This window comes from Microcaecilia unicolor, chromosome 2 (genome assembly GCF_901765095.1).
Source record: "Microcaecilia unicolor chromosome 2, aMicUni1.1, whole genome shotgun sequence".
Lineage (NCBI taxonomy): Eukaryota > Metazoa > Chordata > Amphibia > Gymnophiona > Siphonopidae > Microcaecilia > Microcaecilia unicolor.
In genome coordinates, this window is record NC_044032.1 from 345,644,800 (window position 1) to 345,770,942 (window position 126,143).

The 126,143-nt window shown below is 43.9% G+C and overlaps 1 protein-coding gene across 1 annotated transcript; it reads left to right on the forward strand.

Moving 5' to 3' along the window:
- The first annotated feature begins 12,479 nt into the window (after nucleotides 1–12,479).
- On the forward strand, nucleotides 12,480–100,772 carry LOC115462067 (zinc finger protein 271-like). Its single transcript, XM_030192111.1, has 8 exons — nucleotides 12,480–12,992; nucleotides 23,747–23,900; nucleotides 32,542–32,655; nucleotides 40,693–40,806; nucleotides 83,757–83,864; nucleotides 89,855–89,962; nucleotides 99,008–100,534; nucleotides 100,620–100,772. Exons 1-8 carry the CDS (start codon nucleotides 12,480–12,482, stop codon nucleotides 100,703–100,705), a joined length of 2,724 nt encoding a protein of 907 aa, XP_030047971.1. The 3' UTR covers nucleotides 100,706–100,772.
- Nucleotides 100,773–126,143: the final 25,371 nt, after the last annotated feature.

The window sequence follows — 126,143 nt, forward strand, 5'->3', positions numbered from 1 at the left end:
ACCTTCTTTCTTTCTTTCTTTCTTATCCACCTGGACTTATTGGAAGATAGTACATTTTATTTATTGGAGGAATAAGTTCTTGAGGCATTTTCAAATTTTCTTGCAAATATTTTTTAAACAAGTCAATAGGTGTCTTGCCAGGGATTTTAGGAAAATTCAATACACGAAGGTTTAACCTTCTATTGAAGTTCTCTATCTGTTCAATTTTTCTATGCATTTCCAGATTATCTTTTATCACCGTCACTTTAAATTCTTGTAATTGATCCATATCTTTTTTTTTTTTGTATAAACAGTTTTTATTGATGAGAATTGACATTGCAAACATGTTCAAGCATTTTGTACACATATAAACAGGTCATCGTTGTATATACACTGTATAACAGCATCATCAATGTTTTCTCCCACCCTTTTCTCCCCTCCCCTCCCATTAGTATCCTCACATTAAACTTTAACTTGTTGTATAGTGTCTAGTCCTTCTTTCCTAGTCCAACAATTGACACAAAAGAAAAGAGATCGCCTAACAGTGGTCGAACTTATAGCTATACTTAGTGAACTTTTATATTTAATATGCAACAGTGAGCGTATACATTCCCCATATATTCACTCCCCCCCCCCCCCCCCTATTTCCCCTCCCTCCACCTCCACCTACTGGACCTATTAACAGTTTAGAATCCTGCTTCTCCCAACTGGGGTGAGGGTGTCCCAAAACGGGGACCATATTTTACAAAATTGGTCTCCCCTTGTAGAAGCCAAGTCTCCCACTCTTTTCTTTTCCAGCATGCAACATTGCATCATGGCTCCTCTCCACTGCTGAACTCCAGGGGCCTCTGGTTGTAACCATAATTGTGTAATTGTCCGCTTGCCCATCAAGGTCGCCCTTTTCAGAAAAGCTTTTAGTCCCTCAGGTGATTTTCCTCGGATGTTGTAAACTTCAAAGAGTTGGCCTGGTGATGGTTGCCATTGTACTTTCCACATCTGAGATACATGTTGTCCCAGCGTTTTCCAGAATTGGAACACCATTGAACAGAACCAAAACATGTGCCCCAAGGAGGCTCCCACCTGTCCACACTTTGGGCAGTCATCTGTAGGTCTGATGGTCGCTTTAAAGGCTCTGTGTGGTGAAATATAAAGCCGTAAAATAAATTTGTATTGCATCTCCTGCCATGCCACATTCTCTGTCATCTGGTATACACCTGTCAGACACAGTTTTATTTGCTCAGAGTTGGGTTTCCATCTCAGTTCTTGATGCCACTGTTGTGAGATGTTTGTATAATCTGACGTCCCCTGCGAATCTCGCAGGTGGCGATGGAAGTAACGGAGGGGTATTTTTAGTTGGGCATCTAGGCCGAGAAGATCATTCATAGAGTCCCATTTTTGCTGTGTAAGGTCTGTTGCGGGCAGAGACCTAACATAGTGTTGAAGTTGTAAGTACTGGAAGTGGTCTTTCTGTCCCAGACCAAATTCTTCACACAGGGTTCTGAAGGGTTTAATATTCCCGTCTTCCGACACCACTTGAAACAAGTACTTAATGCCACAATTCTCCCATTTTTTGAACAAGGCAGAGCCTCCCCCCTCTGGGAATGCTAAATTACCTTTAATTGGGAGCAGTGAAGTTACTGCTTTGTTCCATTTGTACCTCTTACCCAGCCATTTCCATGTTTTACGCAAAGGATTTATAATGTACCCATACTGACCCAATGGTGGGAGTTCTTTTGCTGAAGCATGAAGCCAGTAAGCAAAGTCCATCGGTGCCATCAATGTGGTTTCTATCTTTGTGCAAGAAAAAAACTCTTTTCCTCTAAACCAGTCTGATAAATGTCTCAGGCCACATGCTGTCGCTATGAGTTTTAGATCAAGTAGTCCCAGTCCCCCTCCCGAGCAGGGTTTCATAAGATTTCTCAGTCCTGTGTGTGCCCGTTTACCTTGCCATAAGAATGCAGTGAGGGTTGTATTGAGCCAGACCTCCTCTTTATATCCCAATGTGGCTGGAATCATCTGGAAGATGTACGTCCACCTCGGGAAGATGAACATATTATACATTGCGATTCTCCCTTTCAAAGATATGGGTAAACCCTGCCAACCATGTAGTGTTTCCTTAGTTCTAACCTTCAGTGGGCCTATGTTCTCTTTATACAAGTTCGCTAAGTTTTTTGGGATGAAAACTCCCAAGTACTTGATGTTGTCCTCAGCCCACTGAAAAGGGAATGAGCCACTCCACCCCTCCCTCACCTCCTCCTGGATCGGGAGAGCTATTGATTTGTGTAGGTTTAATTGTAATCCTGAGTAGAACCCAAATTCTTCTATGACTTCGAGCAACCGTAAGACTGAGGGCCTCGGCTGTGTGAGTGTAAGGAACATGTCGTCTGCAAAAGCTAGCACTTTTATTTGTTGTCCATGAAGTGTTACTCCTCGTATGTCGTGGTCTAGCAGAATCGTACGTAGAAGTGGTTCTAGGTAGAGGAGGCATAGGATGGGCGACAAGGGACACCCCTGCCTTGTGCCCCGTTCTACTCGAAAGGGCATAGATCTAGTGCCGTTAATCAATATTTGTGCTGTGGTGTTATTATAAAGTGTCTGGATTGCTTGCAGAAACCAACCATTCAGACCAATGTACTCGAGCACTTGGAACAGGTATTCTCCATTAACTTTGTCAAAAGCTTTAGCCGCGTCAAGACTAACCAGCAACAAGGGGTCACCCGTAATTTGCCCATAAGCCACTGTAAGGAGTGCTTTCCGAACTTGTCTTACCGCTTGCCGGCCCTTGACAAATCCCACTTGGTGTTCTCCTATTAAGTTTGGGATATGAGCTGTCAGTCTATTTGTTAGCACTCTGGATAGGATCTTAACATCTACATTGATGAGGGAGATGGGTCTATAGGACTCTACCAAATCTTTTGGTTTACCCGGTTTGGGGATTAATGTTATTAAGGCTTCATTCTCCCTTGGTGAGAAGAATCCTCTAGCCACCACTGCCTCAAAGTAATCTACCAAGGCACCACACACCTGGGGGCCTAGCATCTTATAGTATTCATTAGAGAAGCCATCGAGGCCAGGTGCTGAGCCCGGGTTCAGGGTTTTCAATACGTTGAGAACCTCTTGTGTTGCAAGAGGGGTTAGCAGTGCTTGGCGAGCCATTTCTGTGAGTTGGGGCATTTTTGCATCTTCTAGGTAGTCTCGGGTCATAGGACCCCTAACCCTATCTTTGGCACTATACGTTTCTTTAAAATATTCCTGGAATGTATTAACTATGTCTGGTAATTTAGTTAGCTTATCCCCCTTGGAGTTCGTAATCACTGAAATGAATCGTTGGGAGGTTTGCGTTTTTGCTATTCTTGCTAGTAGCTTACCCGATTTATTCCCAAAGCGTTGGAAGTTCAGCCGTCGAGCCATTAATTGCTTCGAGGCTTGCTCGTGGATGAGTGAATTGAGTGCCACCAGAGCCGCTGACATGGAGTCCCTATTATCGGGGGAGGGTTGTGCTATGTGTTTCCTCTTTGCTTTCTTGTATTCGATTTCTAGACGCAAAATGCCCGCTGCTAATCGTTTTTTCCTAGCACTCTGGAACGCTATTACTTCCCCTCTCATGACCGCTTTGGATGCTTCCCAGAATAATATGGGCGAGTCACATGTGGGATAATTCATGTCCTCGTACAATTTCCATTTTCCCATTAAGTGGTCTAGGAAGTGTTTGTCCCTGTAGAGGTAAGCAGGGAATCTCCAATGGTTGGCTGTTCTCCCTCCCTCTCTTATATCGAGTTCCACCCATATCATACTATGGTCTGAGATTTCCATAGGGCCAATAACTGCTTGTTGAACTTTGAAAAACCAAGATTGTGATATAAGTATGTAATCGATTCTAGACCAGGATTGGTGGGCTTTTGACTGATGGGTATAGTCCTTTGTTGTCGGGTGTAGGGAGCGCCACGGGTCAATTAAGTGCAAGTGTTGGCAAAGTGCTGGGATCCCCTTCCCCTTACTTATTCCTGGTACCGCCACAGGTGATGATCTATCCAGGGACGGGTCTTGTACCTGATTGAAATCTCCCGCCCACACCCAGGGGGCATCAGTATATTGCAGCCCTAATGCTATTAAGGACTGGAAGAATCTTGGGTCATAAGAATTTGGTGCATATATCGCACACAAATAAAAGCTCTGACCTTGGAAATTGACACGGATTAGCACTATACGTCCCTCTGAGTCTTTGTGTATCAGGGTATTGGTGCAAGGTAACCCCTTGCGTACTAATATTGCAACCCCGCTCTTCCTGTTGCCCGAGGAGGAAAAATGGCTCTCACCCACCCACTGCTGACAGAGTTTTCTATGTTCAGTATCTGATAATTTTGTTTCTTGCAAGCATGCAAAGTCTATATTATGACGCTTTATCTGAGACAGGATCTTATATCTCTTCACTGGCGATGTGATGCCTGAGACATTCCACGACAAGATCTTTACTCCAGAGTGGTTAATGACTCTCTGGCTTTGGGGATACTATCAATAGTGGTTCCTGACCTACCCCCGGGGGCCCAGCCTCCCCCCAGGAGCATGCTGCCTGTATTTGAAGACCAAGATTCAAATTAACTCTCATGTGATCATAGGTACCAGTGATTCCCTCTCTCTTTACCCCACTAATTCTCTTTCCATTAGTTCCCGTTAATGTGGCTTCCCCCCCCCCTAACCCTCCCCTTGTCCTCGTGTTTACCCCTTCTCCCCACTCCCCTTCTCCCAAAAAGTGCCTTGAAAGGACATTCCCCATCAAGGCCTAGTCACACCGTGCTGAGTGCCCCGCTCCCCCCCAGACATATCATTTTACCTTTGGCCTAGGACAGTTTAAGTTCTCAAAAGGTGACATCTGATCTGGCAGAATGGTCTTATCAATTTCAGAGTCTGTTTACCACAGTTTTGGAACAAGTTCACGTTGGTGTTGCTGGTCCTTGCAGTTCCTGATTGATAAATTGTGTCGCAGATTGTTCCGAGGTGAAGGATATCCATTTTCCATCTTTCATAATTTTTAGTGTAGCTGGGTACAGGAGCATAAACCGAGTATTTCTGTCAATAAGTGAGGTGCAAATCGGGTGGAATTTGCGTCTCCTCTCCTGCACGCTAGCTGAATAATCCTGAAATATTCTTATTTGATTGTCCGCGTATCTTAAAGTGTCTCTTTTCTGTCGGTATCCCTGTAGAATCTCTTCTTTGTGAAGATAGTTGAGAACTTTTATTATAACCACTCTGGGTCTGGACCCCGGCTGACCCGGTCTCCCCAGTCTGTGGGCCCGTTCGATACAAAGATGGCCTCTGCTGTCTGATATAGCAAATTCTTTAGAGAGCCATGTTTCCAGCACTGTACTTAGATTCTTGTCTGGTATGGTTTCAGGCAGGCCCACCAGTCTGAGATTGCATCGCCTGGTTCTGTTCTCTAGCTCATCCAGTTTTTCTGCCTGGATGGCTAATTGTTGCTTTAAGTTAGTTATATCAGGCTCACGTTGCTGCCACGTGTCTTCTAGGTCTGATACTCGTTTTTCAACCTCCGCCGTTTTGCTTGTTATTTCCGCCAATGTGCCATCTATTTTCCCCAATCGGCTCTCTAATGCTGTAAAGCGTGGTTCCAATGCTGTTCCCACCGCCGTTACCAATTGTGCTAGCTGTCGGGCGGAAAATTCAGCCTCGCCTCGCGGAGATGCGGCCGCCATCTTGGAATCGCTGTTTGCCGCGGGGAGTTTTTCTTTGTCGCTTTTCGAGCCTTTTCTTGTGCTTCCGGGCGGCATAGGAACTAAATATTGTTCCATGCACCTTCCTCTGCTCGTTTGTATGGTCCGATCAGGTTTTTGAGGTTGTTTCTACGGCGGTTTCGAGCGGGGGCGGGCAGGGCACTCGGAGCAGCACAGAAACGCTGTTACTGCTTCCACCGCATCACGTGACTCTGATCCATATCTTTTTAAAAATCTTTTACTTGTGTCGTCAAGTCTTCTTTATACATTTCTAAATTTTTTGCCATGTCCTCAAACTTCACAGATAAAGTATTTACCTTTTCTGAAGTGTTTTGGAGAGTTGAATCAATTTTACTCAGTTTTAGTCAGATCCTCTCTAGATTTACTTCCGGGGCTGTACCAGGTCCTTTAGTCACAAGGACCTCTCTCTCCCGGCTTCCTTCCCGTGGTGGGGGACCTCTGCCTGCTCTCTCCCTATTCGCCATCATGGGTTCTCGGGTGCCTGCTCCCTGTCGCCAATCCTTTTCAACGTTATGATGGCCCCATTGGCCAACACATTAGCTCATTTGGGACTAAATCCTTATATTTATGCCGACGATGTTGTAGTATATATTCTATTCAATTCTGCAGTCTCGGAGGTTCTTCAGTCTGTCAAAAACGTCCTGCAAGTCATGGACTCATGGGCAACTGTTTTCAAACTAAAACTTAATGCAGAGAAAACACATTGCCTTGTTTTGACTTCTCAGCGCAAGTACATCCCTCCCACATCTATTGTAGTCAATGGTCTACCCCTTCCTATCTCTGATAGTTTGAAAATTTGAGGAGTTATATTTGACCGTTTGTTAACGTTTGAAGACCACACACACTAACAGAAATGCATCAACACACTCTCTTCTGAATTCTCCTACTCGTATCTTCACCACAATTAATACTCCACCCACTTATAAAATTGCTCTTCCTAGAGACATCACTAGTCTGAGGGACTATCTGACCTTTCGCAAGACTCTAAAAACACTTCTGTTTACCAAAGCATTTTCTCTGGGAACAACGTAGGCCACTGCCTCTACCAGCTGACTACTGTGGATCCTGTTTAGTCCTATTCTTTTGTACTGTTATGTAACATTTCCTTTCTTTCTTGCCCTTCTACTCTACTATTCTCATTGTATCTGTTTTCCTCGGAGTTCTCTCTCTCTCCAGGTTCTGTAAGCCACATTGAGCCTGCATGTCTGTGGGGATTATGTGGGGTATAAATACTTCATAAATAACTTAATGGTTGCTTCAATAATTTGAGCTTGAACACCGTGTACCACTGAGAGTTTGTCTAAAATCTCCACCAAGGAGAAAAACTTTCCCGCCAAATGGTTTCTGATTGTTCATGATGTCTTTGAGGAGTCTATCTACAGCAGTAAGTGCTATACTGGGTGCCATAGTTGATTCATCCCAAATAAGGATTTTAGCATCTCTAATAATGGAAGCATCGTTTGATGTTAATCTGATACTTGATGTTGACGTTTCCAGTAGAGGAACAGGTAACTTAAACTGTGAATGATAAGTTCGTCCTCCTGGAAGGAGGTTTGTAGCAATTCCTGTAGAAGCAACAGGTAGTGCAATTCCTCCATCTCCTTGGATTTTGCTCAGGATAGTGTTATACGTATACGTTTTTCCACTTCCACCAGGATCGTCTACGAAGAAGCACGTGTGGGTTATATTTTTTTGAATTGCAGGCAGAAAGTATAGTATGAAATGCTTCCCTTTGCTCATTGTTTAGTTTTTTCAAGCATTTGTTGAGCTTTACGGTTTTCATCTGCAACATTGAAGGCAAGTTGAGGATCTTCTATTCTCTGGATGATCGTTGGTAAACCAAAGTGTTCAAGTTTTTTTTTTTGCCATCTGTAGTCATAACGTCCTGGATTTTCTGAAGGCACAATTGTTCACAAACAGAGCAATCACCTTGGCAACCATGGATGTGTTGAAAATCTTTTATCATATTAAGTTTGTATTTTTGGAAATTTTGTAATGCATTTGATGTTATGGAAAAAACACAAATGTATGCAAAAAAGTGTCTTGATTTCCTGAGGCATGCTGCATGTGATTGCATCGTCTAAGGTGTTCTCCCATAGAGCTTCATCGTCAATGAGCCCCATTTTCTTGACTGCATCTTGAAATGTATTATAAAGAATACGTTCAACTGTTTTTAAGTGTTCAAAATGACTTAGCCCCTGGTTGGTGTAGTAGAATTAGCCTTAAACAGTAACGCTCAAGGTCTGCTGCAAACTTAACTGCATTCATTCTTCCAATAGTTTTGTCATGTCCTGCTTTTCTAATTTTCCACTTTCGTTCTGTTTTGTCAAAAGTATAGTACATAGGAATATCTACATACAAAGCAGTCTTTAGAGGATTCTCTTCTGCATTAAGTTTAAACCACACTGTTAAAGTGGTGTCCCTTGTTCTGGCTCTTTGTACTGCAACCTCAACTTCGTGAGGATGAAAAACAATGCTTTGTTGATCTGGTAAATGTACTTCCAATCTCTGGATAGTACGTGATTGGTGATGCATTTCAAAGCCGTTTAATCGCCATGCAGCTTCAGGAGCACTAACAAATCCAGAGTCAGTAAACATTTTAATTTCATCATGTTGTAAAGTTTGGTGCTCTGTAATAACCACATTGGCACAATCGTGTCCTTTATACACATATTTAAAGAGGTACTTGACACTTTTAATAGATGCACATTCTTCTACATTTATATGGGAATTGTACTTTAAAAGTAAGACTGGGGGTCACGTGACGCTATGAAGGAGAGAGGACGTAGCTGAGCTTCTCTCCGCAGCCTAACTACTTACAGCAGAATCTGCAATAGAATCGGACTCCCCATAAAGGCGTGCTGGCTGGATAACTTTATCGAGATTGCAAAAGGTGACCTAGAAAGGTACGCAGATCAGCAATGACCACGAAATCAGCTCAAAAAGATAAGCTGAGGGTTAAGTCGACGGACAACAAAATGGCGGCTACCCCCTCTGAGCAGAATCCATCGGTGTCCTCAGCATGGATCGCGGAAATTACATCCGAAATGTCAGTGGTGATGGAAGAACGTCTGGAGCGGAGACTGACACTGTTAGATCATAAGCTGGACAATAAAATGGAGCAGTTAAATACCAAAATGGAAGACCTGACCAGAGAATGCGTGGCTTTTCAAAATCAGACCAGTGAAGTGGAAGATAGACTGGAGAAAGTGGAGGGTACCCAAAAAGACTTACAAGAGAATGATGGCCTTGGAAGCTAAGGTCGAAGATCTGGAGAACTGCTCCAGACGGAATAATATCCGTCTGGTGGGATTGCCTGAAGAACTAGGTGGAAACCAGCTGGAACGCATTATAGAACAATGGCTGACAAGAACGATCAACTTCCCAGCAGCGATGGGACCGCTGCGGATAGAACGAGCACACCAGCTGGGTCAGGGAATAATAAACCGTGAGTGATCATCTGCAGGGTGCTGAATTTTGTGCACAAGCAATTTATCCTGCAAGCGGCGCGCTCGAATAAATCCCTGACCTTTGAAAATAAAAAAATCCTTTGTTTCCAGGATTATTCTGCAAGCATAGCGGCCCAGAGGCGAGCTTTCTCCCCGGTGTGCTCTCAACTTTTTGAGAGGCAGATTCGCTTCACTTTGCAGTATCCAGCAAATCTGAAAATTACATACAAAGGGACAACAAAATCTTTCTCATCGGAAAAAGAGGCAAAAGAATATGTGGATCAACTCGCACATTCGGAGACTGAGGAAGGCGGACAGACATGAAAATATAAAGAGGGATTGTTTTGAAACCCAAGGTCTCTCATCAGAAGCAGAAGTTAGCTGAAGCACGGGAGGCAGGAAGCAAGCGGAGCAAAGATCTAAAGCTCTGACCGTGAGTATAAAAGAAACGTTAATAGTTGCAGTTGGACTTAAGTTTAAAGTTATGTTAATTGTAATGAAGTTTGGACTTGGAAGCAAGGTGGTAGATAACTACAGGGAGCTTGAAGGAGTATGTTTTCACAGTAAGCAATAGGAAAGATATTAATAGGGAGCGGAGAAAGCCATAGAAGGTGCAGGTTGGGAGGTGGGAGATTATACGGATATGGAGGAATCAAAAATGTTTATGGGGAGCATGGAGTTAAGGGGATTGGCTATGCGGAGTGGTTGGGTAAGCGTCATCCATGATGGCTTTCTTTATGGAAGCAGTTGTGGGAGGGGATCAAGGGGGAGGGAGGGGACGGGTGGGTTGGGAGGCGGGGGGGGGGGGGGATTTACTAACAAGAGGGTGGGGGTCAGACGGGAGGAGGGAATATTACTGGGGGAGGCGTGTGTGTGGATGGAGTAGTTGAAAGCGAATGGTGTATTATTTTGCCTTTTGTATCTGGATGGATGCAGAGACTGAAGAATAGGGAAGAGAGAAACCAAAGGCTGGGTTGGCTCCTCTTGGTACATATAAATATCCAAAGGTTGATAATCTGGAAGTTCTTTGAGGGGTGGGATTAAAATAGTCACCTGGAATGTGGGTGGTATCCACTCACCCATTAAAAGATCAAAAATCTTACACTACCTTCAGAGAATCAGGGCAGATGTAGTTTTTTTTGCAAGAAATGCATCTTTCTGATCAGGAGCATGCAAAGTTGGTAGGATGGTGGGTTGGAGATTGTATAGCATCCGCAGCGGTGGGTCGTAAAGGGGGGGTTGCTATCCTTTTTAGGAAAGGAGTGGCAGTACAGATCCATAAGTTGAACAAAGACCCGGGGGGGGGGGGGATTTATTTTTTGTAATGCCACCATTGCAAAGCATCAGTTAATATTAGGCAGCATCTATGCCTCGAACACGTTAGACCTTAAATTTTACAAAAGAATAGTCATGATCCTCAGTAAACAAGAATCACTACCTATGATGCTTGGAGGTGACTTCAACATGGCATGGGATCTGCAGATGGATAGATCACATCCACCTGCTGACGGAGGAAACAGGAAAACAAAGGGTTTACCAGACATGTGCTCTACCCTAGATCTAATAGATGTATGTACATAAGTAATGCCATACTGGGAAAAGACCAAGGGTCCACCGAGCCCAGCATCCTGTCCATGACAGCGGCCAATCCAGGCCAAGGGCACCTGGCAAGCTTCCCAAACGTACAAACATTCTATACATGTTATTCCTGGAATTGTGGATTTTTCCCAAGTCCATTTAGTAGCGGTTTATGGACTTGTCCTTTAGGAAACCGTCCAACCCCTTTTTAAACTCTGCTAAGCTAACCGCCTTCACCACTTTCTCCGGCAATGAATTCCAGAGTTTAATTACACGTTGGGTGAAGAAAAAGTTTCTCCGATTTGTTTTAAATTTACTACACTGTAGTTTCATCGCATACCCCCTAGTCCTAGTATTTTTGTAAAGCGTGAACAGAGGCTTCACATCCACCTGTTCCACTCCACTCATTATTTTATATACCTCTATCATGTCTCCCCTCAGCCGTCTCTTCTCCAAGCTGAATAGCCCTAGCCTCCTTAATCTTTCTTCATAGGGAAGTCGTCCCATCCCCGCAATCATTTTAGTCGCCCTTCTCTGCACCTTTCCCAATTCTACTATATCTTTCTTGAGATGCGGCGACCAGAATTGAACACAATACTCAAAGGTGCGGTCGCACCATGGAGCGATACAACGGCATTATAACATCCTCACACCTGTTTTCCATACCTTTCCTAATAATACCCAACATTCTATTCGCTTTCCTAGCCGCAGCAGCACACTGAGCAGAAGGTTTCAGTGTATTATCGACAACACCCAGATCCCTTTCTTGGTCCGTAACTCCTAACGTGGAACCTTGCATGACGTAGCTATAATTCGGGTTCTTTTTCCCCACATTCATCACCTTGCACTTGCTCACATTAAACATCATCTGCCATTTAGCCGCCCAGTCTCCCAGTCTCGTAAGGTCCTCTTGTCATTTTTCACAATCCTGTCGCGATTAATCCCCTGCGTACACTGCACCCAGGGGATAGGAAATATACGCATCAATCAAGAGCCGATAACACTCACTCAAGGATAGATTACCTATTAATCACGCAGTCGACTCTCACAAACATCAGTGAGGCGGTGATTGGCCCTTGTATAATTTCGGACCATGCAGCAGTATGGATGGAATGGCAATTAGGAGAGACTGAACAGGGATGGTCATTTCCTAGCTATCTTTATACAAATGATAAATTTCGGGAATTCTTATTAGAAAAATGGGAGGAATATAGGCATTTTAATGAAGGGACGGTAACAGAGGCCTCAATATATTGGGAAGCAGCTAAAGCTGTGTTAAGAGGGGAGATTGTCAGCTATGTTAGCCATTACAAAAAGCCAGAGACTGGGAGATTATAAGATTGGAGAGGGATTTAGCAGATTTGCGGAGACAATATGGAGCGGCTCCAAGTGTTAGAGTGCGACAGGACTTGATCTCTGTTCAAACAGCGTTGAATTCCCTAATACATGAGAGAGCGGTAATATCCCAGGCGTTCTTCCGATATCAATTATACAAACACGGTGATAAAGGGGGTAAATTTCTAGCCAAGCTAATAGTTCCACAATACACATCACAATATATCACCGCCATTAAGGATAAGGAAAGGAGAATAGTCCACACGGATAAAAGGATAAGGGAAGCTTTTCACCTTTACTTTCAGAATCTATATGGGGCGGGGGAATCACAGGGCCTGCAGGGTGAGCAACATCTGCAAAACTGCAAAACTGAATGCTCATATTAGTAGAGATGAAGTTACTTGGGCTATTAGTCATAGTCATTGGACCTGACAGATTTAAAGCTGAATTTTATAAGCTGATGGGAGAATCCATAGTCCCCTCGCTAACTAGGTCGTTTAATGACTGGGTGGACAGGGGAAGATTGCCTGATCGACTAAATTTAGCTCAAATTATAATGCTGCCAAAACCCAACCGGGATAATATGCTGGTATCTTCCTATTGTCTCATTTCCCTCTTAAACCATGAAGTGAAATTGTTTGCAAAGATATTGGCTAACAGGTTACGACGGGTACTGCCACGTCTGGTACATGAAGCGCAAGTGGGATTTGTGCAGGGTCGGTCTATAACTAAGAACCTACGAAGTATCTTGGCGTCTTTGGAGAGGTTAAAGATCAGTTTTGACGCCGAGAAGGCATTTGATCGCATTGAGTGGCCCTTTTTATTCTCCACTTTAGATACCTATGGATTCAAGGGCTGGTTTGTGCAAGTGATTCGGGCCCTGTATTCCTCACCCGTAGCTAGGGTAATGATTAATGGAAGGTGCTCGGAGGACTTTGAGATCAGTAGGGGGACCAGGCAGGGTTGCCCACTGTGTTGCTGTTTGCACTTTATTTAGATCCCATGATCCGAGACATCACCTCATGCCAGGCTATCAGTGGAGTGGGGATTGGGCAGAAGGAGTTTAAAGTTGCGGCGTTTGCCAATGATTTATTGGTCGTCGTTACAAAACCTAGGATGTCATTGAAGGCCCTTTTAGAACTTTTAAAGGAATTTGGAGACTATTCAGGATTCAAGCTGAACCTGGGTAAATCAGAAGCACTGGCAGTGACAGCGGGCACTCGACTTCTGTGAGCCGGAGATTTCCCTTTGAAATGGGCAGACAATTCTTTTAGATATTTAGGGGTCCTTTTGACAACCCACACGGAAGATATATATAAATTAAATGTTAACCGGTTGCTGGACCAGACGGAAAGGCAAGTGGAGTCCTGGAAAGTGCCAGAGCCGGTGGTTGGGAGGAGGGGCAGGTGGTTGGGAGGCGGGGATAGTGCTGGGCAGACTTATACGGTCTGTGCCCTGAAGAGCACAGGTACAAATCAAAGTAGGGTATACACAAAAAGCAGCAAATATGAGTTATCTTGTTGGGCAGACTGGATGGACCGTGCAGGTCTTTTTCTGCCGTCATCTACTATGTTACTATGAAAGTGTTGACAGTACCTTTGGTGGGCCAGATCTGCCTTATTCGAATGGTGATTCTGCCCAGATGGTTATACGTGCTGCAAACTTTACCGATAAGTCTTCTTTAAAAAGACATTAGGCAATTCTATAAGCTTGTGGTGAGATTTTGCTGGGCGAAAAAGAAGGCGAAGCTTAAATTCCAGTTTTTGTTAGGGAATTGGAATCAAGGGGGATTGGGCCTACCTAATTTAAAGTATTATAATCTTGCATGCCTATTGAGATCAATGAGAGATTGGGTTTTCTCGTCCAGTGCTCACACCCCTTTAGAATTAGAAGAGGCTTATTTTAAACCGTATAATTTAGTCACTCTGTTACATGTAGATAGAAGCGCGATGCCAACAGCCTTTCGAAAATGTATATTATTAATGCCTCTAAGGGAACCATGGAGAGTTTTGGGAAAAACCCTGGGGGGGGGCGACCTGAACATCTCAGAATTGATAACAATAAGAGGGAATCCGAAGTTCTTACCGGGCCTGGAAAACCCAGTGTTTCAACAGTGGGAGAGAAGGGGATATACTAGTTTAAGAACCATACTTAAATCGTTAAATCAATTAATACCGCCCGATATTAGGAGCTGGGGGGATGACTATGCTTACCACCAGATTCAGCATTATATTCAATCCTTGGATGAGGGTGCACTTAAATTCAAATTGGGGGAAGAAAGTAAAGGGTTTTTTTTGTTGAGATTTCAAAGGATGCCCCGTCCATCTCCTGCATTCAAAAGCAGCTATGGGTCATGCTGCCGAGGGTAGGACTACAGCAGCTCTGGCAAAAGTGGGAAGCAGAAATGGGAATGGATTTAACAAATTGGGATATTGAAGTTCAACTTAAGGGGATTCCCAAGCTAATTACCGGAGCAAGGTATAGGGAATATGCATTTAGGACAATACACAGAGCATATGTTACGCAGGCTCAACTATTCAGAGCAGGTGGGGTTCACACACCAATGTGTTTGAAATGTCACCAATTGGAAAACATTTTGTACCATGCATTCTGGGAGTGCTTAGAGGTGCAGAAATACTGGAGGAGAGTAGTGGCCTTCATGTCATCAGTATTGTCAACGCAGATAACGGGTACCCCAATCAGTTAGTATTGGACTGCCCGGGGGCATTCAGAGGTATGTCTGCGGACAGTACACTTTTGTGCCGTAAGTCTGGTAGCGAGGAAATGTATTTTACAAGCATGGGTGTCGGAAACCCCACCTGAATATTGGCATTGGCGTAATCAGGTACACCAATTGATGGCGTGGGAGGCACGAGAGGCAAAAGGCTCATGCCAACGTAAGCAGCGATTCCTAAAAAATTTGGGGCAGTTTTTTGGGAACATTTAACTCAGAGAGGAAGAAGTTATATCCTCAATACGCTATGATTGAGATGTTAGAGGAAGATAATACAAGGAGGAATACATCTATGTGTACACATACACACACACCCCCACACACAGTATGCACATGATAAGGGAAGGGGGAGGGTTGATAGGGAGGGGGACGGGTGGGGGGGAGGAGGGAGGAATATTAAAAGTTCAATGATAAAGGAGGAGACTGGATTTTACTATACCTGTATTATGCAAGTTTTTTATTTGATATCTGACGGACAAACACAGTTGTGATTCTCATTGATAAAATATGAAACTTACACTTAGAAAGGGGAGGTGGGGATAAAACAGTTAAATGTTGATGATGATCTGAGATGTGAGCACTTCACTGGATACAATGTACATCGGACTTGTATGTCTTGAATGGTGAATGTGCTACATTTGTATTGTTTGTAATAAAAATGTTGAAACATAAAAGTAAGACAGGGTTATAAGGGACTACCCAAGTGTTATTAATGAATTTTCCATTTAAGAGTGTACCTACGCCGTTATCCCTTCTGCGATATTTAGGATATCCGTCACAGTTCTCAATAGTTTCATTTTGGAAGGGTTTTGGAAACTGTTTTGAGCACTTCCCATTAAGCATGCATGGAAAATTTAAGTTATGGTCACTGCATGGGCCATGTATCATATGTTTAGCAACTATTGCATGCAGACGTGGAAAGTTGTTTATTTCAGGAATTTCAGCGCATACGATTTGGTCAATTATTTCCTTTCTTTTTGGCTTATGTTCCTCTTTCAAGATAATTAATGTATGAGCGTGAGGTAAACCACGCTTTTGAAATTCAATGACATGAATTTTTGCAAGAGGCACAGCAAGTATGTGTTTTTTGCATATATCGTGTAGTAACTCTTTTAGCTTTAAATGAAACACCCTTGCCAATAAGTCAGGTCGAAACTCCGGGGCCTGACCTTTTTTTAGATTTTAAGTAGTTTCTTTCCATCTTGGGTTGCAGGTCATAGTAATGAACAGATCTGGCTTGCCATATTTGTGAACTATTGCCATTGCATCCTGATAATTTTGATGCATATTTCTTGGGCTGCTGGCAAATGATGATGGTAAAATAAATGCTTGGCCAGGTGTAATTCCTCCATTTGCAGCATCACTTGCAAGGGGTCCATTAACCTGGAGTATTTTTCAACGCTTAAGAGTTTTTGATTTTATCGAATATAACCTTTGCCTCAGTTTTAATATATGCATCAACAAAATATTGTTGCGTTAGTTTTCCTGCACTAAGAAAAGGATTGAATTAATCTCTTACTGCGAAATGGTACCCATAATATTGCATTTGCGTAACTCTATGCATTATACATTTTGGTTGTTTAGACAAAGGAATATGTATCCCCCAGCTCTGATCTCCATATGGAAAGAGTAATGGATATACCATTGGTTCTAGATTGGGGTCCAACACACTGATTATCTCAGTTTTGTTCTCTTCATTTGGCTTGTTTCGGCAGTGTATTATTAGATCTGTATGTAAGGGTGGTTCCCCATCTGTATTTTGAAGAATGAAAGCCACCTCATTGGCTCTAGGGGCATTGTATCTTCTTGGATCGTTTTTGCGATCTTGAACAATGGCCATTGAAACTGTTGGAGGTTCTATTGTTCTTCGTTGAGCTTCACATATGCATTCATTTTCTACTTCGTACAGCATCTTGCATGCGTCTGCAATTGGATTTTCCTGTGCCATAAAATCGCTTAATTGTCTCATTAATGTATGGTTGATGTGTGCATTTGGTGAGATTTGTAGTCTCTGAACAGCTGCTTCATCTGGATCCAGAATATATAATTGTGCGAATTGTCTTTTATTGTCATTTGGAGGATGTAGTGCTGCTGTTCTATGGTAAATAGTATCATTAATTCGAAAACAATAAGGGCCATATCCGGGTAGTGGTGCAATGTTAGCTCCCATGGAGGCAAAAGCTAATGAACTATTAATGCACCTAATGTTTTGTAAGAAATTTTTAGAATATTCATGTTCCCCGGAGAGAAGCTGTTGTATTAATTCATTGTACCTAATTCCTGGAAGTTGTACTTTGCCCTTACTACAGCATTGTGTAAATAGGTTGTCAGAAGGTGTTTCATTGTGAAAATGTTTTGCATTGCAAAATATACAGACTGAGTTCATTGGACCACAACTATAGTATTGAGTTTCGTTCTCATTGAGACAGTCTGTTATTGCAAGTCCTGTGTTTGTAATTCTGTATTGTGCTGTAGATGTTACATTTTGTGTAGTCATTCTTCGTTGCTTATCTGTCATTTGTGCAAGTCTTTGCTGTTCTAAATGTTTTTGTCTTTGCCTGGTTGTTTGTCTCTGTTTCTCTGTCATTTGTTTAATTCTGTCCCGTTCTAAATATGCTCTCTTTTTTCTATTTGTTGCTCTTTGTTCATCTGTCATTTTTTCTAATCTTTTGTGTTGTATACCAGTGCGCTTTGTTCTGTGTGTTTGTCTCTGTTCGTCATTGTAGCAATTTTGTGCCTTTCTAAATCGGCGTTCCTTTGTCTGTTACTTGCACTTTCCTCATCAGTCATTTTTTGTATCCTGGACCTCTTCCTTGCAGTGGCTTGTTGACTTTCACGTGCCTTTTCATCTCACTCAGAGCTGCATGCCTTTTTCGTTGTGCTTCAGCTCTTTTCTGTTTAGCTTCAGCCTGCTCCTCAGCAGTTAGTGTTCTTCTCCTATGTCGACTCCTTCTATTGTCTCCCATGCCATCCATGTCCTGCGATTCACCTGTGTGAGTGTGTGTGAGAGACAGTGTGTGTTATAGAGAGAGAGAGAGTGTTGACAGTATGAGAGAAAGAAAGAGTGAGTGTGTGAGAGACTGTGTACGAGTGTGTGTGTGACAGAGAGAGTGTGTGTGAGAGAATTAGACTGTGTGCGAGTGTGTGTGTGAGAGAGAGCGTGTGTGTCTGAGAGAGACAGTGTGTGTTATAGAGAGAGTGTGTGTGTGTGAGAGAGTATAATGTAGTCCTTGAGGCGCAGGAGTCGGGAGGTCAGTGTTGAGTTGTGGTGCGAGTTCTGCACTTGCCCGTTTTCCGCCACTTTGCTTGTTTCAGTGCAGTTCGAGCAGCACAGGAGTCCGTACGTCAACGGCCAGTTGTGTGGTGAGTCCGTGCCTTGCGGCCATTCCGAGTTCCAGACCCCTGCGCCTCCCTCCCTCTCTCTCCCCTCTGAGTGCAAGCACGACCTGTCTTCTGCCTGCCCCTTGCCTTCCTAAGAGCCGGCTGTAATTTAAAACTTGTTACCTTGTGGTCCGGTGGCAGCAGTGAAGTCGAGCAGCCATGGCGCTTCAGACTGCCTTCCCTTCTGTCTCAGCTCTGCCTCTGGTCCCGCCCTCATTTCCTGTTTCCGGAAGGGCGGGACCAGATGCAGAGCTGAGACGGAAGGGAAGGCAGACTGAAGCGTCGCTCGCCTTCACTGCTGACGCCGGACCCCGAGGTAAGAATTTGTAAATTCTGGCCAGCACGCAGGAAGGAAGGCAAGGGGCAGGCGGAGGACAGGTCGTGCTTGCACTCAGAGGGGAGGGGGAGGGAGGCGCGGTTGTCTGGAACTCGAAGGAGAGGGGGGGCATGGAACTCGGAGGGGAGGAGATGGAGGGAAGGGGGTCTTGGAACTCGGAAGAGAGGGAGTAGGTGAGGGGGGCATGGAACTCGGAGGTGAGGGGGGCTGGAACTTGGAGGAGAGGGAGGGGGAGGAGGAGAGGGGGCCTTGAACTTGGCGGGAGGACGGGGGAGGGAGGGGCGATTCTCCCGCGATTCTCTACTCACTTCCAACGTTCTGTGGCTGGCTGGTGCTGGCTTCCTTCCTTTCACTGATCCGCCCTCTGACATCATCGCGAGGGCGGACCAATGGGAAGTGTGTTACGAACCCAGGCATCCAGACGTAGAACGGTGGAGGTTCAAATTATTATATAGGATGTGGAGGAGCATTTTCAATATGACATCTAAATCTGATTTGGGATGTTTTGTGGAAAATGTCCAAAAATCCTGTAGGGAACATGGCCACTTTCAAACCTTAGTGCAATAAATTCTTAACGTTGCAGTCCTATTTTTCAGGTTCCCAGCATTTGTGTACAGACAGTTTAATGTGTGTGTGTGTGGGTGTATGTTTTTTGTTTATATGTACAACCTGCTTAACAGTTGACAGGAATAGTTTGCTCTTCCCCTAAAGGCATCAGGCCATAGGGATGCCCTAACTTGCCTGTTTTGATAGCATTCTTCAAAGATACCTTACTTTGAACTATGTGCTCCTGAACTAGATTCTAGTTTAAAAGCTGCTCTACCTCCTTTTCAAACATTAGCATGAGCAGCCTGGTTCCACCCAGGAATGTGCTAGAGATGTAATCTACTTAGATTTCAGCAAAGCTTTTGACACGGTTCCCCACAGGAGGCTCTTGAATAAACTTGACAGGCTGAAGATAAGGACCCAACGTGGTGAACTGGATTAGGAACTGGTTGACGGACAGATGTCAGAGGGTAGTGGTAAATGGAATTCACTCGGATGAGGGAAAGGTGAGTAGTGGAGTGCCTCAGGGATTGGTGCTGGGGCCGATTCTGTTCAATATATTTGTGAGTGACATTGCCGAAGGATTAGAAGGTAAAGTTTGCCTTTTTGCGGATGACACCAAGATTTGTAACAGAGTTGACACCCTGGAAGGAGTGGAAAACATGAAAAAAGATCTGCTGAAGCTAGAAGAATGGTCTAATGTTTGGCAATTAAAATTCAATGTGAAGAAATGCAGAGTGATTTTTTATTTTTATTTTTTGTTACATTTGTACCCCGCGCTTTCCCACTCATGGCAGGCTCAATGTGGCTTACATATTGTATACAGGTACTTATTTGTACCTGGGGCAATGGAGGATTAAGTGACTTGCCCAGAGTCACAAGGAGCTGCCTGTGCCTGAAGTGGGAATCAAACTCGGTTCCTCAGTTCCCCAGGACCAAAGTCCACCACCCTAACCACTAGGCCACTCCTCCATGCACTTAGGGAGTAGAACTCCACGGGAGACATATGTGTTAGGTGGTGAGAGTCTGATATGTACAGACGGGGAGAGGGATCTTGGGGTGATAGTATCTGAGGATCTGAAGGTGATGAAACAGTGTGACAAAGTGGTGGCCATAGTCAGAAGTTTGCTAGGCTGTATAGAGAGAGGTGTGACCAGCAGAAGAAAGGAGGTGTTGATGCCCCTGTACAAATCGTTGGTGAGGCCCCACCTGGAGTATTGTGTTCAGTTTTGGAAGCTGTATCTTGCTAAGGATGTAAAAAAAAAATTGAAGCGGTGCAAAGAAAAGCTACAAAAATGGTATGGGATTTGTGTTACAAAACGTATGAGGAGAGACTTGCTGACCTGAACATGTATACCCTGGAGGAAAGGAGAAACAGAGGTGATATGATACAGACATTCAAATATTTGAAAGGTATTAATCCGCAAACAAACCTTTTCCGGAGACGGGAAAGCGGTAGAACTAGAGGACATGAAATGAGTTTGAAGGGGGCAGACTCAAGAAAAATGTCAGGAAGTATTTTTTCACGGAGAGAGTGGTGGATACTTGGAATGCCCTCCCGCAGGAGGTGGTGGAGATGAAAATGGTAATGGAAATCATAAATGCGTGGGATAAACATAAAGGAATCCTGTTCAAAAGGAATGGATCCTCAGAAGCTTAGCGGAGATTGGGTGGCAGCACTGGTGGTTGGGAGGTGGAGCTAGTGCTGGACAGACTTCTACGGTCTATGCCCTGAAAATGGCAGATACAAATCGAGGTCAGGTATACACATAAAGTAGCAGATATGAGTTTATCTTATTGGGCAGGCTGGATGGACCGTACAGGTCTTTTTCCCTCTCTCAGAATGTTGTGCATGTCACGAAACACCTAGCACCCACCTGGGGTAAAACTGAGGCGACCTGGAGAGTCTGTTCCCAGCACTGCTGAGGCCTGCCTGCACTTGCACACATGCTCTATACTAGCCAACCCTCCACCCAAACACTAGGTTCCATTTGCCTCTAGGCAAGTCTTCCACCAGCCACCAAGCTATCTTCAAGCTTAATGAATCTCCAGCTAAAATGGCAGTTCTAACCCTTCCCTCCTGGGCAGAGGCCACTGGAGATCTTCTTCAGTGTGAGATGATAGTGCATCCCTTGAAGGGCAGGTCCTGATTATAGGATCACTTCCTGCCTCACCAAAGTGATGCTTTCCTGTCAAGTGACCTTTTTCCTCCAAGACAGCACAGAGACTGCTAGATTGGAGATGGGTCTTCTGACATAATAACATAGTAAATGATGGCAGATAAAGACTGTTCGGTCCATCAAGTCTGCCCAACAAGATAAACTCATTGTACTTCTCTGATGTGTCTCTGTAGGTCTCTTCTATAGACCTCTCTGTTGGCCTCAGTGGTACTGCTACTCGTGAGGCTAGAGATCAGACTCATTTTTTGAAATCCAGGTGCTCTTTACACCAAGTGAACACATATGACCTCTCACCAACTGGGAGATGATCATACATGTAGCACTAAATGCAAAAAATTGGATAGCACTGATCCTGCTGAAAGGCTGCTGTTAGCATCCTTCTATTGATGAGTTGTTTATTTATGTAAAGTTGCTAATGGAGTAGGGATACCTAAACTAATAAAAAGGGCTTTAAGATAATTTGTTATATTTTATACTTTTTTTGTGTGTTTGCTTCTCACTGAATTGCAAATTAATTGTAGATTAGGGCAAATCACTGAGAGGACAAATTTCTTCCCTGTTTCTGCCATCTGTATCCTTTGTAAATACATTAAAGCTTAGGCATAGCAACAATACACAGACACATGTAGCTCTTAGGCTCTCAGGGGTAGATGCATCAAGCAAACGTAAAAAAATCAGAAACGTAAAAACCTTTACCGAATCTCAAATAACGAAGCATGCTCCAAAAACACAGCCCCAAAAGTTTGGTGCGGTATTGGAAAGAACGATGCACTAATCCCCGTCGGTAATCGGCTCGTAAAGCATGCGCAAAGCAGCCAAGCATTATGCTGGCTGCTCTGCGCATGCCAGAAACATAAGAAAAAAAAAGAAAACACAAACACGTGGCTCCCCACTTTCCCCTGCATGTCTCCACAAACATTAAAGGATCGGGAGGGGGCAAAGGCGCTCATCAGCAGCGTCCTGTATGGATGGCCTTGCCTTGCCCCCCCCCCCCCCCCCGAAGTCCCCGCTGCTCCCCGCTGCTCCGTTTGAGAAATAAAAGCTTTTAAAAATAAACCTTTGCAGTTGCTGGGCTCCCCCTCCCTTCCTGTGTCTCTCTTCTTTAGTCGGCAATGCTCCGCCTCCTGCCCTCCTCCACCTCCGTGCCCCGCCCCCCCAATTTCGTCCCCGTTGCTCCCCCCCCCCCCACCGGACCCCCCCTCCACCACAATGGCCGGTGCAGCGCCTCTCACCTAAGTTTGAAGGTGCTGCACAGGATGGATCAGCTATTCTTTAGCTCTTCTGTCTCCTCTGATGTCTCCTTTGTCTTCCTGTGTCCGCCCTCCTCTGACGTCAGTTATCTACGTAGATAACTGACGTCAGAGGAGGGCGTACACAGGAAGACAAAGGAGACATCGGAGGAGACAGAAGAGCTAAAGAATAGCTGATCCATCCTGTGCAGCACCTTCAAACTTAGGTGAGAGGCGCTGCACCGGCCATTGTGGTGGAGGGGGGGTCCGGTGGGGGGGGGGGGGAGCAACGGGGACGAAATTGGGGGGGCGGGGCACGGAGGTGGAGGAGGGCAGGAGGCGGAGCATTGCCGACTAAAGAAGAGAGACACAGGAAGGGAGGGGGAGCCCAGCAACTGCAAAGGTTTATTTTTAAAAGCTTTTATTTCTCAAACGGAGCAGCGGGGAGCAGCGGGGACTTCGGGGGGGGGGGGGGGGCAGGCAAGGCCAAGCCGTCCATACAGGACGCTGCTGATGAGCGCCTTTGCCCCCTCCCGATCCTTTTTTAATCTAGTTTCCTTTTTTATTTTAGGCACAGGAAGCAGGGAGCCACTTTTCTTTTAAAACATGCCAGCAATTTGGTTTTTCATCGTGCAGGGGGCAGTGGGGAGATGACAGCTCAGGCTTTAACGACAGGTCTGAGCTGACGTTAAATTTCTGGTGGTAAGTGAATCGTTCCTATCGTCGGTATGGTTAGTGCATTCCGAATTGTCTACATTTCAATGGTAATTTCTCATTTGCATTCCAGTTTCGTTAGCTGCTACTACCGTCGAAAAATAGGCTTTAGTGCATGGAAAGGATAGGAAATTCTTCCTTAAGGGCTCATTTAACGATGAAAAACGTTTAGTGCATCTCCCCCTCAGTGTCTCTTATACATGTTTGCACTCTCTCTTCTCCCCAGGCTTGACCCCAGCTCTTTCCACATTGCTTTCTATAGATACAAATTCACCAGCTTCTATCCCTCCCACCTCTTCTGTTAATACTGCTGCCCTTATATTTTTGTCCACATGTGCAGATTTCTGTGGCTCTTTATTCCAGCAGCTGAATTAGCAAACATGTGAGATTTCCTCTATCACTGGGAACCAGTCAATCTATCCAGAATTCTAGATAGTTAAAAGGAACAGAGATCTCTTCCAGTTAATCTATTGCAGATCTGATTTCACTGACAGAGGTCATACAACAATATCTATTATTATAATGGATTTGACGTAGGATAGACAATCCTCTTTTCTGTTCCAGGTATCAGTCATATTCAAGGATGTTGCTGCTTATTTCTTGGAGGTGGAATGGAACATTTTGGGAGAATCGCAGAAGGAGCTGTACAAGATGGTTATCAAGGAGATTCATGGCATTCTCATGTCCCGAGGTAAATGTGTTTCTGTATCATTTATTATACAGGCAAATTTATGGAATCAGTGATTGGAAAGACACAGGTAGCAGCTCACATGGACGTGTGAAATGTAGAACCTGGCTTCTGATGCCAACCCATATCTAACAGGAGCCAATGAAAGAAGATGCTGCTCTGAGCTGCAACATAAAGGGGTAAATTCATGAAATGGTGCTCAAAATTAGCTATGTTAACTTAGGGGAAATACCACCTTCAACCGGAGTCAGCTAATATTTCTATACCAACAAGAGACTCCAGGATTATAAACCACTTTCTCTTTATTGACACATCAGTGTCACTCAACAACACTCGATAATGTTATAACATATACACACTCACTCACAAGCACACGTCAGTCACCCTTCAAGGCTAATAGTTGCGGTACTACCAATACAACTATAACATTGTTACACCGAATAACACAATACTGCCAAACAATACAGTGCATTCATTTAAACCTGATAGTATAGTCTCGCATTGATCCAGTGTGCAAGATAGAATAATGTCCGCCACTGAGTCCTTCTTGAGTGGCGTTCAGTTTATCATTAACCCACTAGATCATGCATATTCGGATAATGCACCATATAGGTGTTTCTCCAGATGGTAACGTCCAATGTTATCGTGATATACTCAAATCAGCAGTAGAACCAAGTTGGGTGGCTGAAGAAATGCTTCCACAGTGATTACCACTTCAAATGACCGGTTCCACGATGCTGGACCGCATTTCGTACTCCTTTGTCAGGAGGAACCAAATCTGTAACAGTATTACTTTTAATCAACTATAATACTTATAATTTGAACAAAAGCTACAATCTATAATCATGAAATTTCCACTTACTAATAATCCTATACAGGGCTGCACACCTGCATGGTAACCAACCGGGCTTCCGCCCGAGGATCGCTCCACTGGAATCTGCTATACACTGTGGCGTCACTTCCGTAATTAAATACTGTGCAACAAATGAGCACACCCCTAGTGATGAGCAGAGGTATAATCACACCCATTCAATAGAAGTGGGGACATTAGCTCTCGTCTACGGGTGATTGAGCAGCGGTATATCTACACATGGGGCACGGTGGCTCCTTATGGCCTCAACTTGGAAGTTGAATGGGTGCACTGGAAATTTCATGATTATAGATTGTAGCTTTTGTTCAAATTATAAGTATTATAGTTGATTAAAAGTAATACTGTTACAGATTTGGGGGGGAGGAAGTGACGTCACGGAGACAAATGGCCGCCTAGACGCATAGCTCCGACATTCACCTACCTCAAATCAGCATTATTCGCGCCCACAATACTTTGAATTCGGTAGCGATATCGAGAAATCGCAAAGCGAACCGCACAGAATACAATGAGCAAACTCTCAGCTTCGCAGCTGCGGGGAAACGAGAGCAAGACGCAGAGACGGACGGCGAGGAGCCTTTCGCGCCCCGTTTCCCCGACGATGTCTGACTCTGATTCGGCTGCTTCCCACGTGGCATCGCGACGTCCCGCGTCGAAAAACAGCCCCTCAAAAGAACTGGCTCGCTGTCTAGAAGCACTCCGCGAGGAAATAAAAGCTTCCAAGGTAGAAATTCTAGAGCATGTAGATGCCATTAGTCTGGACCTTAGGGAGCTTGGAGGGCGAGTTGAAACTTTAGAAGAGCGCGTGGACGAGCATGAGGAACAACAGGGTGCACTGGGAATGCAGATTACTAAGCTGCAGGAACAAGCTGAGGACTACATGTATAAGCTTGACGACTTGGAAAATAGGGGAAGGAGGCACAACCTGAGATTTCGGGGAGTCCCAGAGGAGGGCAACGTGGAAAACGTGCAGATCATAGTGCGAACCCTATGCGAGAAAATAATGGGAGAGACTTGGGACCCGGATGAGGCGACCATGGATCGAGCACACAGAGTGCAGGGTACCCGAGCGGACAATAAACCAAGAGATATCTTAGTCCGCTTTTCCTCCTATACATATAAAGAAATGATACTACAGAAAGCGAGACGGCTCCCAGCATTGGATTTTAAGGACGCACAGGTCTCAGTTTTTCAGGATCTCTCACTCTTTACTTTGACACAGAGACGTGCTATGAAGCCAGTGATTGAGATCTTGAATAAGGAAAAAATTGCTTACAGATGGGCTTTTCCATTTGCCATTTGCTATGAAATCAAGGGAAAACAATGGAGAAGCCGGAAGGTGGCGGACGCATGGAGGAACTTATATGAGATGGGCCTGACCGCAGTCGAGGCGATGCCGACGGTGGTGGCTACCACGACCAAGGCACGCTTACAGAAGTGGAAAAGGGCCCCGCAGAAAATGAAAACCTCAACTACCAAGAAGTGACTGTATTAATAGGACTGTATTGTTTGTCTTCATGTTTTTGCTTTTCTAAAGCAGAGTTGCACTTAAGGGTAAGGAATTTCTATACAGAATACACTTAATGAAAAGGTGGGGGCGATTAATAGTTATGCAGTAATGAGAGGCGAGTGGATGTTTGCAACGTGGAGAAAGTCTGGGGGGTATTTGCCTTGGGGGTTGCTTTTCTCTAAAATCCCAGGTGGCGCTAAAGGGCGCTGCTTGGTGGACGATTTTGAGGGAGGAAGGGAGGGGGGATGGGGAGGGAGGGGGGGGAATTGACCACTGGGGTGGGGACATGGCAATTCTCATATACCTTTCAGTGAATATATGGTTCAATAAGTGAATCCTAAATGACAGATTATAAATTCTTAAGTTATAACATAAAGGGCCTTAACTCTCCATACAAACGACATGCTTTAATGCGTGAGCTGAGTCTGATGAAACCACATGTTGTATTTCTCCAAGAAACTCACCTTTTACGAAAACACGAGGGGCTATTAGTCTCTAGACAATATCCAAAGGTGGCCTGTGCTTCAGATACCACAGGTACAAAAAAGAGAGGGGTTGCTATCCTGTTTCATAAAGCAGTTACAGTGCAAATCTTGCACCAGAGAAGGGATAAAGAAGGAAGATTTCTATTTTTGCATGTAAGACTGGAGCAGGAGGAGTTTACACTGGTGTGTGTATATGCTCCCAATGAGAAGCAGGAGCGTTTTTTTACTCAGCTCCAAAGAGAGTTGCAGACCTTTGCCAGGGGTAAGGTGTTGGTGGCGGGAGATTTCAATGCTACTATGCATCCTGGCATGGATCGGTCGTCTCCTCCTGCTCCGGTTGATCATAAACTTTCTCAGGCATTGAAAAACTTTGTTGAGGGGGCGGGTCTGTATGATGTGTGGAGGTTGGGTAGCCCGGGGGTAAGAGATTACACCTACTACTCACAAGTTCATCTCACATACTCCAGACTCGATTATATTTTTCTTGATAGATCAGTGCCGGAGGGAGGGGGGAACTCTGCCATGGGATGTATTACCATCTCAGATCATGCTCCGGTCTGGACGATTCTCCCCTCTCTGAAGGAGGAGGTGAGAGAACAACGATGGACTTTTAATAATAATTTATTACAGGACCCAGAGGTCCGAGCCAGCTTCCTTCCAGTCTTGCAAGAATACTTTACACTCAATTGGGATTCTGGGCCGCCTGTCGCCATAGTGTGGGACACTTTCAAAGCGGTTTCCAGAGGGCACTTTATAAAACATGCCAGTATAAAGGCTCGAGCCCACAAAGCACGCTTGAAACAATGTACGGAGCAAGTAGGTGCTTTAGAGACTAGATACAGGGCGACGGGATCTGTGTCTGACTATAGAAAACTACAGGCAAAACGATTGGAAATCAAGGCCTTGCATGAGGCGAGTCTCAAATTTGCGCATGCAAGGTTAAATCAGATTTATTATGAGTGTACCAATAAGCCTGGAAGGCTGCTGGCCTCCAAATTACGAAAATTAAGAGTGGACAGACACATTCTCAGACTTAAGGATGACAAGGGAGCCATGCTCCACAAATCAGCATCGATTAGAAACCGTTTTGCTAAATATTATGAGTTGCTATATAAGGAGGATGCTGCTGTACAGACGGGGCAAATCGAGGACTATTTGAGGAACATAAATATGCCGAAACTGACTGACTCAAAGCGGGAAGAATTAGAAGCTCCAGTGCGGGTAGATGAGGTCATTAGGGTAGTCAAAGCATTACCGACGGGTAAGGTGCCAGGCTTGGACGGTTTCACAAATGAGTTTTATAAGGCATACGTTCTTGAACTGGCACCTTACTTAACAAAGATTATTAACTCAGTGAGAGAGGGGGCTCCCTTTCCTAGATCTATGATGGAGGCATGGGTGGCAGTAATACCAAAGCCTGGTAAAGACAATACTGACTGTGCTTCTTATAGACCCATATCTATACTAAATACAGATATTAAAATAATGGCGAAGATATTGGCAAACCGGTTGGGTCTAATGCTCCCTGGATTGATTCACCCAGACCAGGTGGGCTTTGTAGCAAAGAGACAAGCAATGGATAACATACGCCGTACGATAGATTTGGTACATGCAGCCCGGACGAAACATCAGCCCTTAGTGCTGTTGGGATTGGACGCGGAAAAGGCGTTCGATCGAGTACACTGGGGCTACCTGGATAGGGTTTTGCATAAGACGGGAATAGGGCAGATTTTCAGAACATGGGTTCAAGCACTATATTCCTCGCCCCAGGCGTGTGTAAGAGTGAATGGGGGAACCTCAAGCTCCTTCACTCTAGAACGAGGAACCCGGCAGGGATGCCCGCTGTCCCCCTTACTATTTGATTTAGCTATGGAGCCACTGGCGGTAGCTATCAGGGAAAACGAAGATATTTCGGGAGTAAGGGTGGGATCGCATGAATATAAAGTTGCTCTCTTTGCAGACGACGTGCTTTTGTCCCTCACAAAGCCTCTGATCTCCTTACCAAATTTAATGAAGGAGATTGGGGATTATGCCAAGATATCAGGTTACAAATTGAATGTTAGTAAATCAGTGGGATTAGCGGTTGATATATCACAGGAAGTGAGGGATTCCTTGCAAGAAAACTTCACCTTTAAGTGGACCAGCAGTGCTTTAAGTTACTTGGGGGTGAAGATTTCAGGGGATTTGTCTGAGCTGTTTGCGGTTAATTACCCTGATCTTAAGAGAGAGGTACAACGAGATCTGGACAGATGGCAGACCATGAGTCTATCTTGGTTTGGACGTATCGCTGCTATCAAAATGAACATCTTGCCACGGTTTCTGTACCTATTCCAGGTGCTCCCATTGCGACTGCCTAGGTCCTTTATATCGGGACTGCAGGACATGTTGATTAGATTTGTTTGGAATCAGAGACGACCAAGATTGGCCAGGGCTTTTCTTTACCGATCCAAAAGGCAGGGAGGACTAGGAGTTCCAAACCTGCTCTGGTACTACACAGCGGCGCAGGCGAGAGCGGCTGTGGATTGGTTCAGAAAAGAAGATTTTAAATTGTGGGTTACATTAGAGCAAGAATTGACGGGTTCCAGATCCCTTGGCCACTTGATGTGGATGCTGAATAAACATAGAGGAAGGGTGGATAAGTTCCCCCCAACAGTTCAGACCACATTTTATTACTGGGATCAAATGTTCCCAGAACGACAGCCTCCGGTATCTGGTTTGGCCCCAATAGTGGATAATCCCTTGTTCGAACCCGGTATCGGCAATAACACGTTTTGCAGATGGGCAGAGGTGGGATTGGACATGCTAGGGCAGGTACACACAGGGGAAAATCTCATAACCTTTGACACATTGATGGATGACTTTGGGCTTAGGCCCAGTGATCATTACGCCTATTTGCAACTGTCTCATTTTCTGAAAGCATCAAAATATAGAGAGTGTATGTGCCGTGAGATACATCCGCTGGAAGAGGTATGTGTAGCTCTAAAGGGTTCGCGAGGACTGATTTCCTTCCTCTATAAATTTCAGGGGGTGAATGCCAAGCCTTCTCTCCTACATAGGAGGAGATGGGAACAGGAGCTACAGTTCACTCTATCAGACATGAATTGGCAGAATCTGGAAAAAAAGATACTGAGATCTTCCTTAGCAGTGACATCGCAAGAGAACGCTATTAAGGTGTTCTACCGTTGGTACCTGACACCGGTACGGTTACAACACATGTACACTAGCGTGTCAAGGGAGTGTTGGAGGAATTGTGGGCTACCAGGTACTATGGGTCACATTTGGTGGTCATGTAGAAAGGCGCAGGCATACTGGAGGGGGGTACAGAATCGCTTGCAGATGTGGCTTGGACGGTCTGTGCAGTGGCATCCCCTCGTGTTTGTATTAGGACAGAGACCAGAAGGTGTCACCCCTGACCAGTGGCTATTGATTAGGGACTCACTACATGCAGCTCGGTTGAACCTAGCACAACACTGGAAGTCTCCGAAAGTCCCATCACTGGTGCGATGGATAACAAAACTACATTATATATGTGAGATGGAGAGATTAACTGCAGAAAAGCGAAAAACCAAAGCCAGATGGGCGAGGATTTGGGAACCATTCTTAAAGTGACACTAGCGATGAAAGGTATGAATAAGTGTGAGAGGGTGGGGGGGGGGGGGGGGGGGGAGGGGAGGGAGGGAGGGGAGAGAGAGAGATGAGTACCGGTAGGGATGATTGGCTCTTGGGGGGGATTCTAAATATGTAAAAAATTGGAAAAAACTTGAAGTGTATACAGTTTTGAATTAAGCATTGATGTTTGCTGGTGTTTAGCTATGTTCAGACTATGGATGTGATTTGAGTTGACATAAATGCAACATTATGCTATGTACTGAGTTTTACGATGGTTGTACTGGTTAAACATTTTCTAATAAACACTTCCATAAATCAAAAAAAAAAAAGTAATACTGTTACAGATTTGGTTCCTCCTGACGAAGGAGTACGAAAAGCAGTCCAGCATCGTGGAACCGGTCATTTGAAGTGGTAATCACTGTGGAAGCATTTCTTCAGCCACCCAACTTGGTTCTACTGCTGATTTGAGTATATCACGATAACATTGGACGTTACCATCTGGAGAAACACCTATATGGTGCATTATCCAAATATGTATGATCTAGTGGGTTAATGATAAACTGAACGCCACTCAAGAAGGACTCAGTGGCGGACATTATTCTATCTTGCACACTGGATCAATGCGAGACTATACTATCAGGTTTAAATGAATGTATTTTTTCATGGAGAGGGTGGTGGATGCTTGGAATGCCCTCCCGCGGGAGGTGGTGGAGATGAAAACGGTAACGGAATTCAAACATGCGTGGGATGTGCATAAAGGAATCCTGTGCAGCAGGAATGGATCCTCAGAAGCTTAACTGAAATTGGGTGGCGGAGCAGGTGGGGGGAAGAGGGGTTGGTGGTTGGGAGGCTAGGATAGGGGAGGGCAGACTTATACGGTCTGTACCAGAGCCGGTGATGGGAGACGGGACTGGTGGTTGGGAGGCGGGAAATACTGCTGGGCAGACTTATACGGTCTGTGCCCTGAAAGACAGGTACAAATTCAAGATATGAGTTTATCTTGGGCAGACTAGATGGACCATGCAGGTCTTTTTCTGCCGTCATCTACTATGTTACTATGCACTGTATTGTTTGGCAGTATTGTGTTATTCGGTGTAACAATGTTATAGTTGTATTGGTAGTACCGCAACTATTAGCCTTGAAGGGTGACTGAGTGTGCTTGTGAGTGAGTGTGTATATGTTATAACATGAGTGTTGTTGAGTGACACTGATGTGTCAATAAAGAGAAAGTGGTTTATAATCCCGGAGTCTCTTGTTGGCTGAAAATTAGCACCAAAATTTGTGCATTAAAATGGCAATTCTTTAAGGGCAAACTACACAATTTATAACATAGTCCCAGTTAAGCACTTAACTTACTTGTTAGGTTACTTAAATACCACTAATAGCTGTTCAGTGGTGTAACTGGGTACACGAAGATTTAGGCACTAGAGTAGCAACTAAGTTATTTAGGTACGGCATATAGGATACGTTTGGGCAGAAATTCAGCATATATTTTTCAGGTGCCATATATAAAATCTAGTCCTAAGTGCAGATACACAAGTACTCCAAATTAGTGCCAATTCACACCATTGAACAGCTATTAGTAGTGTTTAAGGCCTAGTTTAACAAGTAAGTTAGGTGTGTAACTGGGACTATTCTGTAAATTCTGTGAGTAAATTTACATAATAGTTGCAAATTTAGGTTCCAGGGTTTACAGAATCCAGGGGAAAATGTACACCTTAAACCAGAGGCTTCACACAAGACCAGTTTGTGTCTATCTCACTTTTCCATACAAAACTGTTTGGCAAAGAAGACCAGAGAGAGGATTCACCTCTCAGATTTCATGCTGAGAACCACAGCTTCTGTGGAACAGCATGACATGTCAGCTGCACTTAGTACAGCATGTAACCCCTTCATGTAGCAACCAGAAGATTGGAAGCTACAATGCCTTCACCTAGGAGAATCAAAAAAAAAACTAACCGTTGCAAAAACAAATCAGAATACAATAAGGAAAGGTGACAAAAAGTCCCAAACCAAATGGTACGGTGCAGAAATTTATTGGAAGGTATCAACACAAGCTGTATTTCGGCCATAAGGCTTGCCTCAGGAGTCAATACCAGCAACTACACAATGGTATATAATCTTGTAATGAACACAAACAACAAATGTAATTTTCCTACTTCTTATTGACAGGTTATTCAATTGTTAGTCCTGATGTTATATTCAAGATTCAAAAGGAAGATGAGAAATATTTCACTCATCACTTTGAGTGGGAGGGAAAAGAAAATCCAAATGACCCCACCAAGAGTAAGTAAACATTTTAGGTTGAAATGCTGCGTGGAGTCTGTGCTATTCTTAGATATAAGAAAGACAAAGGTAAAGGTAGAAAGAAGAGTGGTTTTTATTACTTACTGCAACAGGAGTTGTTATCACTGACAGGCATGAGAGGTCTTACAAAAATCTAACAATGCTAACTTAGGCAGTTTGCAAAAGAAATGGTTTTCTGTTTTATTGAAAAGAGGAAGGAAGATAGAAGATTTAGAGCCAGGAAATATCACTGGACCTGAGTTTGCAGAAAGTTACAAAGTCACACTAATGAAAGGATGAGAAGAAAGAGAATAAAGAATTCTTAGCTGCAAGGATATAATTCTCATCTAATGGTAGTAATGGGGTGTAATAGGAAAGAATATTTCCTGGGGGAATATACCTCTTGAGCAAGGATATAAATATCTCTTCTCAGAGAGCTATTCTGAATTTATCTTTAATATCCAGCACTTTTTATAGTACTGAAGTTCCCCCTCTCTGAACCAATCAGAAGTCCTACGCATACACCGGAGAGTGATAATTGGGTATATTGGGGTCCTTGCAACACCTTCTGTCCCATTGGATATATTTGTAACAAGACAGGTGCCATAGCAGCGTGAGTCTTATCAGACTTTGGTGGTTAGGGAAACATTCCTGTATGGGGGACGGAGAGTAATGCAGCATACCTGAAGTAGAACATTATAGCATTATAGCTAAAATTATAGAACAAGATTTAAAAGGCTCTGCATTTTCAGATCACAGGAGATGAGTTCTTGACTTCAAATGTTTGATTTAAGAACAGAGAACCGGAGTACAGACAGAAAAATGTGGGAAAACCTATATAAATAACTCAATGTTATAATAGGAAATAACACTTCTCTGCTATAATCATTGTTTGGTCTTATCATACTGTACGGAAAACAAACACTAATAAAAGGAAAATTATAATCCCTCAATTTTTTAAGTGGTAAGGGGAGTTCTCAGAGATGTAACTCACCCATGCAGGGATATCCAGTACAAGGTGGATTACCACCCTAGAGGTTGGACAAGCTTCTCAATCACTGAATATCCCCAATGATTTATAAGCAAACCTTGTGCTGTTAAAAAGTTTATCATAAGTGATTCTTTTCATATGTGCAGCAATGCAAGACAAAAAAAATACAATAATAATGAGCAATAACTTTACATATAAACCTTAGAGTTGTTCTTTAACTTGCTTTAAAGGCTCCAAAATCTAAGTCACTAAGGGGCTCTTTTACTAAGGTGTACCAAAAAATGGCTGCGCTGGTGTAGGTGCGTGTTTTGGACACGTGCAGGTCCATTTTTCAGTGAGCCTGGAAAAAGGCCTTATTTTTGTGGCTGAAAATGGATGTGTAGCAAAATTAAAACCAGTGCATGTCCATTTTCGGCCTGAGACCTTATTGCCACCCACTGACTTAGCGGTAAGGTTTCACGCATTTACCGGGCGGTAATTGTCAGCGCATGTAAACTGCCGATTACCGCCAGGTTTTGGCTGCACATCAAAAATGGAATTACCGCCCCGGGGCACGCAGTAGTTGGGCGGTAGTTCCAACTTGACTGCATTGGACACACGTAGGCTCCTATGTGCCTTAGTAAAAGGGCCCGTAAACCACTGTCCCCACTGTTCTTTTTATTGTTTCCCCATCAATATATATAAAACTGCACTTACAAAACAGTACAAAATAATTCATTCCTTGTCATCAGCAGCAGATGAATCCATTAACTGATGGGTTGTATCCGCCTACCAGCACGTGGAGATAGAGAACACTGAAAAGACACAGTGACCCTGGACGGCTAACTCCTTCTGCCTTCAATATATCTCTATCTCCCAGCAGGTGTGGATGTCGCTTGATCAGCTCCTGGATCTCTGCCTGGGGTGGCTCCTGTGCTTTGCCAGTAGAGTGGGGGTGTTGTGGCTGGTGGTGCCCACTTTGAAGGCATATTTGGTTTTGTTCCCTGTCCCTGCCTTACCCCATCCCCCCTCCTCCCGGAGTCCCTCGTTTGCTGCCTGTCTCCAACTTTCCTCACAGTGTAAAAAAAAAGGGCACGCATACAGCGTTGCTGTTTCTGAGGCTTTCTCCAGAGATTCTGGTTCTGTGCAGCTTGACCGGAGCTCGTTGACTCGGTCTTCTGAGGTGAGAGTGGTGCCCAGCTCCTCTGGGGAGGTTCCCGCGGACAGCGTTCTGTGCGGGGTAAGTTTTGGCGCGAGGCTGCTATTTTATTTCTATATTTCCGTCTAGTCGGGCGATGGCTGCTGAAGCAGTTAAGCACTGCTCCCGCTGTGGTAAATGCAGGTCAGCAGTGGGATTTTGCAGTACGTGCTCCTTAGACGCTTGTGCTAGTACGGGCATGGCAAGCGGTGATTCTTCCCGCTCGATGGAACTGGCAGCGGGCGCCATTTGGAAGCGCCACGTGGCTCGACCCTCGTTGTTATGGAGGAGTCTGAGTGCAGGGGGATGCCTCGTTCCGAGGCTGCTAGAGTAGCTCCTTCCCCCGCTTCTCCTACTTCGGGGGCAGAGGGCCAGGGTGAGTTTTTCTCCCCTGAATTTGTGCTGCTGATGCATGAGGCCTTTATGTTAAAAAGAGCTCTGCCAGAGGCGTCTGACACTACGATGCGGACTGGATTCCCTCCAGGTTTTGATAGCCCAGTGTTGGCTGCTGAGTTTACTTCTTCCCCCGAGTGTTGGACTGACGCTAAACGTAGACTGGTAAATTCCCCATCTGAGGGTGGCGCCTCTCCCTTTTCCCCCCGTTGTCAGGCTGTAGGGAGTCTGAGGGGTCTGGCCACAGGACTTGGATGATCCTAAAGCGGTGTGGATTTTCCACCACGACGAGCTGCCAGCTCTCATTTCTGACACCTTACAGGCCCTTTCTATTGAAGATTCGGCCAAGGACGATGCTTCCTCTGTTAATCCTAGGATGGCTAGTACTAAGAAGCCTTCTCGGGCTTTTCCTATGCATGACTCCATCCAAGAGCTTATTTGAGCTCAATGGTCTGACCCTGATGGGCCTTTGAAGGTAGCCAGAGCTATGGGTCAGCTTTACTCTCTGAGTGAGGATCACTTGGCCCTTTTTGGGATGCCTGAAGTGGATGCGTTGGTCACGGCTGTGACTAAAAAGATCATTCTCCCAGTGGAGAGAGGGGTCGCTTTGAAAGATATGCAGGACCAGCGGCTAGAATCCGCGCTGAAGCAGTCCTTTGAAATCTCTGGCCTTTCCTTAAGGGCGGCTATTTGCAGTTCTTATGCAGCCCGGGCTTGTCTTTCCTGGTTACAGCAGGCGGTTGATCAGCCCGAGGATGGTGCGGGTTTCCTCTCTGAGGTTGGCCCGCGTATGGAGTCTGCCCTGTCCTTTTTGGCTGATGCCCTTTATGATCTGGTCAGAGCTTCGGCTAAGCAGATGTCTTGGCGGTTTCTGCCCACCGTCTTCTTTGGCTGCGGCATTGGACGGCAGACATGGCCTCTAAGCAAAGGCTGGTGAGGTTACCTTTTCGGGGCCTTTTGTTATTTGGAGAGGAATTGGAGAAGATTGTTAAAGACCTAGGGGATTCTAAGTGCTAACGTTTGCCTGAGGATAGGCCGAGGCCTTCTTCCAAAAGTCCTGTTTTTCTCTCCTCTTCCAGGCCACGTTTCCGCAAAGCTCGCAGGTATTGCCCGGGGCGCTCTGCTGGGGTTTCTCAACGTGCCCGTTTTCAGCAGAGGAACTCCTTTCGCTCGGACAAACGTTCCGCAGCGGCCGGCCAACGTCCAGGAGTTCAGGGGCGTCCTCCACAATTACGGGACGCCGGTCCACTCGTCGATTCCGGCAGTAGGGGGTCATCTTTCCCTCTTCCTCGAGGAGTGGACCAAGATTTCTTTGGATCAGTGGGTCCTGGACCTGATCAGAGAAGGCTACCGATTGGATTTCGGTGCCCCGGTGAGAGACGCTTTTATGGAGTCCCGATGCGGCATTGCCTTCAAATGGGTGGCGGTAGAGGAGACCTTGCAAGTCTTGCTGCAGCTTGGAGCGGTGGTTCCGGTGCCTCTCGCCAAACGAGGCTGCGGTCGCTACTCTATTTACTTTGTGGTCCCTCGAAAAGGTGGGTCTTTCAGACCGATCCTCGACTTACGAAGAGTCAACGAGGCTCTAAGAGTGCGACACTTTCGCATGGAAACCCTGCGCTCCGTCATTGCAGCGGTACAGCCAGGAGAGTTTCTCACATCTCTGGATCTCAAGGAAGCTTACTTGCACATTCCTATTTGGCCTCCGCATCAGCGGTTTCTCCGGTTTGCGGTTTTGGGCCAACATTTAAAGTTTCGGGCCTTGCCTTTCAGCCTAGTCACAGCTCCCCGTACCTTTTCCAAGGTGATGGTGGTGGTGGTGGTAGCTGCTTTTCTCAGGCAAGAGGGTATCAGAGTTCACCCTTATTTCGACGACTGGCTCATCAGAGCGGATTCGGCAGATGAGAGCCAACTCGCCACTCTGGGCTGGGTGATCAAGTTGCCCAAAAGTCACCTGACCCCCTCTCAGTCTCTCAAGTATTTGGGGGTCTGGTTCGACACGGCCTCGGGGTTCGTTTTTCTCCCCGACCACAGGTAAAGCAAGCTTCAGAATCAGGTCCGTCTGCTCCTGCGGATGCCTCGCCCTCAAGCTTGAGACTTTGTTCAGCTCCTGGGGTCGATGACTGCCACCATGGAGGTGGTTCCCTGGGCAAGAGCTCACATGAGGCAACTGCAGATTGCTCTGCTTCAGCAATGGTCTCCGCTATCCCAGGAATACCAACGCAGACTAACGTGGCTCCCTGCGGCCCGGCACAGTATGGATTGGTGGCTCTCCGACAGGAAATGCTGCTCACGCTTCCTTCTTGATGCCTAGTGTTAATGGATGCCAGCCTTTCGGGCTGGGGAGCTCATTGCCAGGGCAGCTATGCTCAGGGTCAGTGGACACCCGTGGAAGCGGGGTGGTGCATCAGTCTCTTGGAACTGAGAGCGATATTCCAGGCTCTTTGGCCTTCCACAAGACTCTGAAGGGGCTTCCTGTCCGAGTTCTCTCAGAAAACACGACAGCGGTGGCCTACATCAATCGTCAGGGCGGCACTCTGTGCAGGGCCCTGGCCGCGGAGGCTGCTCAGATTTTCCACTGGGCCGAGCTCCACTTGTATCTACTGTCTGCAGCTTACATAGCAGGTCAGAGCAACATGCAAGCCGATTTCCTCAGCAGACATCAAATCGACCCGGCAGAATGGGAACTGGCAGAAGAAGTTTTTCTTCAGATTTGTGCCAAATGGGGGACTCCCAGATTGGATCTAATGGCGTCAAGTGCAAACACCAAAGTCCCTCGCTTTTTCAGCAGAAGGAGAGATCCTCGCTCGGCGGGGTTGGATGCACTGGTTGAACCCTTGCCCTCGGGCCTCCTCTATGTGTTCCCTCCTTGGCCCTTGAGGGCGAGTCCTCCTGCGGATTCAACTGCACCGATGATTGGTGATTCTCATCGCTCCGGATTGGCCAAGGCGTCCATGGTACGCAGATCTCCGTTGGATGCTGGTGGAGGCTCCAATTCCTTTGCCTCTGGTGCCAAACCTGTTGGTTCAGGGTCCGGTGACTATGGAGGATCCCTGCCGATTTGGTCTTACGGCCTGGCTCTTGAGAGGGCGCAATTGAGAGACAAGGGCTACTCTAACAAGGTCATTTCCACTCCCTTGCAGGCCCACAAGCGGTCTACCTCCGCAGCTTATGCTCGGATCTGGCGCAAGTTTGAGGCGTGGTGTGCTTCAAAAGCGGTCACACCCATGCGGGCTTCAGTCTCGCCGGTTCTGGACTTTTTGCAGGATGGCTTACAAAAAGGCCTGGCTTACAATTCCCTTCGGGTTCAAGTGGCAGTGTTGGCATGCTTCCGAGGGAAAGTCTCTGGCTTGTCCCTGGCTGCTCATCCGGACATTGTCCGATTTCTCAGAGGGGCGCTTCGGCTCCTTCCTCCCGTGCGGTCGCCGTGTCCGGCCTGGAACCTGGGGCTGGTGTTGAAGGCTCTTCAGCATTCGCCTTTCGAGCCACTTAGGCGAGCTTCTGAGAAGGATGTGACTCTCAAGACAGTCTTTTTGGTGGCCATGATATCGGCTAGACGCGTATCTGAGCTTCAGGCGCTTTCCTGTCGGGATCTTTTTCTACAGTTCTCGGAGTCCAGGGTAACGGTACGTACAGTGCCTTCCTTCCTGCCTAAGGTGATTTCAGCGTTTTACCTGAACCAGCCCATTTTTCTACCTTCCTTTTCTAGGGAGGACTTTCTGGATTCCTTTGGGCAATTACGTCTTTTGGATGTCCGCAGGGCTCTGTTGCAGTATCTACAGATGTCAAATGACTTCAGGACTTCTGATCACCTTTTTGTATTGTTGACAGGTCCTCGACGCGGATGTATGGCGTCTAAGGACACTATAGCCCGTTGGCTCAGGGAAGTCATTTTTTCTGTGTATCTGCTTTCAGGACGGTCTCCGCCTGAAGCGTTTAAAGCACACTCCGCAAGAGCGATTTCCTCCTCGTGGGCTGAAACAGGTGTCCTTTCTCTTCAAGAGATCTGTCGTGCAGCTACTTGGGCTTCTCAGCTCTCGTTTGTACGGCATTACAGATTGGATGTTGCAGCGAAGCAGGACGCGCATTTTGGAGCGCAGGTGCTTGCTCACGGAGTTGCCTGTTCCCACCCTATGTAGGGAGTGCTTTTGTACATCCCATCAGTTAATGGATTCATCTGCTGCTGATGACAAGGAAGGGAAAATTAGGTTCTTACCTTGGTAATTTTCTTTCCTTTAGTCAAAGCAGATGAATCCATGATCCCTCCCTGTCAAGTTTGTTTTTTGTTCAGATCTTTCATGCAAATATTGTATCTCATCGGGAGGAGTTGAAGAGCAGTTATCAGAGTTTCTACATGCTGTTCTATTGCAGGAGGTTGAGATCGTCCTTCCTTTGTTTGGTTATTGCTCCGGTTCTGGGGCGTTTGTTCACTGTGAGGAACGTTTACGTTGTTTTACCTTTCTTATTCATTCTGCTTTGGAAGTTTCATATACTGAAGGCAGAAGGAGCTAGCCGTCCAAGGTCACTGTGTCTTTTCGGTGTTCTCTATCTCCACCTGCTGGTAGGCAGATACAACCCATCAGTTAATGGATTCATCTGCTGTGACTAAAGGAAAGAGAAAATTACCAAGGTAAGAACCTAATTTTCCCATGTGACTTAGCAAAGGATAATATATAGTGTAACTTTTCTCAAAAATTAGTACTTAATATATAACTCCTTCTCAAATAATGAATTATTTGTCATTTTATATTCTCACTGCTCAAACTCAAACCACTCGACGCTGTGGAGTTTCGATTCACTCTATTTCAAGGGCTGGATTTTGTCTGCCACTATCTGTAGGAAAAATATTTAGCAAGTGCACCCGCTGAGATGTAAATGTGCTACAACTATGGCCATCTTTGTAATTGTAACGCTCCAAAGGCAGGAAATGATGACATTGACGTACAAGAAGGTCAAGACAGCAAGAAAATCAAACAGAATAAACTATCTTAAAGGGACAGACTGTATAATGCTGTTATATCTCTGAGAATTTATTTATTACATTTGTATCTCACATTTTCCCACCTATTTGCAGGCTCAATGTGGCTTGCATAGCGCCGTGGGGTGAAAGCCTCCTCCGGTTAAGAAAACAGATATAGAGTGATGTTATTTTAAATGAAATATATATAGAATTCCCCTTACCACGTAAAAAAAAATGAGGAATTAGTGGTTTTTCTGTACAGCATGATAAGACCAAAAAATTATTATAGCAGGGAAGTGTTATTTCCTCTTATAACATCAGGTTATTTAAATAGGTTTTCCCACATTTTTCTGTCTTTGTACTCTGGTTCTTTGTTCTTACTTTGATATTTCATTACCAGTAATTTTTTGTGGGATTTTTAAAATATATTTTCACATGTTTGAAGACTTAAAACCTGTTTTCTAATTTAATATCATCAGATCTTTGGTGAATTCTTGTAAATGTGTTTTCTTATCACAGGTCTTCCTATTGTAACATCTGTGTTCTCACTGAGTGTTAAACAAGAGGGAGATCTCCCCTTTGTGGATCATCCTGAATCGGAGACCTCTCAACAGACTTATCCGCCTGTAATGTGTAAGTATAAAATTCCTCCTGCACATCTTTACTAAGGTCAGCCGGGACAATTCAGTAAATTAATTCTGGATGGATATAAGGTTATCATCCTCTCTCTTCTTCCCATTGTTTGTTTTCCTACTTTGGATGGAGTAGGCTGATCTGGAGATGGAGGAAAACCTGATAGAGGTGGGATCAGACCTGCAAAACCCTTCAGCCTAGAGTGTCAAGGGGCTGAGAAATCTGTTGTTAAAGGGACTGTTGTTGGTGAAGAGGTTTCTCTGTTATGGAGGGAACATGACTGATGAACAGGACGCAGTTTAAATTGAGTTTTTGTATCGCTGGTGGATTAGTATAAATCACAGTACGTAATGCAGTTTACAGTAATGCATTTTATGGACTGATTTGTACAATTTTCCATGCAGCTTATTAATATTTTTAATTTCATTTGTCTGCATCAAAGTTAATGAGAACTGCCACTGACTTTAAGTATGTGCCTAAGTGTATGAGAAGCTCAAGATATCAATTAAGAAAGATTTAAAAAAAATGAAATTATTAAAGGGAACAACCTAATGTTATCCTCGATAATAAGAAATGGTCAACAGCCCAGGTACAAGAAGAGGTAATAAACGAGACTGAATGGAGCCATGAGGCAAATTTGGTCAGGGGCTAGTAAAAGGTGAGGGAAGTCAAGGGAAGCAGGATCTATTTCAAAAGAGGTATAAAACTGAGGAATGACTATACATGGCAAAGAATTAGAAAATGAAATCCTTTCTGTATATATATTCTGAACTGAACAGGCTTTCTCCAACATACAGGATAAAGCAGGTACTGTTGGGATGTCTGTCTGAATAGCAATGGGGATTAACTGTAGAACAGAAGAATGGAAATACTGTAACACATATGGGGCCTTATTCTATAAAGGTTATGCTCGTAAGTTTATGAGCGTAATTTATGTTCCTAAATGTATGCTAAATCTGTGAATGTAATAGGCCCTAAATTAGGAGTGTAAATTTAGGAGCATAACCTTTCTAAAAGATACAACAAAACGCTATGTAGAAAATGATGAAGAAAAAGCCAATTTGCTAAATAGATACTTTTGTTCTGTTTTCACTGAAGAAAACCCTGGGGAAGGACCGAGAGGGACTGGCAAAAGTACACCTGAGAATGAGGTGGATAGAGCGCCGTTCACAGAAGAGAGTGTGTATCAACAACTTGGAAAGCTAAAGGTGGACAAAGCCATGGGGCCAGACGGGATCCACCCCAGAATACTGAGGGAGCTCAGAGAGGTTCTGGCGGGTCCTCTTAAAGACTTGTTTAATAAATCCTTGGAGACGGGAGAGGTTCCGAGGGATTGGAGAACGGCGGAGGTGGTCCCTCTTCACAAAAGTGGGGATAGGGAAGAAGCTGGAAACTACAGGCCGGTAAGCCTCACTTCGGTTATCGGAAAAGTAATGGAAGCCATGCTGAAGAAAAGGATAGTGAATTTCCTGGAAGCCAATAAGTTGCAAGATCCGAGACAACATGGTTTCACCAAAGGGAAATCGTACCAAACGAATCTCATTGAATTCTTTGACTGGGTGACAGGAGAATTAAATCAAGGACATGCTACGGACGCCATCTACTTAGATTTCAGCAAGGCTTTTGACACGGTTCCCCACAGGAGGCTCTTAAATAAACTAGACAGCCTGAAGATAGGACCCGAAGTGGTGAACTGGATTAGGAACTGGTTGACGGACAGACGCCAGAGGGTGGTGGTGAATGGAGTTCGCTCGGAGGAGGGAAAGGTGAGTAGTGGAGTGCCTCAGGGATCGGTGCTGGGGCCGATTCTGTTCAATATATTTGTGAGTGACATTGCCGAAGGGTTACAAAGTAAAGTTTGCCTTTTTGCGGATGACGCCAAGGTTTCCAACAGAGTGGACACCCCGGAGGGAGTGGAAAACATGAAAAAAGATCTGAAGAAGCTAGAAGAATGGTGTAACGTTTGGCAATTAAAATTCAATGCGAAGAAATGCAAAGTGATGCACTTAGGGAGTAGAAATCCAAGGGAGACGTATGTGTTTGGTAGGGAGAGTCTGATAGGCACGGACGGGGAGAGGGATCTTGGGGTGATAGTATCTGAGGACCTGAAGGCGACGAAACAGTGCGACAAGGCGGTGGCCGTAGCTAGAAGATTGCTAGGCTGTATAGAGAGAGGAGTGACCAGCAGAAGAAAGGAGGTTTTAATGCCCCTGTATAAGACGTTGGTGAGGCCCCACCTGGAGTATTGTGTTCAGTTTTGGAGGCCGCATCTTGCGAAGGATGTTAAAAAAATGGAAGCGGTGCAAAGAAAAGCTACGAGGATGGTATGGGATTTACGTTCCAAGACGTATGAAGAGAGGCTTGCTGACCTGAACATGTACACCCTGGAGGAAAGGAGGAACAGGGGTGATATGATAATAGACGTTCAAATATTTGAAAGGTATTAATCCGCAAACAAATCTTTTCCGGAGATGGGAAGGCGGTAGAACGAGAGGACATGAAATGAGATTGAAGGGGGGCAGACTCAGGAAAGATGTCAGGAAGTATTTTTTCACGGAGAGGGTGGTAGACGCTTGGAATGCCCTCCCGCGGGAGGTGGTGGAGATGAAAACGGTAACGGAGTTCAAACATGCGTGGGATATGCATAGAGGAATCCTGTGCAGAAGGAATGGATCCTCAGAAGCTTAGCTGAAATTGGGTGGCGGAGCAGGTGGGGGGAAGAGGGGGTGGTGGTTGGGAGGCGAGGATAGGGGAGGGCAGACTTATACGGTCTGTACCAGAGCCGGTGATGGGAGGCGGGAAATACTGCTGAGCAGACTTATATGGTCTGTGCCCTGAAAAGGACAGGTACAAATTCAAGGTAAGGTATACACATATGAGTTTGTCTTGGGCAGACTGGATGGATTCTGCCGTCATCTACTATGTTACTATGTTCTAGAATAAGACCCATGATGCCTTCTGTGTTTACCACGTTGGATAGAGGATCATGTAAAATGTTCCTACTGAAACCAACCCAGACTCCCCCAGTGTCATTAACTCAGCCTCTCTGCCCTCTTCCTATCACTGTCCTCTCTATCTTTCCCAGGTATTGCTATATTCTGTTTCAGTGCTGGCCTTTTGCAGTTTATTCCAAACCTTGTTGTCTTCTTTGGTTCTTACAAATGTCAAATTTAATGCAACCCCCAGCCTCCTCCTGTCTCTTTTGTCCAGGCTTTATAATAATCTTAAACTGGCATAAAGCCTAGTAAAGATGTTGTATAAAATATGCATGCAACTCGAAGTGGACTTGACAGATCCACACCTTATATTATCTCAGAGGAAAAGACCTCAGACTTCACAAGAATCTTATACCTACCCTGTTAGTATCGGGTTAAGGAAAAAAAGATCTTTAGTGACAATTCAATCACAGGTCAAAAACCTCCTTCTTGTCCAATGAACTTTTTATTGTTCTTTAATTCACTTTTTCAATCAAATTTTTCTATGCAGGCAAAACGATTTTTCAACTATTATTTTATGCAGGCAAGCAATTATTCAACAATTAAAAAGTATCTAATCACTAATCCAAAATTATCAAGGATTATATTTCTTAGAAGCTAAAAGCAGTTATGAGCAGTGTGAAATGACACTGTCAGCAAGTGTAAGACAGTCAGAGGCTGAATTAATGGTCCTTTTTTTCATTCGATCTCCACTGAAATGTCGTCTCTTTCAGGGATCAGTATTTTCTCTTCTGTTACGTTAATAATTCTCTTAAGTGTTGTTTATATAGAAATTGAACAGTTTGGATTTGGGTGTCACCTGTATGTTGATGGTATACACACTGACCCTGGTTTGTAAGATAAACTTTGTGACATCAGTGAGTGTCTTGAGGGGTTGGATAATAACAAATTCAGATTAAATACTGAAAAGAAGGGGCAATTCTAAAACGAGGAACCGATTTATAGGCACCACAATACTGCAAGATGAGCTCCAATTCTATAACAGCATCTGGACGCCAAGATTCTGTTATAGAACACTATAAATCGGCCTCGACGTGCCTTATCTTAGGTGCTACTGCTTATACCATGTCAGTGACAGAGGGAAATGGCTGAGCCTCAGTGCACCAAGTGATGCATGTAACTGATAGTATTTCTGTAAGTTATAAGTGGTACTTGGAGACATAAGAACATGAGAGTAGCCATATTGGGTCAGAGCAATGGTCCATCTAGCCTAGTGTCCTGTTTTCCCAATTAGCAGCAACATTTCATGATACCAATCCTGGGGCAAGCAGTTGCTTCCCCATGTCTGTCTCAACAGCAGACATGCCCGTGGCCCATCCATGCCCTTCTCATAAATACGTCCCTTTGCAGTTATGCACTATATCATTTAGATACTGCCTTATAGAATAGCACTCAGTGTATTTACATTCATAACTGTCAATTATTGGTGCCTCTGATGTGCGTAAGTGGTGTAATTCTAAGCAGCAGTTTATACAATTACCTTTTTAATGGATTTGGTTTTCATGAAGGGCTGAAGTTCCAGAGAATAAATGTAGAATAATGGACGTGGGTGATTACATTTGTACAAACTTTGGGCATCTGTTTGGACTCAGATTTAAATCTCGGTAAGCAGACGTCTATGGTAGTTTGATCATGTTTTGCTACTAGGCGTCCCATAAGAAGAGTCTACTCTGTAGTTGAAGAGGATGGTCCTATTATTTTAGGGTGAAGGAATACTCTAATGCTTAGAGCAGCAGGCTGGGAGCCAGAGGGTCCTGGTTCAAATCCCACAGCAGCTCCTTGTGGCCTTGGGCAAGTCAATTAATCCTCCATTGCCCTGGGGTGGCCGGGATGGGTGGCCGGGATGATGCAGGCAATCTACTGTAATAAAAAGTGATTAAGCAAATTTTAATAAACATAATCATCCCATTCGTGGCCTGCTCTGAAAACCATCATGCTTGTAGGAGTCCACAAAGAGGCCATACAGATCCGCAACAGAGCAATCGCAAAAGAGAGAAGATCCATATCCAATGTATGAAATGAGGTCTTTATGTAAAAATACCCAACGTGGTCCACGTTTAACCCATGCATGGGCTGTATCAGGGGTTACAATACTAAAACTCATGATTTGACAACTTTCCGGAAACTATTAAAGACTAACCTGTTCAAAGAGACTTATCATTTAGACCCTCTTAAATGAACTGACATCACAACTTTACCAGAACAAGTTAACATTGAACTTTTCTCTCATTTGTTTACTTTAATCTCATTGACACTATTGAATGTTATATATTATCCTTGTTCTCAAATACCTGAAATGTATTGAACAGCTGATCATTTCTAACTTATTTTATATTTTTTGTACTTTATTTGCAATAATACTCTGTATATTCATTCTGTTAATGGCGATCGCCATTACGGCATATGTAAGCCACATTGAGCCTGCAAATAGGTGGGAAAATGTGGGATACAAATGCAGCAAATAAATAAAATAAAAATGAACAAACAAAAAACATACAAAAATAATATATAACAGACATCACATAAAATGTGATGTGTGTTATATATATGTGCACAATGTACATAAAAAACATACCATCTACAAAGAGTTTCATGCAATCAGTTCAAATCATAAGAACTAAATACATTTCTATGGCTTCTCTTTTGGGCCGCTTGAAACATTTTTTGTGTACATGTCAATTCTAATTAAAACCAATAATTGCTTGTTAAAATGCCAATTTATTGGCACTGATTAGCTTGTTGTTCAATTAAATTGTTCATGCAATTTTTAGCTCTATTTATTTACGACATTTATATTCCACATTATCTAGCAACTGAGTTCAATGTGGCTAGCAATACAGTGAAATCATATCATACAGAACACAAAATGAACATACTACTAGACTAAAATACATAGTACAATACAGAACAATAAAAACAAAGATTCAGTAACCAAAAACTGACTAGGGATATCGTGTAATCACACTGACCCCTAATTGACTTCGGCAAGGAGTTTTTGTGTTTTTTTTTTTTTTGTTACATTTGTACCTCGCGCTTTCCCACTCATGGCAGGCTCCAACATTTCGTGCCCTGATAAAGAAATCCCGCTCCAAGAACTGATTTGTAAACAATTTTCTTACAACCTGGATAGTGAAGCACTAGATAACGTCTAGACCCAAGAACAGCATTATGTGGGGGAAGATCAACAAGAGAGAGCATATATTGCCAGGGGACATACCATACAATATTTGGTAGATAAGTGCACAATGTTTAAAAGTGACCCTTGCTTTTATTGGGATCCAATGCAGCTTACATAGCAGCAGAGATGCCCTCTCAAAACACACAAATTTACAGGGAAGCCGAGTTGTGGTGTTTTGGGCAGTTTGGAGCTTTCGTAATAGTAGTTCCCTGCAACCAGCATAGATTGCATTACAGTTGTCTGTGGTAAAACGAGCATTTACAGTAAGATTCTGAAGGTCACAGTAGGGACGAATGATCCAATTCTCCTCAGTTTCCATAAGATTTTAAAGGATTTGGTCATAACAGATTCCACAAAATCCTCATATCGTTCCTATTCAAACAAACCCTCACAAAGAACAACCATATCTCAACAATTAATTATTACCTGAATTGGTTATTACTCTATTTACCATTAACTTTCTCTTTGCTTCGTGTACTATTTCGTATTCATAATAGATTTCCTAAATGTTAAATATCCATAGCTATCTCAGTACATTTATGATATTGTATTGTAAAATTGGATTCTTACAACAAATTACTTTCTTATGCATTATTCATGGTTATGTATCCAATACTGTTTATTGTAAGCCACATTGAACTCAAACTTGTTTGGAATAATGTGGAATATAAATCTCATAAATAAATAATACTTGTAGCTCAAAACTTAGGTGATAATCAACAACCACTCCCAGTACTCTGGGAGCCATGTTTACTAAGCCATGCTATAGGCACGTTAGCGTTTTTAGTGTGCACTAAAAATTAGTGCACGTTAACGCTGAAGACACCGATAGGAATATATGGGTGTCTCTAGCGTTAGCAGTGTGGCCGATCGTAAAATTCTCTAAAGGTGTATGATCAAAAGGTTTAGTGAGGACAAGGACTTTTGTTTTTTGTCCCTGTTCAATTTCAGTTTGAAATCGGATGCTCAAGATGGCATTAGGTCTAAACCTGATTTAAGTCTTCTGTAAAAGGCATGTAAAATAAGGGATGTAAATTGTGACATCATCCACATAAATAAAAGAATGGAACCCTTGTGCCTCCAATAGCCTACTTAAAGTGCCATCATGACATTAAATAAAATGGGAGACAGAGGAGAACCCTGCTCAAAGAAAGTAAGTGGCAAGCTGATCTGCAGAAAGAACTACTTCATTAATAGTTGACTATCCAGCTCATTTTCAAAAGTGATCGCCGGCCATCTTCTGACACAAATCGGGAGATGGCCGGCGATCTCCTGAACCGGCCAAATCGGTATAATCGAAAGCCGATTTTGGCCGGGTTCAACTGCTGTCCGTTGCGGAGCTGGCGAAACATCAAGGGGGCGTGTCTGTAGGGTAGTGAAGGCCGGACGGGGGCCTGCTCACGAGTTGGCCAGCTTCGCCCAATAATGAAAAAAAAACCCCAGGCTTGTAGAACATTTCACCGGCTGTACTTGGTCCCTTTTTTTTCACGACCAAGCTTCAAAAAGGAGCCCCAACTCACTAAATGACAACCGGAGGGAAGTGAAATGTCATACCCAGCTCCATGACAGCAGTATGCAGGTCCCTGGAGCAGTTTTTAGTGGGTGCAGTGCACATCAGACAGGTGGACCCAGGCTCATCCCCCCCCCCCCCCCACCTGTTACACTTGTGGTGGTAAATGGGAACCCTCCAGAACCCCCCAAAACCCACTGTACCCACATGTAGGTGCTCCCCTTCACTCATTAGGGCTATAGTAATGGGGTAGAGTTGTGGGGAGTGGGTTTTAGGGGGGATTTGGAGGGCTCAGCACCCAAGGTAAGGGAGCTATGCACCTGGGAACTATTTTTATTTTTAATTTTTAGAAGTGCCCCCTAGGGTGCCCGGTTGGTGTCCTGGCATGTCAGGGGGACCAGTGCACTACAAATGCTGGCTCCTCCCACGACCAAATGCCTTGGATTTCACCAGGTTTGAGATCGCCGGCATTTTCCATTATGGCCGAAAACCGATGCTGGCCATCTCAAACCGGCGAAATCTGACATTTGGCCGGGCCCAACCATATTAGCAAAGAAAAAGATGGCAGGCCATCTTTTTTGAAAATACGGTTGGCTCCGCCCACTTGTGGCGCCAGCCCTGAAGATGGCCGACCAGCTATTTCGCCAGCGCCGTTCGATTATGCCCCTCCATGTTACTATGATAGATCTTTGGTATTGAAAGACTACCAATCAGATTAAAAAGCTTTTTACTGTTTAAGGAGTCACCACCCATAAATTTACTAGTTTTAGCTTCCTTTATAGCATTTTTATAGTTTCTTGAGTGCTCTACTTCACAGTAATCTATTTCTATGTGAGTGAATGTTAGACCATTTCATCTCAAGTCTACTGCACTTCTGCTTCAATTGGAGAGTATCTTGATTAAACCAAGGTGGCAACTTACGGATTGGTCTAACCTTGATCTTTAACGGGGCTATATCATCAAGGATAGACCTGCATAGATCGTCCCACTTGGACATGAAATCCGTCAAATCATCCAGGGGGAGCTGTTATAGACTTAGGAGGCTGATGGATAGACAGGTGCTGATTAAGTAAGTAATATCAAATAGATGAATAATTCAAGAATTCTGAGTGATGTGCTCTATATAAGTCTAAAACATATTCTAAAGTACTGCTGGAGTGCCTAATACATGCAACATGTGCATCAAAGTATTTAAAAAAAGGAGCTCATATATTTATATGTGCATACCACCAGGGAGGAGGGCCTGGGATACACATTCCCAGTCTAAGTGGTGGTAGGCAATTGTGTATGCCTACCATGTGCCAAAAAGCATACGCCATACACCAATCCCATACAATGTTTAAATCTGTTTATTATCATAAAATTCAGAAAGTACAGACATAACACTGCAACAAGAGTACAATACAAGTACTACAAACATTTCCAATCTTCCTTCTGACGTCAATAAATTTTTTTTTTCCCCTCCCACCAGCCTCCCTCCCCTCACCTGTTCCTCTAGTTATGCTGATTCAGTTTTATTGATAACACTGCTTTACAGCAAGTTCAAAATAACAATGTGCATATAAACAGCAGTGGAATGTATATGGTCAATATGGCAATAATCCACCACTCGCCTATTAACCCCCACCCAACCCTCTCCCCTCCCCAGCTGTGAACCAATTATTCGTATCTTCTTCCCTCACCAACAACAAGTTCCATACATTCCATTGAAGACCTAAGTATACATTTGTGTATTGCTTCCAATTAGAGTGCTAAACAGATTATACTGCATGAATATTAAAAATTCAAAATATAGCTTCTCCCCCTAGCTGGTAAGGTTAACCACAAAGGTTCCCATTGTTCTCGAAATCTAGTTCCAGGCTCACTATCTAGTGATTTTACCTTACATCTATCCAATCTCATTTGATGGATCATCTGCGATCTCCAGACATCTAAAGAGGGCCCCTTGTCTGACAGCCATAACTTTAAGATAGTAGCAATCCCAAAATAAATGGCCATCTGTGCATACTCTTTAAATCCTACAGGAGGGGCTGAAGTACAACTATATTTGTAAAACATGTGCAGGGGATCATTCACTACTGTACATCCCCATTGTTTGTCCATTGCCTGTAAAACCTCCCCCCAAAATTGTTTAGCCAATGGGCATAGCCAAAACATATGCTCCAAATTTGCGAGTCTACACCCACACTTAGGGCAAGACCCGTCACAAGATTCAATTACTTTGGCTGCTCTATTTGGAGCCATGTACAGTCTTAAAAGGAACTTGTACATCCTCTCTCTCTGTGGGACCGACAGCCTCATCGAATACAGGTGTCTTATGAATGCCTTGCACAGGTCAACTGTCACCTCACAACCTAAATCCTCTTTCGAATCCTGAGCCAAATGCGCATAATCGAGCTCTGAAGTCGTATCCTTCAGTTGCTGATGATGGAATTTTAATGGCACTGACTGCTGAGCTCCCAGAGTGTATGTTTCAGTTAATACATCCCGAACATCCTCTGTTAAATCAGTCCAGCACAGGGAGGACACTTTGAGGCATATTTTCAAAGCACTTTGGGAGGCTAAGTTCCATAGGTTTCTATGGAACTTTGGGAGGCTAAGTGCTTTGAAAATAAGCCTCATAATATCGTAGTTGACCCCATCCCCACCAACTTACTCAACACCATCTCTACTACTGTCATCCCCTCCATCTGTCATATCCTCAACCTCTGTCTCTCCACTGCAACTGTCTCTGACACCTTCAAGCATGCTGTAGTCACACCTCTCTTCAAAAAACCATCACTTGACCCTACCTGTCCCTCCAACTACCGCCCAATTTCCCTCCTACCTTTCCTCTCCAAGATACTTGAACGCGCCGTTCATAGCCGCTGCCTTGATTTTCTCTCCTCTCATGCCATCCTCAATCCGCTTCAATCCGGCTTTCACCCCCTACACTCGACAGAAATGACATTATCTAAATTCTGCAATGACCTGTTCCTTGCCAAATCCAAAGGCCACTCCATCCTCATCCTCCTCGACCTATCCGCTGCTTTTGATACCGTCAGTCAATTTACTTCTTGCCACACTGTCCTCCTTTGGGTTCCAGGGCTCTGTCCTCTCCTGGTTCTCCTCTTATCTCTCCCACCGTACCTTCAGAGTACATTCTCATGGTTCTTCCTCCACCCCCATCCCGCTCTCTGTTGGAGTTCCTCAGGGATCCGTCCTTGGACCCCTCCTTTTTTCAATCTACACCTCTTCCCTGGGCTCCCTGATCTCATCTCATGGTTTCCAGTATCATCTTTATGCTGATGACACCCAGCTTTATCTCTCCACGCCAGACATCACCGCGGAAACCCAGACCAAGGTATCGGCCTGCTTATCCAACATTGCTGCCTGGATGTCCAACTGCCACCTGAAACTGAACATGGCCAAGACTGAGCTTATTGTCTTGCCACCCAAACCTATTTCTCCTCTCCCTCCACTCTCTATCTCAGCTGATAACACCCTCATCCTCCCCATCTCATCTGCCCGTAACCTCCTCCCTCTCCTTCTCTGCGCATATCCAGCAAATAGCCAAGACCTGTCGCTTCTTCCTCTATAACATTAGCAAAATTCGCCCTTTCCTCTCTGAGCACACCACCCAAACTCTCATCCACTCTCTCATTACCTCCCGCCTTGACTACTGCAACCTAATCCTCCCTGGCCTCCCACTTAGCCATCTATCCCCCCTTCAGTCCATTCAGAACTCTGCTGCACGCCTTATCTTCCGCCTGAACCAATATACTCATATCACCCCTCTCCTCAAGTCACTTCACTGGCTTCCAATTAGATACTGCATACAGTTCAAGCTTCTCCTGCTAACCTACAAATGCACTCGATCTGCAGCCCCTCCCTACCTCTCTACCCTCATGTCCCCCTACATTCCTACCCGTAACCTCCGCTCTCAAGACAAATCCCTCCTGTCAGTACCCTTCTCCACCACCTCCAACTCCAGGCTCCGCCCTTTCTACCCCGCCTCACCCCATGCTTGGAATAAACTCCCTGAGCCCATTCGCCAGGCCCCCTCCCTGCCCATCTTCAAATCCTTACTCAGATCCCACCTCTTCAATGTCGCCTTCGGCACCTAACCACCATACCTCTATTCAGGAAATCTACACTGCCCCAACTTGACATTTCGTCCTTTAGATTGTAAGCTCCTTTGAGCAGGGACTGTCCTTCTTTGCTAAACTGTACAGCGCTGCGTAACCCTAGTAGCGCTCTAGAAATGTTAAGTAGTAGCAGTAGTTGTAGATATGCAAATTGATAACCCACATCCATCCCCAGTTTCTCACAAAGTTCAGAGAGAGGAGTTTTATGTGACCCTCTTCGTCTATCACATGTGCTAAGTAGCTCACCCCCTTACTTGCCCATCTATTAAAAATTCCTACCCCCTGTCCCAGAGGAAATGCTGGGTTGTTACATATAGGTAATAGGGGGGTTGTCTTTGCAGTAAAGTAGTGTCTTCTGCATATCCATCTCCATGTAGCTCTGAGCGAGAATAATAAGGGGTGCTGCCTAAAAACCTGGGAGGGCAATACCTTTCACCCGTGTAGTAAGCAACTAAAATGCGTCCCTGGCAACCAATTCACCTCTGCAGAAGTTATGGAAAATTCTGAGGTGTCTTGGAACCAATCATTAATATGTCTCATTGCACAAGCTATAGAAAGATATCTTATACTTGTGAGCCCCATCCCTCCATATTCTCTTGGCGTGGCAATAGTGCTTATCAGGAGTCTGGGCCTTTTACCTTGCCATATGTATTTTTGTATAGATCTATTTAAAATCTTCTCATCCCGACCCTTCAGAAATAATGGTAATTGCTGGAACAGATATAGCCACTTGGGAGTTATCAACAGATTAAACAGAGCTATCAGCCCCCATAATGTGAGTGGCAGTGTTTGCCATAAGGTCAAGTTACTTCTGGTGAACTCCATCAAAGGACGAACATTTATTGGGTACAGTGTTAGCAAATCTCTTGGAATGAGGATACCTAAATATTTCACCTCCTTGTCTGCCCATCGTAATGGAAAATCCCCTCTCCATGATCGTTGTATTGACTCGTCCACTGCCAGGGCGCAAGATTTTTGTACGTTTTTAGTGTGAACCCTGACAGTGTGCCAAATTGTTCCATCACTGCTAGGGCCTCCTGCAGAGAGGCTTGGGGATCTGATAAGACCATGAAAATGTCATCTGCATATGCTAATGTTTTTACCACTTCAATGCCAATGTTCACCCCTTTAATACCTTCCGAGCCATTCAAAACTCTTACTAGGGGCTCTAATGAAAGGTCAAACAGTAGGGGGGACAGTGGACATCCTTGACTCATTCCCCGTTGAATGGGAAACCATTCTGATCTCCCCCCATTTGTGATAATCCTTGCCCCCAATCCTGAGTATAACACTTGTATAATCTGTCGAACTCCCCAGGGCAGCTTTAGCCACTCTAATACCTGTAATAAGTAGTCCCAATTAACATGATCAAAAGCCTTGGCGGCATCAAGGCTAACCAACATAATGGGGTCCTCTCTGTTTATACTCTTAGCCATAGCTAAAAGGATTCGGCGCACGTGTATCACCGAGTGTCTCTTTGGGATGAACCTTACCTGTGCTGTGCCTATCACATCCGGGAGGTGTCTAATCAGTCTATTTGCCAGCATCTTAGCCAAGAGTTTGATATCTACATTTATTATTAAAGAGATTGGCCGAAGCTGGTATCAGAGGAAGGCAAAACACGGCCATTCACAGAGTTGCAACGGGACTTCAAGTTGACAGAAGTTGATCAGGCGACCCTCAGGGGGGGGAATGCTGGCTTCGGCCTAACCCCTGGTAAGTCTTTCCTCAGCTGAGAGGTGCCCACCTCTACCACCGGCTGCCTTTCAGGTGCTGTGGAGGACTTGCAGCTCATCTGCATATCCTTACAGCCTTCTCCGGGGTGACACCCAGGTCCACCCCGATCCACTCAGGGCCTCCGCTCTAGGTGCGCGCGCGGGGCATTTTTCTCTTTGTATCTAATCTTTTTCCAGTTGCTAAAGTACCTTAATCGTTTATGGCCCCTGTTCACATTCTCTTCCTAGCTCTGTCCCTTCCTAATCTTTTCCCTCACCCCCTACCTCTCTCCGCTACAGGAACTCACTTCCCATCCATTGACTTCATCACCTCACCTTCTCTCCTACCCTCTTCCTCCCTCTTGGCTTTTAATCTCCGTCTCTTTCTTCCCTCCATTTTGCCTTCCCCATTCCACCTAAATACCTCTCGCCTTCGATGCCTTCGTGGCCACACCTCTCCTACTCTCCTCCGCTCTCTTTTACTCCTTCTCTTACTCTCAGCTGGTGACATCAATCCCAATCCTGGCCCTCCTCACCAACTATTATCCAAACTCTACAGATCTCACCGTAACCTCTCTAACCTCATCTCTATTCCTCTACTCCCCTCCTCTTCTCTGCCCTTCTCTTGCGCCCTATGGAATGCCCGCTCTATCTGTAACAAACTCCCCTATATCCAGGACCTCTTTATCTCGCGTCACCTCCATCTGCTCGCCATAACAGAAACCTGGCTCTGCCCTGATGACTCTGCTTCAGTCGCAGCCCTGTGCCATGGCGGTTATCTATTTTCACATACTCCTCGCCCTGCTGGCCGTGGGGGCGGTGTTGGACTACTTCTCTCTCCCTCCTCCAGATTTCAACCCCTTCTTCTACCTCAATCTCACTGTTTTTCCTCCTTTGAAGTCCACTCTATCCGCCTTTTCTCTCCTCTGCCTCTTCGAATAGCGGTCATTTATCGTCCCCCTGGTAAGTCCCTTTCAACCTTTCTCAGTGACTTTGACGCCTGGCTTGCCTTCTTCCATGATCCTTCCTCCCCCTCTCTCATCCTTGGTGACTTTAATATTCCTGCTAATGATCCTTCCAACTCTTATATTTCCAAGTTACTCGCTTTAACGTCGTCCTTTAATCTCCAACTATGCTCCACCTCCCCCACTCATCAAAATGGTCACTGTCTTGATCTCATCTTCTCCTCCAACTGTTCACCTTCTAGTTTCCTTGCCTCTGATCATCCCTCCTCTGATCACCATCTTATAACTTTCACACTTAAATCTCTCCCCTCCCAGTTCCGTCCTATCCTATCTAATTTATCTAGGAATCTTCATGATATTGACCCTTCATCTCTATCCTCCCATGTTTCAAACCTCCTCTCTACTCTGGCACCATCCACGTCTGTCAACGAGGCTGTTTCTTCTTACAACAATACTCTATCCTCTGCCTTAGACACTCTTGCACCTTTGATGACCCGCCCTGTAAGGCGTACAAAACCCCAACCTTGGCTGACTTCTAATATCCACTACCTACGTTCCTGTACCCGCTCCGCCGAACGCCTCTGGCGGAAATCTCGGGCCCTTGCTGATTTCTTACACTTTAAGTTCATGCTGACCTCCTTCCAATCTGCTCTTTTACGTGCCAAACAGGATTATTATATCCAACTGACCAACTCTCTTGGCTCTAATCCTCGACTTCTCTTCACCACATTGAACTCTCTCCTCAAGGTGCCCCCTCCCCCAACTCCCCCTTCATTATCTCCTCAGACCCTTGCTGAATTCTTTCACAAGGTTCAAAAGATAAACCTTGCTTTCTCTACCTCACCACCTCTCCCTCCACTAGTCCGTCCCCCTCTCTCTCCTTCCCCTCATTCCCTTTCCTCCTTTCCTGAAGTTACTATTGAGGAAACTACACTTCTCCTTTCTTCCTCAAAATGTACCACCTGTTCCTCTGATCCCATTCCCACCCACCTTCTTAATGCCATCTCTCCTACTCTTATTCCTTTTATCTGTCACATTCTCAACCTCTCACTTTCCACTGCGACAGTCCCTGCTGCCTTTAAACATGCTGTGGTCACACCTCTCCTTAAGAAGCCTTCACTTGACCCTACTTGTCCCTCTAATTACCGACCCATCTCCCTCCTTCCTTTTCTCTCCAAATTACTTGAGCGTGCTGTTCACCGCCGCTGCCTTGATTTTCTCTCCTCACATGCTATTCTTGACCCATTACAATCTGGTTTTCGCCCTCTCCACTCAACCGAAACTGCGCTTACTAAAGTCTCCAATGACCTATTACTGGCTAAATCCAGAGGTCAATATTCCATCCTCATTCTTCTTGATCTTTCCGCTGCTTTTGACACTGTTGATCACAGCATACTTCTCGATACCCCGTCCTCACTTGGATTCCAGGGCTCTGTCCTTTCCTGGTTCTCTTCCTACCTCTCCTTCCGCACCTTTAGTGTTCACTCTGGTGGATCCTCTTCTACTTCTATCCCTCTGCCTGTCGGCGTACCTCAGGGTTTTGTTCTTGGTCCCCTCCTCTTTTCTATCTACACTTCTTCCCTTGGTTCATTAATCTCATCCCATGGCTTTTCCTACCATCTCTATGCTGATGACTCCCAAATCTACCTTTCTACCCCTGATATCTCACCTTGCATCCAAACCAAAGTTTCAGCGTGCTTGTCTGACATTGCTGTCTGGATGTCTCAACGCCACCTGAAATTAAATATGACCAAAACCGTGCTTCTCATTTTCCCCCCCAAACCCACCTCCCCGCTCCCCCCATTTTCTATTTCTGTTGATGGCTCTCTCATTCTCCCAGTCTCCTCAGCTCGAAACCTTGGGGTCATCTTTGACTCTTCTCTCTCCTTCTCTGCTCATATCCAGCAGACCGCCAAGACCTGTCGTTTCTTTCTTCACAACATCCGTAAAATCCGCCCCTTTCTTTCCGAGCACTCTACCAAAACCCTCATCCACACCCTTGTCACCTCTCGTTTAGACTACTGCAATCTGCTTCTTGCTGGCCTCCCACTTAGAGGCATATTTTCAAAGCACTTTGGGAGGCTAAGTTCCATAGGTTTCTATGGAACTTTGGGAGGCTAAGTGCTTTGAAAATAAGCCTCTCAGTCACCTCTCCCCTCTCCAGTCGGTTCAAAACTCTGCTGCCCGTCTCATCTTCCACCAGGGTCGCTTTACTCATACTACCCCTCTCCTCAAGACCCTTCACTGGCTCCCTATCCGTTTTCGCATCCTGTTCAAACTTCTTCTACTAACCTATAAATGTATTCACTCTGCTGCTCCCCAGTATCTCTCCACACTCGTCCTTCCCTACACCCCTTCCCGTGCACTCCGCTCCATGGATAAATCCTTCTTATCTGTTCCCTTCTCCACTACTGCCAACTCCAGACTTCGCGCCTTCTGTCTCGCTGCACCCTACGCCTGGAATAAACTTCCTGAGCCCCTACGTCTTGCCCCATCCTTGGCCACCTTTAAATCTAGACTGAAAGCCCACCTCTTTAACATTGCTTTTGACTCGTAACCACTCGCCTCCACCTACCCTCCTCTCTTCCTTCCCGTTCACATTAATTGATTTGATTTGCTTACTTTCTTTATTTTTTGTCTATTAGATTGTAAGCTCTTTGAGCAGGGACTGTCTTTCTTCTATGTTTGTGCAGCGCTGCGTATGCCTTGTAGCGCTATAGAAATGCTAAATAGTAGTAGTAGTAGTAGTAGTAGAAGGTGACTGGTTTGCCTATCTGCAAATTCACCACTACATCACAGCTTTGGGCTGGAGCAATTTGAGTGAGGATGTCCAAGACACATTAAATACTGCATTGACGCTGGGAGCACAGAATCCAGTACCACTAAAACATCACCACAGATATCTGCAAGATTTGCCAGAGGACATAGACTATCGCACCAGAGCACGCAGCTGGGCCATAGATTTACAAATCGAGATCACAGAAGAGACTTTGTGCACATTCTTGGGCTCCATACAGAGAACCACAATCTTCACCCATTTCTGGGAGTTGCAATACAAATTTGCCCTAAGACTTTATGTGTCCCCCGTCAGAGCATTTAAGGCAGGCTTTGGACAAACAGATTCCTGCCCGTGGTGTGGCACAGCTCGTGCATCACTTGGTCACATGTTCTGGTCCTGCCGAAATGCATCTCAAATGTGGACTCATATTCTTAACGAGATAAAGAGATACTGGGGACGCACTATTCCAAGACAGCCTCTTCTCTTATTTGGAGAATTCAAACACACAAAACCCGCCCTCCCGGGCTTTTGTCCATTCCTTCGGAGGGCCAAATTGATGGGGAAGCGAGCCATTCTGCTCCATTGGAGAGAAAATAAGGCACCGCCAATAGGAGTTTGGAGGTTGCAAATGATAGAACTTCTGAAGATGGAGAGGCGTGGAATTCATGACTTGGAGTCAAAAGAGGGCCAGAAGCTTCAAACTACATGGGCGAACTTTTGGTACACTCTACAACCCACAGCACGCAGTAGAATTCTCAATTAGCAGCACTGCAGATAATGCAATGTTGGACCAGAGATTGTTATCTTGTGTTGAGGAAGGGGTAGGTGTGGGAGGGGAGAGTTTAAGGGGGGGGGGGTTAAAGGGAAGGGGGTGGGATTAGAAAGAGAGAAGCTATGAAGTCTGTTAGTAATGTTCTTTCACCAATAGAAGCCTGTACACACATACTAGAGGTGACATCCTGCAGTGAAGGGCTACAAGAGTCAGGGCCCGCGGCAGCTCCAGGCATTAATTGATATGTAACCTCAGGCATTAGTTAATAATGCGTATCATCCAGGACGCCTCACAGAAGACTTTGTGGACATTTTCACATCTCAGCAAAGTTTTAATGCTATGTATATATTATTACAGCACAAGGGAGGTGACAGTAGAACCCATGGGGGTATGAGTTTTGGGGGGTGGGATGAAAGTAAAAATGTATGATGGTACCTTTGAGAAGATGACTTCATGTATCTCATTCGATTTAACACTTTGTTGAAGTGATGTTATTTATATGTTATAATAAAAAGATTTAAACATAAAGAGATTGGCTGATATGATTCGGGGTCCTCTGGCTGCTTACCCGGTTTGAGGAGCAAGGCAATCAGCTCCGTATTTTCATGCCGAGGGAACTCCCCAACATCCACAACTGCCGTATAATAATCAAGTAGAGGACTGAGAAGAGGTAGCTGCAAGATTTTGTAAAATTCCCCAGAAAACCCATCCATCCCGGGTGCTGAGTTTAGTTTCAGCCCTTTTATTGCAGCCTGCAGTTCTTTAGGCTGCAAAAGCATTTCTAACAAGTCTTGCACCTCTTTACTGAATTACCGCATCCCGGACTTGCCCAGAAAATCAGCCACCTCTTCTTTATTGTTAAACATTTTTATTGATGACCGTTCAATAAATTACAAGCCATTGTCCATGTATACATAACTTTAACAGTATAAATGTTCATTAAAGGGTCCTTTTTAATTCCAAACAGATTGCCATCAACTTTTCATTTTATGTTCCCATCCCCTGTCCTACGACTTTTATATATTAAAACTGTTCAAACTTATACCTAGTCAAATCTATATATTAACAACCAGTTTATCATCAGTCTATAGCACTGTAATGTATCAATTAACCCAACATTCAAAGGAACTTTCTCCACAACATATTGATAAACACTTCCCCCGTGCAATCTTATCTCCCCACCCTCCCCCCTTTCCCACCTCCCCCCCCCCCCACCCTCTTTCCTTCTTGTTATTCCCCACGGATTTATATGTGTATGCATAAAGTCATAAATGTGTATCTTTGACTGCTTCCCTATCATAACGTGTTAAGTACAAGACTCCGTCCTCTTTGTGTTAGTGTGTCTAACACTATCCCCCAAAGTTTTAGAAAACGCGCCTTGCGGCGGCATGAACCTTTTGCTTCTCTTGCTTCCCATACCATCAATTGATGTGTCTGATTGCGCCAATGCCAATATTCAGGAGGCCTATCTGAAATCCAAGATTGTAATATGCATTTTTTTCGCCACCAGACACAATTTATGACATAGAAGTGTCCCATCTGCGTTTAAGCCCCGAAATGCTCCTGGGCAATCCAGTATCAATTGCAGAGGAGTACCCGCTATTCTACGTGGTAGTATTGAATTCAAGTAATTTACTATCTTTCGCCAGTAACTCTGAATCATTATACAGTCCCAGAATGCATGGTAAAAAGTGTTATCCATAAGATTACATTTTGGGCATTTTGGTGTGAGGATCCCCCCAATTCGAGACAATTGAACTTGTGTAATACAAGCTCTATGCAATACTCTAAATGCACATTCCCTATAATTGGCTCCAGTTATTAGTCGGGGAATACTTTTAATATAGGCCTCAATATCCCAGTTAGATAAATCTACTCCCGTATCTGCCTCCCACCGCCGCCGGAGCTGTGTCAACCCCACCCGTGGTGTCAAGGTCCACAGTTGCTTCTGAAGTTGCGAGATTGATGGGGCTTCGTCTGAGATGTCATCAAACAATTTTTGAATTTTTTCGCCTAATTGAAATTTAAGCGCCTCCTCATCCAGGGATTTTATATAATGCCTAATCTGACCATAACTAAAAATGTACCTCCAGTTTCCCTCCAGTGTGAGTTGTTCTAAAGTTTTTAATTTCCCTTCCCCATCTAAAATCGTTTTCAAACATGTTAGGCCCTTTTCCTCCCACTGCAGGAAGACTGGGTTTTCCAGCCCTGGTGGGAACATCGGGTTTCCCCTTATAGACAACAGTTCTGATATGCTCGGGTTACCCCCCAGTTTCCTTGCCAAACCTCTCCAGGCCGCCCGCAAGGGTGACAAAAGTATACAATGCTTTAGCGTCTGTGGCAGGAGGGTGTTATCTGCATGTAATAAGGTAATTAAGTTATAAGGACTAAAATAAGCCTTCTCTAGCTCTAAAGGAGAATATTCATGCAAAGAAAACATCCAATCCCTCATCACCCTTAATAAGCAAGCCAGGTTATAGTACTGCAAATTAGGGAGAACAAATCCTCCCTCACGCCAGGCCTCTAGCAAAAGGTGCATCTTAAGCTTAGCTTTTTTCTTTGCCCAACAGAACCGTCCAACTAACTGATAAAATCGTTTAATATCTTTTTGGAATAAATGCAACGGCAGGACCTGCAGTACATATAACCACCGGGGTAAGATTACCATTCGGACGAGGGCAACCCGGCCCACCAAGGGCACAGGTAATGCTCTCCAGGTGTCCAGCTGATGCTCGGTTTGACTAAGTAGCCTAGTAACATTCAATTTATATATATCCTTTGTCTGAGCCGTCAGGAGGAACCCCCAGATACCGAAAAGAACCATCTGCCCATCTCAAAGGGAAATCTTCCTTCCAAAGAAGGCGGGTAGTCAGAGGTATAGCCACGGCCTCCGATTTTTCTAGATTAAGCTTAAATCCAGAATAGTCTCCAAATTCTGCAAAAACTTCTAGAAGATCTGATAGACTGATGCGGGTTAGTAAGAATCATTAATAAATCATCGGCGAATGCTGCAATTTTGAACTCCACCTTCCCAGTCGGTACTCCCCTAATAGTCTTACTAGCAATGATATCTCGGATAAAGGGATCTAAATAAAGGGCAAAAAGTAACAGTGACAGTGGGCATCCTTGCCTGGTTCCCCGGTTAATCTCAAATGTCTCCGACCATGTTCCATTTACCAAGACCCGTGCTTGAGGAGAGTTATACAAGGCGGAAATTGCTTGCACAAACCAGCCATTGAATCCATATTTGTTTAGAACTGCAAATAAAAAGGGCCATTCGACACGATCAAACGCCTTTTCGGCGTCGAAGCTGATCAATAGTGCTTGCTCCGCAGAGTTCCTTAATGTATCCAATGCCATCAAGATGCTACGCAAGTTTTTAGTGACCGAACGACCCTGAACAAATCCCACTTGTGCGTCGTGGATGAGGTTTGGCAATACCCTTCCTAATCTGTTGGCCAGTATTTTTGCAATCATTTTTACCTCAGAATTTAACAGGGATATAGGTCGGTAGGAAGATAACATCATTCCATCTCTGTTCGGTTTGGGTAAAACTACTATCTGGGCCAAATTAAAACCATCTGGTAATCCACCCTTTGCCACCCAATCATTAAATACTTTAGTCAACGTAGGGACAACCCGATCTCCCATTAATTTATAAAATTCGGATTTGAACCCATCTTCTCCCTGCGTTTTCCCTAATCTACTTTGGCCGATTGCCCAAGTAACTTCATCACAATTTATAGGGGTGTTCAAATATTGGATTTCTGCCTGTGTTAATAGTGGTGTTTCTATATTTTGTAAATACATGTCACTTTGCAGTCCCTGGTTGTCTCCTGCTTTATAAAGCTGTTGGAAATAGTTATGAAAAGCTTCTCGTATCTCCCCTTCTGAATGTAGCAGTCTCCCATCTCTATCTTTGATAGCCACAATATGCCGGGAAGCGCACTGTGACGCTATTACTTTAGCTAGGAGTTTACCCCCTTTATTACCATGTTTATACAGCTGGAAGCGATAATACACCTGTGACTTCACTGCCCTCTCATGTAACAGGGAATTCACAGCTGTTTGGACCGATATCATATCTTTTCGCACTCCAGGGGTCGGGTTCTTACCATATTGTTTCCTTAAATTTACTAATTGCTTTTCCAAGTGCATTATCTCTCGATCTCTTTGTTTTTTTATAATGGTTGACATAACTGATAATTTCTCCCCTTATGACTGCCTTTGCTGCTGCCCAGAATATCGACTGGTCTCCCACCGAACCTTCAACTGTCTGTACTCTTCCCACTTAGCCACAAGGTATTCCCGAAAATTAGGATCCCTATAAATATAACTGGGAAACACCCAACCTCTATTTTTTTGTTTAGTAGTATCTCCCGTCTGCCACATCATCCAAACTGCTGCATGGTCCGAGATCACACAGGGGCCAATGACAGCATCAGTGATATATGTAAAGGTCTGGCGAGATACCAGCAAATAATCAATCCTTGACTGGGTTTGATGGGCTCTAGACTGGTGAGTATATTCCCTCTCGGTTGGATGTAGTGTGTGCCAAACATCTATAAGGTCTAGAGTATCACATAGGTCAGGTAATCCTCTGGTACTGGGAACCCCTTTTTTCGGGGGAGGATGGGATCTGTCAACCTGCGGGTCCCATGTCATGTTGAAATCACCCCCTAACATCATAGGGAGCGTATCCCTGTTGGCAAGGGCCCGGAGCACTCTTTTATAAAATTTAAGATCTAACGTGTTTGGGGCGTATATGCTACCTAAGACTGTCTGTCGCCTAGCAATGGTAACATTACAAAGGACAAAGCGGCCCTCTGAATCTTTATGTACATTCTGAATTTGTGACGCCACTCCCTTCCTAATAAGAATAGCTACTCCCCCTTTGTTGCTTACCGCAGATGCAGCTATACACTGTCCTACCCACCACCTGGCTAACTTTGTATGTTCCAGATCATTGAGGTGTGTTTCTTGCAATAGGGCCACATCAGCTCCTATTCTTTGGAGGTATTGCAAAATTTTTGATCTTTTAATGGGTGAATGTATACCTCCCACATTCCATGTTACTAGTTTAATCATCCTTCTTAGGAGAAGCAGTCAAAATCAGCCAATCATGATTCTTATTAGTTGAGAGAAACCATCCCAGCCTTTGGCTCCTCCCTTTTTTACCAAACCGTTGCAAATCTTGCATAAAGAAAAAATACCTAATATATCCCACCTCTTCATCCACATACATTCCGTTTTCCACCCCAGCTCTCCCTTGTCGTTTCTCCCCTAGTCCCTCCCTTTCCCTCTCCCCCCTCCCCCCCTCCCTGGTTTCCCTTTTAAACCCTCCCATCCTATGTTCCCCTGTAGGAAACCGTCACTTCTTAACGCTTACCCACCCATTCTCTCATCATATAATCCACAGTTCTATATACTCCCCATTCATCTTTTTATTACCCTTATCCTCAATTAAGCAGTTTATAATCTTTATCTCCCTCCATTCTTCTCAAGTTTTACACCGCCACAAACTTTTTACAGTACATCTGAAATTGCCATCCCTAACTCACCCACACTGTTCAAAAAACAGAATACTTAACAATGTCCATAACAGTAACTTCTGAGAATTCTTCTTGCTTCTCAGCAACCATCTTTAACTTGAATTATCCAGATCACGGACTGTGCTGCCGGAGAATTAACCCTCCATTAAGGAGTATTGGGATGATTTCTTTCAGTTCCTGAGTCTGCATTAATTCATGCAGGCACTGTGTCTGCTGATGTAGTTGGCTCTGGCTGCTCCAGTCTGTCCACAAAATCCTTCGCTTCCTTTTCAGATGTAAAAGCTCTTAATTTACCATTATGTGTGATTCTCAAGGTAGCAGGGTATTGTAGAGTGAAACGCACTTTCAGGGCAAAAAGCTTTGAGCACACCGATGAGAATGCCCTCCTTCTCGCTGCTATTCCCGCCGAGTAATCCTGAAAACAGAGCACCTTTTTGTTTTCATAGGTCAAAGAGTTAGTAGACCGTGCTGCTTGCAGTATATGCTGCTTGTGCATAAAATTTAACACCCGGCATATTATCACCCGTGGCTTAGCGTTCTCCATCTGACGTATTCCCAGCCGATGAGCTCGTTCTATTCTTAGGGGGCCAAGAGCAGCAGGAAAATCAATGCTTTTCGTCAGCCATTGTTCAAGAAAACTCTCCAACGGCCGTCCCCCCAGAGTTTCAGGCAGCCCCACTAGCCGGATATTATTCCGTCTTGAACGGTTCTCCAGGTCTTCAATTTTTGATTCCAGATCGGACAGCTTTTTTTGTAAGTCCTGCTGAGTATTCTCTGCTCCTGCCATTCTTTCCTCCACCTCGCTTGTTTTTGTTTGGAACTCTACACATTCCTTAGTGAGGTCTTCTAGCTTTGTATTAAGCTGTTCCAGCTTATGATCAAGCTTCTGATCGAGCGGGGCTAGGCGCCGATCCAACAGTGCCTCCATTACCACTGTCAGCTCCGACGTGATTTCAGATACCCAAGCCGACGATACAGAGGAAGCTGGTTTGGGAGGAGACGCCGGCATTTTGTATTCAGGCGTCTTTCCCCGCTGACGGTCTTTCTGACCTGATTTCGCCGCCATAATCTGCGTCTTCGAAGTTGCAGCGCACCTAGTATCCTCTCGTATTGTTCCTCTGTAAATTGGTGCAGAATTAGGGAGATCGATTCGGTTATAGATGTTTATAAGAGCAGGTAGGCAGCGGAGAGAAGATCACCCCCGTCCGCTCTCCACCATAGCGTCACGTGACCCCTCCAGCCACCTCTTCTTATTGGGGGAACCACTGCATGTGTATAGTTTTTGAAAATGTTCTTGTAAAACTTGTAGCATCTCGCCTGTTTGGTTTATCATCTGCCCCCTTGCGTTTTTCAAGGCCACTATAGTTCTATTCCCCCCCCCCCCCCCCCCCCCATTTCTTAACTAACTTAGCCAAGAGGCCTCCTTGGCGGTTTCTGTATCTCTGCAGTCTATACTTTTGATAGATCATTTGCCGTTGTGTTTGTTCATGTATCAAAGAATTTAAAGTCACTTGCAGTGTTAAGTAGTTATCTTTGTTGACCTGTGATGGGGAGTGTATAAACCTGCACTTGGCCCGCCTCAAACGTCTGGTCAAGTTATGGATATTAGCTGCAATTTTCTTTCGTCTCACGGCCATGTATGAGATAATTTCTCCTCTCATTACAACCTTGGCTGTGCACCAAAACAACTGTGGGTCTATCCTATGTTGGTCATTATGAAGAGCAAACTCCTCCCATTTCCCTTGTAGATAACTAACAAATTCTGGGTCTTTGGCTAAATAATTGGGGAATCTCCAGTTCTTTACCATTTGGCACCCTGCCCGGGCTACAAGGTCTAGCCAAACCAGGGCATGATCCGAGATCACCTCTTGCTCCAACTGCGCTTCTGTGACTTCGGGAAAGAGACTTCCCGATATAAAGATATAATCTAATCTTGCCCATGACCCATGTGCCTGGGATCTATGAGAATAATCCTTGTCATCTGGGTGCAGCGATCTCCATGCATCAATTAACCTCAGGGAGGTTACAAAGGAAGATAAGATCCCTCTCCCCCCCACACTCACTACCCCTGAATTCCTAGCCCCTGTACAGTCTAATTCAGGGTCCATCATTGCATTCATATCGCCCACAATTACCAATTGTTTATCTTGGAATGGGATCAGTTTTTTCAATATGTTTGGAAAGAAACCTGGGGCATGTGGAGTGGGTGCATAAACATTTAATAAATAAACCTCCCTTCCCTGCATACACAGCTTGATCAGTAAAAAAATGCCCGCTCTCATCTTGCAGAATCTTTTCTGTCGAATAGATCAGGGACTTTCTAAAAAGAATTGCTACACCCCCCTCTTCTTGCTCCCGAGGATGCCCATTCAACTTGTCCCACCCACATCCTCTGCAACTTCTTATGTTCCTCATCCGACAATCTTGTCTCTTGGAGACAGGCTATATCCACCTTTAGTCTGTTTAAATGGGTCAATATTTTTTTACGTTTTATCGGGGAGGAGATCCCTCCCACATTCCATGTTACGATTTTACATTTAGGTGTCCCTTATTTACGAATTCAACACAAGTTATTCTTAAGTTGTCTGAGTCCTGGGGCCCAGCACTCCCCCCGAACCCATCCTGTAACTTCTCTCGAACTCTGTGCAGTGTGAAAGCTATGAATATATAGAATTTTAGAAACTTTGGGATTGCTCTCATCATAGTTCCCCGGTCCACAGCTTGTCAACTCTCCCTCCATCCCCTACCCCATTTGCTCTTCCCAGCCCTCCACCCGCCCCCAGACCTTTGCCCACAAAACTTGAAATACCCAACTTCCCTTCCCTGTCTTCCCCCTCTGCCCCACACCTTCCGCCCTCTCCAACCCTGCCATCTCCCTTCCCCAAAAACCCAAGAACTTTACATAACTACACGACGAGCCTGTGCTCATCTCAGAAAATCACATGCATGCTGGAGCCCCCCGCTCCACCCCACGAACTCTCACCATAAAGGCAGGCTATCTCACTGTCCCAATTGCTATTAATATTCTGTTGATATCTATCCATCTCCTGCATTTGCCTCTTCCCTTCCAGTTCCATGCAAGCAAAGCTTATTGCTGGGATCCGTGTTTTTATCTGTCCAGTTCCTTGTTGACGAAAGCCTCAGCCTGATTGACGGAGTCAAACACATTCCATTTTCCATCCTTCTGAATCTTTCTTTAATACGGCTGGGTAGGATAATATGAACCGGATCTTCATCTCGGCCAACAAGGTACACAAGGGGTGGAAGCGCTTTCTTCTCTCTTGCACACCCAAGAGTAGTCTGGGAAAATCAATATTTTATTACCTTCGTATGTTAGTGAGTCACGCTTTGCCTTGAAGCCACGCATTATTTCTTCTCTGTGGATATAGTTGTGAATATTATTATCACTCTCGGCTTGGCCTTCTCCGCTTGTGGTCTCCCAATTCTGTGTGCCCGTTCTATGCAGAGCGCGCCATTACTGTCTGATAAAGCAAGTTCTTTTTTCAGCCATTTTTCCAGCAGGGAACCTAGGCTTCTTTCCGCTACAGATTCCGGAAAACCCACAATTCTAACATTTGAGCAGCGCGCTCTGTTTTCCAAATCTTCAATTTTCTCACTTTGTAATTGAAGCGTTTTTTCCATTTCCTTAAGAGTGGGTTCATTTTGATTCCACGAGTCCTCTATTTCGGACACTCCTTTCTCCAGTTCAAGTGTGCGTTTCGAAAGTTCAGACATCACTGAATCCATTTTCCCCAATTGTCCTGCCAGAGCCTCAAACCGCGGTTCTAGTGCGGATCCCACAGCCATCGAAATTTGTGCCAGCTGCTTTTCGGAAAACTCAAATGGAGGCCCCAACACGGCTTCCGCCATCTTAGGTTCCGCGCCTGCTGGAGAGGTTTTCCCTTTTTCCATTTTAACGCTTTTTCTTGAGCTTCCTGCTGGCATCGAGACCAAGTATTGTTCCATGCACAGTCCCCGTGCCTCTTCACGCTCTACGATCTTTTTCCAGAAGCAGTTCATGTCAGAATTCTGATCGGGTTAAGCGGGGGCCCCGGAGCACAGCTGAAACACAGCCGTTGCTCTCAGTGCATCACGTGATCTCTCCCCAATCCCATACTATTGTTTTTTAATTACCTCTTCTTATAGACCTCTTTCTGACTCTGTCATACGGGGGACTAAAGGTACTTATTTCATATAACAGATTCTGTATAGTTTCTTTGACCTCCATTGTCACCCAATCACAAGGTCTATTCTGGGGTGGCATTAGGAGCCGTAATTGAAAACTAATTCCCATAATTACTGCTTTCTGTTTGTTTTCTGGATCTAGATATACTCTGGGCCATTTATGTTCCCACATAAATCTTATTAAACATCTGTCTAAGTTTCTGCAAAGACTGAGTGTCACTTGTATATGATCTACCTGGTAGGCTAAATGTAAGGTAAAGAGAAGATAGAATCAATAAAAATAAAGACAGAGATAGGTTTAGATAGATAGATAGATACATTTTATTTCTTACCCAAACACAGGTCTTCAAGTTGATACAAATACAGACATCAGATTCTGGTTTCAGCCGCACAGGGCTTCGCCGTCTGACAGAGGCTTTGGAGAAGACTCTCAAACTAAGCCAAAATCTCCCCTCTTTTATACTCTATCTTCTCCATAGAAGTGAATGGTGAGATACCTAGCTCCTAATATTTCTCACTTTCTGAGATCATACTTTCCCATGCGATCTGCTATCTGATGTACCCAACTCCTTCCGTTCTCAGCTACTGCTAATTATCAACATGTTTTGGGAAGCGTTGAGATAACAGTTTCACATCTTCCGGCTGCAATACTTTTCATACCTTTCTCATGAACTCTGTATTACCTCTGTATCATTGTATACCAAAACTAATAAGCTCCATTTTATTCATCTGATCTTTCATTACAGATGCTATATTTGATTTAAAAATTGTACCAATTTGTGTCAGAAGTCATTATTCAGACCTGCTCTTTGCAGATTCTCAAATATTAATTCACTTGCTTGTTCTTTGGCCTAGTCAGTATTTTTTCCCAGTTGTTCTTGGCTGCATAGCTTTGGCCATCACTATTCCAGTGGTAGCCTTAAAGCTAGGCCATATATTAACATTCCCCTCTTCACCCTATCCCATAGGGTGACACCAGGGTTAACGTACCTTGGTACCATCCATTCCAGAAGGTATTCTATGAGGCCATAAAATTATCTGAGTCTTAAGGTCAACTGGTACAATTTGTTTCGTTTTCGGTTTGAAAGTATCATCTTGGCAGTACTTCAATTATGTCAATCCTACTAACACTTATGGTTACTACAATATAATTTTTCTTCAACCTTTTAATATGCAGGTTCTATCTTATTCTTATGTATGTCAATATATTTATATTGTTCTAAATCACACATTCATTGGTTATATACTGATTATATCTTAATTATACATTTGCATAGATTTGCACAATTTATCATATCATCTTATACAGCTTTATATGGTTACATTATATCCCTGTGCGCTATTATCTGATTGTACAGTTGCAGACATCTCTCCAGTGTCTCTAACAGTTGCATAGCGATTGGTCCTTCCCAAAGGGAGATAGTCCAATGGGTTATCTCCTGTGGTGTTGGGAAGGAGGTTTTCGTGCAGGGTATACTGTCCCGCTACTGTCTTTTTCATTATTGCGGTTTCAATTAAGCGTTCTACTAAGCCTCTAGCACAAGGGATTATGCAACATCCTACTAGAACAAAAATTGCTACCACTATGATTATAGTCGTGGCAGCTGAAATGATAAATGTTTTCCATTTACCAAAAGCTCTATCCATCCAACCTGTCCAGGATGTATCAACACCAGAGTTCTCTGCCAATTCTTGCGACAGTGAGGTTAAGCCTTCTAAAGCTCTGGTAATTGATCCATCTGGAGCTGTATTGTTGGGGATAAAGGTGCAACACTGGGTGCCTATCTTTTGACACACCCCTCCATCCGCTGCTAGAAGTTGGTCAAGAACTAATCTATTTTCCAACGTCATCCGGCTAGTGGCGTCTAATTGTGTTGCAATTCCTTTAACTGCATCCCTAGTGTAATTCACAAATCTCTGCTGATTGTAATATATATAGTTGATCCAGTCAAGATTCTTATTGATAGTCGCCCACCAAAAGAAAACTGATTCAAATCCTGCAGCTATCTGGTTTCTGGCTTTAAACTCATCAGGAACCCCTCTTGGAACTCCAATAGCATCTATATAGACCCGATCATCAAAAGATCCAGGCATTGCATTTCTCTTCACTCGTGAGGAAGAGCTGCTATGAGGAGGAGGCAAGGATGCTATAATGATTGGAATGACCAATTTGACTAGGGCACATCTGCCTGTCCAATTGTTAGGAAGTGTATGGCGGATAGTGCGGGTTCCACAGTACCACCATATGTCTGCTCTAGCTTGTGAGAACCGTGTTAGGTTCAGATTTTTCAGAGTCCCATTTCCTAAGGTTGTGTTACAATTGGTTAAGTTTCCTAAAAACCGTGTCTTTTTCACCCCATATCGTTCCAGACATGTATGATATTTGGTAGCAGGATTTGGAATCCTGAATGCAGGTGGGACCCTCATCTGAGGGGGTAAGTAGGGGTGGTGCTCGTCAAGATGTTGACAAGACTGATTTATGTCCTCTTTAACCTGCAATAACTGCAACATACACCAAAATCCATCTGGATCATTTTGGAGATCTAAGGGGAAAGGAACAACTGTTGGTTCTGCTCTTGCATGGGAACAAAAATAACAATTAGAGATATTCAGACTCTTTGTTGTATAATGTGCCCAATCGAGCCATAGGTTTGTCTCTCCAAATCCTGTTTCTAGCGCCACCAAATCTTTAGAATCATTAATTGGTACAATCTGGTAGGGAATTTTTATTTCTGGGATCTTTGTCGGCACTAAGGGATTGGTCGCTGTAGGTTGGGCTGGGGGTGGAACAATCTTGAATTTTCCAATGGGGTCTCTACCTGGGGCATCAATTCCTATGGAATAAGTTCTGTATGTAACATCCGTTACTCCTCTAAAAGTGATAGCCACTGGATTACATTTGGTCATTTGGCAGAGGCCAGTGACTCGCAATTTCATGATGGAAATGCTCCTTTTTAGATCTGGAATCTCAGTACCTGAGTAGGGAACCCATGAACCTGTATACCACCATACTTGTGCCCAACTTCCACAATTGGGGAAGGGACACAGGTATACTTCAAAAGCTGACAAATATTGCTGCACAGGATGTTCCCCACACATTGTGTAAGCACACACATCAAGGGTGATAGTGGTTGTGTCCTTGGTAGTGGGTAATGTTATTTCATAAGTGGTTGTAAATTGTTCTTGAAAATTTGCTAGGTACTGTGTTCCATGTATCATGGGTGTGGTGAGCACACACAACAGGAGGGCTAAGCACTTCATGTTGGTAGTTTTCATAATGAGGCACTGTATCACAATTGTACGAAAGGTAAGTAACGGCTACTGATTAAGGAGAGCGACAAATTTATCCCAAGGGTTTTAGCAACAGGTATTTGGGTATGGGGGGTAAATTCTAATAGCCCCTATTTCAGTAGGATCTGGTGATTTGGAAAATACCATATACTTCCAAAGGTCTCGATCCAACCTCTCTGATAAACAGGAAGGGAATCCAGTCAGTGCCCAGTACAGCGTATGTAATTACCCAAAAATCTACAATGTCACCAGTTTGTGGCCTGATTAGGAGGTTGTCTGTTTGTTCAATTTGTAAGCCTAAGATTCCTCCAAACAGTAACTGAGTGTGTGTAACCGTACGGCTAGGACCTAATGTCCAACTGTCAAACAAAGGTTCACACAGTGTGTGGTATCGGGTGAAGGGGTCCCAATTTGTGTCGTCTTCTGGAGCAGGGTCCCAATGAGGATGAATTAATTGTCTTAGATATTCTGGGGGTTCAGGGATCAAGTGTGCACCTAAATTTAAAGGCGACGGTGGGGGAGAATCAGGTGGAGAAGGCGGAGTGTCTGGTAAATTCTGGGACATATATTGATGGTCACTTAGGCGTGTGGAGCTATCTGGGAGGACGAGTGGCTGGGACGGTGATGTTTGACGTGGCTAAAGTAGTATGTGTGGGAGGAGGAGCGTCACTAGCAGGAACCAAAGAAGAAGGAGGAGGGGTGGGTCGTAATTCAAGCAAGGCAATATTATCCTCAAAAGTAGTTGTACGATTGGGGACAATATGGACCGAGCTACTGATAGGATTGGGAACAGTTGTAGAATACAAAACAGGAGGATCAGTGAGGAAAGGAGTAGTTGCAGAGGTTTCAATAGGATCTGGAGGATTGCCAGTTGAAAAGTCTGTCGTGGCAGATGTGTCTGCCCAGGGGGTGGGATGACTGGTGGCAGCGGGGCTGATCTTTGAGATCGTCTGGGGGGGGCTATATCCAAACGGGCGCGTGATTGTGGTGTACTGTTGGAGTTTTGTGTAAGATGCTGTAGTAGGTGGTAGAGCAGGAGTGGATGCAAATACAGAAGTAGTTGCAAGTATTGCTGGGGTAGTCGCAAGTACTGAAGTAGTTGCAAGTACCGTAGCGTTTCCGGCTGGCAAGGTAACGTTGCCAGTGGGAAAGGCTGTAAGTGTGATCCCAAGATCAAAGAGGTTGCTGTCAGCAGTATAGGGAAACAAGGTAGTGAGAAACAAAATCAAACCTATACACAGTATGATCATGCACACGAGTCCAACAGCAAACAGTCTGGCAGATGGGAAGCAGAAGAAGAGGGTGTACTGATGTAACACCGTTACAGCAGAGGCAACACTTGGAAGAGCGCTGGTTCCGGCCTTGTCGTCAGAAATGGTGTCGGCTTCCAGATAATTGTCATCCAAGTCTTTGGACCAATGGGAATTTGTATCAGATACCTGTTCAGAGTCACACTTATGTAGAGAAACAGTCTGTAAGGGGATAAATACTTCTGAAGTGCACAGCGGCGGAACTTGCTGTGGCATTTATCTGGCTTGATTCGGGAAGTACCGATGTAGCATGTCGAGCAGCTCACAGGTGTTGCTGTGCAAAATGTTTACTGTTGAAAACACAATGGACTCTCGTTCTTCCGGGGTCAACTGTCCTGCTAGGTTGCGGACTTGGAGGAGATCGTCTGCCAGATTGCGGATTCTGATGAGGCGGATGCGAAGATCCACGTAGGGAAGTGGAAGAACAGGAACTGTGGGAGGAGGCTGCGTGTTCGAATCACGTCGGGGTCACCACTGTTTTTAATTACCTCTTCTTATAGACCTCTTTCTGACTCTGTCATACGGGGGACTAAAGGTACTTATTTCATATAACAGATTCTGTATAGTTTCTTTGACCTCCATTGTCACCCAATCACAAGGTCTATTCTGGGGTGGCATTAGGAGCCGTAATTGAAAACTAATTCCCATAATTACTGCTTTCTGTTTGTTTTCTGGATCTAGATATACTCTGGGCCATTTATGTTCCCACATAAATCTTATTAAACATCTGTCTAAGTTTCTGCAAAGACTGAGTGTCACTTGTATATGATCTACCTGGTAGGCTAAATGTAAGGTAAAGAGAAGATAGAATCAATAAAAATAAAGACAGAGATAGGTTTAGATAGATAGATACATTTTATTTCTTACCCAAACACAGGTCTTCAAGTTGATACAAATACAGACATCAGATTCTGGTTTCAGCCGCACAGGGCTTCGCCGTCTGACAGAGGCTTTGGAGAAGACTCTCAAACTAAGCCAAAATCTCCCCTCTTTTATACTCTATCTTCTCCATAGAAGTGAATGGTGAGATACCTAGCTCCTAATATTTCTCACTTTCTGAGATCATACTTTCCCATGCGATCTGCTATCTGATGTACCCAACTCCTTCCGTTCTCAGCTACTGCTAATTATCAACATGTTTTGGGAAGCGTTGAGATAACAGTTTCACATCTTCCGGCTGCAATACTTTTCATATCTTTCTCATGAACTCTGTATTACCTCTGTATCATTGTATACCAAAACTAATAAGCTCCATTTTATTCATCTGATCTTTCATTACAGATGCTATATTTGATTTAAAAATTGTACCAATTTGTGTCAGAAGTCATTATTCAGACCTGCTCTTTGCAGATTCTCAAATATTAATTCACTTGCTTGTTCTTTGGCCTAGTCAGTATTTTTTCCCAGTTGTTCTTGGCTGCATAGCTTTGGCCATCACTATTCCAGTGGTAGCCTTAAAGCTAGGCCATATATTAACACTATGTTTCAACGTTTTATTGATGACAAGCAAATATAAGTACATTCAGCCTCTGATACAAACAAAGTGCAGACATCAATATATACAAAATTGAAATAAATAAGAAGGTCTGTCATCCACCTTTTTTTTTTACCTGTTCCTCCCTTCCTCCCTAACCCCCCCCCCTCCCTCCCTCCCTCCCTTGAATGTTATGGTTCCATTGTGAGTGGTATGAATACAGGACTACAGAAACGGGTATATAAGATGGTTAACACAATTCCCTCTGACACTAGGTATCCAAGAAGAGTAATGCAAACATACAGGACACCTTTTTTCCAGCCAGTTCCCCCCTCTCCCATCCCCTCCCCCCCCTCTAAAAATTCAACAGGTAACGTCTACCAGCTGGGGAAGGGTCGCCCATACCGGTTCCCACATGGCACTGAATTTGCGACCCGGGACACTCTCAAAATCGACAATGCCACACCTATCTAGTCGCATCTGGTGGATTAACTGCGACCTCTAGGCTTGGACTGAAGGTCCCATGGAGGTCAGCCAGGCCTGCAAGATAGAAGTAAGCCCAAAAAGCGTAGCTATCTTAAGTCCTTAAAACCCTTTGGGGGTTCAGATGTAAATTTATAACTATGGAACAAAATCAGGGGATCTCTTATTACGGTACAGTTCCACATTCGCTCAACACTATTCAGTATATCCCCCCCAAAAACGTTGAGTGAATGAACACTGCCAAAACATGTGCCCCAATGTGGCTCTCTTCCCTCCGCATTTAGGACAATTTCCTACAGCTGTGTATTTTGCCAGTGATGCTCGATATGGAGATACGTGTAGCCTCAACAGCCACTTATACAGCCTCTCCCTCTGTGGTATCGATAGCCTCTGTGAGTATAGGGATTTCAAGTACGATCTGCACATGTCCATCGTGACCTCGCATTCAAGTTCCCGCGACCAGAGAAGAGCCAGACGCCCATAATCTACCTCTGAGGCCAAATTTTTTAACTGCTGATGGTGGAACCTCAGCGGAATAGACTGTTGAGCACCCATAGAGAAGGCCTCAGATAAGACTTCCACTACATCCTCTGTCAGGTCAGTCCACGTCAGTGAAGTTATGTAATGTTTCAGTTGGTAGTACTCAAAGTAGTGTCCTGAGGGGATACCATATATGGCCTGCAGATCAGAATAGGTGCGTATGTGTCCCTCATCCGTGACTACATGAGCTAAATATACCATACCCCTCTTAGCCCATTGGTGAAACACCCCGCCCCCCTGACCTGGCGGGAAGGCCGGGTTATTGCAAATCGATAGCGAGGGGGAAACTGCTGCTGAGAAGTGGTGTTTTCTGCACATCCAGCGCCAGGCCACCCTCAGGGAGTACAATAATGGGTGACGCGAAAGGGCCTGCGGGGGTAACCTCCCGCAAGTGTGCAAGATATGGCTAAAGTGGACTCCCGGAAAAAAGGACGTTTCTGTCGGGATTATGGAAAAGTCCGAGGTCCCTCTGTACCAATCATTAATATGGCGCATTGTACACGCTATTGTTAGTGACTTGATGTTTAGTCCCATCTCTAGGCGCGGCAACAGTCTCTAAAGGTAACCTCGGTTTCTTTCCCTGCCAAAGGAAAACCTGTAATATTTTCGATAATATCTTTTCCTCTCTTGGCTTAAGAAAGAGAGGAAGCTGCTGGAACACGTATAACCATTTTGGAGCTACTACCATGTTGAACAGCGCTATCCGTCCCCAGACCGTCAGTGGAAGGCCCCCCCCCCCCCCCCCACATAGTAAGCTTGCTTTTAGTCAAGTCTAATAATGGGGTGATATTAGTCTTATATAAGGAGGCCATATCCTTTGTGCGGTAAACCCCCAAATACTTCATCTTGGTGTCCACCCATCGAAGCGGGAACTGTCCCCTCCACCTAGTTGGTATCTCCTCATCAACCGCCATCGCACATGATTTGTGGAGGTTAAGTGTAAAGTCAGACAGCCCACCTTTTTGATGCTGCTTTTAACTCCTAACCCTTATTCACTTGTTCAGAACCCTTATTTTATCATCCTTACCTTAATATTCCCTTATCTCTTGTTTGTCTGTTCTAATTAGATTGTAAGCTCTGTCGAGCAGGGACTGTCTCTTCATGTTCAAGTGTACAGCGCTGCGTATGTCTAGTAGCGCTATAGAAATGATTAGTAGTAGTAGACAGGGACCCCAACTCACACACCATGTCTAGAGCCGCATCAAGTGAGTTCTGAGGATCTGTTAATATCATCAGGAGGTGATCTGCGTAAGCGAGAACCTTCATCTGCAGCTCCCCCAGTTGTACTCCCTTGATCCCAGCGCTTTGATTTAACAGTCTAAGTAATGGCTCCAGCATGATGTCAAACAACATCGGCGAGAGGGGACATCCCTGCCTGGTCCCCCTATCAATCTTAAAACTTCGCGAGAGTCCCCCATTAATAGCAAGCTGAGCCACAATGCCCCCATATAAAGCTTTTATCGCTGCTATAAAGCCTGTCAGCAGGCCTACCCAGTCAAGGACCTGAAAGAGGAATCCCCATCTTACTTGGTCAAATGCCTTGGCCGCATTTAGACTGACCAGAATTAATGTTCCTCCTGATACCTGCACTGAGCCATAGATAAAAGAGTCTTCCGGATGTGGGTAACAGAATGACGTTTGGGAACAAAGCCTACCTGAGCCGTGCCAATTAAGCTCGGGAGGCAATTCACCAATCCCATACTATAAAATAGGTTTTATTTTGTAGGGCAGGGGCATGTTTATGGTCGGAGAGTAGGCGTTCCTTGTGCTAATTGGTTAGCATGGGGGCATTGTTGCTTGCCAGCTGATTAGCGCCAGATTAGAGCGGCAGCTGTGAGCGCCTACAAAACAGATGACAGTAAGGGCTACCATTCACTAATGGGGAAATTAGCAGGTGGCCATTAAGGAAAAAAAGAAAAATGCAGCCATTTACCGCTGTGCTAAAAAGTGGTCTTATTGTGGACCATGTTTTAGCCCAGCTTAGTAAAAGTGCCCCTAAATGCATTAGTGCTCAGAACAACTATAAAAGACCAACAGAAAAATCATTATGTCAAGGCTTTAACCAAAGGTTTTACAACCTCTCATATCAAAACAAATTAAGTAATTAATAAATCATAACCAATAGTTAACAAAATTACTCAGAGTTATACATTTAAACCATACTGATGTTAAAAGAGTTGCTTAGCACCTTCATTGTTTAAAACTTTCCTTGAAAATGGTGCTACTATGCATCAAGAATTACCACCCAGGACATTTAAATATAAGCCAAGACAATCAATTTAAAACCAACAGGTTTGTAAGTCATTCTACTATAAAAGTTCATCATTAAAAACTATTGAGCTAAAAAAAACATGAAAAGTATTCCCTTGCTATAAAATAGGTTTTATTTTTTTAGGGCAGGGGCATGTTTATGGGCGGAGAGTAGGGGGTTCCTTTTGCTAATTGGTTAGTGTGTGAGCATTGCCGCATGCCAAGTGATTAGTGTCAGATTAGTGCGGGAGCCCCTAGTGCCTACAAAATAGATGATGATATTGTGAAGCTGAGCATCTTATTTACTAGAAACCTTTCCCTGATAGGTATGTAACTTAACAACAAAAGTCATAATGACAAACCATCTCTTAAAAGCAGTTAAAAAAACAAAACTCAAAACTACTTAGTAGCAGTGTTCCCTCTAAGGCAGTGTTTCTCCACCGGTGTGTCGCTAGCACCCAGGAGGTATGTCATGGGACCATCACCCACAGCAGTGTTTTTTTTTTTCTTACATTTGTACCCCGCACTTTCCCACTCATAGCAGGTTCAATGCGGCTTACATATTATATACAGGTACTTATTTGTATGTGGGGCAATGGAGCGTTAAGTGACTTGCCCAGAGTCACAAGGAGCTGCCTGTGCCTGCAGTGGGAATCATACCCAGTTCCTCAGGACCAAAGTCCACCACTCTAACCACTAGGCCACTCCTCCACTTTTTCTTTCACATTTCCTCCCCCCCCCCCCCCCCACTCCTCCGCAACTCTAGCTCCCCTGCTTCGCCAGCCTCCTCCTCCGGCGATCAAACCTTACCTTCTTCACCGGCAGTGGTAGTCAAAATGAACTGACTGGGTTGACCCGGATCCTTTCCTCTGTAGCTGTCCTGTCCTCTGATGCAACTTCCTGTTTATGAGAGGGCAGGACAGCTGCAGAGGAATGGCTCCAGATCGGTCCACACAGTGCGTTATGAATCCTACTGTCAATGAAGAAGTGAGGTTTCACCGCCAGAGGAGGGGGCTGGTGAAGGAGGGGTGGTGGATTCACATGGGGGGGAGGGAGGAGTTGAGGTCAGAAGAGGGTGAGGTGCCGGAGTCACAGGGTGGAGGTTCAGGGCAAAAGTGGGGGAGGAATTGAGGGTAGAAGAAGTAAGATGGTCGAATCCCAGGGGAAGATGAAGAGATGGTGAACTTCTGGTGGGGCTAAGGAAAGATGGGAGAGAGGTGCTGCCTCATGAGGGGGACTGAGGTGCTAGCACTGAAACCATAACAGGGGAGGTGCTGGAACTGTAAGGGAAGAGAATATAAGTGTTGCCATACTGGGCCAGACCAAAGATCCATCAAGCCCAGTATCCTGTTTCCAACACTGACCAAGTACCTGGCAAGATCCCAGCACAGTAAAACAGATTGTATGCTGCTTATCCTAGAAATAAGCAATGGATTTTCCCAAGTCCGTCTTAATAATAGCTTATGGACTTTTCTTCTAGAATATTATCACTCCTTGTTCAAGACCTGTTAAGCTAACTGCTTTTACCACATTCTCTGGCAACAAATTCCAGCGTTTAATTGCACGTTGAGTGAAGAAATATTTTCTCTGATTTGTTTTAAATTTACTACTTAATAGCTTCATTGCTTGCCCCTAGCCCTAGTATTTTTGGAAAGTGTGCTAGGACAAGGGGGGGGCATGCAATGAAGCTACTAATTAGTACATTTAAAACAGATGTTGCACCTGTGAGGGGTACGGAGACAGGAGTGATGGGTGAGATACCAGACTGTGGGGAGGGGCATAGGGAAAAGGATGAGTTGCCAGGCTGTGGAGGTGGGGAGGGAGAGAGAGCGAGTAACAGAGTGATCCTGGATTATGGGGAATGGAGGAAAGAGAGGGAGGGACACTGGTCCCACAGGAGATGCGGCTACACAAACCCTGATACCACGTCCCTTCCTGGATTGTGTAAGTGGTAAACTGCAGTAAGCTTCAGGATTGTATTGCTGAGTATCCTGCTTCTAGCTTGGGTTTTCTGTTGTCACTCCTCCAAGCTACAGCCTTTATTGAACATTAAAGCTGCACTTTTTTGTGTGTGTGTGGTTGGGGGAGAGAGGTGGTAAGGAGCTGCTGGACCGTAAGGGGGAATGGGAGAGAGAGAAAATGGAGTTGCTGGATCATAGGGTGAGCTAGGGAACACAAGAATAGCCATACTGAGTCAGACCAATGGTCCATCTAGCCCAGTATCCTGCTTCCAACAGTGGCCAGTTAAGGTCACAAGTACCTGACAGAATCCCAAATAGTAGCAATATTCATGCTGCTGATCCCAGGGACAAGCAGTGGACTTTCCCCATAGTGAGTACAGAGGGTAGAGGTATAGTATTGCAGACTGAGAATAGGAGGCTAGGAAAGGAGTGAGACAGGGGAGCTGGGGGGGGGGGGGGTGAAAGAAGGAGATGGAAAGTTGATTGGTAAGTGAAATATAGCTGGAGGACTGAAGAGTGAGAGGGTGAAATCTGAGTAGGCAGACAGAAAAGAGAGAGAGGAAGTATGTCAGAGATAGATGTATTGAGGGAAAAGAAGATAGGACAGATAGACAGCACCTACTGGAAAAAGAGCAGAAGACAGGAAAGCAGAAAAGAGAAACTGGGACCAACATGCTTCAAAAAATAAATTGCCCAGACAATTTTAAATTTATTAGGTAGAATATGTTAGATGTAGGAACTGTTCAACATGGATATCTTTGTATTTTAAATTTCTTTTTTTATGTGGTCATTTTTAGTATTGTAATCCCTGATACAGCCCATACATGAGCGAAATGTGTAACATGTCTTTTTAAATAAAGGCCTCATTTTATACATTGGATTTGGATGTGCTCTTTTTTTGTGTGCAAACTATCATGTTTGTGCTGCAGCTTCATAAGCCATTGGCATTTTACCGCTTGTGTGCAGCAGGGACTAAATTAGGCCACTTAGCTATGCAGGTGCCAACACTGAATATCAGGCCAGCACCTGCATAGCTATTTTTACTCTTTAAAAATCCTCCTGTTCCCTTTCCTGGCCTCTCGAACAGCCTCCCTTTTTCCTATTCCCTTTCCGCCAGGCAGCAATATTCGAAGCAGCTCCCCTCCCGACAGCCCCCCAATGTCTGGGTAGGCCCCCTGAGCCTATCTGTCTCTCTGGTGGTCTGGTGGTGGGATTGTTGGGGTAGGAGTACAGCCCCCTCACTCCTGCTCCTTACAGCTCCACTTCAGAGTGGCTGCTGTGACCTCTCCCCGCAGCTTGCACATGGCCCGGCACTAAATATCCAGGGCTAATCTAGACAGCTATAGTCAGAGTTTTTAAAAAATGCTAGCTGAATATCAGGGGGATAATGATTTAGCAGATTTCCACTTGGTGGCTTCAGGAGGATTCTGATTTCTGATATGTAGCAACTAAATGAAGTAGAGTCTGTGTTTCAAAAAGGAAAAAAAAACCCTCTTGATAACAGAAATTTCCATCATGTTTATGCAGTAGCAGTATCCACAACAGAACTGTTTGTAGCACTCGAGGAAAGGAGTTGCCACCTCCGTATTAAAATAGTCAGAATAAACAATCCTTTGAAGGAGCACATTAAGAGGACCCACCAGTAAATATTGTTGGGATAATACACTGAGTAAAACACGAGTTATTTTCAGTAATAATACCCTTCCCTTTTTATCTGAGTGAATCAATTCTGTGTGGCATGGGAGCCCTTTCCTGATGAGGACCGCTACCCCGCTTCTTTTCCCTCCTGATGTTCAATATCAGTTAGCTTAGTTTCTTGGATGCATGCAATGTCTGCTTTGTGATGTTTAAGCTGGGCCAATATTTTAGACCTTTTGATGGGGGATGTGATGCCAGAGACATTCCAGGAAACAATTCTGATTAACTGGTTAGCATGTGGCATCACCATTCTCTATTGCATATTTGTATAGAATCCATTCTGATCGGTTCCCCCAGGAGCCCAGCCCCACTCCCAGGAGACAGCGACCCACGCTTCCTTTCTGGTCATCTCCCATGATCTCAATGGTCCTACCCACCACCAGGACACCCCTACTATATTGCTTGAACTTTCCCCCATCCCCTCCCTCCCCTCCTCTAATGCCAACTATGTGTGCCGCCATAAAGCGTCACCTGGGTCACTCGTGTGCTGGGATCCCCCCTCCTCTCCCAGTCAAATCCTATTTACAGCAATCTAATCCATATCTTACCCACAAAATCAGTCATTCAGCACTCACTCTCTACTTCTCAATGTCCAACAGTCCGCACTTTTTCTCAGAAGTGATCCAGCCTTCTCAGCTCATCTTGTCTTCCCTCATGTGGGTGGTGTCTGGTCACTTAATTCTTTGTTCAGGAAGTCCATTGCCAGTTTTTCTGATGAGAAGACAGTCCATTTCCCATGCATTTGTATTTTTAAAACTGCTGGATAGGACAGAGCAAAACGAATCTTCTTTTCTGGTAGTGTTGAACATATAGGGTGGAATCTCCTTCTTTTCTCCTGTATCCCTGCTGAATAATCTGGGAAAATCAGGATTGCATTTCCCTCAAATTTCAGGATGTCTCTTTTTAATTTGTATCCATGCATGATCTCCTCTTTGTGTATGAAGTTGTGTATTTTAATTATCACAACTCGTGGCTTCTTGCCTTCTTGGAATCTCCCGAGCCTGTGTGCCCTTTCGATACAGAGGCCCCCTCTGCTGTCTGAGAGTGCAAACTCCTTTTGAAGCCAATTTTCCAGCATGGGCCCCAGCATTTTGTCAGACACAGACTCAGGTATGCCTACCAGCCTCAAATTGGAGCGGCGGGCCCTATTTTCTAAGTCCTCCAGTTTCTCAGCCTGCACATTGATCTTTGCTTCCAGCTCTTCTATCTTTGGTGCGTTTGTGGCCCACGTGTCTTCCATGTTGGACATTCGTTGCTCTAGGTCTTGCGTGCACTTCGAGATTTCCGCGATGTTGGCATCCATTTTGTTCAACTGGGTTGCCAGGGATTCGAATCGGGGCTCTAAGGCTAGCTCGATCACTTTTGAAATCTGTGCGAGCTGCCGCTCCGAAAACTCGGCATGCGTTCCCGGCTCCCCGTCCGCCATCTTGGATACCGCAAGCACAGGCGGTGATTTTGCTTTCTCGGTCCGAACACTTCTTTTTGTGGATCCCGCTGGCATGGAGACTAAGAACTGGTCCATACACCTTCCCGCTTCGACTCACCAGGTCAGAGGCTGCCGGAATTTTATTTAGTTGCTGTTTTCAGGCAAAACAAGGAGCAGGGATCCCGGAGCTCAGCTGCTATGCTGCTGGCGCTCTCAGTGCATCACGTGACATCGTTAAAAACACGAGTTATAAATATTGGAGTTTCATATAAAAGTTTATTGTTAATAGTTATGCAACTGCACAGTAATTATTTGTAAGCTCTTTGAGCAGGGACTGTCTTTCTTCTATGTTTGTGCAGCGCTGCGTATGCCTTGTAGCGCTATAGAAATGCTAAATAGTAGTAGTAGTAGTAGTTATGCAACTGCACAGTAATTATACATGTACACATTATAAATATAGGAGAAGACAAGAAGGAAGGGATAGGGGAGAAAAGTTATACGATTTATATTGACTGAGATGGAATTGTATACCATGTGACCTCATCAATAAAAAATTGTTGAAACATAAAATAGTCAGAATATTGCTAGAATAGATTTCTGATGACAGTAGCACAGCACCCTCTCTTTTTGGGTCTGTATTGGTGGCAGAACCCGGGAAAACAGCATAATTCTAAGCACTTAGCGTGTAAGCTGGGGTAAATTTTGTAAACATATTGTACTATCTTTTTCCTGTAACAGGTTCCCATAATGTCAAGCCTGGCATTGTAATCCGATTTGAGCAAGAAAGATTCAAGACTGAGCCTCAGGAATCTGAGGAAAGAGGAAATCTGACCACCACAGGCACATGTGAGGAACTGGATGAAGCAGGTAATGTAGTTTGGATTAAAGTGAGAAATAAGTACCGTATTTTTCGGACTATAAGACGCACTTTTTTCCCCAAAAATTTGGGAGGAAAATGGGGGGTGCATCTTATAGTCCGAAGGTAGCGAGTTTTGGATCGCCCTCCCCTACTTACGTGACGCGATGTTCCCTGGTGGTCTAGTGACGTCGGGGCAGGAAAGAGCCCCCTCTTTCCTGCCCAGCGCACTGCTCTCCGTGCTCCTGACTGCTTCCTGACGGTCTCGGCGAGATTCAAAATGGCCGCCGAGACCATCAGGAAGCAGTCAGGAGCAAGGAGAGCAGCGCGCTGGGCAGGAAAGAGGGGGCTCTTTCCTGCCCCGACGTCACTAGACCACCAGGGAACATCGCGTCACGTAAGTAAGGGAGGGCGATCCAAAACTCGGACAAGACGCACCGGAGCACCTAGGTTTTAGAGGAGGGAAAAAGGAAAAAATTTTTTTTCCTATTTCCCTCCTCTAAAACCTAGGTGCGTCTTATGGTCCGGTGCGTCTTATAGTCCGAAAAATACGGTACATAAGTAATGTCACACTGGGAAAAGACCAAGGGTCCATCGAGTCCAGCATCCTGTCCACGACAGCAGCCAATCCAGGCCAAGGGCACCTGGCAAGCTTCCCAAACGTACAAACATTCTATACATGTTATTCTCGGAATTGTGGATTTTTCCCATGTCCATTTAGTAGCGGTTTATGGGCTTGTCCTTTAGGAAACAGTCTAACCCCTTTTTAAACTCTGCCAAGCTAACCACCTTGACCACGTTCTCCGGCAATGAATTCCAGAGTTTAATTACGCGTTGGGTGAAGAAAAAGTTTCTCCGATTTGTTTTAAACTGTAGTTTCATCGCATGCCCCCTAGTCCTAGTATTTTTGGAAAGCGTGAACAGACGCTTCACATCCACCTGTTCCACTCCACTCATTATGTTATATACCTCTATCATGTCTCCCCTCAGCCGTCTCTTCTCCAAGCTGAAAAGCCCTAGCCTCCTTAGTCTTTCTTCATAGGAAAGTAGTCTCATCCGCGCTATCATTTTAGTCGCCCTTCGCTGCACCTTTTCCAATTCCACTATATCTTTCTTGAAATGCAGCGACCAGAATTGAACACAATACTCAAGGTGCAGTCGCACCATGGAGCGATATAACGGCATTATAACATCCTCACACCTGTTTTCCATACCTTTCCTAATAATACCCAACATTCTATTCGCTTTCCGAGCCGCAGCAGCACACTGAGCAGAAGGTTTCAACGTATTATCGACGACGACACCCAGATCCCTTTCTTGGTCCGTAACTTCTAACGTGGAACCTTGCATGACGTAGCTATAATTCGGGTTCTTTTTTCCCACATGCATCACCTTGCATTTGCTCACATTAAACGTCATCTGCCATTTAGCCGCCCAGTCTCGTAAGGTCCTTCTGTAATTGTTCACAATTCTGTCGCGAGTTAACGACTTTGAATAACTTTGTGTCATCAGCAAATTTAATTACCTCGCTAGTTACTCCCATCTCTAAATCATTTATAAATATATTAAAAAGCAGCGGTCCTAGCACAGACCCCTAAGGAACCCCACTAACTACCCTTCTCCATTGTGAATACTGTCCATTTAACCCCACTCTCTGTTTCCTATCCTTCAACCGGTTTTTAATCCACAATAGGACTTTTCCTCCTATCCCATGACTCTCCAATTTCCTCTGTAGCCTTTCATGAGGTACCTTGTCAAACGCCTTTTGAAAATCCAGATAACAATATCAACCGGGTAATGCAAACATTTTCTTCAAGAAAGACGCCTCTTCTAAACCAGGCACAATTTATTTATTTATTTATTTATTGCATTTGTATCCCACATTTTCCCACCTTTTTGCGGGCTCAGTGTGGCTTACAATAGGATATGAATAATAGAAATACATTTGTTACAATTTGGTTATGGATTACATTGTGCAAAGGTATAAGAGACATTCAAATATCAGATTTGGAATATGACAATGGGATATCAACATAGAAGTAATTGGAAGGGGGGAATGGGAAGCTAAAGGGTAGTGTTAGACAAAGACATATGGTGTCCATAGTTCCGTGGATAGGTGCGTGATAGATTGGGGTGCGGGATGAGGGATCAAAGTGGATGTAAAATGCATTGATGAATAGTGAGTGTGGACTCTATGTGAGTTGGCTCTTTCCGTAAGTTTGTTCAAACAGGTGAGTCTTTAGTAGTTTACGGAAGGAAGCTTGATCGTCAATCCTTCTCAGGTTACGCGGTAGTGTATTCCATGCCTGCGTGCTCTTGTGGGAAAAGGTTGACGCGTGTAACGTCTTGTATTTCATGCCTTTGCAAGTGGGGAAGTGGAGGTTTAGGTGTGTTCGGGATGATCTTTTAGCGTTTCTGGGTGGTAGGTCTATTAGATCAGACATGTACGCTGGGGCTTCGCCGTAGATGATCTTATGGACTAGTGTACAAACTTTAAAAGTAACGCGTTCCTTGAGTGGAAGCCAATGTAATTTTTCTCGTAGTGGTTGTACCCTTTCATATCTTGGTTTTCCGAAGATGAGCCTGGCTGCTGTATTTTGGGCTGTTTGAAGTTTCCTCAGTATTTGCTCTTTGCAGCCCGCGTATAGTGAGTTGCAGTAGTCCAGGTGGCTGAGGACGAGGGATTGCACTAGGCTGCGGAAGACGTATCTTGGGAAGAATGGTCTTATTCTTTTCAATTTCCACATGCAGTAGAACATCTTCTTGGTTGTGTTGTTTGCGTGGGTTTCGAGTGTTAAGTGGCGGTCGATGGTGACTCCAAGGATTTTTAGCGTTTCTGAGACTGGAAGGTTTAGGGTTGGTGTGTTTATTGCGTTGAATTCATTTGTGTTATATTGGGAGGTGAGTATCAGGCATTGGGTTTTTTTCTGCATTTAGTTTCAGGCGGAATGCATCTGCCCATGTGTTCATGATGTGTAGACTTTGATTGATTTCGTAGGAGATTTCTTTGGTATCTTGTTTGAATGGGATATATATTGTCACATCGTCGGCGTATATGTATGGGTTGAGGTTGTGGTTTGATAGGAGTTTGGCTAAAGGGATCATCATTAGGTTGAATATAGTTGGTGATAGAGGCGATCCTTGTGGGACTCCACATTCAGGTGTCCATGCTTTGGACGTGGTTGTATTTGATGTGACTTGATACGAGCGCATGGTTAAGAACCCCTTGAACCAGTTCAGGACATTTCCTCCTATGCCAAAGTATTCAAGTATGTGTAGTAGGATTCCATGATCAACCATGTCGAAGGCGCTTGACATGTCGAATTGTAAGAGGAGTATATTGTTACCAGTTGCAATTATTTGTTTGAATTTGGTCATGAGAGTGACTAATACTGTTTCTGTGCTGTGATTCGAACGGAATCCTGATTGGGCATCATGGAGTATTGAATGTTTGTCTAGATAGTTTGTGAGCTGTTATAATTACAGTGTTATAATTATAATTACAGTGTTATAATTACAGCCCCTTTTTCTAACCTTTATTATAAGGACAATATGTTTGCTCTATCTCCCTTTTACTTTTCTCTTTTCATTATCATCTCTGCCTTTTTTGCCATTCATTCCTTCTCTTTCTCTTGTTCTCCCCCAGCATTTTCCTATGTCTCTCTGGGCCAGATGCACTAAACTTAACGAGCCATTAACGAGCAAGTAGTAAACCATGGCATGCACTAAAGGCTTCTCCGAGCCATTTTCCGATCACGGTAGCAGCTAACGAAAACGGAATGCAGATGATCCAAAGGCTCTTATAATGAGCTGCACTACCATTGCAAGGCTATTATAATGAGATGCACTACGGTTTTCCGATTCCCTTACCGTGAAAAACCTAATGGGAGGTCTACACCTCTCGTTAGGGCAAATCGGAAGAAAAAAATGTCGTCAGGGACGTCCTTTTTGGACGTCCTTCACCTGAAACCCCCTCCCACTCCAAAGACGTTCTTTTTGGACGTCCTTCACTTAATAAAAATCTGTGCCGCCCAAAAGGAAGATGCCGCGCCGCTCACCCCCTCCACGGCCTGCTGCAGGAAGGCTCCGATGCGGTTCGATCCTAGCAGGAGAGTGCAGTTGAGGACGTCCATCCAAAAAGACGGCCTTTTTGGACGTCCCCCCCCCCCCCCCCAATTAATAAAAACGGCCTTTTTGGACGTCCTTCACTCAGCCAAGAGACCTGGAAGTTTCTGAGCCAACCTGTTAGAACGCGTTGTCATTGGCTTAGAGACTTCCAGGTCTCTCGGCTGAGTGAAGGACGTCCAAAAAGGCCGTTTTTATTATTGCCGGGGGGGGGGGGGGGGGGAGGGGACGTCCAAAAAGGATGTCTTTTTGAATGGACATCCTCAACTTCATTCTCCTGCTAGGATTGAACCGCATTGGAGCCTTCCTGCAGCAGGCTGTTGAGGGGGTGAGCGGCGCGGCGTCTTCCTTTCCCGGATGGCACAGGGAGGCGCAGGGACGGCCACAGGCATAGCGAAGGTGCCATAACTTTTTAAAAACAATTTTTTAAAGTCCCTTACGAGGACTTGGGACACGCACTTGTTCTTTTTTTTTTTTTACATGGGTGTTAGGCGCTTTTTGGACGTATTTGGCATGCGCAGAGCATCAGCAAAAAAAAGGAGGTAAAATACCTCACGTGACTGTGAGATGTAGAAAAAACAGTGAGGAAAAAATCCAAGGACAATACCAAAAAAACACTATTCGGATTATTCGCTTTTTAATCCGAATAAAGTTTTTTTTGTATCCTCCTTGGTTTTTTCCTCACCATTTTTTCTACAGCATGTGCAGAGCAGCTGCTCTGCACATGCTCGAATGGCCGACTGTTTACCGATGGAATAGAGAATGCAAGTGAGCTACAACGAGCAGCTCATTTGCATTCCCTTGATGCATTCCTGTTGCTTACCGATTCACTAAGGAACGGGCATTAACGATTGTTTTAGTGCATCTTCCCCTCTGTCCCTTCTCTTCATCTTCTACCAACACTTGCTGTCTCTCATCTTTTATCTGTTTTTGTAATCTTCCTTGTATCTGTCACTTTCTCTTACCTTTCTCAGAGCTGCTGCAAGATGTTAAATCTCCCTCCCTACCTCCAGCAGCTTGTAGTTTTTGTTCTTTTAGAGTCCATCAGTGCTGCCAGTGGGAGAGATGCAGGCAGGATAGTCTTATCAGAAGAGGCTGGAGGAAAGGGGGCCCCTGACTGGGATCAGCAAGAAGAAAGAGCACCAGAATAGAAGAAAGCAGGAAGAGGAGAGAGTAAAGCAGAATGATTCAACATGGCGTCAGCAGGATGGGGGCAGGGAGGGATAGAAGAGGGGGAAGCAAAATGACTCTTCCCCCTAAAGGGAAGCAACTTGGAGACAGACAGGCTCCCCTAATGGAAGTAGCAGAAGGGGGGGAAATGAGGATGACCATTAGTTTCCATATTAGGAGAGAGGAAGGTTGATTAACTCTCCCACTGGCAGTAGCATGGGGAAGGGAGACAGAAAAAGAAACACTAGAAGCACCAGATTGAAGAGAGGTGGGATTCTGTAGCAAAGGGCATATTATACAGCATTTTTCAGTACCTTAGTGTAGGAATCTGTTTGTGTTCAATGTCATGGTTCATTTTCAGGGTGAAACAGGGTCCTTATCTCCTTCCACCGGGATATTTACATTTTCAGAAATCATAAAATTCCCATCATCTCAGTTTCAGCCAAGCAAGGCTGGTTCAAGGGGCTGTGGCACCCTAAACTAACTTGTGAGACCAATGGACACCATTTCAGTGCTGTGGAAGTTGAGCCAGTGAGGCAGGCTTTTGATGCCCTTGAAGTTTGTCCCCCTGAGCCAGTGCCTCATCTGTCTCATGTCTTAAGCTAGTCCTGTAGCCAAGTGTTGCTTTTTTTAGGGCTTAAGCTTTCCTTTAAAACCTGAAGATATTTTTCTATTTTTCTTACAGGCAGCGAAAGTCTCGCTGCTGAGCCCACAGTAGAGATTCTGAAAATGGAAGAGGTTCCTGTCAGTGACCAGCTGGAGAGAGGAGAGGAGGATACTGATACCAAGAGCGGTGAGCTAAGAATTCCTTTATAGTAAATTCCTTGCTATGAGCTGTGGAGTATTGCTAAGTTTTCACATAGATGGTAAATGTTCCTAGTGATTTTCACTTACAGTTTTATTTCTTTGTAATTAGAATTCACTTTTCTTAAGCTACCAGATGCGAGGTTCAGGGACCAGGTCCTGAATGAATCCCAGTTATCCATCTGGGTGTTGAGAGTTTTTGGTGAGTCAAGGGAATCACTGTAGAGATTGGAGTTGAGGATGAAATGTACAGAGCTACCAGCATATCTTCTAAGAAGACATCTTCTGTTGCAGGAAGGACTGTGGAAGACAGGAGAGCTAGACTGAATCCTGAGGTTGTTGATGACTTCTTATTCATCCACAGATTAAAAATCCATAACAGTGCTTCACAGGGCATATTTCTCCCCTCTAGGGCATACAGAAAAGGTTGTATTTTGTACCCCTGGACATTTTAACAGGGTGGATTAGGATTCCTTGCGGTAGTAGAAATCAGCTATTGTTGGGGTTGGAAGGGTAGAGAGTGGTGGCGAGGAGGGTTATTATAGCTGCTCACTGTTATTATTGTTTTCTATTTGTAATTTATACACACTAGTTGTGATCCAGCTAAGATACCTGATGGTCCTGGAGCAGTTTTTCAGCATTGTCCAGAGGTGAGGGAACACGTTCAAGATCGCCAGCCCCATACTCTAGAGAAAGCGGCTGAGTTGGCTGACATCTTTATGGCTAATCGTCCCTGGTTGGCAAAGAGAAGCAGTCCTTATCCGCAGCAGTCAGGATCTAAGGGCAGCTAGGGCCCTATGCCAAATATCCCTGTGTAACCTCAGAGACTGTCAGCAAATCTTCCAGTGTTCCCCAGTGGGGCCTCTAGCTGTCCCTAGCCAGACTAGGAAAAGATATATATTGACAATGGTGGACTTTGCTACCAGATATGCTGAAGCAGTAGCTTTATCCATAGAATTAGAGAAAATTGCCACTGCCCTGCTAGACATATTTTCCCGGGTAGGACATCCAGGAGAAATACTCTCAGAGCACGGGACACAGTTTGTCTGAGCTGATCCAGAAACTGTGGGCACACTCTGGAGTGAAATCCGTACGTACCACCCCATATCATCCTGAAACTAATGGTTTGGTGGAGAGATTTAATAGAACATTAAAGCATGTGTTAAAGACTTTTGTGGAATCGGGAGACCATGACGAAAAAATACTTAACCCAACCTAATGTTTGCATACAGGTAAGTACCTCGGGGTCTAGAGGGTTCTCCCCTTTTGAGTTGCTTTATGGCCAGTGGGTGAGAGGGCCCCTTGACCTAATAACATTGGGAGGGGAAAGTTGACACCTCTGACTCTCCTGTAATTGAATATGTAGTTAACATGCGGCAGAGCTTAGAAGAACTTGTGGGCTTTGTCAGAGATAACTTGCAGGCAGCCCATACTAAGCAAAAGACCTGGTATGATCGTAAGGCCTGAAGTAGAGAGTATTATGAGGGCTAGCAGGTACTTGTTTTAGTCCCAGTTTGTCAGAATATACTTCAATCTAATTGGGCGGGACCTTACAAGGTCATAAAATGCTTGAATGATACAAACTGTTATATCTATGGACTGTCAAGACAGAAAGCAGCGTATGTTTCATGTAAATATGTTAAAGATCTATGCAAGTTGCACAGCTATGATGCTAGCTGTGTGCAGCCTACCAGAAGAGTGTCACTATAGTGAGCCTATACCTGGCCTCCTAGCAGAGACATTACCAGAGGGAATTGACACTGAAGAGAGACCATCTGAATGTACAGACTGTGGAAAAACCTTCAGCAAAAGGTAGAACTGCAAGAACAACAGGAAACATGTATAAAAGAAACACATTTTACATGCTCTAAGTATGAGAAAGATTTCAGTGTGAAGAAAGAGCTAATGCAGCTATGGAGGAGTGGCCTAGTGGTTAGGGTGGTGGACTTTAGTCCTGAGGAACTGAGTTCGATTCCCACTTCAGGCACAGGCAGCTCCTTGTGACTCTGGGCAAGTCACTTAACCCTCCATTGCCCCATGTAAGCCGCATTGAGCCTGCCATGAGTGGGAAAAGCGCGGGGTACAAATGTAACAAAAAATAAAAGTATAGAAAATTTGAAAGCAAACATTACTGAATATCAAAAAAACACTGATGATAGAATATGTTTATAACAGCAACTTCAAAAAGGAAGAAAGCTCCACAAGAAATGCAAATTTTCACCCAGGAAAGAGACCAGTTTCAAGTATGGAGTGTAAGAAAAGTTTCAGTTGCTGGAAATCATTGTCAAAGCAGCATAGATTCCGTTCAGGAATGAAACTGAATGTAGAAAAAGCTTTATTCATAAATCACAGGTAACAAAGCACCAGAGAATACAAACAGGAGTAAAACCATTCATATGTGTTGAGTGTGGTAAAAGCTTCTGTCAGAAGATACTCCTCACTATTCCCAAAATGAAGCATACAGGATTAAAACTGTTAGCATATACTGAGTGTGGTAAAAGCTTCTGTTATAAGCACCAGAAGGGCGATGAACATGGTAACGCTGATGGCCTGTCCAGAAAGGAAGAGCCAGAACCACTCTGACACTGGACTATCAAGACTTGATCAGCGGACTATAGAGTCCACAGTCCGAGGTCGCTTTCTTACGGGGGGAGGTGTGAAGAAACAGTGTGTTTTAAGCCTGTAAAATGTATTGGATATTTTTCTTCATTAATTATGTTCTGAAGTGTATTTCTCCTATTTGGCTAGCATGTGGTGTTTCTTTGCTGAAAAGCTGTTAAAGAGAAATTAATGCTCTTTAGTTTAACACATACAGGATGCAAGATGCAGTATATTTTTGAAATGTGCTATGGGCTGTGATTGGCTTGGAGTTTGAATATAACTAAGCAGTTACTGGTTTTGAGTTCAGTCTTAGCCAGGGAGATCTCTTTGCTGAGGCTCAAATCATATGTCCTGATCTTCTCAGGTACTTTTTAGAAAGTAAAACAAATGTTTAGTTAGTGTTATAATTGATCCATATTTCAGTTACCTGTTATTGTTCTGCTGATTCCACTTTTTATCTTTCACTGTTCCATAGTTTTAGGACAGTAAACCATTTTCAGTCTGTTGACTTCTGATGGTTTGTGTGTTGGGTCTGTGAGTGCTTTCTGGGAACTATGGGACCACTGGGAGTGTGGCGTCTAGTAATCTATAAATCACTGGGGATAATTTGAGAGCTGGAGACTCGCCCAGAGGTGGTTGTGACCCAGTCAGTGGAAGGAGGAGCACAAGCAGCAGGTGCAGGCGGACCCGAGCTGTGCTGGGGATAATCCCTCTAAGTGGCTGTGGGGTAACCCCAGGTGTGTGGCTAGGCGTTTTATGACGGTGATTAACCTTGATCTCGGTGTTAGCTAAGTCGGGAAGAGACCCACTCTTGAGCACTTCTTATTGGCCTATATCTCTTTTAAACACTGATTGCAAGCTCTTTATGAAAATCTTGGCCAATCGCCTTCAGAGATATCTCCCCAGGCTCATGTATGAGGATCAGGCTGGATTCATTCAGGGTTGCCAGACTTTTGACAACATTCGTGGAATTCTTCACTTTTACATGAAGCTCAGCTGGCCCATACTCTGATGCTGTTGCTTTCTCTCGATGCAGAGAAGACCTTTTACCACGTTCACTGGTCTTTTCTGTTTTAGGTGATGCATCTTCTGGGGCTGAGGGGACAATATCTACAATGGCTGCAGCTTATCTATACAAATCCGCTGGGTAGCCTTAAGATCGATGGGACTTGTAGAACTGTATTTGCTCTTCTTAGGGGCAGTAGACAGTGCCCTGTTGCCCTTACTTTTTGCATTGGTCATAGAGCCACTGGCAGGCTTGATATGGGAACATCTGAGGATTAGAGGGGTTGCTCAGGGACCAAGGGAGCGTAAGGTCTTGCTACTCATGGATGATATTTTGCTCACACTGACTTGCCCTGTGGAATCTTTGGATTCTCTGGTAGAAGTACTACAGTCTCTGGCTTTAAAATTAATATGCATAAATCTGAGATCCTTAACATGACAGTAAATGGGGCAGTGGTTGCCGTTTTACAGCATCAGTTTCCATTTCAGTGGATTGCTAGATGAATCTGTTAATTGGGGATTAGCATCTCCTCGACCATTGAATAATTACACGAAGCTAATTTTCCCTTCATATTGAGTGAATTATTTGCAGATATGGATTACTGGGAGGGGTTAAACCTCTCTTGGATTGGGTGGATCCACGCTATCAAGAAGATGCTTTTGCCAAAGTTACTGTACTTATTCATGCCTTTCCCCCTCCCTATTCCTGGGGTGTTCTTTACTAAACTACATAAATGAGCTTTCACTTACATTTGGAGGAGGCTTCCTCTGAGGGTCCGCAGGTCCATTTTATACTAGCTTAAATTAAGTTCATGGGTGCATGAGAGTTCCTAACTTTAAGTTCTTTTTCCAGGATGCATCATGTCAGATTGGCTTTCCTATTCTTGTAAGGTCTGGGTGCACCTTGAGAAGTCTTGGATGGGGATACTCCATTTTGGGCAGTAATTTGACTTCCAAGAAAAGACCTTGCAGCTTTACCGAAAGCAATCCCGATAGGCCTCTATTTCCGTCTTGGACTTGGTAGAATATGGGACTTTTTCCCCAAGCTGAAGTATTTCTTACAGATGGCAATTTGCCATGCTCAAGGCTTCTTTCCTGGCCACCTAGAGTTAACATGTAAGAAGTGGGAGCACCAGGGACTCTGCACCTTGGGCCAGTTTTGGGATGAGGTGGATTTATCTCTTTTTCAGAGTTGCAGGAAGAATATGAGCTCTTGGATGTTCATAAATTTTTCAATATTAGCAGCTGTGAGATTTTATTGTCTGCATGGCCCATGGAGAACTGGGGTTGGTAGAAACTCTTCTGGAGCGGGCGCTAGTATAACAGGAATATTTAAGGCCTTGCTCCTTTTGCCCTTTTTCATACAACATTATTTACATAAATGGGAAGCAGATTTTGGGAAGCAATGGGAACCTTGGCAATGGGAAGTTACTTTTAATCAAATAGATTTAAAATTCTACAGGAAACAAAACACATCTTGGAATCCCTATGGATTGAAATTTCATGTGTAAAGGGGAAAAGGACAGTGATAGCAGTGTACTACCATCTCTTTGCACAAGAGTGGAAGTAAGGAGGATGCTGGGAGTTACAGACCTGTCAGTCTGACCTCAGGACCCGAGGTAGCATGGCTTCACTAGAGACAGGTCATGTCAGACAAATCTGATTGATTTCTTTGAGTGGTTGACCAAACAGTTGGATGTGGAAGGGATGCTAGATGTGGTGTGCTTAGATTTAGGCAAAGCCTTCGACACGGTTCCACACAGGCGACTCATAAATGAACTGAGTACCCTTGGTATGGGACATAGAGTATCTGCCTGGGTTAAAAATTGGTTGAACGAAAGGAGACAGGGTAGTGGTAAATGGAGCTTGCTCTGAAGATAGGGATGTTATCAGTGGTGTTCCGCAGGGATCAGTCTTAGGGCTGGCTCTTTTTAACATCTTTGTGAGTGATATTGCGGAAGAGCTGCTTGGTAAGGTTTGTCTCTTTGCAGATGATACCAAACTGTGCAATAGGCTGGACACCCTGGAAGGTGTGGATGACATGAGGAAGGACGTAGCAATGCTTGAGCAATGGTTCAATATTTGGCAACTAAGATCTAATGGTAAAAAATGCACGGTCATACAGTTGGATCACAAGAATCTGAGGGAATGGTACAATATAGGGTGTGAAGTGCTTCTGTGTACAGAGGAAGAGTGGACTTGGGGGTGATTATCAGCCTTACTTTCGAAAGTGATGGGCGCCCATATTTTGACCCAAATCGGGAGATGGGCGCCCATCTCGCAAAGGTGCCCAAATCGGTATAATCGAAAGCCGATTTTAGGCGCCTGCAACTGCACTCCTTCGTAGGAACGAACAAAGTTGATTGGGGCGTGTTGGAGGTGTGGTGAAGGCGGGACTGGGACGTGTTTATCGGCTGAGCAGACATGGGCGCCTTAGGCCGATAATAAAAAAAAATGGCCGTTTTTAGCGAGAATTCAGGTCACTTTTTTTGGACCCTTTTTTTTCACGAACAAGTCCCAAAAAAGTGCCCTAAATGACCAGATGACCACCCCTGACTCCCCCAGTGGTCACTAACCCCCTCCCACCCCAAAAAAAAACAACTTTAACAACTTTTTTTGCCAGCCTCAAATGCCATACCCAGCTCCATCACAGCAGTATGCAGGTCCCTGGAGCAGTTGTTAGTGGGTGCAGTGGACTTCAGGCAGGTGGACCCAGGCCCATCCCCCCCTACCTGTTACACTTGTGGTGGTTAATGTTGAGCCCTCCAAACCCCCCCAAAACCCACTGTACCCACATGTAGGTGCCCCCCTTCACCCCTTAGGGCTATGGTAATGGTGTAGACTTGTGGGCAGTTGGTTTTAGGGGGGGATTTGGGGGGCTCAGCACACAAGGGAAGGTTGCTATGCACCTGGGAGCTATTTTAAATGTATTTTTTAATTTGTAAACATGCCCCCTAGGGTGCCCAGTTGGTGTCCTGGCATGTGAGGGGGACCAGTGCACTATGAATCCTGGCCCCTCCGACGACCCAATGCCTTGGATTTGTTCGTTTTTGAGCTGAAAACCGATAGTGCCCAGCTCAAAAACGCCCAAATCCTAGGCATTTGCCCCGCAGAACCCGTATTATCGAAAAACAGATGGGCGCCCATCTTTTTTCGAAAATACGGTTTGTCCTGCCCCTTCGCATGGCCGCCCACGGAGATGCCCCTCCACGTCTGCTGACCTTAAAGTTTTCAAACAGGTAGAAAAAAGCGACGGCCATAGCGAGAAGGATGCTTGGGTGCATAAGGAGAGGGATGACCAGCAGGAACAAAGAGGTGATGGTGCCCTTGTATAAGTCTCTGGTGAGGCCCCATTTAGAGTACTCTGTGCAATACTGGAGACCGCACCTACAGAAAGATAAAAACAGGATGGAGTTTGTCCAGAGGCGGCTACAAAATTGGTAAGCGGTCTTCCACATAAAACATATAGGACAGGCTTATGAACCTCAACATGTATACGCTGGAAGAGAGGAGGGAGAAAGGGAGATAGGATAGAAAAGTAATATCTCAGGGGCATTAATGTACAGGAAGTGAGCCTTTTTCAAATGAAGGAAAACTCTGGAATGAGGGGGCATTACTACTACTATTTAGCATTTCTATAGCGCTACAAGGCGTACGCAGTTAAGAGGAAATAGGCTTAAGAGGATTCTAAGAAGTATTTGTTCGCAGAAAGAGTGGTGGAAGCATGGAATGGCCTCCCGGTGGAGGTCATGGAGACAAGGACTGTTATCAGAATTTAAGAAAGTGTGGGACAAGCACGTGGGATCCCTTAGGAAAAGGAGGACTTGGTGGTTATGGAGGATGGGCAGACTGGATGGGCCATTGGTCTTTATCTGCCATCATGTTTCTATGTTCAAGGTATCAATTGCTAGTAGTTTGGTGGAAAATAGTTATAAAATTTATTTCATTTGGATATTTTAAACAGGCGCCTGGATGTGTCAGCGAGGGGACATATCTGGTGGACTTGCTCAGTAATACAGCCCTTCTGGAGTTTCACAGTGTCCACTCTAAAACAGATTCTTCAAAGTGACCTATCCAGTCCAGGTGGAGTATTGTTTGCTCTATTTCAATCCTGTTGGAATGAAAAAAGAGCAACATAAATTAGCTACTAGTCATAAGTACATAAATACATAAGTACATAAGCACCACCATACTGGGAAAAGACCAAGGATCCATCAAGCCCAGCATCCTGTCTCTGACAGCAGCCAATCCAGGCTTCAAGAACCTGGCCCCCCCCCCCCCCACACACACACACACACAAAAAAAAAAATGTTTTTTTAATTTACAGCTAGTAAACAGATATTAGCAACTGCTTGGAAACAACCACTGGCACCTCCTGTGGACAAGGTCCTTTGAAAGATGGATTACATTCACTAGATGACTAAACTTTCTTTTCATAAGACTTGGGACACCTATCACTATTGGTGGACATCTGGGGTGCTGGGACCCATTTCAAGGTCCTGAGTGCTCCAGTTCAGGTTTTTGTTTGAATGGGGTTGGGGGGCACTGATGCTGTTTCCAGAAAGGAGAATTATGGACTTGGCTGTATTAGAATGGGGAGGGTTGTGGGTAGGGTGGGATTGGGTCTGTGAAGATTCATGATTGTGTGATATATTGTATTTGAACAATCTCTGTTATGTTTTTTCTTAATAAAGCTCAAAAACAAAATAAAGAAATTTGCAGCTGACTAAGCTTCTCCCCCCAAACTGGCCAGCCACTAACCCAGTCAGCCCAAGTCGCTGATATTTTGGGGAGGTCTCCTCAAGCCTTTAGAAACAGTGGCTGCCCAGACAAAAAGGGGAGGACCGTGACCATGCTACCATCCCCCCGATATTCAGTGTATTTAACTGGCCAGGAACGGCCCCTGGCTGTTTAAATAATGCTTAACTGGCTATCTGGGAATATTCAGCAAGAGATAGCTGTTGAATCTTCTTAGTCAGCACTTAGCGGATAACCAGTTATATCACACACTATAACTGACTATCCGCTAATATTCAGTGCATCACCGGCTAAATTTGGCAGCCAAATCCTGCCGCCAGAATTGCAGGCCTGTCTTTGGCCAGTTTAAAGTTAACCGGCCAGTTCTGAATATTGGTCACTGAGAATGGCCCAGGATTGAATATCCAGTCTCACCGTTGACTGCAGGATTTAGCCGAGCTGCCTGCTGCGGTCTGAATACCAGCCCCCATGTTACTGTTGGCCATGAGCCACGTGGCCCACAACCTCCTATTTATATGACATATGGGGGCGTATTTACAAAGCACTTCAAAGTTACGTGGTGACTTGGCAAAGCAGATGTCTTTAAGGATTACTGTAGGGATATTTGCCAATATATATCTTACTCAATAGCTGTATAATTTATGTACATAATCTCATTTCTATCCAACAGATGATGGATTTGGGAAGAACAGTAAGAGAATGAGAGACTGCAATAAGCAGCGGATAGAGGAATGGAAACATAAAGACCCCTCCACAGACAGTACAGCTCCTTTAGCTGATTGTGTGGGAGATATGAGTAAAGTTACACCACCCACCATGAAAGAAAAACATCAGAATAGATACAGACCCAATGCATGTACTGAACAAGGGAGAAATTACAACCATTTCTCAAATCTTGCACAACATCAGAGATTCAATGGAGAGAGACTGTTTCAGAGCACTACATGTGAGGAAAGGCTCTCTCAGAATTCAAACCTGACAGGAGGAAAAAAAGTTCACAGACACAAATCATTCCAATGCACTGAATGTGAAAAATGCTTTCCATATAAATCAGAGCTTATAATTCATCACAAAGTTCACAAAGGGCAAAAACCATCAAAATGTTCTGTACATGATGAAAGCTTCAGTCAAACATTAAAACGGAAAAGACATGAATTAACCAACACAAGAAAGAGACAAGAGCATGAAAAGAACCACCAGGAAGCAAATCTATTTAAATGTTCAATATGTGATAAATTCTTCAATCAAAAAAGTAATCTCAGAATTCATGAAACAATCCACACTGGAGAGAAACCACATACATATTCTGAATGTGATAACAACTTTAATAATCAAAGTGCCATCGGAACTTATGAAAGAATCCACACCGGGGAAAAACTATATAAATGTTCTAAATCTGATAAAAGGTTTAATTTTACAAGTAGTCTCAGAAATCACGGAAGAATCCACATGGGAGAAAAACCATATAAATGTTCTCAATGTGATAAAAGCTTCAGTCAAAAAACTAAACTCAGAATTCATGAAAGAATCCACACGGGAGAAAAACCTTATAAGTGTTTTCAATGTGATAAATGCTTCACTCAAACAAATGTTCTAAGAATTCATGAAAGAATCCATACTGGAGAAAAACCATATAAATGTTCTCAATGTGATAAAACCTTCAATTGTACAAGTACCCTTAGAACTCATGAGCGTATCCACACTGGAGAAAAACCATATAAATGTTCTCAGTGTGATAAAGTCTTCAATGAAAAATCTAAAGTCAGAATTCATGAAAGAATCCACACTGGAGAAAAACCATATAAATGTTCTCAATGTGATAAAAGCTTCGCTCAAACAAATGTTCTCAGAGTTCATGAAAGAATCCACACTGGAGAAAAACCATATAAATGTTCTCAATGTGATAAAAGCTTCACTCAAACAAATGTACTCAGAGTTCACGAAAGAATCCACACTGGAGAAAAACCATATAAATGTTCTCAATGTGATAAAACATTCAATAGTCCAAGTAATCTCAGAGTTCATGAAAGAATCCATACTGGAGAAAAACCATATAAATGTTCTGAATGCGATAAAAGCTTCAATCGTGCAAGTAACCTTAGAGATCATGAAAAAATCCACACTGGAGAAAAACCATATAAATGTTCTCAGTGTGATAAAGGCTTCAAGCAAAAATATAAACTCAGAATTCATGAAAAAATCCACACTGGAGAAAAAACATATAATTTTTCTCAGTTTGATAAAAAAATTTATTGAAAAATGTACCCTTAGAACTGATGAGCAAATCCACACTGGAGAAAAACCATATAAATGTTCAGAATGTGATAAAAGCTTTATTATAAAAAGTAGCCTTAGAACTCATGAGTGAATCCACACTGAATAAAAAAAACATGTAAATGTTCTTAATGTGATAAAAGCTTCAAGCAAAAAACTAAACTCAGAATTCATGAAAAGATACACACTGGACAAAAACATATAAATGTTCTCGATTGATAAAAGCTGTATTGAAAAAAAGTACCCTTAGAACTGATGAGCAAATCCACACTGGAGAAAAACCATATACTTATTCTGAATGTGATAGCTTTAATAATAAAAGTGCCCTCAGAACTTATGACAGAATCCACACTGGAGAGAAACCATATACATATTCTGAATGTGATAATAGCTTCAATCAAATAGGTAGCTTCAGAGCTCATGAAAGAATCCACACTGGGGGAAAAAACATGTAAATGTTCTCAATGTGATAAAAGCTATATTATAAAAAGTACCCTTATAACTCATGTGGCGAATTTCACTGGAGAAACTCCATATAATGTTCTCAATGTGGTAAAAGCTTCAATCATAAAAGTAGCCTCAGAATTAATGGAAGAGTCCACATTAGAGAAAAATCTTATTAATGTGTCAATGTGGTAAAAACTTTATTACAAAAGAAGTACCTTTAGAAACCCATGAAAGAATCTACATTGGGGAAGCTATACAAATTACTAAATGTTCTAAAACCTTCAATCAAAAATGTCACCTCAGAGTGTTTGAAAGATCCACACTGACTAGATCCATGATGGTTATGTTCAGAAAAGTAGAAAGCTCAGTGCAAGATGGTTTAATTATAATAAATTGCCTTAACTATACAAAATTAAGGGGGGAGGAAGTGACATCACGCTGCCTAATGGCCGCTTGTAGCTCCGCTGCTTTCCCACTGTGAATTCGCTGCATCTGCCTTCAATTGCTCTGTTAAGCGGATTTTTCCCTCATGGAGACTTGTGTTGGTCTGCCAAATGCTTTAGCTGTGAAAATCGGGGAAATGTCACGGCCAAGAAGGATAGCGCAAAGCAGCCTGCCAAGTCACGTGGGTAAGGTTCCGCGCCGCCATGTTTCCCCTGCATGCTCTGAGCTGTGATCCCGCAACTTCTTTGGCGGAGGGTTGGATCAGCTGTGTTAGCTCAGAGCTTCCTCAGAACTTGGCGACAACCTTGGCGGACATAAGGGAGGACATTAAAGTGTCTAAGGAGGAGATACTAGATTGCATGGATGCCATCAGCGTGGATTTGTGTGAGTTGGGAGGTCATGTAGAGGAGCTGGAGACTCGAGTTGAAGGGCATGAGGATCTTTGAGTAGGCACCGAATCGCGCCTAGAAAGATATTCAACAGCCTACAAGGAACTACAATATAAGTTGGCCGACTTAGAGAATCGTGGAGGAGGAAGAATCTCAGTCTGAGGGGTGTTCCAGAAGGTGGGGGACACGGAAGATGTTCCTACAATTGTAATAGTAATTTGTGGCAAACTGCTGGGAAATGGGAAATAGAGCGGGCACACCGGGCACTCGGCAAACAGCTAACAATAAGCCACTAGACATTATAGTGCGATTTGCAGCTTTCTTCGGTTAAGGAACAAATACTGAAAAGGCGTGCCAGTTTGTCTTCAGTGAAATATAATGAAGCTAAGATTACAATTTTTCAGGACTTGTCGGAGTATACTTTACGCCAGAGGCGGGCAATGAAGCCTGCATTGGAAGTCCTAACTCAACCAGAACATCCCATATCGGTGGGCTTTCCCTTTGCACTTTGTTTTACTGCGGGGGGTAAGTGGCACCAACAGCCGTACACTGGTGGAAGTGTGGAAGATCTTGCGGGACACAGGAGTGGCATCTGCTGAAGCACTGGCTGTTGATCCGATTAAGAAAGTCAGGGCCAAGCTTCAGCGATGGAAGCGAAGTGGAGGTGAAAGCCAAGAAGGTTGCGGCTGCTACCTGAACTTTTAGTGAAAATAACCTTTACGTAAAGTTGAACATAGCTTTGCATGTACATTTGATTTACTTAAGTATTCTGTACTGATATTGCTGCACTTATCTGTAAGTGAGGCTAAATGCGGGAGGTTTCTGGGGGGAAGGATGAGAGGAAGGGTGCAGAGTGGGGCAGAGGTATAAATGTGGTAGCTGGGGGGGTGGTGGGGTGAGGTGGATTGGGCGCTGTGCTTCAAGTATTCCAGGTGGGGTTGGAGGGGGAGTATGTATGTCGAGGTGGGAACTTGCCTGGTGTTGGATGGTGGGCTGGGAGAGGGTTTGGGATGTGGGGAAAAGTGGATACAGGGGGCTCCCAGGTTACGAAGTGTGGGATACGCTTGCCTGATAGAGGTTTTGACATGACAAGAGACTTAAAATTTTTGTCTTATAATGTGAAAGGCCCTGAACTCACCACAAAAACGCCAAAGTTATTTAAAGAACTACACACATTTTCAACCACAGGTGGTATTTCTCCTAGGAAACCCATTTGAGAAGGGAGGATGAACGTTTTTTATCACATCCTCAATACCCTTTTATTTTTTGTACATCATATTAGATGGCTGTAAGAAAAGGGGGGTGGCCATTTTGCTTCACTCCTCGTTCCAGTTTTCAGGTGATAAAGGTGAAGCGAGACAAGGGAGGGGCGTTCCTTACTTTTGAGCGTGCCATGGGTGAATTGGCTGTAACAATGGCCTCGATCTATGCTCCCTAATGAAGTGCAGAAAGGGTTTCCTGACTAAATTGGTGGGAACACTTTATAGTCTCCTGTCCTCAATGGAAATTTATTGTAGGGGGGGGGGGGGGACTTTAAGCTACGTTGCACCCGGCTTTGGATAGATCGGGTTCGCCGTTGGGTGTAGAGTCATGCTTTTCCCAAGCTTGAATAAGTTTTGCTAGAGACCTTGGTATATCTGATGTCTGGCGTGTTTCTCATCCGGGGGTTCAGGATTATTCGTTTTACTCCCACTCTCACGATACTTATTCCCGTATTGATTATGTTTTAGTAGACATATCACTGACTCATGCCGGATGGACGTCAGATATGGAACGCCAACTCTTTCGGATCAAGCACCGGTTTGGGTTGGTCTTCCTTCGCTTGGTGGGGAGGAGGAGAGAAGATGGTCAATGAACACCACTTTGCTACAGGAGGAGGAAATTTTGTCTGGTTATAGAAAGATCTTACAAGATTATTTAGAGATCAATGTTGACTCGGGACCCTCGCGGGGGGTTGTCTGAGATGCATTAAAGGCAGTATCAAGGGGTTATTTCCTTCAAAAGGCTAGTTTTAGGGCAAGGCAACAAAGGGCTGAGGTTGCTAAGTGGCTAGCACAATTGAATCTCTTATCAGAATGGCACAAATCCTCTCATTCTGTTCCAATTTTGCGGGAAATCCAGGCGCTTCGCTTGAAGTTGGACCAGATATATGCCGACCAGTTAAAGTTTTTCCAGGAACAGCAGAGCCACTCACCCTTTGTCTTTAGTAACAAACCGAGTAGGGCCTTGGTGGTTAAGTTGAGGCAATCAAGGGTTGACAGGACTATTCTTAAAATACGTGGCAAGGAGGGTAAGTTGGTGACCAATTCTAAACAAATAAGGGAGAAGTTTCAGTCGTTTTACAAATCTCTCTACACTTCAGATACCAAGCCAAATCCAGAAGCGACCCATAAATTTCTATCGGCATGCTCTTTCCCTACACTTACAGCTGACCAGAGGGAAGCTACACACAATTTCTATCCATAAGGATTCCACACTACTATCTGTTTCATGTAGAACGTTTATTTTGTTTGACACAATTCCCTCTTTAACATATAGAGCAATCCCCCCTCCAATTTGATCCACTCTATCACTGTGATATACTTTGTACCCTGTTAACACAGTGTCCCATTGATTGTCCTCCTTCCACCAGGTCTCTGAGATGCCCATTATATAGTTTTATACCAGCTGCTAATCTTGCCCCTAATGCAGCCAGTTTTTCAGGTGAAACATAGGCATGTCGGGCACCGATGACTGAATTCCTGGAAGCCTTAAGTTAACAAATAAATACTGTATTTTCTACAAGGCCTGCCTCCTTGTATCTGCCACCTGTGTGTCTTTGGCAGTTCTAAGATTAACCCAAAGAGTTAAAAAGTACACTCAAAGGACTAAATGGCATAGAAAACAGCAGTGGTGAGTCTCCCTGAAATATTCATTGCTGGATCCTGAGAATAGGAATGACATACTGTTCACAGAATGTAGTTTGTTGTAATTTCATGATGAAGTTAATATGCATGATCAATTTAGCATTTAGGGCCCTGTTTACTAAGCCATGCTAGAAGCACGTTAGCGTTTTTAGGGCGTGCTGTGTAGGCACAATATTCCTATAGGCACCTACACAATTAGCTCGAACTAGTAAACAGGGCCCTTAATTTTGTATTTATATATTTTTAATTTATAAGAAGTCTTTATTGGATATTAAAGAATCCCTGTACAAAGGATACTTCATAGGCAAAGAACAATTTACAATCTTGTAGGATAAATCTAACACAATAGCTCCTACACATTCCCCAAAAGAATATATAACACAAATCAATAGAAACATGGATTCCAATGCTACTTACAGATCAAGTAATTGACTCCAAGTTTTTAAGGTTTTATAGAACCCAACTCAACCCCACCCTCCCAAGCCCCAGATCTCCCAGCCAAAAAAGGTAAAACTCACAGTGCCCCCTAGCCAACCTACCCTTCTTACCCTCCCCCCCCCCCCACCTTAACACTTACAGTGTTGCAGGAAAGGCTCCCATATTGCCTCCCATTTCGCCTCCATGCGGCATTTCACAGCCCTAAGTCTCTCCATTCACATATGAACCAGAGTTTATTTACCATCTCGTCAAGGGTGGGGGCTTCCTGGATTTCCAGTGCCCTGTAATCACTACTCGCGCCGCCACCATTGCTTGCCTGACCAGCACTGCCTGAGACTTGGCAAGACCTGGTGGTTTTTTTGCAAATATAAAAAACTCGGGAGACCACTTAATAGGCCTTTGAATCCAGTGCTGCAGTCTATGCTGTATTGCTTTCCAATATGCCCGAACTTTAAAACAGGTCCACCAGAGATGTCCCATCGTACCCCTCTGCCCACAGCCACGCCAACACATTGGTGAAACCCCAGGAAACATATGATGCAGCCTAGCCGGAGTCAAGTACCACCGGTAGAGCACTTTAACTACATTCTCTTCAAGAGGAACGGAAATAGAGATCTTAGACTAATTATTCTCAAAAAAGGACCAATCACCCTCATCAATAATCACCCCAAGCTCCTGCTGCCACCTCTCCCTATGAACCTGATTAGGTCTCAACTGTCCCCGTAGAAAGGAGTAAAGACATGAAATAAGACCCTTGGTAGTTTTGGAATCTTCACAAAGGTCCTCAATAAACGTATTCTCTCGCACAATGATGGACCGAATCTCCTTTGAACTAAGAAAATGTCTCAACTGACAATAAGCAAACAACTCCTTAGGCAGTACAGGGAATTGCTCCTTCAGTGAATCAAAAGGAAGCACGCGGCCTTCATCAAATAACTGACCCCAGGAGACCAGGCCCAGAGATCCCCACCTATAAAATGGTCCAGGAGAGACTCCAGGTGGGAAAAGTGGGTTGTGCGCTATCGGCGATAACTTAGATAGCACCGCCTCCAGCCTAGCAAACAACGCATCCCAATAAAAGAATGTAGAATAGATCGATGGACACAAGTCCTTACACAAAGACCTATGTTTACGGGGAAGCCACATCATTCCACGAAGCGGACAGGAACCTACCTCAGCCTGTTCCAATTTTACCCATAACTTATGCGGAAGGTCTTGGTACCACTCAAAAGCCGCTTGCGGTTGTGTCGCCCTGTAATACCACAAAACATTTGGGACCCCTAAACCCCCCTCCCCCTATCCTTGTACAGTAAAGCTCTAGCCAACCATGGACGTTTATTGGCCCAGATAAAGTGAACCAATTTGTCCTGCACACCCGCCAGGAAGCCCCTGGGAACCCTAATGGGAAGAACTTGGAATTGGTACATCAAATGCGGTAGTATATTCATCTTCAATACCAAAATTCTACCTAACCAAGTCAGTTACATTCCACCTCTCCAAATCTCTATATATAGCCTTCAAGAGGGGCGGATAATTGGCCGATAACAACTTCAAGATATTATGAGTAACTGTGACCCCAAGTACACTATACCTCTCGTCACCCATTTAAAGGAAAAAGAATGCTGAAGTGACTCCAAAACTGAGCGGGAAATACCAATCGCAAGGGCCTCTGATTTACTCACATTTAATTTGAAACCTGAAACTACTGCGTATAACGACAAGGCTTTCATCAGATTAGGTAGGGAGATTAAAGGTTTAGTCAATGAGATAAGAACATCGTTAGCAAAAAGCGCCAATTTATATTCCCTGTTGTCAACCTGAATACCAGTTATATTAGGGTCCGACCTTATGAACATCGCAAGAGGCTCCATAACCAATGCGAACAACAATGGCGATAGAGGACATCCCTGTCTAGTCCCACGGGACAAAGAAAATATCTCTTAATTACCTCCATTAACCCGAACACATGCCCTAGGTGCTGTATACAGAGCCCTAATCCATTTACAAAAACCCGACCCAATTCCAAAATAATTTAACACTTGAAACATAAAAGGCCAGTGGACTCTGTCGAAGGCCTTGTCAGCATCTAACCCCAATAAACAAACAGGAAGATTCCGTTTCTTAGAAATGTGGACCAAATTAACCATTCAACGGATATTATCCATTGCATGCCTATGAGGAATAAAAACCCCTCTGGTCTGGATGTATTAAATCAGGCATAACATTTGCAAGATGATTTGCTAAAATTTTTATATCAGAATTTAGTATAGATATGGGACGATAAGAAGCACATTCAGTCGTATCCTTCCCAGGTTCAGGAATAACCGCTATCCAGGCTTCCATCATAGAAGAAGTAAAGAGGTGTGTTAGCCGTGTTAGTCCACTCTTAAAGGTAATCAATAGAAATCAAACAAAATTAAAACATGGAAAAGAAAATAAGATGATACCTTTTTTATTGGACATAACTTAATACATTTCTTGATTAGCTTTCGAAGGTTGCCCTTCTTCATCAGATCAGAAATAAGCAAATGTGTTAGCTGACAGTGTATATAACAGTCCCTCATAGATGGTCTAGCAGGGTGGGTCGGAGATGTGTATGGGGACTTCAAAGCATTCCATAGTCTAGCAGGATGTTTGTGGGGAGGGGAGGGGAGGGTGATAAGCAGTGAAATTTATTATGATTACATCATAGAAGAAGAAAATTCACCTCCCACTAAGATCTCATTCATAATCTCTGCCAAGATGGGAGCCAATTCCCCCTGAAATGCTTTATAAAAATCATTGTGTAACCCATCCAGACCTGGTGACTTCCCAGTTGGAAGAGCCTTGATTACCTTAGCAACCTTTGAGTAAGCAGTTACTGAGATTCTACCTTCTGGAGATAGGTTGCCAACTAATCTCTCCTCCTGCATTAGGCTTTGCCTATATGTTATGGTATAGGTGTTCTCAGCACTATATCTGTTAGCTTATATGCATCAGATTTCTCTCTTTTTTATCAACCACTGCTGCTGATTCCTCCCCCCCCCCCCCCCCCCCCCCCCCACAACCAATTTGAAACTTGGTGGGTGTGACTTGTGTCTCTGCTGGGAAAAAAACAAATCAACATTTGAGTAAGCAGTTACTGAGATTCTACCTTCTGGAGATAGGTTGCCAACTAATCTCTCCTCCTGCATTAGGCTTAGACCCTCCCACCCTGCCCCTCTACCCACCCTCCCCTAGAGTGACACTTCTAATATAGCCTCCCTAACACCTCAATTTCCCACAACTGTTCTCACCCAATTATAGCCATTAACTAATTAATCTACCCACCCACCCCTAGAGTGACACTTTTTAGAGTGCATACATATTAAATTGATTTAATATCAAATTTTATTGTCTGTCATAACACTGCAGACAGCATTTATCCAAGACATATAACAAAATGTTCTTCCTAAATACTCTTATTGCTATCCACTCATTTGCTCTTATCTTTTCAACCTCAAAGCCCTCCCTCCTGATATCAACTTCATACCAGTTCATCATCACTTTGAAAGATTCAGCAAACCAACCATATCTTCACAGAATGATCTCAACTACAGAAATCCATTACAGCCTTACCTGACTACATTAGAAGACGAAAATCCAATAAATCCTACAATATTGAAAACACTTAAAATAATTAAAACCAAAGTTCAAAAAACAAGACAAATCATAAATATTCCTTCATCACTAAATACTATTAAACCTTACTCATCTACATATGTATTGGTTACGTTAATGCCAGATCAACAGCCAATAAAACTGAAATTATAACTGACTGGATCAAATCTGACAATCTTGACTTGCTCTTCATCACCGAAACCTGGATCCGTAATTCCATCGACCCCATCATACTTGAACTATGCCCTCCTGGCTACAAAATTGTACATGTACATTGGCCCAGAAAAGAGAGAACTGGTGGAGGAATTGCATTAATCTATAGATCAATTTTTTTCATTGAAACCATCTCAGAATGCATCACTCCTCAACTAGAAATCGCCTCATTTAAAATATCCAACCCTACATTATGTGACTCACTAACTTGCATTCTATTTTATAGACCCCCATGCAATTGGAACCATAACCAATCTACCTTCATGGATTTCATATCTAATTTATGCATCAGCAACACCAATGTAATTATTTTAGGTGATATAAACCTTCACCTAGAGGATCTCAAGTCTACCCATACCCAAGAATGCATGGATCTTCTCTATGTGACCTCACCATACCTCCGTCAAAACCCACTCACATCAGGGGCCATTCTATTGACATCATTTCTCATAAATTCTCCTCCTACCAATACTTCACTATATCCGACATCAATTGGTATCCCATTCTAAGGTCGGATCACTACAAATCATCCTTCACCTTGCAATGGCGCAGAAAAGGTCAGCCCATATCTCACGTCCCTACCACCATCCTTACCAGAGGACGGATCGATAATGTCAAATTCTGGCAAAATATCTATGCGAACAATTGGTCAATCCAACCTAATTCAGATCTCTTTCTTACACTTTGGGATAATAGGTGCACAATGATATTGGATGAAACTGCACCTCTACGACCCATGACTACACGTAAACGAAACACATCACCATGGTTTAACGATTTGCTGAGAAATTTAAAATCTCAAACCAGGAAACTGGAAAAAGCATGGAGCAAGTCCAGAGATAATCTTGCCTTTATCACGTGGAAACAATCGCAAAGAAACTATAAATACGCCATCAAACATGCTAAAAGAACCTATTATACACAAAAAATCTTAACGTTTGGCACAGACATGAAGAAACAATTCCAACTTATAAAAAAACCTCTTAAACACAGATCCAGTGACATCATCACCTTTAAATCATCCTTCTGCAGATCAGTTGGCAAAATACTTCAGAGAAAAAGTAACTAATCTTCGTAACTCAATCTCTAAAGATAACTCTACTATTGGCACCTTCCTTGACGTACTGGACTCTGGAACTGATGAAACACCTGTTGACCGTTACTGGACTAATTTTACCCCCCTTACTACTGAAGAAGTCATCATAACCATATCAAAACTCTCTAGATCACAATGCCACCTTGACCCCTGCCCCAACTACCTTCTGAAAAGCGCCCCTTCATGCTTTATCTCCGATCTCACCTCCCACAAACTTTTTACTTCAAAAAGGCTCTTTCCCCACCAAGCATGGTAACATATTACTAACACCTATCCCAAAGAATAAAAAGAAACCTGTGAATGATGTTACCAACTACCGTCCAATTGCATCCATATCTCTAATCACCAAATTATTGGAAAACAGAGTGACCTCACAACTTAATGAATATATTCGGAAATTCTCCATCCTCCACAAGTCCCAGTCGGGCTTCTGACCTGCCCACAGCACTGAAACGGTTCTTCTAACCTTAATATCTAAATTCAAACTTGAAATAGCAAATGGATACAACATCATCCTCTTACAATTTGACGTATCCAGCGCTTTTGACATGGTTGACCATTCAATCCTTACCAAACTCTTGGACAAACTTGGGAACGGTAGAAACATTATCAACTGGATTAATAACTTCATTACTACCAGATCCTATCAAGTCAAAGGAGCTACAAATCTATCATCCCCATGGTCATCAGAATGTGGAGTACCACAGGGATCTCCACTCTCCCCAATACTTTTCAACCTTATGACGATCCCCTTGGCCAGAATACTAACCAAACATGGTCTAAATCCTTTCATTTACGCTGATGACGTCACCATATATAACCCCTTTAAATTCAATGTATCTGAAATCCACGACAAAATATTACTGCCATTACCACTCTAACCTTCTGGGCTAGTGCTTTTAAAATTAAATTAAATAAAGAAAAAACGCAGTGCGTGGTTCTCTCTTCCCAATACTCCCCTTATCTCCCGACTACTCTCAACACCCCTGATGTCAAACTCCCCATATCTGGGGAGTAACGATAGACAGCCATTTATCTTTTGATAATCACACTAAGCTCACCACGAAGAAAATGTTTAATATGATGTGGATATTGAAACGACTGAAGCCTTATCTCCCACTCAACACTTTCCGGAACCTGATACAGTCTACTGTTATTACCCACGCCGACTACTGCAACAGTGTCTTTTTAGGATGCAAAACCCAAATATTGAAAAGACTCCCAACTGCCCAAAACATGGCTGCCAGACTTATTTTTGGCAAATCGAAATTCGAAAGTGCATCACCTCTTCGAGCAAAGCTTCACTGGCTCCCCATCAAAGAAAGAATACATTTTAAGATCAACACAATGACCCACAAGATCATCCACGGCGAATCCCCTGGCTACATGAATGAATTGATCGACCTCCCTGCTAGAAACAGATCTAATTCTTCACGAACTTATCTTAACCTACACCTTCCCAATTGTAGAGGAATTAAGTACAAGACTTACTACGCATCCAAAAATCAAATGGTAAAATGAGAGGATCAAGATGGCGTCCGTGTGAGGCGGTGCTGCTCTGAGGTTCCGGAACGCCAAGCTCCGCTTACCAGCGTCTTTCTTTCTTTCACCCTGAATAATGGTGAAAAGAAAGGGGAAGATCGGGGCTAAAGCCGCTGCAAGCCCCGGCGGAAACCTGACGCTGCGACAGCCGACCTTGGAGGCGTTCGGCCTTCAGGCATCTGGAGCCCTGACCCCAGCCCAGGTTGGGTCCCCGGAGCAACTTGGGGACCTTAGCGTGGAGGCGGTAACTTTAAGCTCGCCATCCTTGACTGCCCCGCCGAGACCGCGTGGCGAAGCGGGAACGACAGAAGAACCTCAAGCGGAAGCAGTAGAGGTTAGCGGCGCGGGTACTCGACCACGGAAAGATTAACAGCAGGAGTTAGGGTGGGAGGTATTGAATCCTCACCCTCCCCCATCCAGGTGGCTCTGCCAACGGGACTCGGCACAAGAACTAAACCGGCAGTTGTTACTTTGGAGGCCCTCTGGGATGCGATCCAGTCTATCAATTCGTCACTACTTCAGGTTACAAATTCCCTTACCACTGAAGTGAAGGATTTAAAATGCAGCACCAAGTTGTGGAATTGAAACTCAAGGAGCAGGAAGGAAAATGTGAGTCAAATTCTAATGAAATAAAAAAGATACAAACTAGTGTTGGCAATATAGTAACAGAAAAAGAGGTGTCTCAAAGGAAAATTGAATTTTTTGATAACTCAGGCGTAACAACCTGAGATTTCTAAATTTTCCTAAGACTCCATTGATACCCCCTTTGGAAATGTTGAAAAAATACTTTACCGAAATACTTGGAATTCCTAAGGAAGCTTTACCTCCAATTGTTAAGGCTTACTATATTACTGGAGCCAAAGCATTACAAGTGGAAGCTCCAGAGAATTTAACGCAATTTCTAGAGTCATCATTAGAAACTATTACAGAACGCACGACTCTCTTGGCTTCTTTTGCATTCGAATTGGACAGAAATCATGTTTTCAGACTTTACTTCAGATTTATTTTAGCTCAATTCCTCGGGTCAAAGATTCAAATTTTCCCGGATCTTAGTAAACCTACTCAAAGGAGGAGAAAAGAATTTTTGGGTCTTAGGTCCCGGGTACTTTCTTTAGGAGGTACCTTTAAATTGAAATTTGCATGCAGATGTCTTATCTCCTTGAATGCGGTATATTATCCTGCTTATAATCGAATGAGAAAAACACCCAAGTTCCGACCTAAATCGGGAGATGGACGTTTATCTCACAAAAACGAATAAAGCGGTATAATCGAAAGCCGATTTTTGGACGTTTTCAACTGCAATCCGTCGCGGATGCGGACAAAGTTGATGGGGGCGTGTCAGAGGTGTGGCGAAGGCGGAACTGGGGCGTGGTTATCTGCCGAACAGAGATGGGCGCATTTCACCGATAATGGGAAAAAAGTATGCGTTTTTAGCTAGAATTTAGGACACTTTTCCTGGACCCTGTTTTTTCACGAATAAGGCCCCAAAAAGTGCCCTAAATGACCAGATGACCACTGGAGGGAATCGGGGATGACCTCCCCTGACTCCCCCAGTGGTCACTAACCCCCTCCCACCACAAAAAATGAAGTTTCTCAACTTTTTATTTTCACCCTCACATGTCATACCCAGCTCCCTGACAGCAGTATGCAGGTCACTGGAGGAGTTGTTAGGGGGTGCAGTGGACTTCAGGCAGGTGGACCCAGGCTCATCCCCCCTACCTGTTACAATTGTGCTGCTTAATGCTTATTAGTCGTCCAACCCCCCCCAAACCCACTGTACCCACATGTAGGTGCCCCCCTTCACCCCTTAGGGCTATAGTAATGGTGTAGACTTGTGGGCAGTGGGTTTTGAGGGGGATTTGGGGGGCTCAACACACAAGGGAAGGGTGCTATGCACCTGGGAGCTCTTTTACCTTTTTTTTTGTTTTTGTAAAAGTGCCCCCTAGGGTGCCCGGTTGGTGTCCTGGCATGTGAGGGGGACCAGTGCACTACGAATCCTGGCCCCTCCCACGAACAAATGCCTTGGATTTATTCGTTTTTGAGCTGGGCGCTTTCATTTTCCATTATCGCTGAAAAACAAAAACGCCCAGCTCACACATTGTTGAATAAAACATGGGCGTCTATTTTTTCCCAAAATACGGTTCGGTCCGCCCCTTCACGGACCCGTTCTTGGAGATAAACGCCCATGGAGATAGGCGTTTTCGTTCAATTATGCCCCTCTATGTGTTTTTTGAACCTGAAAAATTGAGACAGTTTATAATAGCCAAAGAAAGTGGTGGCGAAATGACTCTGGGAGCACCAGGAGGGAGCTGAAACCACTGGCAGGGGAAAGGACTCTAGCCTCACAATACTTAGTTTAGAGAGATTTCTTTTTCTCTTAATTGCTTCAAATATATTCTTTGTATCTTGATCATTAATGTGGACTAAGTAACAAAGTAATTTTCATATAATCCTTGAATTGGTAAAGGATTGAAGTAAATTTTCCTTTGTATATTTTCCAACATTTATTTTATGTAAATGTTTATTTGAAATTATAAATAAATAAATAAAAAGACCTACTACGCATCCAGTTTCTCCTTTTTGGGCAGCCAGCTTTGGAACGCTAAACCCAGACCTATCCAATTAATAAACAACTTCTTGCCCTTTAGAAAAATGCTGAAAGCTCATCTCTTTAAGCAAGCCTACCCAAATGCCCCAACCTAATCTCGCCAACTTCCACCCCCAATTCTGTTCTGACTTAAATACCAACCTCCCATCCTTCTCTTTCCATCTCTCCTTAATTTTATCCCTCCTTACCCTTTCTCCCAAATTACACTATCCTATCCTGTCTACCCTCTTTTATCCTAGTCATATATTATCTAGCTCAATTTATCATACACTACTAAGCCCAACTTTACATTGTTTTACTACTGTTTTATTAAAATTCTATTAACTTTGTATTTCAAATTACTATGTAAGCTGCATTAAGCCTGCATTATGTGGGAAAGCACAGGGTACAAATGTAATAATAATAATAATAACCTCCTCCACTGATACCCGCCCTTCTAGTGAAGAGAAGGAATATTCTGGCAGGCCTGGACTACTGTCTGCCAGGGTGGAACGAACAGACTGATGAAGAAATGCTTACAGAAATTAGGAAAGCTGGAAAATTGGGCAACAGTGTAATAATGGTTGATTTCAATTACTGATAACACAAAAAAAGGAATATCCACTATACTTAATCAGAACATCCAAAATAATGATATTAGCCTCACAATCCTCTTGTGCCTTCTCGGTTCCGGTCTACTTCAATCATTGGTCAAAAAAACTCCACTCATTTTTTCATTTATATTCTTCAAAATATTCAAGCAGATAAGAACCACCAACGAACTCAGAAACCAATTTAACATGAGCAATAGCTTCAAACTGCACAGCAATATATCTGTCTGAGGAGTGTAGAAATTTCTACAACTGTCTCTCCAGGGGCCCTTTCTTTAACCCAACAGTGTCTTTGTTTCGCTTAAAAAGCTTCTTCAGGGGATAGTTGTGTTTTCCCAATCCCTTAGCCCCCCACAGGGAGGGGAAACACTTCAGCCTCATAGGCTGAAAAATAAGAGGTACAATCAGACATAGCTGTAGGCGCACCGGTAAAAAGGTTTATTGGTATAATCACTAAGCCAAAATAATACAAGGTAATTGTTCCCTCTGGAGCACACAATAAAGCAAGACACAAATCCTGAATAACAAAGAGTGCTCAGCTAACACTGTCCCAGCTATTACATATTGTAAGCAAGTACCTCTAGGTGCAGCCAAGGATAGAACAATCTCCTCCAGCCACAGGCTCCCGGTACAGTCAAGAAATAAATGTTCACCAGCAACTTCAATCTTAAGGACTTTATTCCATGCAGGTTTCTAGTAGACCTGATGCACAGTTCCAACAGCAGCATTCACCTTCAATCTTAAGCACCTGTAAGCCACCTGAAAGTGTGTGGCAAATAGTCCCCTTTAAGCAGTAGGCTATCAGCACATACCAGGATTCAATACAGGCTCACAGTCAGCTCCAGTCTGGGCTCTTTATCCAGGGCACAGTAACAGTAGTTCAGTTCCAAATAGAAGCAGTTCATTCAGTTCATCATCACAGTTAAATCACCAAGCAGCAGTTTTTACCTTCTACTCTCTTTACCTTCAGGAGGGGTTCCATACTTTAGGGATTTCTCTTACCCCAAGGGATTCCCCTTTACATCAGCTTCACTGGTAGATTCAGCACTTTAGGGATCTCTATTACCCAAGGGTTTTCAGCCTGCAAATACTTTTGGGACTTTCTCACACCCAAGGGATTTCACCCTGCATCTGCTTCACTCTATCCTCTTCTCTCCTTCTGCTTCTCTCTTCTGGGACTCCTTCCCACCTGCCTAATCAATCCCTGGCTTCTGCTCTCACAACCAATCATTCTCCTTCCATTAGCTTCCCCCACACCCATACCAGCTGAGTTAAGCATTAGACTAATGATGAGCTCCTGCACACAGGGTTTCCTATCTCTCTTTCCCCCTAGTGGCAGCCAATCTACACGTCCTGCCAGCTTACACCCATGTCTTCCCCTATTGCAGCTAGGAGTCCAGTCCGGGTTCTTCATCTCACCCCCTAGCTCCTTGCCTGCAATGCCTTCTGGGACTTGTATTTCAGACTGAGACTGCCTTAACCCAACTATCCTGGATGTGACTCTTATCACAATATATACTGTTGCAAGTTTTGTTTTTCCCAAATCATGTGATTTCCCATAAACTAGAATCAGAAACTAGCCTGTGCCATATATGGGTATTCCTGTATTATATTACTCTCTCCTGATGTGGGTTCACGTGGACAGTCAGTAGCCATTGGCTAATTACCTATCAGTTCTGCGTGCACAGCGTGTAGTTAGTCACAGGGCATAGAACAATATCCTTGTGTCCTCTCTCTGTCTCTCGCCCCACAAATGAAACATTTCTGGACATCTTAGGCTCACTCTCCAGCTTATTTTCGAAAGAGAAAAATGGCTATAGTGCAACCTAAATCTGGAGATAGGCGTTTGTCTCACAAAGGCGCCCAAATCGGTATAATCAAAAGCTGATTTTGGGCGTTTCCAACTGCACTCCGTCGCGGAAACGAATAAAGTTGATGGGGGCGTGTCGGAGGCGTGGTGGAGGCAGAACTGGGGCGTGGTTATCAGCCGAGGAGAGATGGGCGTCTTTAGCTGATAATCGAAAAAAAAAAGGCGTTTTTACCGCGATTTTGGGTCACTTTTTTGGACCCTTTTTTTTCACGAACAAGTCCCAAAAAAGTGTTCCAACTGCCCAGATGACCACTGGAGGGAATCGGGGATGACCTCCCCGGACTCCCCCAGTGGTCACTAACCCCCTCCCACCAAAAAAAAAACCACTTTAAAAACTTTTTTTCCAGCCTGTATGCCAGCCTCAAATGCCGTACCCACCTCCATGACAGCAGAATGTGTTCGATCCTGTCACAGCCTTTCCCTGGGTCAGATGTGGCTCTCGGGTGCAGTACAGGGTCACATCAGCATTGCATTGTGGTGGGTGTAGGGTATTGGGTCCGTGATTTCATTAGCTTGTGTTAGTCTCACGATGTTGGTAGTTGGTAGGCTCTTCTCCCATGGTGCTTTTCCCCCTGCCTACTGGGTCAGAGTGTGCCCTGTTGTGTTTCCTGTTGTAGTCCATACGGTAGTGGCCATTTTTGTAAGCCAGTTTTAGTTCCCTTTCCTGTGTTAGCCACGTTAGACAACTTAGTTCTTACCTTGAATGTGGCTGAAAGAGGGCATTGTACAGCATTCTGCCAGCTCTGACCTACTGCTCATCTCAGTACCAGGGAGACTCGTTGCCAGTGGGGCACAACCTCTGATCTGCAGTTAACTGTGAGTAAAGGCGGTTATTCCAATAAAGGACGTTTTCGGAGAGATTAGTCTTCAGGTGTCAACTGGTGTGCCAATGTTATACAGCAGCAACAAGTCCTAGAGGCCTGCGTGTATGCAGGTCCCTGGAGCACTTTTAGTGGGTACCGCAGTGCACTTCAGCCAGGTGGCCCCAGGCCCATCCCCCCCCACCTGTAACACTTGTGCTGGTAAATGGGAGGCCTCCAAAACCCACTGTACCCACATGTAGGTGCCCCCTTCACCCCTAAGAGCTATGGCAGTGTTGTACATTTGTGGGTAGTGGGTTTTGGGGGAGGGGGAGGGGGTTGGGAGCTCAGCACCCGTGGTAAGGGAGCTATGCATGTGGGAGCTTTTTCTGAAGTCCACCACACTGACCTAGGGTGCCCAGTTGGTGTCCTGGCATATCAAGGGGGCCAGTGTACTACGAATCGTGGCCCCTCCCATGACCAAATGGCTCGGATTAGGACGTTCTTGAGCTGGGCGTTTTTAGTTTCCATTATCGCTAAAAAAAAACAAACGCCCAGCTCAAAAACGTCCATTTTTTCGAAAATGCGGTTTGGCCTGCCCCTTCACGGACCCGTTCTCGGAGATAAACACCCATGGAGATAGGCGTTTCCGTTCGATTATGCCCCTCTCTGTCTTTCAGCACGTCCCAAGGTTACATCCATCTTGTATGAAAAACATACTCAGCTGCAGCCAAATGTGCATCTGTGAAGTGTCTGTTCTGAGCTCCTGAGAAAGCACTGATTGTTATACAAGATGCTGAATTGGTAGGCTAACATGTGAGAACCAAACTGAGCAATGTCAGGCGTAGGCCTTAGTAACAGGCCTGCCATAGGAAGGAATATACATAGTCACACCACTGGAAGAATATTCTATATAAACACCACAGTTTCCAACGAGGGACTCCAAAATAGCCGTGCTGATTCTTCAGAGTGCCTAGGCAGAAATAGCCAGTCATCACAAGCCTCTCCCCACTGACACATCTATCAGCTAATAGAACCTAGCTTCTCAACTAGCTTTAAAGTTAGAAGAAAGCTGTCTAGTCATCATATTCAGTCCCGCTGGATTCACAGTGTTTAATTTATAAGTCTATTTCGGTTCAGTCTGATGGAAATAGAGGTGTAGATCTCCTTGACGCGGAGAAGGATCACTTATTCCAACACTATGCAACAAAACATCTTAAAATCGTGGTGTAATTCCAAACCATGAGCTACCAGCAGCTCCATAAGTTTCTCAGATGATAGATAATGTCTGTGCTCAATCAGTCAATCTCATCTTCAATGCCTGAGAAGTCTGTCCCACGTATAATAAAGAACATGGGCATTGCAAAACATATACAACATTCCTAGACTGACAACTATTGCAGGCAACTAGAGCAAACATGCATTATGTAATCCATGAGTGTTTGTTAGATTATGTATATCACACAGACTGTAAAGACCTTTGTGCATGCCTTGTGAAATATAATAAGAAAACATTTAAAATTGTTACCCATGTTATACCCATGTTTTAGAGATTTTGAATGGGTGTTCTCGTTTTCTAGGAATGTAAATTTAAAAGACATTTTAAGTTACTCTGCTGTTTGGTTGGGAGATAATATGAAAGACATTCAGGGCAGACATGTCCAATATGGTCGATGTTCACTATGTGAATTGATGGTGAACTCTTCAGAATTTATCCATCCTAAAACAAAACAAAGATTTCCTAGCTTTCTTCACTATAGAGCCTGGATAGTCCCTTGCGATAAGTTTAGTACTCAAGATTTCTGTAGTATGAACATAATCATCAGTACAGTACATATTTGACGATAACGCAAGAATTGAGAGAAAGGGAGTCAGGTTTTGGAATGTGCAGGATGTCTACTAGACTAATATTACAAGGAATTTCAATCAGTTGTTTTAGTTCAGGGGCTTTCTTAAAAGATCCTATAAGGTCAGTAAGAATAAGGAACTATCAAATGGATGGAATAGCCAATGTGGTGTCTCGCTGGGTTCCCCAAGCTCTCCTATACTTTGCAATACTTTCCTTCACTCACTGGGGCAATTACTGGAAAAAGCCAATTTTTGTACCTTCATATATGGGGACGATATAATAGTTCTTATTCCTATTTTCAGCTCCTTGGAGTTACAGCCAGAATAGACGTGACAGAGTTGTGGATGAGTCAGCATCAGTTAAAACTGAATAGGGAAAAAACAAAATTCTTGCTAGTGGGCAAAATTAGAGATAGTAGGTTAGATCGTTCTATCTCTATTAGAAATATTGAATATAAATTTGTTTCTTGACTTAAAATGTTAGGTATAATGTTTAAGGATGCTCACATTACACTCTCAGGCTAATCTACTTACTAAGAAAGCATTCCATAAATGTTTCAGGAAACAATTTTTGATGTTTGGTTCAAGCACTTGTTGTTATCCAAAATTGATTACAAAGCAGTGATGAAAAGGTTGCAAACTATTCAAAATATGCTGTACAATTGATATTTTCTCTAATGGACAGAATTAACCCGTCTCCATTGGTTACCAGTTGAGGCTAGAGTTTTGTTTAAATTTTACTGTTTCTTGGTTAAGATCTTAAATGGCAGTCATCCACTATATGTGTACCTTTTGGTTCAAATTTCTCCACCTTCAAAAGCTCTGAAGCTATGAGCTGAGTTAACGTTTCATTTTCCCAGCTTTAAAGGAAAAAGAAATAAGAGAACGTTTAATTCTATAAGGGCATTTCAAACTACATTGGAAATCAATTCCTGGTAGATCAACAATTACTATTCCTTTTGGAAAGGTTTAAAATCATTTTATATCAGATGTTTATATAATTTTCAATTTATTTGTTTTAATATTATGTTTATTGCACATTCATGGAAGGTATGTTTCCATTTTACATGTCTGTAAACTGCAGTGAACCACTTTTGGAGGTATTTGCGGTATTGAAATATTGGATTATGTTATGTTATGAAGTCCGAAGGTTTCCACTTTCATATCTCACTTGTACATTCAAAACCGTCCTAACAGTAGAGTGTACTTGAAAATCGAATTTAATATTTGAATGACAAAAATTTAAATATTCAGTAAATTGAGACAAAGTGTCCGTTGAAGCTGACTAAATCAAAAATATATCCTTAATATACTGCCGCCAACAGGTAGCATATTGAAACTGTGAAAAAGAATATACCCAGTTCTCTTTAAAATCAGCCATAAATAAGTTGGCTATAGAGGGTGCAAAAGAAGCACCCATAGCCACCCCAATACCTGTTGATAAAATTTGTTATCAAAAATGAAATAATTATGACGAATAGCAATTTCTGTCACCAACCATTGTGAAGGTAACAAATTTGATACAGTGGTCTAGGAGTTTGCTGTAAAGCATCCTTGACCATTTGCAAAGCTTCATCTTGAGGGATTTAGGGCCCTGTTTACTAAGCCACGCTAGATAGATTATCACAGCTGATTCTTGCACATGTAGGAATGAGTATTGTTCTCTTGATTTTGTTAACCTCTGGGTCTCTACGAGCCCTTGCACCTTGGACGCTCCCCCTGTGTTGGATCCTCTTATCCAGTGCTTTATCGCTGCTTACAGAACTACTTGAGGTTAACTGGAAACCTACTTTCTTCTGTCTTTTAGATTCTTCCAAATATCCAACTTTATTATATTATTATTTATTTATTGCATTTGTATCCCACCTTTTCCTACCTATTTGTAGGCTCAAAGTGGCTTACAGAGTGTGGTTATGACATAACAATACAATACATGCCTTAACCCCATTCATTCACCATCATTCGTCTCCCTACTTAATCATATATCATTTCACTTCATTTTGCTTATCACAACTTGTGCTTCATGGGACCATCATTGCAAAATTTCAATAATTTCAGTTCTCATTCCAGTAATCAACATAGAGTGATTTCACCCATTCATCTTTTAATCACGATGTTCTCAAAGTTCACCAGTTCCTCAATCTCAAAAAATCTTTCAAAACAGCACATGAATGTACTGTCCTTTGTGTGCTATTCAAGCACTGCAATTGTCTCTTGCTGGCTTCATCGCTATAAAAGCGACGATGAAAACACTCCACTTTCAACTGATGATTATACAATTCTTGTCCTCACAGAAGCCACAAGAATAAATATCCACTCCCAAAGGAAGTAATGTTATTCTGTTGTCTCAACAATCATCTTCCACTTGTTTCAGAAACCTTGAATAACTTTGTTTGCTCCCCAATTCGGAACTGTATTTCAATTTCTTCATCAGGAGGAACAACATATCCGGGGGAAACTGTGTCCAAATCCTGCCTCCTAAACTCCAGTAAGGCATGTATTGTATTTAAATTATAGTATAATAAAATTGGATATTTGGTATAATTACAATTGAAACTCTAGATAGTGATTAATACAGTTTAATAGAATAATCTCTGGTGTTAAGAGTAAATGTCCCCTTATTAAGGATATTTTTAGATTTTTCAACAGTAGTCTTCATCCACAAATACACAAACTCCTCGGTATAATCTTTATGACCCCTGAATTTTTAAAAATCTTTTAACACCTAGAGGGGCATTTTTGAAAGAAACGTCTAAATCAGAATTTGGACGTTTTACAAAGATGTCCAAATTCCGAACAGGAAAGAAGGCCATTTTTGAAAAAGATGGACGTCTATCTTTTGTGTTCGAAAATACTATGGGCATCCTGTGATTTGGACGTCCTTTTTTTTTGGTCCATTTTCGAACAAAAGATGTCCAATTGCAAGACATCCAAAACAGAGGAGGAATGGCTTAATGGTTAGTGCAGCGGGCTTTGACCCTGGCAACATGGGTTCAATTCCCACTGCTGCTCCTTGTGACCTTGGGCAAGTCAGATGCACAAAGGACATTTTTTGATATGACATCTAAGTCTGAATTTGAAAATTTTACAAAAAACGTCCAAAATCAGAACAGGAAAGGTCATTTTCTACAAAAAAAAGCCTCTTTTCCTTTTGAAAATGATATTTGGAAAAATGTTTTGTAATTTGGATGTTTTATTTTTTGGTCCATTTTCAAACAAATACATCCAAATGCAAAATGTACAAAATCCACAATAAAGTGAAATCATTCACATGTTCTAAGTGTGGTAAAAGCTTTGGTTGTAATGTAAATCTCAAAGTGCATCAGAAAGTCCACATGGGAGAGAACCCATTTGTATGTATAGAGTCTGGTAAAAGCTTTGTTCAGATGGTAAACCTCACAATGCACCAGAGAATACACACAGGAGTGAAACCACTTACATGTCCTGAGTGTGGTAAAAGCTTTGGTTGGAAAGAAAGCCTCACATGGCATCAGAGAATCCACATAGGGATGGAACCATTTACATGCACTGAGGAGGTAAAAGCTTCAGGTGCACTGGAACAGATAATTAGGGATTGTACACTCTTGCTATGAAGTATGGAAAAATAGCACTCTGATATTTAGATATATGTAATGAGACCTCCTTTTCATCTATAGATCTGAATTCAAAGCCCAAATCTAATGATAAACAATAGACACAAGGCTCAGATGTTATAACAAAAAAATAGAGCTTGGCATCAGGTAGAATAGTGGAAAAGTGACATCCCAGGAAAGGAATATGGCATCCTTGGGGGCACTGTAGTGGACTTTATAAAATGCTCCCAGGTACATATCTCACCATTACTCCCTTACCTTGTCTGCTGAGCCCCCCCCCCCAAAAAAAAAAAAAAAAAAACACTGTCCCCAACTGTACACCACTACCATAGCCCTTACAGGTGAAAGGAACCACAATATATGGGTACAGTGGGTTTCTGGTGGGTTTTGGAGGCCTCACAGTTCCTCCACAAGTGTAACAAGTAGGGGGAGGTAGAAGCCTGGGTCCACCTGTCTGCAGTGCACTGCCCCACTACTAGACTACTCCAGGGACCTGCATGCTATTCTAATGGACCTGAGTGTAACATTTTTAATCACATTTTTTGGGGTGGGAGGGGGATAGTGACCACTGGGGGAGTAAGGGGAGGTAATCCCCGAATCCCTTCAGTGGTCATCTGGTCATTTGGGGCACCTCTTGTGTGGAGTAGAAGGGTAGCCTAGTGGTTAGTGCAGCAGCCTTTGATCCTGGGGAAGTGGGCTCAATTCCCACTGCAGCTATTTGCTATAAAGACAGATCTAGCTCAAAATGTCTTCATCTTGGACATCTTTGTTTTGTTCCATTATTGCTGAAAGACGTCCATGTCTTAGGAATGCCGAAGTCCCGCATTGAACACACCCCTGGCACACCCCCTTGAGATTTGGACGTCCTTCTGACGGACTTCAGAGAAAGACATCCAAAAAGAGGTTTTGATAATACTGATTTGGACGTTTCTGTGAGATAAACATCCAAATGCTGACTTATGTCACTTTTTGGACATCTATCTCTTTTGAAAATGAGCCTGCTAGTCTCCTTTTTAAATTTATCAATTTTATTAATTGCCTTCTTCATTTTTTTCCATAAAATCATCCTCCTGTTGTAACTTAATTGTTTTTCATGTTTACATTTAGCATACCCTATTTTTCTTGCAGTCTAAAGATCAACGATTTAAAATGCTGTCCATTTATCTACAAAACATTTCTCATCAATAAACATTCTCGGAGCAATAGACATCCTCAACTTATTCCTTTTTTGCAATGTTCTATCAGTGTAGCACTATACAATTCTAATTTCACCAACATTTTCATTAACGTCAATAATTCGACCCATTCAGGGTGCTCAAGTTCAGTTTCCTCCATAGCTAGCAGAGAAGGGGCTTGCAAGATTTCTAAACCTTGATTATCAGAAAAAAAAAATCCGATGTTCCAATTCAGAACCATTTTCAATTATATTCCAAGAACTATAAAACAAATAACACAAAAAAAACCACTACACTTGATCAGAACTTCCAAAATGATAATACAGCCTCACAATTCTATTGTGCCTTCTTTGCTTGAGCATTCACTGATAAAACTAATAATAGAAGTGGAGAAAAAAAACCTCTTAAGCTTGTGAGGAGCCACTTCAGGCCAATGGCCTTCACCACCAGCTCCCTGTCAATGCTAACCAGAACTTTATCTCTAAGAAAGGGCACAGAGACAACTCTCAACTATAGCACAGAATACCTTCAGTGTTAGGGATAGGAGTCCTCTTTATCCTCAGGGTGACCTCTCCACACCCCTTGTCAGCCAATCTCAACACCTCCTAGAAAGTTCTTCCTGGATCATGTAACATTTCTGATATGTCTTGGGCACCCCCTTGCGCCTCTTATAAGAATAAACAAACTTGGTTATTTGGCTATAGATGCTATGCAGATCTTTTCATCCTAGCCTTCACTAACCACTCTGTTGGGAGGAATCCTTCTTCAAGTACACAGCTCATACAGTAATCTTCCAACTGCGCTTTCTTGCAGAAGAACTGGGGTCTCAGTTAAACAGCCTCCACCCCTTGGTCAGGACTTTTAACTTCCACCTTAATCATACAGTCCTGTCCTCACCCCCGACTGTTAGTCCATTTCTTAGTTCAATGAGCCCAGTGTTGCCTCACACTGGGATCCCTCAACAAAGTTGCAGTACTTAAATAGCACAACTTCAAGGTAAGTATTATTTACTTATGTCCTTTTCCTGCTCTGGGATGTGGCTTCCTGCCTCAAGCATCCCAGGCCTTCAGTGGAGATCCTCTTCTCTGGTCACCAGTCCAGCCTTCTTAGGGGTCCTTGACTCAGGATTTGCAGCCTACTCCAACTGGCTTCTTTGTTCACCTCCAGGCCTCCATCCTTCTGGCTTCAGGTCCCTTCTCCTCTCTGGATACCTCCTCCCAGGAAGGGCCATTTATAGGGCTGCTAATAGCCCACCCCACCCCTTCTAGGCCCCTTCCACCTACTCCTAGAAGGGTCCAGAACTTTACACAGGGTGCTTTCTTCTTAAACAGGAACCATACTCTTCCCTCTGCTGTGGGCCTTCCCAGGCCCATAGGTTCCCAGCTTTGCCAGAGATCCCTCTAGTGGCCCTTTTCATAACATTTTTCAGGCTTTTCACCATGAGGTTTCCCTCTGGTGGCCTTTTCAGGGTAGGACATGACACATCCTTATCACAAACTCAGAGAAGCCAAGAGGGAAATACTGCTAGTGAAAGCACAGGCAGAAGAAAAAATGGCTAAAGATATAAAGAGAGATGACAAGACCTTTTTCAGATATATAGGGGAAAGGAGAAAAGATAGGAATGGAATTGTAAGACTGAAAGATGCTAAGAATTGCTTTGTGATGAGGATAAAGCAAACGTACTGAACAAATACTTCTCTTGGGTGTTCACAGAAGAAAAACCTGGAGAAGGACTGTGGTTGGCTGCCAAAGGTATATCTGGGAATGGAGTGAATATTGTGCCGTTCACGGCAGAAAGCATTTATAAGCAGCTTGAAAATCCGACAGTGGCCAAAGCTATGGGGCAAGATGGGTTACATCCCTGGATATGAGGGAGCTCAGAGAAGTCCTGGCGGGACCGCTTAAGGATGTATTTAATAGATCTTTAGAGATGG

Coding starts and splice junctions, on each gene's coding strand:
- LOC115462067 (XM_030192111.1), top strand. CDS start 12,480: ATGAAGTTACTTGGGCTATTAGTCATAGTCATTGGACCTGACAGATTT. Junction 12,993..23,746: donor ATTCCTCACCCGTAGCTAGG/GTAATGATTAAT, acceptor GATTTGACGTAG/GATAGACAATCCTCTTTTCT. Junction 40,807..83,756: donor GACTTATCCGCCTGTAATGT/GTAAGTATAAAA, acceptor TTCCTGTAACAG/GTTCCCATAATGTCAAGCCT.